The sequence below is a fragment of the Salmo salar genome, chromosome 16, assembly GCF_965601325.2.
Source record: "Salmo salar chromosome 16, fSalSal1, whole genome shotgun sequence".
NCBI lineage: Eukaryota > Metazoa > Chordata > Actinopteri > Salmoniformes > Salmonidae > Salmo > Salmo salar.
This window is the reverse complement of record NC_138306.1, coordinates 43,758,657-43,883,394: the sequence shown is the minus strand read 5'-3', so window position 1 is coordinate 43,883,394 and position 124,738 is coordinate 43,758,657. Positions and strand designations below refer to the sequence as shown.

The 124,738-nt window shown below is 42.8% G+C and overlaps 3 protein-coding genes and 1 pseudogene across 10 annotated transcripts; 3 read left to right on the top strand and 1 right to left on the bottom strand.

Annotated features, from left to right (window-relative positions):
• Positions 1 to 7,700: 7,700 nt before the first annotated feature.
• LOC106573875 (dipeptidyl peptidase 9) lies at positions 7,701 to 47,351 on the top strand. Of its 6 annotated transcripts, none has more exons than XM_014149297.3 (21): positions 7,701 to 7,899; positions 18,652 to 18,742; positions 18,943 to 19,181; positions 19,557 to 19,669; positions 20,127 to 20,300; positions 20,715 to 20,886; positions 29,778 to 29,888; positions 30,697 to 30,825; positions 33,786 to 33,847; positions 34,023 to 34,123; positions 34,811 to 34,988; positions 35,314 to 35,473; positions 35,786 to 35,865; positions 36,079 to 36,231; positions 36,356 to 36,491; positions 41,265 to 41,410; positions 41,558 to 41,704; positions 42,052 to 42,204; positions 42,492 to 42,634; positions 42,971 to 43,082; positions 43,408 to 47,351. In XM_014149297.3, exons 2-21 carry the CDS (start codon positions 18,687 to 18,689, stop codon positions 43,498 to 43,500), a joined length of 2,658 nt encoding a protein of 885 aa, XP_014004772.1. In that variant the 5' UTR covers positions 7,701 to 7,899; positions 18,652 to 18,686; the 3' UTR covers positions 43,501 to 47,351. The 6 variants fall into 6 exon arrangements, with proteins under 6 accessions (XP_014004772.1, XP_045553236.1, XP_014004773.1 ...); XM_014149298.3 differs by lacking the exon at positions 7,701 to 7,899 and adding an exon at positions 8,729 to 9,739; XM_045697278.2 differs by lacking the exon at positions 7,701 to 7,899 and adding an exon at positions 9,749 to 10,623 and having other exon boundaries at positions 20,718 to 20,886.
• Positions 47,352 to 50,889: 3,538 nt separating this feature from the next.
• Positions 50,890 to 62,033, bottom strand: LOC145861041 (uncharacterized; annotated as a pseudogene). The gene is made up of 3 exons (XR_014380803.1): positions 62,005 to 62,033; positions 53,041 to 53,411; positions 50,890 to 52,334 (listed from the first exon to the last, which is right to left on the bottom strand). The product of XR_014380803.1 is annotated as an uncharacterized LOC145861041 (transcript).
• Positions 62,034 to 67,254: 5,221 nt separating this feature from the next.
• Positions 67,255 to 105,918, top strand: LOC106573874 (KN motif and ankyrin repeat domain-containing protein 3). Its single transcript, XM_014149292.3, has 11 exons — positions 67,255 to 67,406; positions 88,619 to 88,707; positions 88,843 to 90,729; positions 90,887 to 90,989; positions 91,121 to 91,363; positions 100,484 to 100,574; positions 100,824 to 101,043; positions 101,241 to 101,383; positions 101,486 to 101,686; positions 104,768 to 104,866; positions 105,228 to 105,918. Exons 2-11 carry the CDS (start codon positions 88,671 to 88,673, stop codon positions 105,285 to 105,287), a joined length of 3,084 nt encoding a protein of 1,027 aa, XP_014004767.1. The 5' UTR covers positions 67,255 to 67,406; positions 88,619 to 88,670; the 3' UTR covers positions 105,288 to 105,918.
• Positions 105,919 to 116,449: 10,531 nt separating this feature from the next.
• On the top strand, positions 116,450 to 118,528 carry LOC106573873 (NADH dehydrogenase [ubiquinone] 1 alpha subcomplex subunit 7). Of its 2 annotated transcripts, XM_014149290.2 has the most exons (5): positions 116,450 to 116,535; positions 116,782 to 116,831; positions 116,998 to 117,132; positions 118,100 to 118,123; positions 118,348 to 118,528. In XM_014149290.2, exons 1-5 carry the CDS (start codon positions 116,485 to 116,487, stop codon positions 118,436 to 118,438), a joined length of 351 nt encoding a protein of 116 aa, XP_014004765.1. In that variant the 5' UTR covers positions 116,450 to 116,484; the 3' UTR covers positions 118,439 to 118,528. The 2 variants fall into 2 exon arrangements, with proteins under 2 accessions (XP_014004765.1, XP_014004766.1); XM_014149291.2 differs by lacking the exon at positions 118,100 to 118,123.
• Positions 118,529 to 124,738: the final 6,210 nt, after the last annotated feature.

The following is a 124,738-nucleotide window of genomic DNA, read 5'->3' as shown; positions in this document are numbered from 1 at the left end:
GTGTCCCTAGCATTAAAGTAATTCCTCCCATTTCTGGAGGGTCGTCATGTTCTAGTTAGAACAGACAATACCACTGTTGTGGCTTACATAAACAGACAAGGGGGACTGCGATCCCCTCACTTACACACACTGGCACACAGACTGATTATGTGGAGCAGTGTGCATCTCCAGTCACTGAAAGCTACTCATGCACTGGGAGTACTGAATTCCAGGGGGAACCCTCTATACAGAGAGTGGAAGCTCCCCCCAGAGGTAGCCAATCAGGTTTGGATGCGCTTTGGCATGCCAGCAGATCTTTATGCATCAATGGAGAATGCTCAGTGTTCACTGTTCTTTTCCCTGAGGGATCGGGATGCACCGATGGGTGTGGACGCATTGGCGCACAGGTGGTCACGCATCCTCCTGTATGCATTCCCCCCCACTAGCCCTGATTTCCACCACCCTAGCCAGGATGCGGGAGAAGGGTCTATCTCTCATACTAATAGCCCCACATTGGCCAGAGAAACACTGGTTAGTGGAGATCACTCAACTACTATGCGTTCATTTGTGGCCCCTCCCCCTGCGTCGGGACCTACTGTGCCAGGCGCAAGGGTAGATTTTCCATCCTCAACCGGAACGGTTGGCACTCTGGGCCTGGCCCATGAATGGTTCAACTTGAACAATGCCGGGCTTCCCCAAAATGTCATTTGACAATTCAGAGTGCTAGAGCCTCATCCACCAGGTCCCTTTATAATTGTAAATGGCTCGTATTTGAGGAATGGTGCATTAAAACACAGACAGTGTCATTCCAGTGCTCTGTCCCGGTAATCCTGTCGTTTGTACAGGAATTATTACAAAAAGGACATGCCTTTTTTTACTATTAAGGTATATCTAGCATCTATTTTGGCTTGTAGTGTGAGTTTTGGGAGCACGGCAGTGGGACAACACCCCCTTGTCGCCCGTTTCATGAAGGGTGCCTGTCGTTTGCGTCCAGTGTCCAAACAGCTTGCCCATCATGGGATTTATCAATTGTTTTGGATGCTCTGTGCCAACATCTTTTTGAGCCCCTGGATCAGGTGGAAGTGAAGATGCTTTCATTTAAGACCTTGCTATTACTAACATTGGCCTCCGCCAAGCATGTAAGTGACATTCACGCACTCTCAGTGCACTCGTCATGTGCACAATTTGCACCCAGTAATAATAGGGTATCATTGCGGCTGGTAGCTTTTTTATCCCCCACCGTTTTCCTTTCCGGAACATCAACAATTGCATATGTTGTGCCCAGTACGCACTCTGCCAAACTACATGGACAGGACTAAGGGATTCATAAAATGTGAACAGGTAAAGCGTTCACTAAACAACGTCTCTCCTACTGGATAGTGGGGGCTATCGCTTTGGCCTACACAAGTAAGGGTCTTCAGTCTCCTGCTGGCCTACAGGCTCATTCCACTAGAGAAGGTATTCCCAAACTGGGGTACGCCAAACAAAAATGTGATGAAAATTTTTTAACCAAAAAATAATATATATATATATATATTTTAATTTCTTCACATTTCAATATATTTTTCAACGGGGCTATACATTTGGGTGAGTTTTTTTCTCGCCTCAGTAGCCTCATTTCACTGCCAAAAATAAAATTAAACCATCTAGTGTCCAGCGAAATAACAACACAATGTCAAATACAGGTAGCCTAGTCAAATAATTAACATCCAATCATGCTGATTATCAAGGGGCAAAGTATTGACAGTTTTTTTTGAGAGAGACAAGCTTACAGTTTTCTTTACTGATCATAATTTTCACTTGTCTGAACGCTTGCATGGTGACGAGTTTCTCACACGATTGGCCTATCTGGGTGATGTTTTTTCTCACCTGAATGATCTGAATCTAGGATTACAGGGACTCTCTGCAACTATATTCAATGTGTGGGATAAAATTGAGGCTATGATTAATAAGTTGGAGCTCTTCTTTGTCTGCATTAACAAGGACAACACACAGGTCTTTCCATCATTGTATGATTTTTTGTGTGCAAATGAACTCAAGCTTACGCACAATGTCAAATGTGATATAGCGAAGCACCTGAGTGAGTTGGGTGCGCAATTACGCAGGTACTTTCCCAAAACAGATGACACAAACAACTGGATTTGTTATCCCTTTCATGCCCTGCCTCCAGTCCACTTACCGATATCTCAACAAGAGAGCCTCATCGAAATTGCAACATGCGGTTCTGGGAAAATGTAATTTAATCAGAAGCCACAGCCAGATTTCTGGATTGGGCTGCGCTCAGAGTATCCTGCCTTGGCAAATCATGCTGATGAGACACTGATGCCCTTTGCGACCATGTGCCTACAGTGGCTTGCGAAAGTATTCACCCCCATGGCATTTTTTCTATTTTGTTGCCTTACAACCTGGAATTAAAATAGATTTGTGTGGGGTTTGTATCATTTCATTTACACAACATGTCTACCACTTTAAAGATGCAAAATATTTTTGGGGGGTGAAACCAACAAGAAGACTTGAGTGTGCATAACTATTCACCCCCCCCCCCCCAAAGTCAATACTTTGTAGAGCCACCTTTTGCATTAATTACAGCTGCAAGTCTCTTTGGGTATGTCTCTATAAGCTTGGCACATCTAGCCACCGAGATTTTTGCCCATTCTTCAAGGCAAAACTGCTCCAGCTTCTTCAAGTTGGATGGGTTCCGCTGGTGTACAGCAATCTTTAAGTCATACCACAGATTCTCAATTGGATTGAGGTCTGGGCTTTGACTAGGCCATTCCAAGACATTAAATGTTTCCCCTTAAACCACTCGAGTGTTGCTTTAGCAGTATGCTTAGGGTCATTGTCCTGCTGGAAGGTGAACCTCCGTCCCAGTCTCAAATCTCTTGAACACTGAAACAGGTTTCCCTCAAGAATTTCCCTGTATTTAGCACCATCCATCATTCCTTCAATTCTGACCAGTTTCCCAGTCCCTGCCGATGAAAAACATCCCCATAGAATGATTCTGCCACCACCATGCTTCACTCTGTGGATGGTGTTCTCGGGGTGATGAGAGGTGTTGGGTTTGTGCCAGACATAGCGCTTTCCTTGATGGGCAAAAAGCTCGATTTTATGTCTCATCTAACTAGAGTATCTTCTTCCATATGTTTGGGGAGTCTCTCACATGCCTTTTGGCGAACACCAAACCTGTTTGCTTATTTATTTCTTAAGTAATGGATTTTTTCTGGCCACTCTTCCGTAAAGCACAACTCTGTGGAGTGTACAGCTTCAAGTGGTCCTATGGACAGATACTCCAATCTCCGCTGTGGAGCTTTGCAGCTCCTTTAGGGTTATCTTTGGTCTCTTTGTTGCCTCTCTGATTAATGCCCTCCTTGCCTGGTCCGTGAGTTTTGGTGGGCGGCCCTCTCTTGGCAGGTTTGTTGTGGTGCCATATTCTTTCAATTTTGTAATAATGGATTTAATGGTGCTCCCTGGGATGTTCAACGTTTCAGATATTTTTTTATAACCCAACTCTGATCTGTACTTCTCCACAACTTTGTCCCTGACCTGTTTGGAGAGCTCCTTGGTCTTCATGATGCCACTTGCTTGGTGGTGCCCCTTGCTTAGTGGTGTTGTAGACTCTGGGGCCTTTCAGAACAGGTGTATATCTACTGAGATCATGTGACAGATCATGTGACACTTAGATTGCACACAAGTGGACTTTATTTAACTAATTATGTGACTTCTGAAGGTAATTGGTTGCACCAGATATTGTTTAGGGGCTTCATAGCAAAGGGGGTGAATACATATGCATGCACCACTTCTCTTTTTTTTTAAACAAGTAATTTCTTTCATTTCACTTCACCAATTTTGACTATTTTGTGTATGTCCATCACATGAAATCCAAATAAAAATCCATTTAAATTACAGGTTGTAATGCAACAAAATAGGAAAAATGCCAAGGGGGGGTGAATACTTTTGCAAGGCACTGTATGTGAGAGTGGATTCTCGGCCCTCTCTAGCATGAAAACAAAATACAGGCACAGACTGTGTGTGGGAAATTATTTAAGACTGAGAATCTCTTCAATACAACCCAACATTGCAGAGTTATGTGCATCCCTTCAAGCACACCCTTCTCATTAACCTGTGCTGAGTTATTCACAATTTTCGATTAACAAATAAGGTTTTATACGTAAGATGGTTAAATAAAGAGCAAAATTATTTATTATATTATTTGTGCCCTGGTCCGATAAGAGCTCCTTGTCACTTCCCATGAGCTGGGTTGTGACAAAAACTCACTCATTCTTATGTTTAATAAATGTATCGTATAGTGTGTGTGGCAGGCTTACAATGATGGCAAAAAACAACATTTTAGAGTGCGCTGACCCTGGTGCTGGAGGGGGTACGCAGCTGGAGGTTGAATGTCTGAAGGGGTACGGGACTATACAGTCGTGGCCAAAAGTTTTGAGAATGACACAAATATACATTTTCACAAAGTCTGCTGCCTCAGTTTGTATAATGGCAATTTTCATATACTCCAGAATGTTATGAAGAGTGAAAGTCCCTCCTAATTGTCCCTAGAATTTCTAAGCAAACGGCTGGAGGTAGGGCTTTCTCCTATAGAGCTCCATTTTTATGGAATGGTCTGCCTACCCATGTGAGAGACGCAGACTCAGTCTCAACCTTTAGGTCTTTACTGAAGACTTATCTCTTCAGTAGGTCCTATGATTAAGTATAGTCTGGCCCAGGAGTGTGAAGGTGAACGGAAAGGCTGGAGCAACGAACCGCCCTTGCTGTCTCTGCCTTGCCGGTTCCCCTCTCTCCACTGGGATTCTCTGCCTCTAACCCTATTACAGGGGCTGAGTCACTGGCGTACTGGTGTTCTTCCATGCCGTCCATGGGAGGGGTGCGTCACTTGAGTGGGCTGAGTCACTGACGTGGTCTTCCTGTCTGGGTTGGCGCCCCCCCCCCCCTTGGGTTGTGCCGTGGCGGAGATCTTTGTGGGCTATACTCGGCCTTGTCTTAGGACGGTAAGTTGGTGGTTGGAGACATCCCTCTAGTGGTGTGGGGGCTGTGCTTTGGCAAAGTGGGTGGGGTTATATCCTGCCTGTTTGGCCCTGTCCGGGGGTTTCATCGGATGGGGCCACAGTGTCTCCTGATCCCTCCTGTCTCAGCCTCCAGTATTTATGCTGCAGTAGTTTATGTGTCGGGGGGCTAGGGTCAGTCTGTTACATCTGGAGTATTTCTCTTGTTTTATCCGGTGTCCTGTGTGAATTTAAATATGCTCTCTCTAATTCTCTCTTTCTTTCTTTCTTTCTCTCGGACGACCTGAGCCCTAGGACCATGCCTCAGGACTACCTGGCATGATGACTCCTTGCTGTCCCCAGTCCACCTGGCCGTGCTGCTGCTCCAGTTTCAACTGTTCTGCCTGCGGCTATGGAACCCTGACCTGTTCACCGGACGTGCTTGTTGCACCCTCGACAACTACTATGATTATTATTATTTGACCATGCTGGTCATTCATGAACATTTTAACATCTTGACCATGTTCTGTTATAATATCCACCCGGCACAGCCAGAAGAGGACTGGCCACCCCTCATAGCCTGGTTCCTCTCTAGGTTTCTTCCTAGGTTTTTGGCCTTTCTAGGGAGTTTTTCCTAGGGAGTTTTTCCTAGCCACCGTGCTTCTTTCACATGCATTGCTTGCTGTTTGGGGTTTTAGGCTGGGTTTCTGTACAGCACTTTGAGATATCAGCTGATGTACGAAGGGCTATATAAATAAATTTGATTTGAAATAAACTGAATCCCAAAAAAACATTTCCACTGCATTTCAGCCCTGCCACAAAGGAACAGCTGACATCATGTCAGTGATTCTCTCGTTAACACAGGTGTGAGTGTTGACGAGGACAAGGCTGGAGATCACTCTGTCATGCTGATTGAGTTCGAATAACAGACTGGAAGCTTCAAAAGGAGGGTGGTACTTGGAATCATTGTTCTTCCTCTGTCAACCATGGTTACCTGCAAGGAAACACATGCCATCATCATTGCTTTGCACAAAAAGGGCTTCACATGCAAGGATATTGCTGCTAGTAAGATTGCACCTAAATCAACCATTTATCGGATCATCAAGAACTTCAAGGAGAGCGGTTCAATTGCTGTGAAGAAGGCTTCAGGGTGCCCAAGAAAGTCCAGCAAGCGCCAGGACTGTCTCCTAAAGTTGATTCAGCTGCGGGATCGGGGCACCACGAGTACAGAGCTTGCTCAGGAATGGCAGCAGGCAGGTGTGAGTGCATCTGCATGTACAGTGAGGCGAAGACTTTTGGAGGATGGCCTGGTGTCAAGAAGGGCAGCAAAGAAGCCACTTCTCTCCAGGAAAAACATCAGGGACAGACTGATATTCTGCAAAAGGTACAGGGATTGGACTGCTGAGGACTGGGGTAAAGTCATTTTCTCTGATGAATCCCCTTTACGATTGTTTGGGGCATCCGGAAAAAAGCTTGTCCGGAGAAGACAAGGTGAGCGCTTCCATCAGTCCTGTGTCATGCCAACAGTAAAGCATCCTGAGACCATTCATGTGTGGGGTTGCTTCTCAGCCAAGGGTGTGGGCTCACTCACAATTTTGCCTAAGAACACAGCCATGAATAAAGAATGGTACCAACACATCCTCCGAGAGCAACTTCTCCCAACCATCCAGGAACAGTTTGGTGACGAAACAATGCCTTTTCCAGCATGATGGAGCACCTTGCCATAAGGCAAAAGTGATAACTAAGTGGCTAGGGGAACAAAACATCGATATTTTGGGGCCATGGCCAGGAAATTCCCCAGACCTTAATCCCATTAAGGAACTTGTGGTCAATCCTCAAGAGGCGGGTGAACAAACAAAAACCCACAAATTCTGACAAACTCCAAGCATTGATTATGCAAGAATGGGCTGCCATCAGTCAGGATGTGGCCCAGAAGTTAATTGACAGCATGCCAGGGCAGATTGCAGAGGTCTTGAAAAAGAAGGGTCAACACTGCAAATATTGACTCTTTGCATCAACTTCATGTAATTGTCAATAAAAGCCTTGTGAAGTAATTGTCAATAAAAGCCTTATGACACTTATGAAATGCTTGTAATTATACTTCAGTATTCCATAGTAACATCTGACAAAACTATCTAAAGACACTGAAGCAGCTAACTTTGTGGAAATTAATATTTGTGTCATTCTCAAAACTTTTGGCCACGACTGTGAAGAGTTTGGAACCACTGCACTAGAGGAATGGCTACATTCTGCGATTTATTTAAGGGCATATCTATCCAAGATATTTGCCCAGCAGCGAGTTGGACTCCACCTCATACATTTGCGAAGTTTTATAGGCTGGATGTCACTGCACCGACCCTGGCGCATACTGTTTTACGTGTTGGATCTTCTGGTGGCAAAGCCCATTTGTGTGATATATCGCACAGGGCAGTCGGGCGTCAGGATAAGCTTGTCTGGCAATACAGGAGTAAGTATATCCCATAAGTGAAATACCGAAACAAATACTTGAAAAACAACTTTAGGTCACCCGACCACCCTCTTTGCATGTGCGAGGACTAGGTGTTGCTTATTTTACGGTCGTAACCTAAAGTTTTGTTGCTAAACAACCAACCCATCAACGCAACATCAGCTGAGTCTGGTCTACTTAGTCAATTTACTTTGACTGAAACAGAAGAAGAAAACACAGACTGTGGGGTGTCTCGCTTTCTCTTCCGTCTCTGATATTATCATTGGTTGACGCTGAAATATGTGATGATTTCCGGTTGAAGGGTCGCTTTCGTTAAGGCTTCCCAAATTAGTTTCCGTGATTGTTTTGTCTGATGAACTACAGGCCATGGACGCAGTTATAACTGGTTAACATTTAATCGCACCATTAAAGCAGAAGTTAGAAACGCGTGAGAGAAAATCTAGGGCTGAACCTGTAAGTACCAAACCTGATGTTGTTATTTCAGTAAACGGACAGTTCCAGATCAGTTTCTAACCGTTAGCTTGCTAGCCGCTGAGGCTAACTCGCTAGCCAGAACAGCCCCCTGCTGTCAATACAGCAGGGTAGTTAGTAAAGCTCCGACAATTGCTTAAATTTATCCTGAAATGAATTACTGAAAACGGGTCCTTGCTAAAACATTTTATTTGCGTTAAGTTTAGAGTTTGTTGGATTGCTAATGGCGTGACATATAACGATAAAACGTACTAGTTCACGTTAGCTAGCTAGCTCCATTCGTCATTGTCAGTAGCCGAGGATGAATCTATGTAACTTTTACTAGCTAGTTAATAAAATAGCTTTTCATGGACCTGGACAGATTACAATCCACACTTGGGCATGTTTAATGTTAGTTAATGTATGGGCTGTGTTGACACTGCCAATGCCACCAACCCGTAACATTAGGAGTTTTAAATAATAAAAAAAAAACAATGGAGCGTTGCTAGCTATGGACCCCCGGCTTTACCGGCTTTATCAGAGTTGCAGCGGACAGTATTTTTCAGTGACAACACGTTTCTGGCGGCCTTCTTCCGTTAAACACCGGTGACCGGTACCCTCTGTATATAGCCTCGCTATTGTTATTTTACTGCTGCTCTTTAATTTTTATTATTATATTTCCTATTTTTTCTTAATATTTTTTCTTAACTGCATTGTTGGTTAAGGGCTTGTAAGTAAGTATTTCACTGTAAGGTCTACACTTGTTGTATTCGGCGCATGTGACAAATACATTTTGATTTGTTCGGAGCATGCTAATTAGCGCCTCTGTCTTCCGGGAAACGTCTGGAAGATGGCGGCGAGTGCAGACGAGATTCCAGCTTGCTCCGAGTAACCTTAACTTTTATCCCTCTCAAACTTACTTAAATGTAACGGAACTTGGCTTATAGTAAACACAATAGAGAACAACGCTTAGTTGACCGATAATTTGATTCAAAACTTTGAGAAATGGAAGGAAATAATGTGCGAAAGAGCAAAGGGAGGAGAAGGCAGTTGCTAGCTGAGCACTCATACGTTGGAGAAAAACCGCCACCTGACTCCTCAGGAGAAGAAATGGAGGATTCTGGACATTCGGTTGATTCTGAAAATGCAGTCAATAGTCCTGCACCCAAAAAGACACAGAAAGAATTGTCTTTGCGCGAACTACAGGTCAACGTAATCGATGCTGTCTCTGCAAAGATAAACGAAAGAGCCGATGGTCTGGAGAAAATCATACGCCAAAACGCATCAAAAATAGTTGACCTCTCAATCATGCATACAAGAGTATCGAAGAGCTTAAACTTGCAAACACTGCTACGTCTGAGAAATGCACTGCTCAGGAGAAGACCATCGCAGACATGCAAGAGCGCTTATCGGAAGCGATACCGGAGAAGGTGGGGGCTACGGCTTTACGGTGTCCCGGAGGACCAGGATGAGAATGTGAAGCGCTTAGTAAAAGACATCTGTAACCGTGTGGCACCGGACTTCCCCGATGGATATATGGCTGTGGATGTTGCTCATCGTATTGGGAAGAAACAAGATGCCATCGTCAGCCGCTCGATCATCATCCAGTTTGCTTTTCGCACAGCGAGAGATGCAGTTTGGAAGAAAGCAAAGGAAAGCGCCTTTCTGAAAGAGAGAACTTAGATTCGGGGAGGACTTGACTGCAGCAGACAAGGCAACAAAGGCAAAATTGTGGCCTCTTGTACAACAGGCCCGAAATCAAGGAAAGGGTTGATACTACAGGGGAATCAGAGCCTTTTTCGCCAACGGAAAAGAAATACGACCGGGGTGATTTGTTCTGTCGGTAGGTTTACAAGGTAGTTCCTTCCTCATTGCAAACTGAACGTTCTACTTTTGAAACAGGGTGTTACTGTTTTACAAGTTACGACTTCTGTTAATACATATATGAAGCAACTGTTTATAGAGAGGGTAAAGTTGAGATTGCATAGGATTTTTCTTTCTATTCAATAGATATGGACTTGAAGTTTGTCAATCAATGCGAGGGGAATACGAAACCTGTTGAGAAGCTTTTTTTGTAAGGACTGCAACGCAGATCTAGTATTCGTTCAAGAAACGCATTCATGCAAAGAGGACTATAATTATTGGGAAAATCTGTGGGGCAGTGACATTTCTTTGGCCCACGGGACGAATCATTCAGCTGGGGTTGCAATTTTAGCACACAATTTCAAAGGGAAATTTTGTTTACTCAAATGGACTCCAATGGACATTGGCTAGTAGCGGTCATCAACCACATGGACAGATTAGTTGTGTTGTGTAATGTATATGGATACTGTTCTAGTCCTCCAAATAACTTACTTCTAGAGGAAATTGAAGAAATTCTTAAAAGTCTTCTGAGAAAATATCTATCCAGTCAGATTATAGTTGGTGGAGATTTTAATATGGTTTATTCTAATGAGACTGATAGATTGCCTCATAGGCCTAACATTGGTGTGAACAAGTTGGTGAATTTCTGCCAAAGCCTGGACTTAATTGACATATGGAGAGTAAAAAACCCTGGAGAGATACAATGCACATGGAGTAATAGAGATCGTTCCTTACAATCAAGAATTGATTTGTGGGTGATAACCTCTAGTCTTGAGCCCAACACTGTAGAGGTAAAAATACTGCTTGCAGTCCTGACGGATCATAAAGTCATATGGTTGACTGTAAGAATGTGCAGTAATGATGGTAAGAAATACTCTGGTGGTTATTGGAAATTAAATAACTCATTGTTATTGCATGATAATTAAAAAAATGTGATTATGAATCTAATTTCTGTTTACTGGAGTTTAGCTACATCTAATGCATAATATGGGAAATATTGGGAACTGCTGAAATTTAAAATCCGCTCAGCCTGTATTACTTATGGAAAACGGCTTGCTTTAAGATGTGAGGTAGCTGAACTCTCTAAAACAATTGCCGATATCACAGAGATTGAGCATATTGATCTTAATGAGAAAGCTAAATTGAATGATTTACAGAATCAACTAGATGCATTGTATGAGGAAAAGGCTAGAGGAGCTTTCATAAGATCTAGAAAACAATGGCTTGAAAAAGGTGAAAAGAACAGTAGATACTTTTTTAATTTGGAGAAGAGGAGAGGGGAACTCAACACACTTTGGAAACTTAAGATTAATGGGGTTGCCACTGAGGATAGAGTTGTTATCAGACTTTACCACTAAGTTTTATGAGAATCTACTCCTTAGATAACAATTTGAGTGACTCTAAGGATCTCCTTGATTCTATAGAGAATGTTAATTCGGTTAGTGAAGAACTCAATCAGTCTTGTTGCCAAGATTTATCCATTATGGACATCCAGTACGGGGTTGCTCAGTTAAAAAAGAACAAATCTCCAGGTTGTGATGTATTAACCTCTGAATTTTACAAAACCTTCTTTGAAGAAATAGCACCTTTTTTACTTGAAACCTTTAAGGAGGCTATAAAGAAGGGAGAACTACCTGCCTCTCTGAAGCAAGGGGTTATTACTCTTATACCTAAACCACACAAGGATCTCCTAAGTATTGATAATTGCCGTCCAATCACACTCCTAAATAACGACTACAAAATTATAGCCTTAATCTTTGCAAAAAGGTTAAAGTCTTGCTTAAATGATCTGATTGATGAATGTCAATCAGGGTTTATGAAAGGGCGCCATATATCTAATAATCTGAGGCTGGTGTTAGACTTGGTTGAGTATTGTGATCTATTAGATGACTTCCCTGTTATCCTATTTTGGGATTTTCTGAAAGCATTTGATACAGTAAGTCACAATTTTAACTTTGATTGTCTTAAGCATTTGAAATTTGGTCGTTTTTTTGTTAATGCTATTAGAACTCTGTATAATGGTGGTAATAGCTATATCAAACTCTGTCATGGAACATCCTCGAGGTTTAACATTTACAAGGAATAGGACAAGGTTGTCCAATTTCACCTTTTTTTATTTTAGTTAGTATCTCAAATGTTATGCTCATTACTTCATAAAAGTCAATTTGAAGGCATTACATTCCAGGCCAGAGAGATCAAGATATCCCAACTGGCGGATGACACCTCACTTTTTTTGAAAAATGTGTCTCAAGCTAGATTAGCATTGGATATCGTGAAGCAGTTCTCCAAAATCTCAGGTTTGGCATTAAATCTTTCCAAATGTGAGATGTTTGTTTTGAAAGGAGCTGTCAATCCAGCAGATTGTAACATCTCTGAAAAAGATACTGTAACCTACCTTGGTGTAAAGATCACCAAAAATCTTAAGGCTATGAATGATCTTAATTTGAACCCTGTAACTGAATCGGTCCCAAAAAAAAAATATATCCTCATGGTTAGGGAGGGATTTAAGTCTTCAAGGAAGGGTGCTTTTATCCAAAGCTGAGGGGCTATCTCGTGCATCCTATCTTTTTTCATCTATTGATATTCCCAAATCCACTTGCTGTACCTTAGATAGGCTTTTGTACAACTTCATATGGAAAAACAAGCCACATAAGATAAAGAGATGTTATCACTAACAGGGTTTGTGATGGTGGTCTAAATGTCTTAGATTTCACTCTCTTCAATCAGATATCAAAGGTCAACTGGATTAAAAGATATATTAAAAAAATCCTCATATTTTCTTGAATATTATACCTGATTTTGTTTTTCAGAAGCTCGGAGGGCTTAATTTTTTACTACAATGTCCATATATTGTGGGTAAACTTCCTGTGAAACTGGCAGATTTTCACAAGCAGGCTTTAATGTGCTGGGCTTTGTTGTATAAACACAACTTTTCACCTCATCATAAATGTTTTATATGGAACAAGGGGTCGATATTATATAGAAACAAGATGTTTTTTAACCATAAATGGTTCTCGAAAAACATTGTCCTTGTCAGCCAATTAGTTAATATTAGTGGGAATCTATTTACACGGAGAGAATTTATGGAAAGATACAACTTTGAGGTTTCAAGCAAGGAATATGACACTGTTATTAAAGCTATACCTAGTGGGATAAAAACTTTACTAAAGAATAATGCATATTTTGGAATATCTCCGATTGTAAGCGATATTCAGGTGAATGGCATTGGTCTACTAGATACGAAATTCAACAATCGTTTATTAAGGGATATTTTCTACAGGAAGTCCATTCCCTCTGCGATATTTTGTTGGGCTTCATCGTTTGATGTAAACTGGCGCCGTGCTTGGCTCACTCCACACAAATTTATGGTGACCAATAAAGTAAAGGAGATCTCCTTTAAGATAATCCATAGATTCTATCCTTGTAATAGCTTGATTTCTAAATATATACTTGATGTTACCAGTGAATGCAGTTTTTGTGAACTAGAAACTGAATCTATTGAACACTTATTCTGTAATTGTTTATATAGTGAAGTGTTCTGGACTGATGTAAAAATACATCTTGGCCTGAAATTGCATACAACCATTGAAATTTCTAAGTTTGACATATTATTTTACTACACTGATTCCACAATTGAACGTGAGTATGTCATAAATCTCTTTATTTTATTAGGAAAATATTTCATACACAAATCAAAATTTATGAAGAAAAAGCCCCTTTTCTTATTTTTTTTAAAATCTGATTTGGAGAACTATTTTGAGTCTTTATAACGTATACAAAACAAAATGTCAAAAAAATGTATTCGCTACATGTCTGTTTTTGATATAATGTGGAATAGTTTATTTTTTTTATTTTTTTCCTCACTTCTTTGGAATCCCTCTGGCTGTTTGTTTTGCATGTTACTGTAAAAAAAAATTAAAAAAAAAAATATATATATAAACCCTTTGTCTTCCGTAAATACGCGTTGTAACATGGATATATGGCCGTGTGGGAACACTAACCCTATAAAGGGGTGTATCAATTGAACCTTTTTGTTTTTCGATAAGGTTCTTATGCTACCAAAACCGTACTGCAAGCGATGCTTGTTAATGTTCAGACCGAGCGTCGCAGCTCTTAACAAAACTCCCCGTTACAGTAGATGCCTTCGTCCAATGACTCTTATGTGTAATGTAATGGAACTGAGTCATGATCAACGGCCAACCCAAAACTAGCCATGTACCACGGTAGGTGCTTTTAGCAAAGCGGGGGTATTTACATACACTAGCGTTGCTTTCTATTGTATTGGGTTGAGTAAAAACACTCCGTGGGAAGCCAGAAGTTAAATGCAATTCTATTTCAACTTTCTGTGTCGGTGGGCAGGAAGGTTGGTCATTATGATTGGGGGTATTTGAGACAAAATATCTAAAGGATTTTGTTATTAAACAGACTTCCAAACACGAGTCTGTTGACCCACTTCCTCTCTACTTACCTCATGTCAAAAACAAGTTATTCCTTTTTTGTCCACATATGGCAGACATGCAGGACTTTTATTTTGACATGAGGTAAGCAGAGAGGAAGTGGGTCAACATCAGACCCACATTTGGGAAGGCTGTTTAAGGGCCCTCACCTCCTGCCTGAAGGCTGTCTCGTCGATTTTGTGTCGTCTGCAATTTTGATGGTTGAGTTGAGACATGCGTGATCAAGTGAACATATAGTTCAGGAGAGGGCTGAGCACGCACCCTTGTGGGGCTCATGTGTTGAGGATCAGCGGAGGTTGCCTACCTTCACCACCTGGAGTCAGCTCGTCAGGAAGTCCAGGACCCAGTTGCACAGGATGTGGTTCAGACTGGGCTTAGTGGTGAGCTTGGAGGTCACTATGGTGTTGAAAGCTGAGCTGTAGTTGAACAGCATGCTTACATGGGTATTCCTCTTGTCCAGATGGGATAGGGCACTGTGTAGTGCAATGGCGATTGTGTCATTCATGGATTTGTTGGGGTGGTATACAAATTGTAGTGGGTCTATGGTGGTGGGTAAGGTGGAGGTAATATGATCCTTAACTAGCCTCTGAAAGCACGGGGCGATAGTCATTTAGTTCAGTTAGGCTACCTTCACTTTCTTGGCTACAGGAACAATGGTGTACATTTTGGAGGAAGTGGGGACAACCGACCTGGATGGGGAGCGATTGAATATGTCCGTAAACACTTCAGCTAGCTGGTCTGCACATGCTCTGAGGACGTGGCTAGGGATGCCGTCTGGGCCGGCAGCCTTGCAAGGGTTAGCACGCTTAAATGTCTTACTCACGTCGGCCATGGATAACGAGAGCTCACAGACTTCGTGAGGGGCGGTGGCGGTGTTTTCCTCAAAGCAGGCGAAGAAGGTGTTTAGCTGGTCCTGGAGCAAGTTGTCGGTGTCCTCGACGTGGCTGGTTTTCCCTGTATAATCCGTGATTGTCTGAACTCCCTGCCACATACATGTCGTGTTTGAGCAGTTGAATTGCGACTTGACTTTCTCTGTACTGACGTTTTGCATGTTTGATTGCCTTACAGAGGGCATAGTTGGACTGTTTGTACTCGTCCATGTTCCCAGTCACCTTACTGTGGTTAAATGCGGCGGTTCATGCTTAGTTTTGTGCAAATGCTTCCATCTATCCATGGTGTTTGGTTTGGATAAGTTCTAATCGTCACAGTGGGTTGGGGCACAACTCATTGAACGAGTCAGTGTATACATCAATGTTATTCTGAGGTAACCCAGAACATATTCCTGTCGTCATGATCAAAACAATCTTGAAGTATAGATTCTGATTGGTCAGACGAACGTTGAACAGTCCTTTCCACGGGTACTTCCTGTTTAATTTCTGCCAATAGGATGGAGGAGAAGAATGATGAGTGAGTAGCGCAGGCGATGTGTTGATAAAAATTGGCTGTTGCTTGCTTTGGTGTGTGTGTTCCCAAACAAGGACCAGTTGCGCTCTGAGGCGGCTGATGTTGGTGGGATTTGGAGGATGATGGAGGCAACAGGGGAAAGAGCCTCAGATCAACAAAGTCCCTTCCACCAGGTGGCTGATGAGATATGTTGGCACGACTGTCATATTGCATCTCCATCCCAAAGCCCTTGCTTGGAAGTGTACTTCGCCAGACTGCCAACAACCTTGCCCTCATCCAGGCCAAGGTGGCAAGACAAGGTAGTGATGGCACCATAGGCCTTGTTGATCTCTGCACCAGACAGGATGCTCTTGCCAGCATACTTGGGGTCCAACATGTACGCTGCCGCGTGTATGGGCTTCAGGCAGAAGTCTTAACTCTTATTGATGTATTTCAGAACTGCAGTTTCCTCTGCTTGGAGCAACAGTGAAGTGGGCAGGGCAGATTGTGATATGGCCATTTCTTGGAGAGACTCCTTCCCCTCCAGGAGACTGTCAAACATGATGACAACACCACCCAAACGGGTGTTGTGGGCAGCTTCAATGTGGTGCTCTTATTCAAATCAAATTTTATTAGTCACATGCGCCAGTACAGAGTCAATGCGCGGGGGCACTGGCCAGCCAAGGTAGTATGTACATGTAGGTAGAGCCAATTGAAGTGACCATGCATAGATGACAACAGAGTGGCGGTGGGGCAGCCACCTGACTAGATGTACAGGAGTCTTATGGCTTGGCGGTAGAAGCTGTCCAGAAGCCTTCTGGACCCAGACTGGCTTGCCGTGCGGCAGCAGAGAGAACAGTCCACGACCAGGGTGGCCGGAGTCCTCGACAACCCCCTCTTCTCACTTTGCTTGGTGAGGTAGATTGCTGCTATAACTTGATGACCCTTCACATACCTAACCATTTCCTTGACTCTCTTGTAGAGTGTATCCATTGTTTTCAGTGCCATGATGTCCTTGAGGAGCAGATTCAATGCATGAGCAGCACAGCCAATGGGTGTGATGCAAGGGTAGGACTCCTCCACTTTAGACCAAGAAGCCTTCATGTTCGCAGCAATTTCTGTCACCAGTGCAAATACCTTCTGTGGGCCAAGGTTATTGATGACTGCCTTCAGCTCATCTGCAATGTAGAGACCGGTGTGTCTGTTGTCCCTTGTGTCTGTGCTCTTGTAGAATACTGGTTGAGGGGTGGAGATGATGTAGTTAATTATTCCATGCCCATGAACATTCGACCACCCATCAGAGATGATTGCAATACAGTCTGCTTTCTCTATGATTTGCTTGACCTTCACTTGAACTCTGTTGAACTCTGCATCCAGCAAATTAGTACCGGTAGATAAAGCATGTCTGGTTGGAGGGGTCTATGCTGGGCGAAGAACATTCAGAAATCTCTTCCAATACACATTGCCTGTGAGCATCAGAGGTGAACCAGTTGCATACACAGCTCGAGCAAGACATTCATCAGCATTTCTCAGACTACGTTCCTCCATTGAGTCAAAAAAACTTCTGATTCCAGGAGAACCTTGAGCTGTTGCTATCGATAAGGGGTCTGATTCATCATTTTCACCTCGAATAGAAGTAGAGGAACGTTTGTCAGAGGTTGCTTGTTGTGAGTGCTGAGGGAACTTTATGCACTTGGCCAGATGATTCTGCATCTTTGTTGCATTCGTCACATATGATTTGGCACAGTATTTGCAAATGTACACAGCTTTTCCTTCTACATTAGCTGCAGTGAAATGTCTCCACACATCAGATAGTGCCCGTGGTACTTTCCTGTAAAGATTATGTTAAAAAAAAATAATAAAAAAAATAATAATACAATTCCATGTACAGATAAATAGTTAAGCAGTTATATTAAACAACTAAGATAAATGTTTTAAAATGAATTAACACTCAGTTATCAGGCTCAAGCAAGCTAAAACCCACATGGTAGCGAAAACTAACTAGCAGAAATGGGTAACAAGTTTGAAATGATTTAAACACACTTTGCTGCAGGCTACTATTTACTAGTTAACAAAAAATCATGTATGTCATATAAAATATATTCACCCCACCCAGTATTGTAATCAAAACTTACCAGAAAGCATGTAGTCCTTGGCTCAGACAGTGTAGTAGTGTGGGCTCAATAGCATCTCATTAGTGTGCAAGATCTTGAGAATCAGCTGTACGTGTGATGGAAGAATGCACTGTGCATGCAGAGGGTTGCAATTCCATTGAATTGGGGATAGTTCAACCAAAATATGCCACAAGACCTAGAATTGCCTTGTGTATCCCATAAAAAAGGTTCACTGTTATAAGCTAACGTTTTTTGTTGTTGATGAATTTAAGCAAGATTCCCAGGCTTAACTTCCCATGGAAAATGTCTGTGAACATTTCTGACACTTTGCAACCCTACTTCCTTTCAATATTAAGTGGATGGTTATGTTAATGTGTGTAGGCTATGTGAATGACCTCATTTAGGCCTAAACAATGAGGGCAGATCAACAAGCCTGACTAACCTCTGAATTGTAGAGTAATAGCCAAACATTCCTCACTCTGGTGATATATTCGTGTTGAGACATTAGAGGCATGTAGCATTCTCTAGCATTGTCCTGAGTCACACATAGTTAGACCATCGCAGGAGAAAGGTTTTTCCCAAGTGAGTCGCTGAGCTGTGCCTCAATGAAGCAGGTCAAAGAAGAATGGTGTGGAGATTTCTTCGGTATAGCAGTTTTTAGGGAATTGTTTTGTGAAGTCTTGTTCATTCGGGATGTTTATTGCAGATCCTGTACTGTTTCTCTGGCTTGTCCTTGTACGATAATCCTCTTTCATGCAGGGAATTTTCAGTCTGGTGTCAGTCTCCTACGTATTCTATTTTGTGCCTTTTTTTTAATGTTTTTTTCTTCAATATGTCATGGTAGGGTTTTAGCTTTTGTTTCACACTGTAATGTGTCTTAAGATGATGGGCATGTATTATAGTGACTGTATCCAAGAAATCCAATGTCTCTGTTTTAGGTTTCCAAATCTGGTTCAGGCTTGTTGGCCGGTTAATGCATAGAGTTAAGAGGGTGAAACTTGAAGACGAAACAGAAGGTAGTTGGAAAAGGTGCGTAACTAATCTTGCATTCTACAGTGCTCATTTGGTAAAATGTGGCTTAATGTGACATGTTGGACCTTTTTAACCTATACAACTAGCTGGTCCGTCTGTTCTCATCGTTTACTTGTATTCAATACTCGGTTACATGTATGTACTTATATTCAGCTTTGTAACACGTTGTTGGGGACTTTTCTATTGTTATGGGTCAGTTATTCAGCTTTCAGAATGACCGCTGTAGATGAGCTCTCGGACAGCACGGAGGTAGTGGAGATGGAGGACGTGCCCTCCCAGTTCTTTGTGGAGAAGCACTCGTGGGACGGCCTGCGGAACATCATCCATAGTAGCCGCAAGTACACGGGCATGGTCATCAACAAGGCCCCGCATGACTTCCAGTTTGTCCAGAGGCAGGACGAGTCAGGCCCATACTCCCATCGACTCTACTACCTCGGTGAGGTCACACCCTCACTGGAAATCCCATTATGGATTTTGAGGAGTCGTCATAATTTCTGTCAACAAACAGCACCGCAATGGTGACAGTACGGTGTATCATAATTAACTAATGTGAATAGGGGTGGGAAATGGAGGAATCGCATGTATATTTGATCTCTTCACATGTGATTCCCTCTGCACCATTAATGTTAGAAGGTAGGCTATAGGGAACATTACAATGGAAAGAAACTCTATAGGAACAACCCCAGAACAACCAATCTCAGTGACAATATCCTTGGGAACTTTGTGGTTACACAGACAAAAGATAAACAGACTTAGCGATGCAAATATATTCTTTAACTCAACCCGTTTCTTCCGCTTCATGTTCATTTAGGAATGCCCTATGGAAGTAGGGAAAACTCGTTACTTTACTCAGAGATTCCCAAGAAGATTCGGAAAGAGGCCCTTCTGGTGTTGTCGTGGAAACAGATGCTAGATCACTTTCAGGTAATGAACCCTCAGTCCCTTCTGCTGGACTCCCTTTTGCCACTTGTCGGATTTCTGGGAAATCTGAACATAAACGTTCTTCACCTCAAGAAGTTCGTCACACATTCACAAGGCATTTCTGCATGCATGTCCTCGTCCACAGCACTGATGTGTACTATGTAGAGGAGGACATACACGGGTCAGCTCAATTGGCACCTAATGCAATACTACTGTACTTCCGACATTTGGGAGTGCCTATGTTTGTCTATGCTCTGTAGATGACACAGCCATCAATAGTATGCCACTCCAAAAAACATATCATTAATTTCCCCTGTAAACACGAGTGGCAAAATGAAGGTACCACTATTGTTGCCCAGAAAACTGCACTTTGGCTAAAGCCAAAACACGCTGGTGTTCATGCTAAGCTAACACTGCATCGCTGTCTCACTGTCTGCTACGTATCTTCCCTGACCGTCAGGCCACCCCTCATCATGGGGTGTACTCCCGGGAGGAGGAGCTGCTGAGGGAGAGAAAGCGCCTGGGGGTCTTTGGGATCACATCGTATGATTATCACGCCGAGAGCGGCCTTTTCCTGTTCCAGGCCAGCAACAGCCTGTTCTACTGCCGGGACGGAGGCCATAATGGCTTCATTGTGAGTATTATTTACAGGACACAGCTCATACCTTCCTGTTAAAGTTAGGATCATACTGTTGTTATTCCAATACAGTTATCTTGGTTATTTAGGTGGTCATGAAAGCAAAGTCCTTGAAATATATGTACGGTAGTCGGAACTTGTACATTGTGAAAATGAAGAAGTGTACAAAGTGCTCTGTACAGTCATGGCTGAAAGTTTTGAGAATGACACAAATATTAATTTTCACAAAGTCTGCTGCCTTGCTAAAGTGAAGTATACGAAGTGCCTTATACACTTCTAAAATAAAGAAGTGTACCAAGTGGTCACCTACAAGTGTTTGTGATAGAAAAGGCTTTGACATGTAGGCACTCTGGTAACCAACCGGTCTGTTGCATGGTAACTTCTATGCCTGAAAGTCTGTGTGATGTTTAGCAGGCGTCCCCCATGAAGCCTGTAGAGATTAAGACCCAATGCTCAGGCACTCGAATGGACCCCAAGATCTCCCCAGGCGACCCCACCTTCATGGCCTTCATCAACGGCAACGACCTGTGGGTGGCCAGCATCGAGACTGGGGAGGAGAGGAGACTCACCTACTGCCATAAAGGTTGGCACAAATGATGTATAGCAGTGGTCACCAACCTTTACTGAATCAAGATCATTTTCTGAGTCAAAATTCAAGCCGAGATCTACCTCTCAGATAAAAGAGAAAAAAAAACATTACTTAAGCTTTTGCAACATTAACCATATAAAAACAGTTCTATAGCAATGAGGTTTGTGCAGTAGGCTATAGGCCCAATACAATATTATTCAACATTTTAGGTATATGATCACACGTAATGGATCATTTGTTGTATTACTTGTGAGGCACAGCTGAGTGAGCATAATTATCTTTTTTATTTTTTTACTGGACTGAAGGCCTGCATCTGATGGTCAGTGTGAGGGGAGGGAGGGTAGTGATGGGCATTCCGAGTCTTTTCGGTGAGCCGGCTCATTTGGCTCCCAAACTGCTCTTTGTTCAAAAGGCAAAAAAAAACGACCTGGAACCATGAACAAATGTACTATCTGCAATGTAAAGCCCAAAAGGTAGGAGACCATTATGTCAGATTGTGAAATGCGTGTTCAAGTACATTTTTACCTGGCCAAATCGTTAGATGGCCTGCCAAAAAATAGGTAGTTTTTTTACGATAAAAAAAAAGGCTAATAATCACTGTTTGCAAAAAAAGACCGTTCAATGCATGGCTGAGCACGTATAGCGTCGAGTAGTCCTAGGCTATATCAGATAGCCTACCTACCTTTCTTTGCACAGAATGCCCTTTTTGGCTTTTTATAAACACATTTCCTATAATTCTACTACACTTTTTATATGACTAGAGGCATTGGCAGAATCTTTTTTTACTACGACAAATTACCAATAGCCTACTTTACTGACAAACATATCAATAAAAATGATGTCCATATAAATAGGCCTACAAGAAGGGGAGACTCAAACCGAATATAACATCCATCTAAACTGGAGGAGGAAATTGTCCAAAAACAAACTTTGCACTGAGCCAACATTGATAAAGAGTGAATATGCGTAGTGCACACTCACCGGGGATATGGCCGATACTCGCCGGGGGTATGGCCGATACTCGCCGGGGGTATGGCCGATACTCGCCGGGGGTATGGCCGATACTCGCCGGGGGTGTGGCCGATACTCGCCGGGGGTGTGGCCGATACTCGCCGGGGGTATGGCCGATACTCGCCGGGGTTGTGGCCGATACTCGCCGGGGGTATGGCCGATACTCGCCGGGGGTATGGCCGATAAGATGGGCTATACTGTCGTTCCCTCAATTAAGTTGAGAATTTGGATAACTAAAAGACAGATTTCATCTTTTCATTGCCTTCTCATTACATCAATAACCATTAGCTTTCCAAACAATGTTTTCCCGTGATTGTATTTTTAAATATTGCGATATGCCTGGCTGGGCCTCTACTTTTCACTGACAGTCGCAACTCTACAATCATCTGCCCATATTGTATGTGCTGCCTTTCGTTCTGACTGTAGGCAATGCGACGTAAAACAATCCACAACTTATTTTTTTTTAGAGGCTAATGATCCTCTGTGGCCAAATCATGCTTTAGTAGCCTATTTTGAATGAATTTATTTATGTATAGACAGGAGTAGGCTAATCATGAGCTATATCATTTTGGCAAATTAATTCAAGTTATTTAGAGAGCTTAGCTTCCCCTAGCCTGATGAACGTGCCGTTTATGCACGGGATTATATACGTGTGTGTCTTCTGAAAATAAACAAAATAAATTGGGCTTAGGCTACAATACAGCACATTAAAGCAGAACATTTTATACATTTGTGTTTCATAATTATCAGTTAAAATCGGAGAGCAACATTTAAAGTCCACAAAGCATATTATTACAGTTGCATAACCTAGGCTACACAGCATGGTCACAATATTGATTCAGGAGGACCATGGACAGATGCCATCCAGACAGCCTTTGCAAAGAAAAGAAGAGTGTGGCCTCCGCCATTTCAGCACTACCAGCTGCCTGGACAGCCTCTCCAGCGGACGAGCATTAGGCCTTATGCTGTTACAAAAAGTGTCATCATGGCTTATCTTAATGGTTTCGTTCCTCATTTTCCAAGCAGCGAAATCTGCAACTATGTCCTTGAAATCAAGTGCCCTGAGTAGATCATTCCCAAGAGCCATAAGATTAAAATGTTTGTCTTTTCCTGTCCCATCGTTGATTTGTCTGGTTTTGACGAGCAAGCTTTGAAAAGCACCACTCGCCTGATGCATAGGTAACGGGTAAAGTCAAGAATATTTGCAAGGCAATGTCAACATTGTGAAAGACTGCTTGTAGATTGCTCTGTTACATGTGAAGCAATTTTCCCCCCTACTTTTAATACATTCTTTTAAACTGGACAATTTCATCTGGAAAATCATGTTGCAAGTCAGATTGATATTTACTTTGAAGGTTGAGTGCAGATCAATGTAGGTCTTATGTGGAAAGTGAAGGTATATTGTTAAAAAAAATCCAAAGCAGTTTAGCTCTTTGTATGACTCATACCTCCTATCCAGCTCATCAATAAGTGTGTCAATCACAACGGTGAACACAGACAGCAAGTTTCTGCTAACCTGTCATTGATTAACGACAGTCAGGCTCTGCCTCTTACGACTCATCAGCATGTTTTTGTCATCTTCTGTCGTGTTAGGTTTGTAAAGCGTTAGAACGCTTGGTGACATGTCCTTTCCTTTTGCCTCAAAGCTATCAAACTTATCCCGTAGCACAGCCACAATCTCTAAAAGAGGCCACCAAACGAACAGCCTTAGACGGGTCCAGTTGGACTACCTTAAGTGCAGTGCTTGTATTCTGAAAACGTTGGAGTATTGTGTTTCACAAGTTACAGAGAAAGCTATTTCAAGTTTATCCATTTGTGTGTAGAGCGTTAGAGCCTTGTTAGATTTTCATCCTCAGATACTTCTAGAAGAGACTGACTAACATTGGCATAATTGAGGCATAATGCTTTTGTTGATTGTGCATGGGCAGGCCACCTCGTACCGGAAAGAGATTTGAGGGTTTCAATTAGACTGTTTTCATTTGGTTCTAAACCTGATATCGCAGTCTGCCACGCCAAGTGGATTTGGAGCAAAAGTTAAATATTGACTGCACAGGGCCTCCCTAGTGGTGCAGCGGTCTAAGACACTGCATAGCAGGGCTAGAGGCGTCACTACAGCCCAACCAAATGCAGAGTACAGTTGAAGTCGGAAGTATACATACACTTAGGTTGGAGTCATTAAAACTCGTTTTTCAACCACTCCACAAATGTATTGTTAACAAACTATAGTTTTAGCAAGTCGGTTAGGACATCTATGACACAAGTCATTTTTGCAACAATAGTTTACAGACAGATTATTTCACTTATATTCACTTTCACAATTCCAGTGGGTCAGAAGTTTACATACACTGAGTTGACTGTGCCTTTACACAGCTTGGAAAATTCCAGAAAACGATGTCATGGCTTTAGAAGCTTCTGATAGGCTAATTGACATAATTTGAGTCAATTGGAGGTGTACCTGTGGATGTATTTCAAGGCCTACCTTCAAACTCAGTGCCTCTTTACTTGACATCATGGGAAAATCAAAAGAAATCAGCCAAGACCTCAGGAAAAAAAATTGTAGACCTGCACAAGTCTGGTTCATCCTTGGGAGCAATTTCCAAACGCCTGAAGGTACCACGTTCATCTGTACAAACAATGGTACGCAAAGATAAACACCATGGGACCACGCAGCCGTCATACCACTCAGGAAGGAGACGCGTTTTGTCTCCTCGAGATGAACGTACTTGGGTGCGAAAATTGCAAATCAATCGTGGAACAACAGCAAAGGACCTTGTGAAGATGCTGGAGGAAACAGGTGTAAAAGTATCTATATCCACAGTAAAACAAGTCCTATATCAACATAACCTGGAAGGTCGCTCAGCAAGGAAGAAGCCACTGCTCCAAAACTGCCATAAAAAAGCCAGACTACGGTTTGCAACTGCACATGGGGACAAAGATTGCACTTTTTTGAGAAATGTCCTCTGGTCTGATGAAACAAAAATAGAACTGTGGCCATAATGACCATCGTTATGTTTGGAGGAAAAAGGGGGAAGCTTGCAAGCCGAAGAACACCATCCCAACCGTGAAGCATAGGGGTGGCAGCGTCATGTTGTGGGGGTGCTTTGCTTCAGGAGGCACTGGTGCACTTCACAAAATAGATGGCATCATGAGAAGGAAAATTGTGGATATATTGAAGCAACATCTCAAGACATCAGTCAGGAGTTAAAGCTTGGTCGCAAATAGGCCTTCCAATGGACAATGACCCCAAGCATACTTCCAAAGTTGTGGCAAAATGACTTAAGGACAACAACGTTGAGGTATTGGAGTGGCCATCACAAAGCCCTGACCTCAAGCCTATAGAAAATTTGTTGGCAGAACTGAAAAAGTGTGTGCGAGCAAGGAGGCCTACAAACCTTACTGTTACACCAGCTCTGTCAGGAGGAATGGACAAAATTCACCCAACTTATTGTGGGAAGCTTGTGGAAGGCTACCCAAAACGTTGACCCAAGTTAAACAATTTGAAGGCAATGCTACCAAATAATAATTGAGTGTATGTAAACTTCTGACCCACTGGAATGTGATGAAAGAAATAAAAGCTGAAATAAATAATTCTCTCTACTATTATTCTCACATTTCACATTCTTAAAATAAAGTGGTGATCCTAACTGACCTAAAACAGGGAATTTTTACTAGGATTAAATGTCAGGAATTGTGAAAAACGGCGTTTAAATGAATTTGGCTAAGTTGTATGTAAACTTCCGACTTCAACTGCATGTGCAGCACCGGTTGATCTCTCCTATGCTTGATTTCAGGCGTTTGGTTGTCCTTTGTGTTGTGCAGAAAAAGAACCAGTCAGTTTGGGTATTTTTTGGTTGAAGTTCTTGGTCCTGCCGCTTTCTTATCTGTAATTTTATTTTCTTGGCCCCACATAGGCCACTCACTTTTTCCCATCATTTTCAGTAGGCAGGCTAGCTAGCAAGATCTTTGTAACCGAGTACATGTCATGCCATATTTGGTAACAGCTTTCTGATTGGAATATGAAAGACACATGACTCACACAATTGACCAGTTGCATTTATTTATTTTGCAGTAGATGTTTTTTATGATTCAGTTACCCATTCAAAGCAGAGCCTCCCAGTTACCCACGTGGGCCCACTACCATCTCTCCTCTCCCATCTGATGATTAGCAGAGCGGCAGCAGGCATCAGCAGGCTTTCTAAACTCATTGAGAGCAGGCTGCTGAGTCCTGTGGTTGGTTGTTGCAGTAAAAAAAAATATATATATATACGTAATATTACATGTTTTACTTATTTTGTTTTGCTTCCTCTTGGGCCCCACACGGGCCTGGGCCCAGCGGCATTAGCCCCGGTAAACCACTGCGTTAATTCGGCCCTGCTCACAGTATCAACTTTGCTTTACTTTGAGGTTTGTTTTTACAGTCTATGGCCAGTGTCCCTTCTAGACCATTTCAACTGGGGGGGCCAAGCTGGGGCCAGTTGTACTGTTAGAGGGACCAGTTACATTAGACGTTATTCTTGTCATATCGTTTTCTTCGATGCATTGCAGGCATTAGCAGGCAAAAGAACATGTTCATAATCATTAGTGTTCCGCGTTGCCACTGTCTAATAACGGATGTAAAAAAGAACAATAGCAAAAATGTGTTACGTAAAAATTATTTCATACTCCACATTTAGGGGGGCCACAAGGGGGTCCAACATTGTTGTCACAGGGGCACTGCCCCTGTCTATGGCTCGAGGAAACTGTGCAGACACGGTGATCCGAGCTATCTGATTGGCCAACAGTAGGCATATATACGGACAACAGCGCGAAACGAATAGGTTTTTACAGAAACTTTTGGTGATTGACTAGGGGCGCATTTGTAAATTCGCTCTGGCTATCTACTCCGATTTCAGAGCAGTCTCGTCTTGAGTGTGCCAGTGCGCAGAATAACGGATTAATTTACGAACGCTCAGCAACCGATGAATATGACTGGTGCCGGTAAACGTTGGCAAAAAAACGTATTTAAATTGTTGCCAGCAGCACAGTTAGTCACCAACGCTCTGGATAACATGAGAACAGCCTAACCAGCTGTGCTAGGGTGTGAAAAATGGTCAGTGAGGTGTTCTCTCATTTGTGTCTGGAAGTAGCAAGCCAACGTTAGCCCGTTAGCCTGGGTGCTTGACTGCCATTGTGTGGTCAGAACGCTCGGATCAACTCTACTCCTCGGCCAGAGCGTCCGGTGTGCGCTCTGAACACTTCCAGAGCGAAGCGCTCTGAATTTACAATTTACGGACGCGCACTCTGGCTCCCCAGAGTGAATTTACGAGGAATTTCTTGGAGACAGTGGCGGTTCTAGACCATTTCAACTGGGGGGGCCAAGCTGGGGCCAGTTGTACTGTTGTCATATCGTTTTCTTCACTGCATTGCAGGCATTAGTTATGTAAAAATTATTTCATACTCCACATTTAGGGGGGCCACAAGGGTGTCCAAAATTGTTGTCACAGGGGCACTGCCCCCCCCCCCCCCCCCCCAGAACCGCTAGTGCTTGGAGATCGACCAATATATCGCCATCGACTGTTTGATGACCACTGTATACCGGTCCGCTGTATTGGCACTCCCCAGAAGAAGCAGTCCTCCTTAGGAATTAATGGAATTGTACAGTATTTCAATTAACTGTTTCAAGAACAAAATTACATGTATTTTTGTTGTAGTGGGAACAGTAACATTAGAACTTAAAAAAATTAGGAGGAGAGACTTTCCTACAGCCATAAAGGTTGGCATGCTACTAAACAAGCAAACTATTTTGAGACTGATGCTGGTCAGCTTTCAGAGTTGTTATTTCTCAATTGAATAGATTTCCGTTGAATGCACGCTCTTCAATGTATCTGAAAGGGTGCTCTTTTGGGTTAATACCGAAGATGCATACAGGCCTGCATTTCATTTGCATTACATTTTAATCATATGGGGCGGCAGGTAGCCTAGTGGTTAGAGCGTTGGACTAGTAACTGAAAGGTTGCAAGATCGAATCCCCGAGCTGACAAAGTACAATTCTATCGTTCTGACCCTGAACAAGACAGTTAACCCACTGTTCCTTGGCCGTCATTGAAAATAAGAATTTGTTCTTAACAGACTTTCTTAAGTTAAAGGTAAAAAAAAGATTATAAACACCGCTCAAAAAAATAAAGGGAACACTTAAACAACACAATGTAACTCCAAGTCAATCACACTTCTGTGAAATCAAACTGTCCACTTAGGAAGCAACACTGATTGACAATAAATTTCACATGCTGTTGTGCAAATGGAATAGTCAACAGGTGGAAATTATAGGCAATTAGCAAGACACCCCCAATAAAGGAGTGGTTCTGCAGATGGTGACCACAGACCACTTCTCAGTTCCTATGCTTCCTGGCTGATGTTTTGGTCACTTTTGAATGCTGGCGGTGCTTTCACTCTAGTGGTAGCATGAGACGGAGTCTACAACCCACACAAGTGGCTCAGGTACTGCAGCTCATCCAAGATGGCACATCAATGCGAGCTGTGGCAAGAAGGTTTGCTGTGTCTGTCAGCGTAGTGTCCAGAGCATGGAGGCGCTACCAGGAGACAGGCCAGTACATCAGGAGACGTGGAGGAGGCCGTAGGAGGGCAACAACCCAGCAGCAGGACCACTACCTCCGCCTTTGTGCAAGGAGGAGCAGGAGAAGCACTGCCAGAGCCCTGCAAAATGACCTCCAGCAGGCCACAAATGTTCATGTGTCTGCTCAAACAGTCAGAAACAGACTCCCAGGGCCCGATGTCCACAGGTGGGGGTTGTGCTTACAGCCCAACACCGTGCAGGACGTTTGGCATTTGCCAGAGAACACCAAGATTGGCAAATTCGCCACTCGCGCCCTGTGCTCTTCACAGATGAAAGCAGGTTCACACTGAGCACATGTGACAGACGTGACAGAGTCTGGAGACGCCGTGGAGAACATTCTGCTGCCTGCAACATCCTCCAGCATGACCGGTTTGGCGGTGGGTCAGTCATGGTGTGGGGTGGCATTTCTTTGGGGGGCAACACAGCCCTCCATGTGCTCGCCAGAGGTAGCCTGACTGCACTTTTGGTACCGAGATGAGATCCTCAGACCCCTTGTGAGACCTTATGCTGGTGCGGTTGGCCCTGGGTTCCTCCTAATGCAAGACAATGCTAGACCTCATGTGGCTGGAGTGTGTCAGCAGTTCCTGCAAGAAGAAGGCATTGATGCTATGGACTGGCCCGCCCCGCCCGTTCCCCAGACCTGAATCCAATTGAGCACATCTGGGACATCATGTCTCGCTCCATCCACCAACGCCACGTTGCACCACAGACTGTCCAGGAGTTGGCGGATGCTTTAGTCCAGGTCTGGGAGGAGATCCCTCAGGAGACCATCCGCCACCTCATCAGGAGCATGCCCAGGCATTGTAGGGAGGTCATACAGGCACGTGGAGGCCACACACACTACTGAGCCTCATTTTGACTTGTTTTAAGGACATTACATCAAAGTTGGATCAGCCTGTAGTGTGGTTTCCACTTTAATTTTGAGTGTGACTCCAAATCCAGACCTCCATGGGTTGATAAATTGGATTTCCATTGATTATTTTTGTGTAAAGAAAAAAGTATTTAATAACATTATTTCATTCATTCAGATCTAGGATGTGTTATTTTAGTGTTCCCTTTATTTTTTTGAGTAATGTAATGTTATATATATATATAATGTGCGAATATACTAGCAAGAGTTTTCTTTAAAAAGTATCCTGTAGTGTTGACCTATTTTAATCTTTTAATTTAAGTTTTGTTCATGAAAGGGCATCATCTTTTAACGTAAAATGGAAAGCAGAGAGCTGTCTCCTGACCGTGCATCCTTCTCTACCTTTCTTAGGGCTGAATAACGTGAAGGAGGACCCCAAGTCTGCAGGCATTGCCACCTTTGTAATCCAGGAGGAGTTTGACCGCTTCACGGGCTACTGGTGGTCGCCAGCTGCTCCTGAAGGTTAGTCTTTTCTGGATGGTTTTTGTGATCCTTGTCCTTATGTTTCCTTTCCCTCTACCAGAGATGTAGCTTTTGACTGAACAGGGACTCCTGATTTCTCTTTATCTTATCAATAAAATGCATTTTGTTTTTCATTACTACTTTAAGTTTAATAATTTTAACAAAGGTTAGTTAAATCTTACTGGATTGTTGAAGACAAATTCAACAAGGTTAGGCCACTCAGTCACAAAGCACATAGTGGTGGAAAAAGTACCCAATTGTCATACTTGGATAGAAGTAAAGATGCCTTAATGCCTTAATGGAAAATGACTGAAGTAAAAGTTAGTCACCCAGTAAAATACTACTTGAGTAAAAGTCTAAAAGTATTTGGTTTTAAATATAGTTAAGTAAATGTAATTGTTAAAATATAGTTAAGTATCAAAAGTACAAAACATTTCAAATGTCTTTATTAAGCAAATAGCTAGGGGCACATTAGCTAGGGGCACATTCCAAAACTCAGACATAATTTACAAACGAAGCATGTGTTTAGTAAGTGCCAGATCAGAAGCAGTAGTGATGACCAGGGATGCTCTCTTGATAAGTGTGTGAATTAGACCATTTTCCTGTTTTGCTAAGCATTCAAGTACTTTTGGGTGTCAGGGATAATGTATGGAGTAAAAAGTACATTATTTTCTTTAGGAATGTAGTGAAGTAAAAGTTGCAAAAATATAAATAGTAAAGTACAGATACCCAAAAAACTACTTAAGTAGTACTTTAGGACATACTTGCTTTTGAATAAAATGGCCAACTCAATAAGTTTCTCTTTCAGACCCAGATGGGGGGAAGACCCTCCAGTTACTGTATGAGGAGGTGGATGAGTCAGAGGTGGAGTTAATTCACGTTCCCTCCCCAGCCCTGGAGGAGCGCAAGGCTGATGTTTACAGATACCCCCGCACAGGTCCGCTCTCACCCTCATCCCCACCCCAAATGGCCTTTTTTAAGTATTAGTAGTACTGATTCATAACTTTTTATTGAACTGTATTGGCTACTATCTATATTTTCCATGTGACTATTGTGGCTAGGCAGAGTTGGATTTTATACTTCAATATACAGTACCAGTCAAAAGTTTGCAGACACCTACTCATTCAAGGGTTTTTCTTGATTTGTATTATTTCCTACATTGTACAATAACAGTAAAGACATCAAAACTATGAAATAACATATGGAATCATGTATTAAGCTAAAAAGTGTTAAACAAATCAATATATTTTAGATTCTTCAAAGTAGCCACCCTTTGCCTTGATGACAGCCTTGCATTCTCTTAACCAGCTTCACCTGGATTGCTTTTCCAACAGTATTGAAGGAGTTCCCATATATGCTGAGCTAGGGCTGGGCGATATGGCCAAAATATTATATCATGGTATTTGATGGTATTTTTTTGTTTTTGAAAAGTAAAAGTTCTACATGATCCTAGGGTGGCAGCACATACATTCTAAGTGATTTCAACAAGTCTTTCTCCATTCTTATTGTTTTATACTGTTCAATTCAACTTCAACCAAAACAAATTTCAGCACTTATCATTTCTGCATTTCCTGCACTTAATTGCAGTGGTGGAAAGAGTACCCAATTGTCATACTTGAGTAAAAGTAAAGGTACCTTAATAGAAAATGACACAAGTAAAAGTGAGTCACCCAGTAAAATACTACTTGAGTAAAAATATTTGTTTTTAAATATACTTAAGTATCAAAAGTAAATGTAATTGATCAAATGTACCTAAGTATCAAATTCCTTATATTAAGCAAACCAGATGGCACCATTTTCTTGTTTTTTTTAAATTTACGGATAGTCAGGGGTACACCAACACTCAGACATAATTTACAAACAAAGCATTTGTGTTTAGTGAGTCCTCCAGATCAGAGGCAGTAGATGAGCAGGGATGTTCTCTTGACAAGTGCGTGAATTGGACCATTTTCCTGTCCTGCTAAGCATTAAAAATCAGAATTTCCACACTGCCATGTAGGGCTGCACGATATGGGCAAATAATCTAGGACTTATTTTTTACCAATTGCGATTTGACTTGAGAAGTAGAGCAAAACTGTTGGAATCATGGAAATAGAATGTATTTTCTAATTCTATAGTTAGAATATAATAGTGTGCACTTTGAATACAGTGTTTGAGATGACGACAAATTAAAATGCCGGGGAGGAGTTATTTTGACAGGGTAGGAACCAAAGTGTTTATAACTGTTTCTAGGGGACCTTATAAGCTTTGAATACATTGCATGTTTTCTCTTAGCTACTTCATGTAGCTAACATATTCTTGCTTTGCATATTCCTCTTTGATTTGTAAGATACTGTTGCACAAACATGCTGATTTAGGTCTACACCATAACTGGTATTATCAGGCCGTATTAGCTAGCTACATTTGCTCTTACTCAGTACATCTCACTAGCTAGCTGCTAAGCTGCCGGCTGCTAAGCTGCCGGCTGCTAAGCTGCCGGCTGCTAAGCTGCCGGCTGCTAAGCTGCTGGCTGCTAACAATTAGCGTCTCACAAGATTCAGGGCAACTTGTTAAGTAAAGACAAACTAGCATTTTGCTGATGTAGTAAACACAAACTAATTGTGTCATTATAGAATGCTAGTGGATTTATATTAAGCTGCAAAGTGAAAACGGCATTGTTGTCATCATCAACATTGTTGTATGTGCTGCATTGACCATGCAGACTGAACGCAAGTGTGTCGTGGTTGAGGAACATCAAATGCGCTCCTTGAGTGACAGGGGGCGTGGCTAGTGGCACGGAGAGAAAGAGCAGAGAGAGATGACTCAAGTAGCTAAGTAAACTATACAAATTGATATTACACATGGCATATCACATTTAACAAACCAATTCACTGCAGAATGCTGTGGTAGCCATGTTGGTTAAGTGTGCCTTGAATTCTAAATAAATCACAGATAGTGTCACCAGCAAAGTACCATCACACCACCTCCATGCTTCACAGTGGGAACCACACATGCAGAGATCATCTGTTCACCTACTCTGCGTCTCACAAAGACACGGCGGTTGGAACCAAAATTCTCAAATTTGGACTCATCCAGCGCAAATGTTATTGGTGTCCTAGTAGTAGTTGTTTCTTTGCAGCAATTCAACCACGAAGGCCTGATTCATGCAGTCTCCTCTGAACAGTTGAGGTTGAGATGTGTCTGTTACTTGAACTCTGAAGCATTTATTTGGGCTGCAATTTCTGTGGCTCGTAACTCTAATGAACTTATCCTCTGCAGCAGAAGTAACTCTGGGGTCTTCCATTCCTATGTCGGTCCTCATGAGAGCCAGTTTCATCATAGCGCTTGATGGTTTTTGCGACTGCACTTGAAGATACTTTCAAAGTTATTGAAATGTTCAGTATTGACTGACCTTCATGTCTTAAAGTAATGATGGACTGTCACTTTTCTTTGCTTATTTGAGCTGTTCTTGCCGTAATATGAACTTGGTCTTTTACCAAATAGGGCTTTCTTCTGTATACCACCCCTATCTTGTCACCACACAACTGATTGGCTCAAATGCATTAAGAAGGAAAGAAATTCCACACATTAACTTTTAACTAGGCGTACCTGTTAATTGAAATGCTGGTTGAGAGAATGCCAACAGTGTGCAAAGCTGTCAAGGCAAAGGGTGGCTACTTTGTTTAATACTTTTTTTGGTTACTACATGATTCCATATGTGTTATTTCATAGTGTTGATGTCTTCACTATTATTCTACAATGTAGAAAAGAGTAAAAATAAATCAAAACCCTTGAATGAGTAGGTGTGTCTGGTACTGTACATTTGAGTAACTTGAGCTATTAGACAGGAGTGCCAGACAAGACGTGATATGTAAGATGGTTAACTTGTATTGCCCTCCTCTCCATTTTTCTTTTCAGGGAGTAAGAATCCTCAAATTACTTTCAAACTGGTAGAAATCAGAACCGACCACCTTGGCAGAGTAAGAACTTCTTAAAGTTCTCATGGTTTTGAACTGTATTGGTCTGTCTTTGTATTCTGCATGTCTACTTGAATGTTGCCTTCTGTTCCCTTTTTGTGGTCTTTTATGTGTTCCGTATGTCTCTATGTCCTTCAATGCCTATCTGCCTATTCTTATGAGTCCTTGTTATCATTAGATTGTAAGCACCCAGGACAAGGAGCTGGTCCTGCCTTTTACCACCCTTTTCCCTGGGGTCGAGTACATCGCCCGCGCCGGCTGGACAAAAGACGGCAAATAGTGAGTTCAAAAGACTGGAACAGACACAACTAAGCAAAGCTATCTATGCCGTGGAGCGGATTATATCTGTGTTGTAAAGGTGTAATTGTTCCTATCATTGAGTAAAGTCCTTGTAAATATGCAAACTGCACCAAGCCTTATGGTTTCATCTCAGATATTTTTTTTATTTAACCAGGCGAGTCAGTTAAGAACAAATGTATATTTACAATGACAGCCCGATCGTGTTACGTAGGTCAACACCACCTAAAGTTCTATTCCATCCCACACTCACCAGCAATCTGGACTAGTCCTCACACCATTGTGCTACCGGCTGGGCTGAAATGGCAAGTTAGCCACTCCTGGTGGGCGACAGTTGTGTTGAGGTCTCCGATAAGGCAAACGTCACCGCATCCAGAAACCAATAGCAAATCAATCTTAATGCGGGCTGGTTATGCGGGCTGGTTCTGTTGAACAGCACCCATCTCTTCTCTCCAGAGGGGTATATCACAGAGCATGACCAAAAAGTTAGCCAGCTACAGTAACTTTGATTTGAAATTCGGATATACCGTAACAAATGATTTTCCATTTAATTAAAATAGTATATATACCCTTTCAATTTCAAGGCCGCCTTTCTCTACATCAACTAGGAAATATGGAATTTATGAGGCTAATTATTTGACCCTGACAACCCACTACTCCTCTGTGCAGTGCATGGGCGGTACTGCTGGACAGGAGTCAACAGAGGCTCCAGTTGGTCCTGCTGCCCCCGGCCCTGTTCATCCCTGTAACCCAGGACCAGGCTCAACGGGAGGAGAGTGTGGAGGCTGTGCCAGAGGGGGTCCACCCCTTCATCATCTACGAGGAGATCACTGACATCTGGATCAACGTGAGTTAAAATAACTCTGGCTTCGGCTCTAAGGCCTAGATTTTGACTTGAGATCTAAGCATGGAACTCAATATGTAATAGAAATCATCCTTGCTGCTTGCATTGCCCTGATTTGCACGAAATTGTAGTTGCATGCCTTTGTTTGATATGGCTGTTACTCGTACTGTAGTTTTTATTGGTTAATTTGTAGTTACATGAATGTTAAGTTAAAATTCTCTTCCAATTATACATTTTGAAATGAAACGATTTAGTCTTAACCTTTGAAACCAGCAAATGCTCTTTCTTCTAGGGCTCATGTTATGTCAAGGCCTTTTCTTTGTTTCAGGTCCATGACATATTTTATCCTTTCATTCAAACAAACGATGATGAGATCACCTTCCTCTGGGTGAACGAGTCCAAAACTGGCTTCTGCCATTTGTACAAAGTCACCACGCTGTTACAACAGGGCTGCTACCAGTGGACCAGAGACTACATGCAGACAGAGGGTAGCAGAATACACTGTTTATACTCTGTTTGATTTATGGATTAATGGTAAAGATGTGAATAGAGGTGCACCTTCCCAAATCTATTTCTGATAATGTTTTGGGAGGTCAGCTCCACAGGAGGCTGCTGAGGGGAGGACGGCTGATAATAGCGTCTGGAATGGAATGGGTATCAAATGCATGGAAACCACGTGTTTGGTTTGTTTGATACCATTCCATTTATTCCGTTCCATTACTATGAGCATGTCCTCTGCAGTTAAGGTGCCTCCAGCCACCTGTGATCAATTCATTTAGTCTACTGGTTGTTCCTTTCAGAGGACTTTAAGTGCCCGATTAAGGAAGAGGTGACGTTAACCAGTGGGGAGTGGGAGGTGTTGGCCAGACATGGCTCCAAGGTAAGCCCTAGACACACACCTCTTATCTAAAATGAATGCCTAAAGGGTTTTAACATTTTAAGGTGGGGAGCATGGGAATCACCCCATTTTTTTTATATATTTTTTTGTGCCACAGCCCTCTGTCACCGCTCATCAGCTATCACAGTAGAAAGGTGATGGGCATAAGCAAAACATCCCTGTCATCACAGTTGTCTCCCCTCCCTCCCAACTCAGATCTGGGTGAACGAGGCTACCCAGCTGGTGTACTTCCAAGGTACGCGGGACACGCCCCTGGAGCATCACCTATACACTGTGAGCTACGACTCCCCGGGGGACATGGTCAGGCTGACCAAGCCAGGCTTCTCCCACAGCTGCTCCGTAAGCCAGGTAGGTACATTACCTTAGCGACAAGCTCTGGCAACTTCTTTTTTCCTTGAAATTAACCTTGGAGGTTTTAGCTTTTTGAAGATTTAGTTGACGTCACCTGTTTATGTTTCTGCTCTCTCTGTAGAATTTTGACATGTTTGTCAGCCATTACAGTAACGTCAGCACACCTCCCTGCGTCCACATCTACAAGCTGATGGGCCCAGAGAGTGACCCACTGCACAAAGAGCCTGAGTTCTGGGCTAGCATGATGGAGGCCACAGGTGAGTAAGAAAGGGGGGTCAGTTAGGGCTGGGAATTGCCAGGGACCTCACAGTACGATATTATAACGATCCTTGGGTGCCGATACGATATGTATTGCAGTTCGATGCGGCAATTTTATTGCGATTTTAGTGCTGCAAACATATTGCTCACTATATGTCTGCTGCAGAAAGACGAGAGAGCATGAGAAAATTAGTTTGATCAGTTATGGAATTAAAAGTGCTGAAAACATGTTGGCTCACTATTTAAAAAGATGGAGAACAAGCTATACGATGAATAATACCAGAGTTTTGGCGTGTGTATACGCACACACGCACACACGCACACACACACGCACACACACACATGCATACACGCATCCAGTCTACCAGTCCAAAGTTTGGACACACCTACTCATTCCAGGCTTTTTCTTTATTTTTACTATTTTCTACATTGTAGAATAATAGTGAAGACATCAACTATGAAATAACACAACAAACAAACAAACAAATCTAAATATATTTTGAGATTCTTCAAAGTAGCCAACCTTTACCTTGATGACAGCTTTGCACACTCTTGGCTTTCTCTCAACCAGCTTCATGAGGTAGTCACCTGGAATGCATTTCAATTAACAGGTTAAGTTTATTTGTTTGAGTCAATCAGTTGTGTTGTGACAAGGTAGGGATGGTAAACAGAAGATGGCCCTATTTGGTAATAGACCAAGTCCATATTATGGCAAGAACAGCTCAAATAATCAAAGAGAAACGACAGTCCTTCATTACTTTAAGACATGAAGGTCAGTCAATCTGGAAAATTTCAAGAACTTTGAAAGTTTCTTCAAGTGCAGTCACAAAAACCATCAAGCGCTTTGTTGAAACTGGCTCTCATGAGGACTGACACAGGAAAGGAAGACCCAGAGTTACCTCTGCTGCAGAGGATAAGTTCAGTGGAGTTACAGCCTCAGTAATTCAAGCCTAAATAAATGGTTTACAGAGTTCAAGTAGCAGACGCATCTGATTCATCAACTGTTCAGAGGAGACTGCGTGAATCAGGCCTTCATGGTTGAATTGCTGCAAAGAAACCACTACTAAAGGACACCAATAATAAGAAGTGACTTGCTTGGGCCAAGAAACACAATGAGTGGACATTAGGCTGGTGGAAATATTTCCTTTGGTCTGATTAGCCCAAATTTGAAAATGTTGATTCCAACCGCTGTGTCTTTGTGAGACGCAGAGGTGGTGAATGGATGATCTCTGCATGTGTGGTTCCCACCGTGAAGCATGGAGGAGGTGGTGGTGGTGTGGGGGTGCTTTGCTGGTGACATTGTTGGTGATTTATTTAAAATTCAAAGCACACTTAACCAGCATGGCTACCACAGTAGTCTGCAGCAATACGCCATCCCATCTGGTTTGCGCTTAGTGGGACTATCATTTGTTTTTCAACATGATAATAACCCAACACACCTTCAGGCTGTGTAAGGGCTATTTGCCCAATAAGGAGAGCGATGGAGTGCTGCATCAGTAAACCTGGCATCCAGTCACCTGACCTGAACCCAATTGAGATGGTTTGGGAGGAGTTGGACCCCACAGAGTGAAGGAAAAGCAGCCAACAAGTGCTCTGCATATGTGGGAACTCCTTCAAGACTATTGGAAAAGCATTCCAGGTGAAGCTAGCTGAGAGAATGCCAGGAGTGTGCAAAGTTGTTATCAAGGCAAAGTGTGGCTACTTTGAAGAATCTCAAATCTAGAATATATTTTGATTTGTTAACACTTTTTTGCTTACTACATTATTCCGTATGTGTTATTTCATAGTTTTGATGTCCTCGCTATTATTCTAAAATAGTAAAAAGAAAAACCCTTGAATGAGTAGGTGTCCTAACACACCTTTCTATATAAGGTCCCACCTTTTATTTCAGAGTGAAAACCAAGCCATGTGGTCAAAGGAAATGACCGTATAGCTTCGAGACAGGATTGTGTCGAGGCACAGATCTGGTGAAGGGTACCAAAACATTTCTGCAGCATTGAAGGTCCCCAAGAACACAGTGTCCTCCATTCTTAAGTGGAAGAAGTTTGGAACCACCAAGACTCTTCCTAGTGCTAACGCCCCGCCCAAACTGAGCAATTGGGGGAGAAGAGTCTTGGTCAGGGAGGTGACCAAGAACCCGATGGTCATGCTGTCAGAGCTCCAGAGTTCCTCTGTGGAGATGGATGTCCTTCTGGAAGATTATCCCATCTCTGCAGCACCCTACCAATCAGGCCTTTATGGTAGAGTGGCCAGACTGAAGCCGGTCCTCAGTAAAAGGCACATGACAGGCCGCTTGGAGTTTGCCAAAGGGACCTAAAGACTCTAAGACCATGAGAAACAAGATTCTCTGGTCTGATGAAACCAAGATTGAACTCTTTGGCCTGAATGCCAAGATTCACGTCTGGAGGAAACCTGGCACCATCCCTACGGTGAAGCATGTTGGTGGCTAGGTCTGTGACGGTCACAAAATTTTGTCAGCCGGTGATTGTCAAGCAAATAAGCATGGTGGTGGCAGCATCATGCTGTGGGGATGTTCGTCAGCAGCAGGTACTGGGAGACTAGTCAAGATTGAGGGAAAGATGAGCGGAGCAAATACCAGAGATCGTTGATGAAAACCTGCTCCACAGCGCTCAGGACCTCAGACTGGGGCGAAGGTTTACCTTCCAACAGGACAATGACCCTAAGCACACAGCCAAGACAACTCAGGAGTGGCTTCAGGGACAAGTCTCTGAATGTCCTTGAGTGGCCTAGCCAGAGCCTGGACTTGAACCTGATCTAACATCTCTGGAGAGACCTGAAAATAGCTGTGCAGCAATGCTCCCCATCCAACCTGACAGAGATGGAGAGGATCTGCAGAGAAGATTGGGAGAAACTCCCCAAATACAGGTGGGCCAAACTTGTACCGTCATACCCTAGAAGACTCGACGCTGTAATCGCTGCCAAAGGTGCTTCAACAAAGCACTTTGTAAAGGGTCTGAATTCTTATGTAAATGTGATATTTCTGTTTTTTTTATTTTTTTTGGAATACATTTGCAAAAATGTCTATAAACCTGTTTTTGCTTTGCTTTGTCATTATGGGGTATTGTGTGTAGATTGATGAGGGGGGGAAAAAATTGAATCCATTTTAGAATAAGGCTAACCTTTTAGGGCTAGGCGTCCAGCTAGCAGGACAACTTCCAGTGAAACTGGAGGACTCGCAATTCAAATAAATAATCATAAACATTTTGGATATTAAGCATTTAGGCACATATAAGTGTCATATTGGTTGAAAGCTTAAATTCTTGTTAATCTAACTGCACTGTCTGATTTACAGTAGCTATTACTGCGAAAACATGCCATGCGATTGAGGGCGGCGCCCCACATCAAAATATTTTCTCACCGGCACAGGTTTCATAAATTCACAAATAGCGATTTAAATATTCACATACTTTTTGAGAATCTTCATCTGATTTGTCAACCAAAGGGTCCCATCTATAATATGTAGTGTCGTTTTGTTAGATAAAATCCTTCTTTATATCCCAAAAAGTCAGTTTTTAGTGTGCGCCATCGATTTGAGTAGTCCACGTGTTCAACTTGCAGAGAAGGGAATTTGAAAATCTACCCCTAAACTTTGTTTTAACAAGTCAAAATACGTTTCTATTTACTCCTCAGATACCCTTAAATGTAATCAAACTTTAATATTTCTTACGGAAAGAAGTATGTTCAATAGGAAGAAAAGTTTAGCAGATGCGTAATGTGTTCATGGCATGCGCAAACATGAATTTCCAAGACTATGTCCTACTAAAACTGATATTTCTTATTCGTTTTTGAAGTTACAAGCCTGAAACCTTGAACATAGACTGCTGACACCCTGTGGAAGCTAATTTTCAGTGTGACCTTATACTTGCCATTGTAAGAGGATGGTCTCTCTCAAAAAGATTCTGGTTGGTTTTTCTTTGGATTTTCTCCTACCATATCTATTGTTATATTCTCCTACATTATTTTAACATTTCTACAAACTTCAGTGTTTTCTTTCCAATGGTACCAATTATATGCATATCCTGGCTTCAGGGCCTGAGCAACAGGCAGTTTACTTTGGGCATGTCATTCAGGTGGAAATTGAGAGAAAAGGGGCCAAGAAGACTCAATGCTGTAATCGCTGCCAAAGGTGCTTCAACAAAGTACTTAGTAAAGGGTCTGAATTCTTATGTAAATGTGGTATTTCTGTTGTTTTTTTTTTTATACATTTGCAAAAATGTATAAACCTGTTTTTGCTTTGTTTTGTCATTATGGAGTATTGTGTATAGATTGGGGGGGCGGGGGGGGCGACTGTTTCATCCATTTTAGAATAAGGCTAAGTTAACAATGTGGAAAAAGTCAAGGGGTCTGAATATTTTGTGTGTGTGTGTGTGTGTGTGTGAAACTATCAATTTTATAATATCGTCCAAAATAATATTGTAATATGTAAGTATCCCCCCCCCCATCACTAGGGTCAATGCATTGAAATCTTCTGTTGGCTTTTCACCTCTGACTACAAAACATCAATGAACTGTTACCATAAGCACGCTGTCGCCATCACACTTAACTCACAAGTTGAGACTACAGAATGCCCCTGCAAATTCAATGTTGCTTATTTATAGTTGAATGAGTCACTTTCCCAAGGGCAGTCACATCAATAGAATCTGCCCTTGCAATAATTACTCCCCCAATGGAATGAACAGCTATAGTATCTACAGTTGACCTCGATAGTGATATGCATTTGACTTCATATTGGTGTTAATGTTGTTTCTCAGGGCGCCCAGGAGATTACATCCCACCAGAGATCTTTACTTTCCCAGGGAATTCAGGGTTCCACCTCTACGGCATGTTGTACAAACCACACAACTTGGTACCTGGCAGGAAGCACCCTACAATCCTCTTTGTGTATGGAGGCCCCCAGGTTTGTTCAATAAAAATAGTTTTATTCTGTAATATAGTCTTGTTTGTGACAGTTTGGATTTCAAGGTTAGTTATATAAAAAAAATATAATGTTAAAAGGTTTTATCTCATATGTTTTTAATGTTGAGGGGGGGTTTGTGTGCTCCAGGTGCAGTTAGTAAATAACACGTACAAAGGAGTGAAGTACCTGAGGCTGAATACGCTAGCGTCACTAGGCTACGCCGTCGTGGTCATTGACGGGAGAGGCTCCTGTCAGAGAGGCCTCAAGTTCGAGGGGGCTCTGAAAAACAAAATGGTAAACAGTAACACAACTTCACGTCTCTACTAACCATACACCAGTGTTGTAGGTGTTAGTCTTTCACCTAAGTTCTTTATCAGCAGCGTTTAATTTTTTTGCAGTGCGCCGCTGCTAAATTAATATAGGGGAAACACTGAGATATTGGAAAAAAAAGACTTGCATTGCCAGTTTGTGATCAATCTGTATTACCAGAGTTGTGTTCAGTAAGGCACAATGTAGCAAAAAGGGCATTCTTATTGGACCAGCCCAGATAGTACATCCCCATTTCAATATGTTTAAAAAAGTGTTCTCCTGTTTGCCTTCATGCCAGTCGTGACATTGCTTTCCCCATTTGTGGTTCTCAGGGCCAGGTGGAGATCGAGGACCAGGTGGAGGGGCTGCAGTACGTGGCTGAAAAGTACACTTTTGTGGACCTGAGTCGCGTGGCCATCCACGGCTGGTCTTACGGCGGCTTCCTCTCCCTCATGGGCCTCGTCCACAGGCCCAACGTCTTCAAGGTGAGAGGAAAGTTCGAAGTCTCCACTGAAGAACTTTAGGGGATTATTCTTTGGACTGTCACAACTTCACCTTACATGCATTCTGTGTAAGAAATTAATTGTGACGGCAGACTGTGTAGTTCTATGGCTTTGAACCATGAAGGGGTATTAATGTGGCCCAGCCCTGGTTTAAGTCAACAAGCTCAAAATATTGACTCTAAAACTTGGAGCGTTAAATTCATGTTTTGACTGGTTGTACTGTACATATGGTTACTGTTGTTGATTTGAGCTGTCCTTGTATGGTCCAGGTGGCCATAGCGGGTGCCCCTGTGACGGTGTGGATGGCCTACGACACCGGTTACACGGAGCGCTACATGGACCTACCTGAGAACAACCAGCAGGGATACGAAGCCGGTTCTGTCGCCTTGCACGTAGACAAGCTGCCCAGCGAGTGAGTCATCACCATTCATTACCGTTTACTGTCAACCTCAGGGTGCTTCACAGGCAATACGTAAAGGCAGCAGTAAAGAGACTCCAAAGTGCAGCTGTCCTGCAATACTGTTCGTCACTTGTTTTTGATATGGTCCTGATGGGACACACTTGCTTGATTAGCCTGATCCCAGATCTGTTTGTGCTGTATAGGCAACTCTTATGACAATGACCATAGGAGTTGGCTATACATAACGAACAGATCTGGGACCAGGATAAGTTCTGATGCGAGGGGAAATTAAAATGTGTTTTTTTACTTTTCTAGAGATAATCTTTTATATTTTGTTTTCCTACCCAGGCCTAACCGGTTACTTATATTACATGGATTCCTTGATGAGAATGTGCACTTTTTCCACACCAACTTCCTGGTGTCTCAACTGATCCGTGCGGGGAAGCCGTATCAGCTACAGGTAGGAGGGCAGTGGGTTTAGTTGTGTACATGTGCCCCATCTTACACAGACCTACAACGCAGTGTTCATTCAACTTCATAGTATAAAATGGCGAGCGATGATGAGAGAATTGAATATGTGCAGTGGAACATTTCCCCAGGCTTTAGCTGACATGTTGCTGAAAACAAACGCATTCGCTACAAAGAAAAGTGTGGGACTCATTTATTTTTCAAGGCCTCTTTTCAGAGCACATTAAAAGCAACATTTTATAAATGAGGAAGACGGGTGCTTCCTTTCCGGGGGCTTTCTCTTTCCTCCATCTGTTCCTTTGTCTCCATCTCTTCAGATCTACCCCAACGAGAGACACAGCATCCGCTGCCCAGAGTCTGGAGAGCACTATGAGATTATGCTGCTGCACTTCCTCCAGCAGTACCTCTGAGGGCTGCAGTTGAATGAACAGAGCCCCTTCCCCACTCTTTCTCCCCCCCCCCCCCCCCCCCCCGTTGCCCAATGTCACCATGCACCTTCACATATACCACAGGAGGCTGGTGAGTGGAGGACTGGTCATAATAGCTGGAATGGAGTGAATGGAATGGTAACAAACATGTCTGATGTATTTGAAACCATTCCATTTATTCCGTTCCATCCATTACTATGAGCTGGTCCTCCCCAATTAAGGTGCCACCTGTGACAAACACACTGTGTCCCATTATCTGCCATTTGCATCTGATCCCTCACCCTACTCTTAAAAACTGAGATTTTTTATAATAGCCTGGAGAAGCCCTCCCATGCTACCAACCCCTTCCCACGCCAAGAGCAGAGTGTTGTCACCTGTCAGTTTTTAACTGGACAATGACTGCAAAGAAGGAGAGAAGTAGAAAATATAGAACAAACATTGAGCATTTTGAGAAAAAGAGCTCATTAGCATCTTGGAGTGATTTTCTGTTTTTATTTGGGATTTTTGTGCCACACCCTGTTAGCAAGGGGGACCAGTATGAAAATATATGGACTCAATACTGTTAGTCGCTCTGGATAAGAGTGTCTGCAAGTGACTAAAATGTAAATGTTTTGTTTGTTCATACTTTGGACTGTGCTGTTGTAAGTCATGGTGGATTACAGTGTTGTGTGGTGAGCCAAATGGCGTGGCCGCTGAGGACGGAAACCACACACTACCTGCAACTGGTATTTTAAGTGTGTGTTGAAATAAAAAAAAGTATTTTTAGGAATTCTTCTTTTATAATGAGTGTCTAAATGTAGTAAGTCATTAAGACTACTATCTCCAATGCCATTTCACTCTAGTGATCAAGTCTTTGCTGAGCTTGTCGCCTCAGAAGGCGCAGGCTTCTTTAGCTTTTGAAAACTTTCATCTCAATCGCAATGTTAAATGTATCAATAGGGTCACATGTACAGTGCATTCGGAAAGTATTCAGACCCATTCACATTTTTAACGTTACTGCCTTATTCTAAAATTGATTATTTTTTTTCCCCCCCCTCATCAGTCGACACAATACCCATAATGACAAATGGAAAATTTGGTTTTTAGAATTTTTTTGCCAATTTATTCAAAATAAACAGCAGTTACCTTACTTACATTAGTATTCAGACCCTTTGCTATGACACTCGAAATTGAGCTCAGGTGCATCATGTTTCCATTGATCATCCTTGAGATGTTTCTACAACTTGATTGGAGTCCACTTGTGGTAAATTCAATTGATTGGACATGATTTGGAAAGTCACACACCTGTCTATACAAGGTCCCACAGTTGACAGTGCATGTCAGAGCAAAAACCAAGCCATGATGTTGAAAGAATTGTCCGTAGAGCTCCAAGACAGGATTGTGTTAAGGCATAGATCTGGGGAATGGTACGAAAACATTTCTGCAGCATTGAAAGTCCCCAAGAACACAGTGGCCTCCAGCGTTTTTAAATGGAAGTTTAGAACCACCAGACTCTTCCTAGACTCTTCCTAGAGCTGGCCACTGTGAAGTGACGCTCCCCATTCAACCTGACAGAGCTTGAGAGGATCTGCAGAGAAGAATAGGAGAAACTGCCCAAATACAGGTGTGCCAAGCTTGTAGCGTCATACCCAAGAAGACTTGATGCTGTAATCGCTGCCAAAGTTACTTCAACAAAGTACTGAGTAAAGGGTCTGAATAGTTACAGTACCAGTCAAAAGTTTGGACACACCTAATCATTCAAGGGTTTTTCTTTATTTTTTACTATTTTCTGCATTGGAGAATATTAGTGAAGACATCAAAACTATGAAATAACACATGGAATCATGTAGTAACCTATAGTGTTAAACAAATCAAAATATATTTGGTATTCTTTAAAGGAGCCACCCTTTGCCTTAATGACAGCTTTGGTCACACTTGGTATTCTCTCAACCAGCTTTGAGGTAGTCACCTGGAATACTTTTCCAACAGTCTTGAAGGGGTTCCCACATATGCTGAGCACTTGTTGGCTGCTTTTCCTTCACTCTGCAGTCCAACTCATCCCAAACCATCTCAATTGGATTGAGGTTGGGTGATTGTGGAGGCCAGCACTCCATCCCTCTCCTTCTTGGCCAAATAGCCCTTACACAGCCTGGAGGTGTGTTAGGTCAGTGTCCTGTTGAAAAACAAATGATTGTCCCACTAAGCGCAAACCAGATGGGATGGCGTATCGCTATGAATGCTGTGGTAGTCATGCTGGTTAAGTTTGCCTTGAATTCAAAATAAATCAGTGTCACCAGCAAAACACCATCACACCTCGTCCTCCATGCTTCACGGTGGAACCACACATGCAGAGATCATCCGTTCACCTACTCTGACACGGCAGTTGGAATCAAAAAGCTCAAATTTGGACTCATCACACCAAAGGACAGATTTCCACCGGTCTAATGTCCATTGCTCGTGTTTCTTGGCCCTATCAAGTTACTTCTTCTTATTGGTGTCCTTTAGTAGTGGTTTCTTTCCAGAAATTTGACAATGAAGGACTCATTAAAGCAGTCCCCTCTGAATAGTTGATGTTGAGATGTCTGTTACTTGAACTCTGTGAAGCATTTATTTGGGCTGCAATTTCTGAGGCTGGAAACTCTAATGAACCTTTCCTCTGCAGCAGAGGTAACTCTGGGATCTTCCTCTCTAGTGGCGGTCCTCATAACATAGGCTTATGCGATTAGCATGAGGTTGTAAGTAACAAGAGAATTTCCCAGGACATAGACATATCTGATATGGGCAGAAAGCTTACATTCTTGTTAATCTAACGGCACTGTCCAATTTACAGTAGCTATTTCAGTGAAAGAATACCATGCTATTGTTTGAGGAGAGTGCACAGTTATGAACTTGAAAATGTATCAATAAACCAGTTAGGCACATTTGGGCGGACTTGATACATAATTTTGAACAGAAATGCAATGGTTCATTGGGTCACTCTAAAACTTTGCACATACACTGCTGCCATCTAGTGGCCAACATTTTGCCTAATCTGGACTAATGCATTGTGACCTTTTCTCTTGCATTTCAAAGATGACACACGCATGTTCTTTTCTTTGTATTATCTTTTACCAGATCTGTTATATTCTCTTACATTAATTTCACATTTCCACAAACTTCAGTGTTTCCTTTCAAATGGTATCAAGAATATGCATATCCTTGCTCCAGGTCCTGAGCTACAAGCAGTTAGATTTGGGTATGTTATTTTAGGCGAAAATTGAAAAAAAGGGTCCGATCCTTAAGAGCTTAATTGAAATGCATTCCAGCTGACTACCTCATGAAGCTGGTTGAGAGAATGCCAAGAGTGTGCAAAGCTGTCATCAAGGCAAAGGGTGGCTACTTTCAAGAATCTGAAATATAAAATATATTTTGATTTGTTTCTCACTTTTTTTGTGTGGCTAACATCCAGGTTAAGCAAGCGGGTGTTAAGAAGCGCAGCTTGGCAGTTTGTTTTGGGGGACGCGTGACTCGACCTTCGCCTCGCCTGAGCCTGTTGAGGAGTTGCAGAGATGAGACAAGATGGCAATTGGATAGCATGAAAAAGGGGGTAAAAAAAGAATAAGGCTGTTTCGTAACAAAATGTGGAAAAAGTCAAGGGGTCTGAATACTTTCCGAATGCACTCCGTTATCAGTCATATGGTACAAAAACAACCCCTGGAATTCTTATGCCTTTATTGTAAGGATGTCTTTATTTATGTTCTATGCACTGTGTTCTGTTTCTATGAGGCGTTTGCCGTTTATGCAAATGAGACATGATAACCCTTCATTTATAACTTGGAATACTAAGCGTGGTTGTGTCTGTAATTTTAAGTGAACCGGTTGTATCGTCATTTATTTCACTAGGGGAGTGATATGTTTTATGATTCTTTGTGCCATCTTGAGTGTGCCATCTTCAGTACAACCTCCTAGTACAACTATGAACCTGCAGGATCCAGACAAAATAATTCATAATAGATTTAAGGACTCATTTCACCCAAACAATCAACCATTGCAAATATAACTGTCACTTTTACATTTCTTTGAGATATTTTGTTTGAAGTAGTTACATTCAAAACATTTTGAAAATGGATATTAATGTACAATATATTACTATTGGAAGTATAGAAGTGACAATATGACGTTGAGTTTCTCACATTATTCCACAGACAAAGTATAACAACTAAAATAAACAGTTGGACCCTTCCAAAGGGTGTAAAGTGCTACAATGTATCAGGCGATGTGATTGAACTAGTGTCCACTGAGACAGTGAAATATGACATTGATCCAAAGTGAATGGGATGTTCGTGCAAGATTGCTACACAAAAGCAGATGTTATGAACAACAAAATTCATGGTAGTTCTGCTAACATCTTGTTGACGGTGGGAAATTAAGTTCATAAACTCACAGGCTCAATATTGTACACTTTTTGTATACTGTTTTTATACTGAAGGTCTAATAATAACCGTGATCCACCTGGTCCACTGGAGCTAGGGCAATCTTCAATACAGTGGTCCTCAGGGCATGGTTGGTCTTCAAAATATCACTTCCTTCCTTTGCTGTCGTCTTTGAAGTATGTTGAGTTTTCTAGGGTGCTTGCCATTCAGGATGAATTGGCCGCAGTTGCTGAACCACCAGCCACCTATGAGGAAACCAGACACTTGTTAGAGAACATACTTTTAGATAAGAAGTTCAGTGAGGTTAAAAAATATGCAATTTTTAGAGTAAAATGTTCAAGAAACACTAAAATACTTGAGTTGCTTGGCACAGTTGACGTCTGTGTTCAGATCGTTGTCTCTGTCAATAGTGGAGAAGGACAGACCTGAGGGCCCGGTGGTTACGCCACTTTCCACTTTATCACATGAACTCTCGGGGAGGTAGAGGGTGTAGTTACTCTCTTCTCCATCCAATCGGAATGTATACTGCACAGACTGAGCCTCTCCCATCCAATCAGACAGCTCCACCAGCAGTGTGAGCTCTTCCTGTTTGGTCAGAGTGTGGATGTTGTCCAATCCCAGCCAAAACTCGCCTAAAAGAGAATTAGAATCCAGATTATTCACATGAATGTGTGCATTATTTAAACATAAATATTGGCTGTATTGAAAGGGTTTCCATATACATTTGCTCTAATGAAATAACACCTTTCAGGCTGCCAAAGCCTTTTTGATAGGCCTCCCATAATTGATTTGAAATTTTGGAATCAATCTTGCCGTCTTTGGATGACCGTCCATCCACCTTCTGTAAAAGAAAAGACGGGAAGAGAAGGAATTAGCCAAGTAATGTTCCAATTGTTCCACAGCTGATGGGGTTTTCTCTGTGCAAAGCAACTTTTCTTGGAGAAGCCTGTATCCGCCAGGACAAATTCCAGCCAATGGCAATATAGAAGTTTTAGAGCAACCAAGAACAAGGCGATTTAGTTTCCCTTTCACTCACCAGCAGTCATTTCACAGAAGACGTCAAAGGGCTGAGAGTTGCGAGGCTGGATGGCGTACACTCCATTATTTCTCTCCCCTTTCAGGAACAACTCATGGCAGTCGGTGGCCAACTCTGGAACAGCAAAAATGATACACGTTGATCAGTAACCATTCATTAAACTTCTTTGGTTGCAACTTGTATAATGGTCTAGGGCAGTGGTTCCCAAACTTTTTATAGTCCCGTACCCCTCCAAACATTCAACCTCCAGCTCCACACCAAGGTCCGCGCACTCTGAAATGTTGTTTTTTACCATCATTGTAAGCCTGCCACACACACACTATACGATACATTTATTAAACATAAGAACGAGTGAGTTTTTGTCACAACCCGGCTTGTGGGAAGTGACAAAGTTAGGACCAGGGCACAAATATTAATAATCAATAATGTTGCTCTTTATTTAACCATCTTACACATAAAACCTTATTTGTTCATCAAGAATTGTGAATAACTCACCACAGGTTAATGAGAAGGGTGTGCTTGAAAGGATGCACACAACTCTGCAATGTTGGGTTGTATTGGAGAGAGTCTGGCTTAAATCATTTTCCACACACAGTCTGTGCCTGTATTTAGTTTTCATGCTAGTGAGGGCCGAGAATCCACTCTCACATACACTACCGTTCAAAAGTTTGGGGTCACTTAGAAATGTCCTTGTTTTAGAAAGAAAAGCAATTTTTTTTGGTCCATTTTTAAATACCATCAAATTGATCAGAAATACAGTGTAGACATTGTTAATGTTGTAAATGACTTGTGGCTGGAAATGTATTTTTAATGGAATATCTACATAGGCGTACAGAACCTCACCCAAATGTATAGGCCCATTGGAAAATATAAATGGGCTGTTTGAAAATGTGAAGAAATGAAAAAATACATATATATATTTAGCTTACCCCAGACGGCATTGCACGTACCCGACTTTGGGTATACCTGGTCTATATACAAAGGACTGAAAGATAAATGTCTACAGTCGTGGCCAAAAGTTTTGAGAATGACACGCATATTAATTTTCACAAAGTCTGCTGCCTCAGTTTGTATGATGGCAATTTGCATATACTCCAGAATGTTATGAGGAGTGATCAGATGAATTGCAAAGCGTCCCTCTTTGCCATGCAAATGAACTGAATCCCCAAAAAACATTTCCACTGCATTTCAGCCCTGCCACAAAAGGACCAGCTGACATCATGTCAGTGATTTTCTCATTAACACAGGTGTGAGTGTTGACGAGGACAAGGCTGGAGATCTCACTTACTTACATCATTTAGCAGACGCTCTTATCCAGAGCGACTTACAGTAGTGAATGCATACATTTCATACATTTTTTTCTCTGTACCGGTCCCCCGTGGGAATCGAACCCACAACCCTGGCGTTGCAAACACCATGCTCTACCAACTGAGCCACACGGGACTTAAGTCATGCTGATTGATTTCAAATAACAGACTGGAAGCTTCAAAAGGAGGGTGGTGCTTGGAATCATTGTTCTTCCTCTGTCAACCATGGTTACCTGCAAGGAAACACGTGCCGTCATCATTGCTTTGCACAAAAAGGGCTTCACAGGCAAGGATATTGCTGCCAGTATAGTTGCTGCACCTAAATCAACCATTTATCGGATCATCCAGGAGAGCGGTTCAATTGTTGTGTAGAAGGCTTCAGGGCGCCCAAGAAAGTCCAGCAAGCGCCTGGACCGTCTCCTAAAGTTGATTCAGCTGCGGGATCGGAGCACCACCTGTACAGAGCTTGCTCAGGAATGGCAGCAGGCAGGTGTCAGTGCATCTGCACGGACAGTGAGGCAAAGACTTTTGGAGGATGGCCTGGTGTCAAGAAGGGCAGCAAAGAAGCTACTTCTCTCCAGGAAAAACATCAGGGACAGACTGATATTCTGCAAACGGTACAGGGATTGGACTGCTGAGGACTGGGGTGAAGTAATTTTCTCTGATGAATCCCCTTTCCGATTGTTTGGGGCATCCGGAAAAAATCTTGTCCGGAGAAGACAAGGTGAGCGCTACCATCAGTCCTGTGTCATGCCAACAGTAAAGCATCCTGAGACCATTCATGTGTGGGGTTGCTTCTCAGCCAAGGGAGTGGGCTCACTCACAATTTTGCCTAAGAACACAGCCATGAATAAAGAATGGTACCAACACATCCTCCAAGAGCAACTTCTCCCAACCATCCAGGAACAGTTTGGTGACGAAACAATGCCTTTTCCAGCATGATGGAGCACCTTGCCATAAGGCAAAAGTGATAACTAAGTGGCTCGGGGAACAAAACATCGATATTTTGGGGCCATGGCCAGGAAAACTCCCCAGACCTTAATGCCATTGAGAACTTGTGGTCAATCCTCAAGAGGCGGGTGGGCAAACAAAATGGGCTGAATGGGCTGCCATCAGTCAGGATGTGGCCCAGAAGTTAATTGACAGCATGCCAGGGCAGATTGCAGAGGTCTTGAAAAAGAAGGGTCAACACTGCAAATATTGACTCTTTTGAGTCAACTTCATGTAATTGTCAATAAAAGCCTTTGACACTTATGAAGTGCTTGTAATTATACTTCAGTATTCCATAGTAGCATCTGACAAAAATATCTAAAGACACTGAAGCAGCAAACTTTGTGGAAATTAATATTTGTGTCATTCTCAAAACTTTTGGCCACGACTGTACATATTCGTTGCCAAACCCACTGGCTCCAGGTCATCTATATGTCTTTGCTAGGTAAAGCTCCGCCTTATCTCAGCTCACTGGTCAACATAGCAACACCCACCCGTAGCACACGCTCCAGCAGGTATATTTCACTGAAGCAGCAAACTTTGTGGAAATGTATTATTTGTGTCATTCTCAAAACCTTTGGCCACGACTATAGTGTTTTTAAGCTTTTGTAGCGTTCTCCTTCCTTTCAACAGCTGTAACAGTTCAGGATGGTGTAGAAGAAGATCTCAGAGGGATATGGTCTGGCTTTTGACAAACTGGAGTAGAGGTTTTTTGTTGAAGGATAGGTAGTGTGAATTTGAGTTTTGGAAATTCAATGAAACTGACTAGCGTTAATTCAACCTCCATATTCTATTAGGATGTATTAGGTTTACCAGTTAGAGAAGCGACTTCTTTAGTGTAATCCTTCATTGCTATTTTCTGATGTTTCCACCTGACAACGGACTTCTCTCCTCTGTTTAACCTGAGGGAAAAGACAAACATGTATCATCAGATATTGTACACACACCTACATGCAATAGGGGTTATTGTACAGTACATACCTCGCCCTGGAGTGCTTGTAGGTGCATGTTCTGTTTCTTCAGTTTGTCCTGCTGTTGCCTTATTCTGTCCACCAGGTAATCTATCCGTTTATTCTGTGCCTCCAGTAACCGCTGAAGAAAGAAGTAACACAAATGAGATCTGTTTTCTGTTTTTCGTTGTTCGCAATCACTTCTTCCGACTATATTGATAATGTGGGACACGGATGTACTTTCCGTAATTGCAGTATATTGAAGCTTGACTTGTATAACTTCACTGTCCTTCACAAGATCAAACTGTCAATGTTAGTGAAACCTGGGTTCAAATACTATTTAGGGTATTTCAATGACTTCCAAAGACATTTGGAAGTATTTCAATCTTTAAAAAAACAACAACTAGGAATTAGAATGTAGTTGGAAATACACTTTGAAATTACTCAAATACACAGTATTTATAGAAATATAAAAATACTCTCATGCATGTGAACCAGGTCTGTTTGGTACTGTATTTGAATTACGTTTTTGAAAATACTTTCAAATAGTAGGCTATTTATAGGATAGTATTTGAAATGACTTTAAAATACTTCCATAGAAGTAGTTGATTCAGGCCACATTATTTGAAAATATTAAAATACACAAAAGTATTTAAATAACATGTATTGGAACCCTATGATGTGAGTCAGCAGCTAACTTTATATTCTGGACCTCTATCGTTTTTGTTTTATTCCGTTTAGCATGTTATTAATCATATTTAATTAAGTAATGGAAGATTTACTCCCCGATTAATATTTTAGGTATCACCCACAGTGCATTGTGAAAAAGTGGCAGATTGTTCTCTTACCTGGATAAAGTTGGCATCATCACTGCGGTTGTTACTGCTGTTGTTCAGCTTCAGCCCCCGTCCTTGCTGCATCCACCCGTTCTTCTAGCCTGTCCATCCTGGCGTGGATTCTCTGGCGCTCTGCCCTCAGCTCCTCAGCACTCGCATGCACCTCAACAGACATGTTGACCACCATCTCCTGGGCTCTGATCTTCAGTGCCTCTCCACCCTCCTGCAGGCTCTTGGTCTCCCTGCCCAAGTTGGCCACTGTGCCATTGAAGGCTTTCAGCTTGATGGAGATGTCTCTCATCTGGCTCTTGGTTTTCTCAACGTGTTCTTTGAGGCCCTGGCCCAGCTGGAGAAGCCGGTGAGAGAAAGTCTTGTTCTTTCTTCTGTTACATAGCCACAGATGTTTTATATATCCTGTTGGTCACATGCTGCTGATACTAGGCAGTTCTGATTGGATGCTCCTCGGGTAGTAGGGGTGTAGCAAGCAAAGTCTGACTCTCCATTGTCACTCTTGTCACATTCTTTTAGGGAACATGGACCTTGATGAGCAACTTTTGATATATCAATCAGAAACTTTACCTCCTATTGAACAAAAAATATATATAATACACCCTCGTAGTACATTATTGACAGGACCAGTATGCATTATGTGAAGTTATAAAAAATTAAGTAAGTAGCTTTGGCTTGTGTGATCCAGAACGGCTCAAATGAGTTTCAGTAGCCTGAGGCAGCTTGATGTACAAGTACACCCTCTGGATAGGACGCTATTCTATCGCAGGACTTTACCCTCAATCTATCTCAATGCTGAGTGCCAAGCAGAGACTCATCAGGTCCCATTTTCCCAACCTCCCAATCTCTGGGCCATATTCAACAAAAATGTTTATTGCTGAAAGTATTTTGGGAAAGAAGCAAAGATGTTTGTTTTCACCTCCATAATTGTCTCATCTCTAAAGGAAGTTGCTGTTTAAACTAAATTATGTTTCACATTCATTATTGTTTGTTTAGCAGTGTTGCACAACATAGGCTATATATATCCTATTAGATCCTGTTATTCTGGTGCACTCAAGTGTCTAGCTAGCAGGACAGTCATGATCATCATTATGTGTTGTGGAAAGCTGATTCAAACGGAGGCAGTGTGTGAAGTAGGGGAAAGTTCAGGCTCAGAGAGTAGTGGTATTTTGGGGAATATCAATTTGACGAAACAAGTGGTGACAGATCCATTATTTTTTTTTAGATCCATTGTTTTGATAGATCCATTATGCCAAACATTTGTGAGGATATTTATTTTATTAATACTATTATGTTGTTCTGTTCCATCAATGGTACTTTTGACTAAGAATTTTACTTGAAGTACTTTTATGAAATGGTTTTATACATACTGTGTATTTATGTAGTTGGCTAATTAAAATTAAAACGATGCTTAAGTTCCATATGTCAGTGAATGGTCGCATTTTGACAGCATCTTCGGTTGTACATTTACATTACATTTGAGTCATTTAGCAGACGCTCTTATCCAGAGCGACTTACAGTAGTGAATGCATACATTTCATACATTTCATTATAATAAAAAAAAAATATATATATATTTTTTTGTACTGGCCCCCCGTGGGAATCGAACCCATAACCCTGGCATTGCACACACCATGCTGGCGTTGCAAACACCATGCTCTACCAACTGAGCCACAGGGAACGCAATAAGGGACTTACTTTGATAGAAACGCACACATTTCCAAAGTTATTATTAGTAACGAAAACAACAATGATAGCGACGCGGGAAACAGATGGAAAATGTGAACACGTATGCAGATCCTGTTCTGACGGGAGATGCACAAATGTCTGCAGACTTGAACTGCACAAACAATTGGGAAGTGCGTTGGGAATTTTGTCCGGGTCAGAAATGCCCCAAAAATGTATTGTCCGCAAAAGTAAAAAGGACTATTTTTATGTGAATGAATGAGGAGGCGGAACACACCTCAATTCAAACTGTTCTCAGAAAATAAAAACTTGTTCAAAAACCATTTGAAATTGAAGTTGAAACAGCCTATAAGTAAAAACAGGCTAAATTCCTTGGTTTGAGAGCAGTGCGGATTAAATGTACTGTTGCGTAACAATCACATTCTGGAATGGAGAGAACGTTCTAACATCTTGTGCATAAAAAAACTCACGCTGGGGCGACCGTTAGACATATTTGGAACTCTCGCATGAAAGGGTTAAAGGTCTTACTCACATTGGCTGCGGAGAGAGTGATCACACAGTCGTCCGGAACAGCTGGTGCTCTCATGCATGTTTCAGTGTTATTTGCCTCGAAGCGAGCATAGATGTAGTTTAGCTTGTCTGGTAGGCTCGTATCACTGGCCAGCTCTCAGCTGTGCTTCCCTTTGTAGTCTGTAATGGTTTGCAAGCCATGCCACATCCGACGAGCATCAGAGCCGGTGTAGTACGATTCGATCTTAGTCCTGTATTGACTCTTTACCTGTTTGATGGTTCGTCGGAGGGCATAGCGAGATTTCTTATTAGCTTCCGGATCAGAGTCCCGCTTCTTGAAAGCGGCAGCTCTAGGCTTTAGCTCAGTGCGGAGCCTTTAGCTCATTTTATCACAGGTAAGACATTTAGCTCGTTTAGTAAAGTCCGTTTGTAACTCCACTCACTACTTGTAGCTTTATAGTCCGTTTTGTTTGTATTGTTGGTCTTGGCTAGCTTAATGTTCTGGTTGGTAGCTGACACTAACGTTAGCACCATCATGAAAAGGGGCATGAGGGAAGCCCTACAATATTAGCTTTTTCTAAGCAGTGATAACGCTTGGGAGCAGGCAATGCTGTACTTTTCTCAAATGTAGTTTTGTAATTGACTTTTTGTAGACAAGTTGCATAAGCTTTTTCTCAAGATAGGTTATTATGACATGTAGTCAAGGTTATATTGACTAGAAACCATTGTGTGGAACAAGAGACTGAAGAGAACATAGTGCTGTATTGAAACCAGAAGAGTTCCTGTGGGGAATAAAAAAGCACTTATGTTTATGCAACATAATAAGCATCCTAAGAGTGTTTCCAAAACTGAGGGAAACCTTCAAGCAGGGGTCCCCTATTCCATTCAGCCAATTTTTTTTCCCTTGAATGGGTGGTCGGGGCCGGAACATAGTTATAAATAATTTGTGCGCTGCAAATTCACCGAAAGGATTCTAAATAGATATACATATTTGAAAAAAAGAGTAATTTCAAACCTTGATTACATTGGGATATGATCACATATGCCTCTGTGGGGGAATACTTGGGAACAAATATTCTTAATTAAAATCACTTTGAGCTCGTTTCCTGGTGATTTTACAGTCATTTATGTCCAAGAACTAATATATATATATATATATATAATATAATATAGCCGGTATATATATATAAAAATATAAAAATATAAAAATAAAAATGACCCGTAGGTCGAAATTGGGGAATCCTGCTTTAAAGACACATATCCTGGACTGCCATCCTGCACGTCACCTTGTACTGCTAGGATACTGTAGGTCAGGATACTGTGGTTGTTGACCTCTAGTCCACTAGTGTCCAGGAAGTGTTTTTTTTTTTATGCACACCAGAACACAATGGTCAACTTTGTGATGCAACTTAGTTGTAATTAGATGAACCTATGCTTTTCCTGACCCAGTAAAAACAATTGCTTCCTACAAGTTTGAATAATTTGTCATAGTAAGAAGAAAATCACAAAAACTATTATGTAAATCTGAATATGTTTGCAAATTGTATGTTTTGCATATTAGTTTACAAAATGTTTTAAAGTCAAGTCATCCAAGCTATACTGGACAAAAATATAAATGCACATGTAAAGTGTTGGTCTTATGTTTCATGAGCTGAAATAAAATATCCCTGAATTTTTCTGTACACACAAAAAGCAGATTTCTCTCAAATGTTGTTCACAAATGTGTTTAAATCCCTGTTAGTAAGCATTTCTCCTTTGCCAAGATAATCCATCCACCTGACAGATGTGGCATATCAAGAAGCTGATTAAACAGCACGATCATTACACAGGTGCACCTTGTGCTGGGGACAATAAAAGGCAACTCTAAAATGCCACAGATGTCTCAAGTTTTGAGGGAGTGTGCAATTGGCATGCCGACTGCAGTAATGTCCACCAGAGTTGTTGCCAGATAACTTAACGTTAATTTTTCTACCTCCAACGTCGTTTTAGAGAATTCAGCAATACGGCCAACCTGCCTCACAACCGCAGACCATGTGTAACCATACCAGCTTAGGACCTCCACATCCAGGTTCTTCACCTGCGGGATCGGATGAGTCCAGCCACCCTGACAGCTGATGAAACTGAGGAGTTTTTCTGTCTGTAATAAAGACATTTTGTGGGGGAAAAATATTTATGTTTGGGTGGGCCTGGCTCTCCAGTGGGTGGGTCTATGCCCACCCATGGCTGTGCTGTGCCCCTGACCTGTTATGTGAAATCCATAGATAAGGTTCTGAGTTTGTCAACTGACTGATTTCCTAAATACGTATGAACTGTAACTCGTTGAAATTGTTGTATGTTAAGCAGTGCGGCTTGACGGGGTCGTGATTCAGAGGACGCATGGCTCTCGACCTTCGCCTATTCCGAGTCTGTACAGGTGTTGCAGCGATGGGACAAGACTGTAACTACCAATTTGGATATCACAAAAATTGGGGGAGGAAAAAGGGGTAAAACATTTTTGGGGACATTTGTTGCATTTATATTTTTGTTCAGTATAGATAAAGGTACTTACAATGTACAGTGAAACATTGTTTCAAGGTCATTGCATTGGTTATTCAAATCAAATTTTATTTGTCACAAGCTCTGAATACAACAAGTGTAGACCTTACTGTGAAATTCTTACTTACAAGCCCTTAACCAACAATGCAGTTCCAGAAATGGAGTTAAGAAAATATTTACTAAATAAACTAAAGTAAAAAATAAATGTAAAAAAATTAACGCAATAAAATAATGAGGCTATATACAGGGGGTACCGGTACTGAGCCACTGTCGTTACTCTGGTGTAAGGCCTATGTAGCTAATAATGATCAAATTCATTCATAAGCAGTGTAGGAAACCTTCACAAGACGCAAATGCTCCCAAGCATAGATTTAAATGTCACAGCATTCTAAAGAATAAGTGGGTCATTCCACGAAATTAGTGCCTTTTAGATATTTTAAGTAGAAATTGTGCACCAATGTTCTTATATGAAGTGCCCTTTAATAGACCAATAGAGTATTCCCCCAAAAACATTTGCTAAAGTGGCAAAATTAAGCATTTTGACATGTCAACTGTGTTTGTAGGAATATTTTAACACACATAATGTCTCCAAGTTTCGCTATCATTGTAAGGCCCTATTTAGTTGCTTTGACAAAGTAATTTCTGAAGGTTATTATTTCATGTGATTAGTGGTTTAATTTATGTCTGTGCCTCATTTTAAGGATAACACAAGTGAACTGAAGTCTCGTTTTAATATGGTGAAACTATTCCCTTTGAAATATTTTTTTAAATATGAGCTGGTTTTAGTCTTTTTGGCCATTTTCTGGTGTTTTGTGGTGGGAAATGGAGTGGGTCCAGCATAACACTACAACTCTGTTATACATAGATGAACCAGCTATATATATATATATATATAACATTTTTTTGTGTGTGTAAATCTTGCATTCCTGTTGTACACAACAAGCTTCCATTCCCCCTGTCACAAGGGGATTTATGGCTGGTTTAAGAAAAAATTGTCAAATCTGGGCATGCTTTTCATCCAGACGTGAAAATACTGCCCCCTACCCCGATGACGTTAAGAAAAAATTGTCAAATCTGTTACTTTTCTAGTATTTATTTTTAATTTTTATTTAACCTCTTGAGATAGGCAAACTTGTTTTTTGTGAAGTTGAACATGTGCTCTTTGTCAATGTTAAAATGAGTTGAAATCAAACGTCTCTTTTGACCAAGTTACACTTCTCAAAAGCCACCGAATTGGTGGAGCGACCCAAGTATTGTGCAAAGCCATATACATTTAAGTACGATATAACCCTTGAATGGTGTGGGATTGTGAAGACTAGATTTCTACCACAGCAATAATAACTCTCATTGTTTTTCCTTTGCAGGTTTGTGTGTGAATGGTGAAGATGATATCATGTGCAAGGAGTCTTATATCAGCTTCTTGAGGCAGAAAATAAACTCAGCAAAAACAGAAATGTCCTCTCACTGTCAACTGCGTTTATTTTCAGCAAACTTAACATGTGTAAATATTTGTATGAACATAAGATTCAACTACTGAGACATACACTGAACAAGTTCCACAGACATGTGACTAACAGAAATTGAATAATGTGTCCCTGAACAAAGGGGGGGGGGGGGGGTGTAACAGTCAGTATCTGGTGTGGCCACCAGCTGCATTAAGTACTGCAGTGCATCTCCTCCTCATGGACTGCACCAGATTTGCCAGTTCGTGCTGTGAGATGTTACCCCACTCTTCCACCAAGGCACCTGCAAGTTCCCGGACATTTCTGGGGGGAATGGCCCTGGCCCTCACCCTCCGATCCAACAGGTCCCAGACGTGCTCAATGGGATTGAGAACCGGGCTCTTCGCTGGCCATGGCAGAACACTGACATGCCTGCCTTGCAGGAAATCATGCACAGAATGAGCAGTATGGCTGGTGGCATTGTCATGCTGGAGGGTCATGTCAGGATGAGCCTGCAGGAAGGGTACCACATGAGGGAGGAGGATGTCTTCCCTGTAACGCACAGTGTTGAGATTGCCTGCAATGACAACAAGCTCAGTCCGATGATGCTGTGACACACCGCCCCAGACCATGGGGACCCTCCACCTCCAAATTGATCCTGCTCCAGAGTACAGGTCTCGGTGTAACGCTCATTTCTTTGACGATAAACGCGAATCCGACCATCACTCCTGGTGAGACAAAACCTCGACTCATCAGTGAAGAGCACATTTTGCCAGTCCTGTCTGGTCCAGTGACGGTCGGTTTGTGCCCATAGGCGACATTATTGCCGGTGATGTCTGGTGAGGACCTGCCTTGCAACAGGCCTACAAGCCCTCAGTCCAGCCTCTCTCAGCCTATTGCAGACAGTCTGAGGACTGATGGAGGGATTGTACGTTCCTGGTGTAACTCGGGCAGTTGTTGTTGCCATCCTGTACCTGTCCCGAAGGTGTGATGTTTGGATGTACCGATCCTGTGCAGGTGTTGTTACACGTGGTCTGTCACTGCGAGGACGATCAGCTGTCCGTCCTGTCTCCCTGTAGTGCTGTGTTAGGCGTCTCACAGTACGGACATTGAAATGTATTGCCCTGGCCACATCTGCAGTCCTCATGCCTCCTTACAGGCTTCGAAGTGTAAATGTGTTAATCCTTGGTTGTAATGGCTGTAAGATTGATTGTGATTTTTATTCATGTACGCTCACATTGTTAGTTTTGATTTAAAGGGATCATTCAATATCTTAAAAACAGCAAGTTGCACAAATGGTTATTTAGCTAAAGAGTAGAGGACAGTAGATGTACCATTACTATATACGCCATTCCATGAAACACATGGTTACACTTGTTTATTTCAGGGGGTGTGGTGGGGGAATTGGCATTTATGTTAGAAACCACACAGCTGTTATTTTCAATGCAGGAACTGAAATTCCATTCACCTTCATGTTGACCCATCACCCAGATTCCAAATGTATAGTACCTGTGTTCTGCATGTTGTTTGTCTTTCTGTAGGCCTTATATGAACTGTGTCCTAGATTATCTTCTCTATATCACTGTTAATTGACCTGTTGCCTCTTTACATTTAAAAATCTATTTTGTGATGTGACCAAATGCTATCAAGTTAGTGCTATCCAGGGACGTCCCTAACCTAAAGCCTAACCTTAACCACTACCCTTACCCACTACCCTTACCCCAACCTTAACCCTTACCCTTACCCAACCTCAATCATTAAACCTTAACCCTTACCTAACCCTTACCTTAACCATTTTAAATTTCAATTTCAATGGGGGACGTCAGAGTTGGGACATCCCAAGGATTCCATTTAAACTTTTCCATGCCCTTAATGTCACAGAAATGTCATGCGCCATGAGATACATGGTCAATTGGTAACATACACCATACATGGACTTGTCCACAAATCAATGTACACCCCAAGTTAATTGTAGATGTGGTAAGAAATACCTCTATGTGTCTACTGGATTCAACTGAAGTGTCATGAGTGGAATGCCTGCTGGAGCAAACATTGTGACCATTACTTAAATGTTGTTATACACACACATGTTCAACCCTTGCTCAGCTAATCAAATAGATTTTCCAATGATGTTGCAACTGTGGGGTGACAGGAAGATACTCTCCTCCTACATTCTGCCCAATTTCAGTCACTGTAACCTGGAAATGGATTCTGCCCAATTTCAGTCACTGTAACCTGGAAATGGATTCTGCCCAATTTCAGTCACTGTAGTCTGGAAATGGATTCAACTCTTCCCCCTGTTGCATTCAACTTCAGTTCACTGCGCCTCAGTCCAGACATCTATTTGCTCAGGTAAAGTTCATTGGTTCATCGCTCTGCCTCACTCCTCATTGGTCTGATGAGCCAGGACTTGTGGTAAAACACTCATTTGATTTTTCATTCACCTTTTCCCCAATCCCAACTCAAAGAGATTTCCACAGGGTAAAATGTGTGAAATGGACTGGACAGAACTAATATTTTGACTTTCATCCTTTTTTAAAAATGTTTTTATTATTATTATTATTATTTTTTTTAATATGCTGGTACCGGGCTACCTTCAGATGAGTCTTGTGAGGCTTGTGGGTGTCCTACAGCAAAACAAATTACATGTACTTTTTCGTGAAAGTCACTTTTCCACAAGAGGGGTCATATTAGTTTTGTAGGACAAACCGTTCAGACGCTACAGACGTTTTTGTGAGAATACCGATTTTTGGGACGTCTCATGGTCTGACAAACCCTGTTGTAGCTCGGCCACCTTCCACCACAGATGCGGAAGCCCGCCATTGGTGGATGTGGTGGATTGAGACGCAGCCCATGCAAGATAACAAATATCTCTTAAACAGACATATTTTGATGGGGCTTTTTATATTATGCTAATTCGATTTCAGAGGGGGCGTGGACATCGACTCTAGGGGTTTTTAACATGACTATGTTCAACTCATTCAGGTATTTAAAATAACTTTGTCTGTCAAATCCAATACTCTTTGAGTCCTTTTACCAGGACAACAAATATAACATATGTTTTCCTCTCCATTTTGGACTTTAGCATGTCCTAATGACTGGTTTCTTATATTACAGTAGGTAGGAATACGACACAATTTCTCTTGCCAATACACAACAGCCAAAGGATTTTATGACTTATTGATAGGACAAGGAGGGATGTACAAAGAGTGCTTTTTTTCTGACGTTAGGCTTCAACTTTTAGCAGATGAAATTATAACTAAGAACTTCCCTGAATTTATAGAGTAATATGCGTATATCCCTTGTCATCCCTTTGGCTAATTTACAGGCCATATGGAAAATATATTTTCCGAAGAAGAAGTTTGGGCCATAGTTGTTGGTGGTAGTTTAGAGTCTGGAATCTTATGACAGAGCGAGCTTGGTTGCTGCCTATGTCAGGGGAAAGCGTGATAATCCAGTAATTGCTCAATTTGGTTTCCTTCCAAGCAGTCTCAGTATTACATAGCTGAGGATAGCGCACTCATGGAAAATCTGAGTCAGATAGGAAACAACAATGCCAACTGTTCCCAATGGTCATCCTCTTACCGTTTTTTTCTGGCAAAATCAACTAGGTAATCATAATTTATGTGTATATATCGTCTGTAAATCACAATTAGGAGGAAATCGAAGTGTTATGTAAATGCATTAAAAAAAAGAAGCACATCACGCCTGCTATTTACATAGGCTTTACACTGCTGAAACAACTTTTTATTTTTATTTTGTTTAACCTTTATTTAACTAAGAAAGTCAGTTAATAACAAATTCTTATTTACAAAGACAGCCTACCCTGGCCAAACCCTCCCCAACCCGAACAACGCTGGACCAATTGTGCATCACTCTATGGGACTCCCGATCACGGCCGGTTGTGATACAGCCCGGGATCAAACCAGGGTCTGTAGTGATGCCTCTAGCACTGAGATGCAGTGCCTTACACCGCTGCACCACTTGGGAGCTAAGTCAACTACTGTTATAAGATGAGAGAAACAATATAACTTTGGATATATTCAATAACATACTGTGCCAACCTGAGGGGTTAGAGAGTGTGCGTCTGAGACAATGGCAAGCCCCCATACAACCTTCACCCACACTAAGCTTTATCTCCTTTAGATAGGCTATCTCTAATGTCCTATCTCAGTCTTCTGCAACTTGTATAGACAATTGGGGACTTACATAACAGAACAATGTTTCACATTCCATTCCTGAGGGTGCATATTTGTGTTCTAGTCCAGCACTAACACAACTGATTCAACTAAAGAAATGGGCTTTGTGAAACAAACATGCAACCTCCTACAGATGTTGGATCGTAATTTGAGCTAGTTTGCTACAGCATGACTAATCCTGCAGCAACAGGAAATGTGAATTACTAAATGGATTTGAATTAATGGAAATATTTTGTTGGGGTTGATGCATTTTTTGTTATGGGTAAATCAAGTCTGACATTTTAAGTGTAAATTACAAACTTTAGAAGTCTTTTTAAACCTTGACTACACTAGAAGTTTGTATCGCAAATTCTCAGCAAGAAAAGAGTGATCAAATTTAGATCCTACATCTGTAAGGGTCTGCTTGCCCCGAGACATGGTAGACTCCTACAGCCATGTCTCAGAGCAAGGGGGCCTGTCATGCCAAATAATGTCCCCGTTCAAATAGTGTCCCTCACTGCGTCAGAACTCATCAAATCCAATTGTGACGTAGAGGGGGACACTATTTGGCATGACAGGCCCCCAGGAATGGAAAAATAGAGGTCAACTGATGACGTTATTATGACTAGTACTTGTTGTAATTTAGCCTCTCTGTGAACAGTAGAGTGGAAGCTAACTATGTTATCATGGCTCACTGAAAGGTAATCAGTCAGAGTGTGACCTCAGCTAAATGTCTAACAGTAACCCCAGGACTCTTCATCTCCTGGGAGTTTTCTATTCTGCTGTGGCCATCAACCGGGGGTCAGCTTATGACCTGGAGGAAAACCCTCAACACTCATCCTGGCCCCATTCTCTGGCATCCTCCACTCCACCACAGAGGTCGATGAACTAAGGATCTGGGAGAGAAATATTATGTTAGTATTTTTGCTCTCAAAACATTTCACTCTGAGCATAGATATAAGAATAAACAGACATGGACTTTTAATATCTATGGCTCAAAATGAAACCGTGAAGCACAACTAATCTAAATGCTTGGCAGAAGGAACCCTGGAAATAAAAAAACATGGGAAACTAGTCAGTGGCCTTCATTGACACCTAGCCTACATGAATTGTATTACTCAACTGACACACAACTGTGATTAAACATGGAATGGACATTTTATAATGAGATGTGAGAAACTGTAGAAGTTGGTAGCTGAAGTGATTTATCACTTATGTCATTCTCTCATGGATCTTGAAGGTCTCTGCTAGTGTTTGTTGTTGTTACATTGTGTCAATGTCATGTTGTGCTCGTCAGTTTACCCCTGGACCCATACCAAGGGAGGGTCAACACTAACCTAGAATTAGAGCAATAAAAACAGTCTCCTCTTCCTCCTCAGGATGTTGACACAACAGGACATCCCAAAGGGATTTTTTTATATGCTTTATTAATTATCTGAATATGAATCAGTGCTTGTTTGCTCCAGCCCCACTGCCTGTTCTTTTGTTGTACGACTAATGAACCATGCGGTTTTCCCATATGATGGATGTTGGGGAGGTGCTGGAGATTCTGAATATGAAGTTGAATGAGTGTCACTGGCTCGGTTTCTCTGGTAAATCACAGAGAAGGAGCGCTATCTGTGTGCTCACCCTTGTATCCCCTTTCCCACTTCTAGCCTTCTCTTTGCAATCTATTTCCGCAGTAAAAACCCTGTTAGAAAATAGTGGCTATGTCAGAGATCGACTACACAGCAGTCGGTGACGGCAGACTGAATGATCTACAAATCACCTTTCATCCTAAATAACTACTCATTATTATTTGTAGATCCGTCAGTCTGCTCAATCATTGATCAGCAACTGCTCTCTATCACGGCCGATGTCTCTCTTACTTGAAGACACATTCTGCTGATTCATCAAAGCAAAGATATTTTTAATGTTCATGACAGAGCAGGGAAGCCATTACAAAATTTTGGTCAGCTCCGTGTGTGGTTAGTCAAGCACTGTTCCCTCTGTCACGTTCTTGTAAAATGGAACAATGTTTTCTTCAGTGACCAGATTTATCTTAACCCTACCCTTAGAGGTTTTACTGGTCAGTAAGTAGTGCTTTGTACAATCTGAGAAATACAGTAACTGTAATGCAATAGTGCCCTCTACTGTTAGGCCATATGGTTGCAGCCAGGTCAATAGGGAAAATTGTGAGACGTGTTGACATGAGTGAAGGCATTGAAGATGACCCTTCCACTTTGCGAAGCATAGACTTGGTTAATTCTTACTCTGCGAAGCCTAGACTTGGTTAATTCTTTATAGATTGTAGTTCAGCTTACATTTTTCTTAAACATATACTAGCAGACTGCAATTTTATTCCCAGTTACTGAGTTTTTGTAACTAGCACTGAACAATAAAATACTAACCGCTGTCTGGAAAACATAACATCTGTTGTAGCTGTTTCTGTTTGTAATTAAAAAACTGCTGGTCAGCAGAAAGGAACAGCTACAAGTACAACAAGGATGCTCATAAAAAAATCTGTTTCTCATTTTACTGGCTTCCGCTATACATAAACACACGCATGCTCACACACACACACACACACACACACACACACACACACACACACACACACGCACGCACGCACGCACACACACACGCACTATGCTGACCAGGCATTGTAGGAATGGTAAATATTAAGGTGACTTTCCCCATCCAACATCTTTGCATTCTCAAGTGGGAAGTATTTCAATTGCTTTTATCCAAAACAGTCCTGCCCTCCATGCGCTTTCTACACACACATGCATCACTTACCTCATTACATTACCTCACATTGGGGACATTCCTGTGAATGTATTGTGTAAATGGTGGTTTCTACAGTGTTATATTGTATATCTGTATTGATGTTGATCTGATGATGTTTTTGTTCTGAGCCAACACACCAAGATAAATTCCTAGTATTGTTTGTTGCATGGCTGTAATGTTTCCTGATTCTGATTCAATGTCCTATTACAGTCACCTCAAAATGACTTGCAATAGAGCAGACATCCTATGAATGCTTTCAAGTTAACACAATTGAATCACATAGAATAAAAACATCATGCAAAAGTAATTCATAGCAACAAAACCTTACTGTTCAGTGTATTATTTTTGATTATGAAGGCATGATCGTTCTAAATAGATAATGCTATTGAGCAGAACATATTAAACGTCACTGACATCCTTTTCATGGCTAATCAAGGCAATATCCTTTCCTATTCAGGCTTTCCAATGTGCTCTGATTTACATTGGTATTTGACCAGATAACAGTATATTCTTGATAATTATTATATCACAAGCTAACTTAATTCCAAAACATTCCACTATGCACTAAATAGCTTGAAGGCAAACATGAACACATCTTTGTTCAAATAAATAAAGGAGATTTTACACTTCAGAGACTACATTTATGAATTAGAGCGGTAGTGAAACTTTCACCATTTTTATAAAATGTAGAAAGAAGATCTGTTGGCAAAACAATAATAACTTATTTCTCATTACTTACTGACTTTATTGTCCCCATGGGGAAATGTTGTTGCAGTGTCATATACACGTTTAAAGTGTACATGACACTGCAACAAAATTTCCCCTTTGACATCTGGCACTAGTCTAGGCCAACTACATGACAATTTTTTTTTTGCTCAATTATGACTCAAGAACTTTGGCCACAAACTTATTTTTAGATATTGTGATAAATATGCAAAGTTGATTTTAATTTTAGAAACATATTAAAAAGTATTTATATTATGGCTATAACATCATAATACGTAGCATCAGTCACTTCCACTGAGGTATAAAGAACTTCCCACCGTTTCTGTCCCCTACTACTTCTAGTGGGCACACATCCCCTTGCACGGATTGGTTGATTCGCCTGTCTATCATTGACTCATAAACCTGTTGAAGAGTGGGAAAGCGCAAGGGGTGGCATGTTTTTCCTTCCTTCCTAACTTTATTACCAAGAATGCTCGGAGAAATTATAGTGAAAGTTAAAAGAAAGCCTTAGGAAGTCTGAAAGGTAAGACAAACACATTTCAATGATACATTATTCCATGCAATACATATTCCTCGAACGATAGTCTATCGAAGGGGCTCAACATTTGCGTAAAAGCAAAGGGTACAGGTAAAGTTGCCGCTCTATCAACCGTATGGACCATGCCTTGATTGATTTTTATCTCTTTTCCTTTTTACTTAGGCCTACATAACATATTTTGTGCGCTTCTGATTTGGTGCATTGAAAATAGTGCTCAGATAGTTGTGAATGTTACCGACCCGTACGAAGCCCATCATATCCCTTCGATACATTTTTTCTGTAACCAACTGTATTCTGAAAAATCTGTAGCGAACCATCTGCCATAGTTTAAAACATGAACTGTACGGTTATATTTGTGTTTAACCAATCAAGTAACGTTATATACGAATAATTGTTCATAACGTTGTGCATTTATTTAGCTCACTGTTCAGATACAGCACATGAAAAGCCACAATTAATACCCTATGTGTGCATAAAGACAGTATCGTCAGGTCCACAAAGAGCCCAATTTGAGCAAAACTGGGCTTGTCCAAGAACATCTGTTTGAATTTAACTAAAATTAATTATACATTTTTATAGTGAATTTAGTCTTGAGAAGAGAGAGAAATTGACACACCCCATGCAAGATAACTGTTAAAGTAGTACTTCATAGATGTATAGGCTACTGAACGCATAGAATGGCGTTATGAAGGCGTTACATGAGGCTGGATGTCTGTTGATTAGTGACATTAGATTTAGACAAGTACATTTGAGATGTCCACCAAGGAAGTCAAAAAAACGTTTTTTTACCCCAAGCAAAAAATATTTCGAGTTGTAGCTAAACAAGGTCATCATCAAACAGAAAGAAATGACATGGTATGAAAATACTCCATTGTCAGTGAACTGCCCCCCCACCCCTGTGCACATCCCCCATTAGGGCAACAATCTGTGCTGCTGTCAATTGTATTCACTCTGTGGAGGACAAGAAAGTCGTGTCTTGCTTCATAATAACACACATAATCACATTGTGATATGGGGATTACTAAATTAATCACAGCTTTGTGGAATTGGCTTGTTGTGATCACAATTGATTCTCTTGTTGTGGGGTGAGTTGTGCCCCAGACATGGCTTGTCCAGACTGTAATTCATCCACTTGACTGCTAACCATCCCCATCTTGTCTGTCATGTGATTCTACGCTATAAACTGTCTTATTGCCAGCTCGGATTCATTGAATCATTGTTTTGTAACTTCCATATGCATTCATCGTGAATTCACATGTTGTGAACTATCGGGCTTTCTTTGAAATGTAGATGTTAATTGTAAGATGACAAAATGTTGTGCATCTACAAGAACATACTGGTTCATGATGTACATTCCTAAATCTGTTTGTTTGTATTTGAATGGAACATAAACCATGGATGCAGGCTAGATCATTTCTACAACAATAGACAGATAACCAGCGAAATGTTTAATTATGTTTATGTGGGAAAGAAATGATCTAAGCTAAGGTTGGATGTAAAACAGAATTCATCATATTTGAGCAGCAATATCTGTCCAAACAAGAAGCCTCTATTGTACATAGGATAATTGCATTGACTTGTTGTGCCCTTAGACAGTAGCCTCCAGAGTTAAAATATAAGTGGCTTTTTTTTATCTCTTAGAATATGCAAACAGTTTTATGTGAAGTTTTAGAGTGTAATTATTTATGTTTAAGCATGAATTCACTGCCTCCACATTTTTCCACCATCAATGCAATGCTTTTCAAGCTGTTATTGAAAGCAATATTTCCTCCTGAGATCTATTTGAACAACCCCAAAGTTTTAGTAGAACTTCATATTTAACCTTAACCTTTGTTGTTGTAAGTAAGTATCCATATGAAACATCTTCATAACAATGTGAACATCCTCCTATCCAAGAAAATATGAATGGTAAAAAGTTGGCAGTTGGCACATTTCTATTAATTCAGTCATTCAGTTAGATGTTTAACCAAAACGCAGTGTGGTTTAAAGGCTTTAATAAGAGAGGAAATTTCCCTCCTCAGATTGACAGTAGCTAAAGCACTTGCTCATGCCTGTTGTCAACCCCTTCGAGGAGCAGTGACTGATGTCTTGTTCTGCTATTTATATCTTGAGATTCATTGGAGCAAATCACAACAATTACGCGTGTTGGACGGTAACGTGTTAAGCTTTCAACAGGGGGGATAAGGTCGGGTTCCTGCAACTGTACACTTCAGTATGACTTACAGTGTCTGTCTTCAAAAATAGAACCACCATAAATGTAGTGACGGGTGTTGTGGGGGAAGTGAAACTGTCTGATGCTGAGGACGTTCTCAGCGTCTAACAAAACAAGAAAATATATATTATATTCTGTAATATATAGGTCTATATTCCAAAACCTTGATGCCATCATAGTAAATGTTTAGTTTTCTTCTCTGCCTGTTCCCTTTACCTTTCATTCACCTTGAATATCCAATCTGCAGAGAGTTTTGGTCATTGTTTGATTGAGTTAGACTATTGACTTATTCATTCAAGGCCACTTGAGGTTTGACCGTTCCCTGAACACTAGTTGTACAATCATCTCCTTTGATGAAGGCCTTCAGTGGATTTGATGTCTGCCTATTGCATCTCCATCAATCAATCAATCAAATGTATTTATAAAGCCCTTTTTACATCAGCTGATGTCACAAAGTGCTGTACAGAAACCCAGCCTAAAACCCCAAACAGCAAGCAATGTAGATGTAGACGCACGGTGGCTAGGAAAAACTCCCTAGAAAGGCCAGAACCTAGGAAGAAACCTAGAGAGGAACCAGGCTCTGAGGGGTGTCCTCTTCTGGCTGTGCCAGGTGGAGATTATAACAGAACATGGCAAAGATGTTCAAACGTTCATAGATGACCTGCCGGGTCAGATAACAATAATCACAGTGGTTGTAGAGGATGCAATAGGTCAGCACCTCAGGAGTAAATGTCAGTTGGATATCCATAGCCGATCATTCAGAGTTAGAGACAGCAAGTGTGGTAGAGAGAGGGTCCAAAACAGCAGGTCTGGGACAAGGTAGCGCGTCCAGTGACAGGTCAGGGTTCCATAGCTGCAGGCAGAACAGTTGAAACTAAAGCATGACCAGGTGGAGGACTGGGGACAGCAAGGAGTCATCAGGCCAGGTAGTCCTGAGGCATGGTCCTAGGGCTCAGGTCCTCCGAGAGAAGAGAGAGAGAGAGAGAGAAAAAAAGAGAGAATTAGAGGGAGCATACTTAAATTCACACAGGACACCGAATGAGACAGGAGAAATACTCCAGATATAACAGACACCCTAGCCCCCCGGCACATAAACTATTGCAGCATAAATACTGGAGGCTGAGACGGGAGCGGTTGGGAGACACTGTGGCCCTGTCCGACGATGCCCCCGGACAGGGCCAAACAGGCAGGATATATCCACACCCACCTAGCCAAAGCACAGCCTCCACACCACTAGAGTGATATCATTCACTACAGCGGCCATATTGTTTATTGTTGATAATGCAAATGGCTCAAATATTCCGCGAAGAAGGCGTCTACTTGGCTGTTTCTGACATTGGAGGAGTTATCATTCAAATAAAATAAAATAAAATGTTATTGGTCACATACACATACAGTTGAAGTTGGAAGTTCACATACACCTTAGCCAAATACATTTAAACTCAGTTTTTCACAATTCCTGACATTTAATCCTAGTAAAAAATTGTCTTAGGCCAAGGTCAATTAGGATCACCACTTTATTTTAAGAATATGAAATGTCAGAATGTAAAGACAATGATTTACGTAAACTTCTGACCCACTGGAATTGTGATGAAGTGAATTATAAGTGAAATAATCTGTCTGTAAACAATTGTTGGAAAAATGACTTGTGTCATGCACAAAGTAGATTTCCTAACCGACTTGCTAAAACTATAGTTTGTTAACAAGACATTTGTGGAGTGGTTGAAAAACTAGTTTTAATGACTCCAACCTAAGTGTATGTAAACTTCCAACTTCAACTGTATTTAGCAGATGTTATTGCGGGTGTAGCGAAATGCTTCTTTTCCTAGCTCCAACAGTGTAGTAATATCTAACAATTCACAACAATACACACACATCTCAAAGTAAAATAATGGAATTAAGAAGGTGCAGGGTTGTGTAATCGATGGTAGCTGGCTAGTGATGGCTATTTAACAGTCTGGTGGCCTTGAGATAGAAGCTGTTTTTCAGTCTCTTGGTCCCAGCTTTGATGCACCAGTACTGACCTCACCTTCTGGATGATAGTGGGGTGAACAGGCCGTGGCTCGGGTGGTTGATGTCCTTGATTATCTTTTTTTTCTTCCTGTGACATCGGGTGCTGTAGGTGTCCTGGAGGGCAGGCAGTGTGCCCCCGGTGATGCATTGGGCAGACCGCACAACCCTCTGGAAAGCCCTGCGGTTGCGGGTGGTGTTGTTGTCTTCACCACACTGTTTGTGTGGATGGACCATTTCAGATCATCAGTGATGTGTACGCCGAGGAACTTGAAGCTTTCCACCTTCTCCACTGCGGTCCCGTCGATGTGGATAGGGGCGTGCTCTCTCTGCTTTTTCCTGAAGTCCACGATCAGCTCCTTTGTTTTCTTGATGTTCTTGATGTTGTATCCTGCCTGTTTGGCCCTGTCCGGGGGTATCATCGGATGGGGCCACAGTGTCTTCTGATCCCTCCTGTCTCAGCCTCCAGTATTTATGCTGCAGTAGTTTATGTGTCGGGGGGCTAGGGTCAGTCTGTTACATCTGGAGTATTTCTCTTGTCTTATCCGGTGTCCTGTGTGTATTTAAATATGCTCTCTCTAATTCTCTCTTTCTCTCTTTCTGTCTTTCTCTCGGAGGACCTGAGCCCTAGGACCATGCCTCAGGACTACCTGGTATGATGACTCCTTGCTGTCCCCAGTCCACCTGGCCGTGCTGCTGCTCCAGTTTCAACTGTTCTGCCTGCGGCTATGGAACCCTGACCTGTTCACCGGACGTGCTTGTTGCACCCTCGACAACTACTATGATTATTATTATTTGACCATGCTGGTCATTTATGAACATTTTAACATTTTAACATTTTGACCATGTTCTGTTTTAATATCCACCCTGCACAGCCAGAAGAGGACTGGCCACCCCTCATAGCCTGGTTCCTCTCTAGGTTTCTTCCTAGGTTTTTGGCCTTTCTAGGGAGTTTTTCCTAGGGAGTTTTTCCTAGCCACCGTGCTTCTTTCACATGCTTTGCTTGCTGTTTGGGGTTTTAGGCTGGGTTTCTGTACAGCACTTTGAGAATATCAGCTGATGTACGAAGGGCTATATAAAAATAAATTTGATTTGATGTTGAGGGAGAGGTTATTTTCCTGGCACCACTGCCAGTCCCCTCACCTCCTTCCTGTGGGCTGTCTCGTCATTGTTAGTAATCAGGCCTACTATGGTTGTGTCGTCTGCAAACTTGATGATTGAGTTGGAGGTGTGTGTTGCCACGCAGTCATGGGTGAACAGGGAGTACAGGAGGGGGCTGAGCACACTTCCCTGTGGGGCCCCTGTGTTGAGGATCAGTGAAGTGGAGGTGTTGTTTCCTACCTTCACCACCTGGGGGCGGCCCATCAGGAAGTCCAGGACCCAGTTGCACAGGGCAGGGTTCAGATCCAGGGCCCCGATCTTGATGATGAGCTTGCAGGGTACTATGGTGTTGAAGGCTGAGCTATAGTTAATGAACAGCATTCTTACATAGGTATTCCTCTTGTCCAGATGGGATAGGGCAGTGTGCAGTGCAATGTCGATTGCACGGTCTGTGGATCTATTGGAGCGGTAAGCAAATTGAAGGGTGTCAGTTAAGGTAGAGGTGATATGATCCTTAACCTGCCTCTCAAAGCACTTCATGATGACAGAAGTGAGTGCTACGGGGCCGCGTCGATGGCACTGTGTTATCCTCAAAGCTGGTGAAGAAAGTGTTTAGCTTGTCCGGGAGCAAGACGTCGGTGTCCGCGACGTGGCTGGTTATTGGTATCCGTGATTGTCTGTAGACCCTGCCACATACAGTTGACGTCGGAAGTTTACATACACCTTAGCCAAATATTTTTAAACTCAGTTTTTCACAATTCCTGACATTTAATCCAAGTAAAAATTCCCTGTTTTAGGTCAGTTAGGATCACCACTTTATTTTAAGAATGTGAAATGTCAGAATAATAGTATAAATAATCATTTATTTCAGCTTTTATTTCTTTCATCACATTCCCAGTGAGTCAGAAGTTTACATACACTCAATTAGTATTTGGTAGCATTGCCTTTAAATTGTTTAACTTGGGTCAAACGTTTCGGGTAGCCTTCCATAAGCTTCCCATAATAAGTTCGGTGAATATTGGCACATTCCTCCTGACTGTGCTGGTGTAACTGAGTCAGGTTTGTAGGCCTCTTTGCTCACACACACTTTTTCAATTCTGCCCACACATTTTCTATAGGATTGAAGTCAGGGCTTTGTGATGGCCATTCCAATACCTTGTCTTTGTTGTCCTTAAGCCATTTTGCCACAACTTTGGAAGTATGCTTGGGGTCATTGTCCATTTGGAAGACCCATTTGCGACCAAGCTTTAACTTCCTGACTGATGTCTTGAGATGTTGCTTCAATATATCCACATAATTAACCTAAGTGTATGTAAACTTCCGACAACTGTACATCTCGTGTCTGAGCCGTTGAATTGCGACTCTACTTTGTCTCTGTACTGACACTTTGCCTGTTTGATTGCCTTACAGAAGGAATAACTACACTGTTTGTATTCAACCATATTCCCAGTCACCTTGCCATGGTTAAATGCGGTGGTCAGCGCTTTCAGTTTAGCGCGAATGCTGCCATTTATCCACGGTTTCTGATTTAGGTATGTTTTAATAGTCACAGTGGGAACAAAATTAACATCGCCTATACACTTCCTGATGAACTCAGTCACCGTGTCCGTGTATACATCAATGTTATTCTCCGAGGCTACCCGGAACATATCTCAGTCTGCGTGATCGAAACAATCTTGAAGCATGGATTACGATTGGTCAAACCAGCGTTGAATAGACCTTAGCACGGGTACTTCCTGTTTGAGTTTCTGCCTATAGGAAGGGAGGTGCAAAATGGAGTCGTGATCTGATTTGCCGAAGGGAGGGCATATCCCAGTCTGCCTTGTAGGCATCCCGGAAGAGAGAATAGCAGTGGTCAAGTGTTTTCCCAGCGCGAGTACTACTGTCAATGTGTTGATAGAACTTTGGTAGCGTTTTCCTCAAATTTGCTTTGTTAAAATCCCCAGCTACAATAAATGCGGCCTCATTTAGCCAACTTGGAGATTGACACACCATTCTAAAAAATGACTGGTTGTCCTAGAGAGAAGATTTTATTGATATGAGTAGGAACATACTGCTTAATGGGCTTTCATTGCACTGAAACACTATTAAATTGAATCTATCTTGGATATTAGATTGAGTCCCTACTACACGATATACAGTGTGTGAGAATAAATTTGCTAAAAATACCCATGTAAACTTTCTAACAAGGTCTGGGGGAGAGAGCCTATTTACTAATTGAATCTAGTGCCTTGAGATGCTGTTTATTCCCGCTTAAAGTGCAATCAGCTGCTTCTAACAATTTCCCCAAGGCCACTTTTGGAAACACTTAAAGGGATAATTTGGGATTTTGGCAATGAGGCCATTTATCTACTTCCCCAGAGTCAGATGAACTCGTGGATACCATTTGTATGTCTCTGAGTGCAGTTTGAAGTTGCTAACTAGCGCTAGCGCAAGATACCCATACTACAAAAAACCCGTAGACTTCCAGTCATTGCACTATTGCTGGTTTGCATTGGATGGCGAACCTACCTTCATACTGGACACAGAGACATAAAAATAGTATTCACAAGTTCATCTGACTCTGGGGAAGTAGATAAATGGCCTCATTGCTAAAATGCCGAAGTATCACTTTAATGCATGTCATAACTCTATGGTTGTTCATGGAATACACAGACTGTATTGCCCAGAAGTTAGTGTTCTGTTATATCTCATGAACACACAGACAGAGCTCCAATCACATTTACAAATGAGGTGAATTGGAGCTCTACTTGTATGAAACCTTGACCTTCACAATTTCATAGAGTGAAAATAGCCAATTGCACATTTGATATTAATTTCTTCTTCCAAAGCCAACTTTTAAGTGTATTATGTCATATTACATGTAATATGAGTTAACTTAATGATTTACCTTAAGGCCAAAGTTGAATTACTGTTTAACGGATGCCCTGCCTTACTTTTCTCCACACCCCGCAACAACAACAAACCAAAAAATCTGATGTGTTATTTTTTGGACAATATATGCGGTGCTTTGTTTATAATGCATTGTCCGCTCTCCCTTGAGGTTTTCCCAAGTTGATGCGCAAGAGACCAAACAGCCTCAGATCACGCGCTCAGATCATGTTCGAGCCTCGGATTGGACATTGAAACACACACACTTGCACCTGTAGACGACGTGCAGATGTTTAATTTCTCTCTCATGCTGTCATGGCTGAGGTCAGCAGAAATTCCTACTATTTATGTGTCCAGGTTAAACGTGCGACGTCCCTCATTATAAACAAATATTTGCAGATATTTGCTCTCTCAGCGCTCGGGCACGCCACCGAAGCTCCGCCCCTGTGCCTTCTTCTCGAGGAAGCTCAGCCCGGCGGAGCGAAACTATGATGTGGAGGACTGGGAGCGGTTGGCTGTGGTCAAGGCTTTGAAGGCGTGGAAACATTGGCTTGAGGGGGCTAAACACCCTTTTCTCATTTGGACTGACCACCGCAACCTGGAGTACATCCGGGCAGCGAGGAGCCTGACGAGGATTCAGTCAAGGTGGGCCATGTTTTTTACCCGTTTTGTTTTCAAAACACCCAGTGTAAGGCTCCCTACAGACCAGGTTCCCAAAATGTGAAGGCAGACACACTGTCCCGGCTGTATGACACAGAGGAGCTGCCCATGGATCATACTCCCATACTCCTGGCCTCCTGCCTGATAGCGCCGGTAGTGTGGGAGCTGGACGCGGACATTGAGTAGGCGTTACGTGCAGAGCCCGCTCCCCTCCAGTGTCCCGCTGGGCGTCTGTACGTTCCATCTGCTGTCCGTGACCGGTTGATCTATTGGGCCCACACGTCACCCTCCTCTGGTCATCCTGGGATTGGTCGGACGGTGCGCTGTTTGAGTGGGAAGTACTGGTGGCCTACCTTGGCCAAGGACGTGAGGCTTTATGTCTCCTCCTGCTCGGTGTGCGCCCAGTGTAAGGCTCCTAGGCACCTGCCCAGAGGGAAGCTACACCCCTTACCCGTTCCACAACAATCTTGGTCGCACCTGTCGGTGGATTTTCTTTCTCACAATCTCCCCCCCCTCACAGGGAAACACCACGATCCTGGTCGTTGTGGATCGGTTCTCTAAGTCCTGCCGTCTCCTCCCTCTGCCCGGTCTCCCTACGGCCCTACAGACTGCGGAGGCCTTGTTTACGCACGTCTTCCGGCACTACGGGGTACCTGAGGATATAGTGTCTGATCGAGGTCCCCAGTTCACTTCGGGGGTCTGGAAGGCGTTCATGGAACGTCTGGGGGTCTCGATCAGCCTTACCTCGGGGTTTCATCCCGAGGATAATGGGCAGGTGGAGAGAGTGAACCAGGATGTGGGCAGGTTTCTGCGGTCTTATTGTCAGGAGTGGCCGGGGGAGTGGGCAGCGTTCGTGCCCTGGGCCGAGGTGGCTCAGAACTCGCTCTGCCACTCCTCCACTAACCTCTCCCCCTTCCAGTGCGTACTGGGGTACCAGCCGGTTCTGGCGCCTTGGCATCAGAGTCAGACCGAGGCTCCTGCGGTAGACAACTGGTTCAGGCGCGCGGAGACATGGGACGCCGCCCATGTTCACCTCCAGCGGGCCTCCATCACCGCAGTGAGGCCCCGGTGTTCGCACCGGGGGACCGGGTCTAGCTCTTGACCCAAAACCTGCCCCTCCGCCTGCCCTGCCGGAAGCTGGGTCTGCGGTTTGTGGGGCCATTTAAAGTCCTGAGGAGAGTGAACGAGGTATGTTACAGGTTACAGCTTCCCCCCGATTACCGTATTAACCCCTCGTTCCATGTGTCTCTCCTCAGGCTGGTGGTGGCTGGCCCGCTCCAGGATTCTGAGGTGCGGGAGTTTCCTCCGCCTCCTCTGGACTTCGAGGGGGCCCCGGCGTACTCCGTTTGCTCCATACTGGATTCGAGGCGTCGGGCGAGGGGCCTTCAGTACCTCGTGGAGTGGGAGGGGTACGGTCCGGAGGAGAGGTGCTGGGTTCCGGTGGAGGATGTGTTGGACTCTTCAATGCTGCGGGAGTTCCACCGTCTCCGGCCGGATCGCCCTGCGCCTCACCCTCCGGGGCGTCCCGAGGCAGGTGTCGGCGCGCTGCTGGAGCCACGGGTCAGCGAGGGGGTACTGTCACGACTCCCGCCGAAGTCGGCTCCTCTCCTTGTTCGGGCGGCGCTTGGCGGTCGACGTCACCGGTCTTCTAGCCATCGCCTCGCCACCTTTCATTTTCCATTTGTTTTGTCTTGTTTTTCCACACACCTGTTTTACATCCCCTCATCACTCTACGTGTATATTATCCTCTGTTCCCCCCATGTCTGTGTGTGTAATTGTTCGTTACGCGTCATGTGTGACGCTTCATGCAGGTCTTTCCCGGGTCTTGTTTGGAACCCGTGGTATTGTATGCTGTACATTATTTGTGTGACGAGTGCGCTATTCGCTTTTGCCTTTGGCGGGAGTGTCGTTACGCAGTTGCGTCCGACTGTTTTCCTTCTGCCAAATAATGTGTGCCTGTTCACTCATCTCTGCTCTCCTGCACCTGACTTGAGTTTACCAGTTGCGCACACTGTTGACAAGGCCAAGAACCTGCACAAGTGCCTAGGACAATGTGGTAAAGTACTGTTATTCCTTATCCACTTAATGTTTTTATTTGTACTTTTTAATTTTTTTTGCTCACTCGCCTCACTTTTCTGGGTGGAAAATCCGTTAAACAGTGAATAAATGTTGTTTGGCCTAAACGTATAATAATCTGTAGTATTAATTTAATCAACACATTGACTTTAAGTAAAAGTATTGTGGCTGTATTGTGAGTGGCGCAGGGGTCTAAGGCACTGCACCTCAGTTCTAGAGGTGTCACTACAGACCCTGGTTCGATCCCGGGCTGTATCACAACCTGTGATCGGGAGTCCCATAGGGTGATGCACAATTGGCCCAGCGTCGTCTGGGTTAGGGGAGGGTTTGGCCGGGGTAGGCTGTCATTGTAAAATAAGAATTTGTTTTTAATCGACTTGCCTAGTTAAATATACAGTAAATATACAGTATGATTCTCAGCTTTACTTTGAGGTGAGCAGAGCTTACGCCTTGCTGTTTTTGTTAAGTCTTGGATCTGGAGAAGGTTTTCCCACAAATCAGCTGTCCCTATCCTCCTCTATAAACTTGAAGTAAAGATGTTGGTGAATAAGTGTAATTTGCACCAGTAAAGGAAATAACGGACTAATAAACAGGTTTTGGAGTGTGGTTTTAGACAACTGCGGCTAGCTGACATCTGGTCTTTTTACTGGAGGTATGAAAATAAAACATCTGGAGGCTTCATTTGTTACTGTTGTGAAGAAGGCAAATGGTTCAGTCTCAAATGGTGCAGTCTCCATGCTGCATGCAGCTCCTAGGCTTGCCAAATGGGTCAATAAGATCATGTTTCCGGAGACCTAGACATTAGGCTATGTTTTTATTGCATCATTTATTGGACCATTCCAAGTCCAGTCAAGTCATTTTCTCAGTTTTCTTAGTTGACAATATAACAGTTTGAAAATAAACAATTTGAAAAAGTAAAGTAGTTAATTCAATCTCAGTACAGTAACTTGGGTTGAAGTTGAACAGTAAGATGTCGCAGAACCATGGCACTCCTTTTAATTTCATCCACTTTCTCCCCAGTGACATTAGACAGTACATGTCAGAATGTCTTACCGTTTCTGTTGTCCACTAAGGCCTATATGAGGACCCTTGCTGAGGAGCTAGACCTTCAGACCCTTTTAGAAAGAACTTGGGCAGTACATTGAGACCATTGTAAAATCTGCATGCAAATAGCTCCACTTTGAGTGTGGTCCTTGGAGCCAACATGGTGTCTGGGTGGGAAGACAAGGTCCTGTTAGACTGGGTTTTGTACTTGGCCTTCCAAACACCATTCAAAGCCACGGACTTCCCCAATGCCTGATTGAATTCACTTTGTGACATTTTGAACCCTTTGGGGAGAGAGAGGGAGAGTGAGGGGGAACGGGAATGGGAGATTGAACAAGGAACAAGGAGACCTCAGAAAACTGTTGCGAACAGCCTCACCACCGAAGTGGCATAATGCCTCATTGTGGGGCTTGAATGTGTGTGGGGGAGGTGGGGATGCATGTGATGTTTGATACCCAAGTTGATAGTTAAAAGATAGGGTTTTAGTCTAGAAGCGTATTTAAGACTGTAAGGGCTAAACTTTGGACGGTAATGTGTTTGTGTATCTCGAAATCCCTCATTGACATCAACGCATGATTTACGAGACAGAGTTACGGATAAGGATGTGGCCCTAAATACCTGGCGAAACATCTGGTGGCAGGGGGTTATTTCTGTAAACTTCCCAGGCACTTCATGCTGTGTACACATTTGCATGTTGTCCAATTTCTGCATTATGTCGTGATGGGATGCTTGGACCCCGGGAAAAGACCAGGAGCTGTAGTGGATATGCGCTAATGTGTGTTTGCGCTCCTGTGTGCACTCCTGTGCGTTCTTGTTTCGCAGCAACTTAGGCTGCTTTTTGACAGTAACAGCAGTGTTACACTTGTGTACATCCCCTTTGTTTATATTAGGGATATTGTGTTTCCAAAGCTAGGGCTGACAGTGAGAACTTGTCAAGAGCAGAATCAACAACCTCTGCATAACCAAAATAGTTGCTTTGTGAGAAGATGTTAAAGTTCACAGTTAGACATTGTTATAAAATTACAGCTGTAAAGTAACAGTAGCCTGGCTTTGGCCCAGTGAGACACGGGTACTGGCCCGTGTAGATGGAAACAGAAAAGTGAGCCTTTTGGGTAAAACACAGGGGTTAATCCTGTATGGCAATACGCCAGTAGTGTGTTTGTTCAGCTCCTCGTTTTTGCTCGTCTTCTCCCTGGATTTTTCTTCTGGTGTCGCAGGAAGCAGCTTTTTGGCCTTAGCGATGGGTTTCCTGTCGGGATTGGAGCGGCCCTGAGTTCCTACTGCGAGACAATAGGATGTTTCCCCTGTGGGCCGGGTGCTGTTCTCAGACCTGCTTCCCTTCAGGAAACTGCAGATTTATCCCAGCAGCTGAGCTGTACTGAGCTGAGCCACACTGACTCATACAAGGACGAGAGTGAGGCACTACCCTATGAGTGTGTGTCTCTTCTGAATGGGGCTTTTGTTATGTTAAGTAGTCTGATGGTAAAGATGAGCCTGTAGTTGTGGTGGGGTGGGCTGGAAGGATGAAGGAATAGCCTTGCCCAACAAGACCTGAATCTGGGTTAATAAGTGTGGGCTGATCTGTAGTGACTTTCGTCTATCTGTAGAGCTAGAATCCTTGCTTTCTCTATTGTCAGCTGGGCTTGCTGTTGACCCTCTCCTTCATTTTGAGGGAAAAGGGAGGTGGTGGCCAGGATGAGGTCACTTTTCCAAAACATGGCTCCTGCCATGTAGTCAGCAGCCTTCGGCCAGAACACTTCCTGTTGAAAAGCAGCGCTGAAAAAGTATAATTCAGTGTTAGAATTATGATGAATGCCGGGGAAACAGCCACCTCAGTGATGACGGTAATGGTAGAGAGTCGTTATGTTAAACAGGATGCCAAATCTTTATAGAAACCCTCAACAGCTATTGGAAATATGTGCAATTGCTTAGTTTATAGTAGCTTGGCTTCAATTTGTAGAGTATTCCAGTGTGTCCGAATCCAATGACGGCTTTACAAAGTTAAACCCTTCTATTCGTTTTATATTGACTTACAGCCATAGGCATTTGTTTTTGTCATTTATGGGATCATATGACATGATCTACAAGATTGCAACAACAACATAGAACATTGTCTAACAGACAGTTGTTGTTGCGCTTGCATGTGTCTGCGTGTGTGGTCACACCTGCGGGTGTATGTGTGTGTGACAAGGCTGTGGCTGTGGCTCACTGCTGGTGATGAAAGAAAGGGGGATACCTAGTCAGTTGTACAACTGAATGCCTTCAACTGAAATGTGTCTTCCACATTTAACCCAACCCCTCTGAATCAGAGAAGTTCGGGGGGCTGCATTAATCGACATCCGCGTCCTCGGTGCCCGGGGAACAGTGGGTTAACTGCCTTGCTCAGGGGCAGAACGACAGATTTCTACCTTTTCAGCTCGGGGATTCGATCCAGAAACATTTCGGTTACTGGCCCAACGCTCTAACCACTAGGCAGAGGGATGTGGCTTCTCCCCCTGATTGTGTGAGTGTTGTAATTTGGTGCCTGTCATCAGGACCTGGAAAAACATCTTGAACTGGCCTGTTTGTGCTGAGTGGGATCTGGCGACACTAAGTAAGGAGGAGTGAGGGAAGGAGTGGCTGGCATAGAGGCTCGGCTACATGTCTATTTTACACTCCTCTAATCTGAGGAGAGGGAGTGGGTGGGATGGAGGCTATGTTACACTCTTCTGATCTGAGGAACAGGCATCTGGGGCAAATCTGAGACACTTGGAATTTGGCGGTTGCTAATACCCGACTAAGGGTTTCTTTGTGTTTATCTAAGTGTTGTCGATCCTGCCTCGTTACCCCTTGCTTTTTCACAAGGTTGGTTCTGAGTTTGTGGCTGTGTAGATTACCTAATCCTTCCGACATGAGGATATGTTCAACAGTGGCAATTGTTACTGAGTGGACTATCCTGGCTAAATAAAATAAATTAGTTGTTTGGAAGTTGAGATGATTTACAGATTGGTTAATCTGCGCAGCACCTTGACTAATTAGACTGGATGTTGGGAAGAAGGCCTTGGAGTTATTCCAGACTGGGAACTGAAATCCTGGCCCTAGTAAAGTTATAGGCTATAACTAAGGCCCAGAGTTTTCCCTAGTCAGGAAAGTGTTTTTGCTAGATGGCCCTAGTACCCTGTGTTTGAGGGAGTGGGTTTTCCCTCTGGCTGGGAGAACGAAGCAGTGACAGCAGGCATGTCTGAAGCTAACCAGAGTCCCTCAGACCATTCTCCACTTGACGTCTCAGGCTAATGCCCAGTGTCAGTGGATGGCATTCTCTTGTGATAAGCTTGGCTTGGTGAGGGGAAGGGGCTGTAGGGACTAGCCTCTGCAATCAGTTTTTGTGTTTTATTTTATTCCGACGCCTTGCTTTGTGGAATATTAATGTAGGCTACGCTGGGCTTTGCTGTCACAGTGTAAACATTTTGTGCATAGCTTCTCCTTGAATTACAACGAGAGATTACAGAAAATCCATGTATTGGAGATGTTTTTTTATTTATCCTTCTATGTTATCACAACTACCATGTAGGTCTACATGTCCCAGCCTGGTCCATTCTAGCAAGTTGTGAGAGGGAAGTGTGGTGGAATGTGCCAGAGGCTATAGGGAAACAGAATCTGTGTGTTTGTGTATTAGGGTGCTCTGACCCTGTGTCGATCTCTCTTTCTTAGTCTAGTTGTCTAAGGAAATGTGCCCCACAACTCTGAACTGTTGGTGTGCATGTTAGCTTTTCTACGAGAGTTGTCATTCTGGGTCGGTGAGAGAAATAACATACTACTTTAGCTATGAAGGCTTTAAAAACCACACCCCAGACCAATGTAGGAAATTGCTTTTCAACAAGGGTTGAATTCAGAAATATTGCTAAATGGATTCTCTCTACTTTTAATTTGCCCAGCAGGCTGTCTTGTAAGCCATGTGAGAACTTATGTGACCGACTGGCTAAATTCGGTCTTCTGTAGCAAAATTTTAAATTGTGTTTTTCACAGTGGATAAAAGTAAAGAGCAAGAAAGTGGGTATATCGGACACAACAGCTGAGGAACAATGGGAAAGTAATTCTGCTTTGAAAGTTGATAAACTTGTAACCCAACTTTAGAGAAAATGTTCCTTGAATGTTTTGGTACACCTACTGGAAAGCTCTTCTTTGTCTACACTCATTCAGCATCGTCACACCCTCTTATGCCTTAGCCCCACCCGTCTCTTTATGGATTCACTTGAGGCCATGTGCTAAACAACCAAAGATTTCAATACTGGTTTATACTACGTTTATTGACATGTCTGTAGACAGTTGTCGCAGTGACATCATGAACATTCTATTGTTGTTCGACATCAAACTTGTCGTTGTTCTTATGAAAAAGTATAAACACAAAAACGACAGGCTGCATGACATCAGCAGCCTGGTGGTCCAAAATAGCATAACTGGTTTATTTTAACACCAATAAACCCATCCGTTTAAAAATGAATTTAGTATATGTCAATCTAGCAAACCAGGCAACTAAAAGCAACTTTCTAAACAATGTTTTGGTTTGTTTCTAGCTTGTTAGCTGGCTAGCTAAAGTTAAGTTAGCTGGCTAGCCAGTTCAAATAATTACTATATCTTATAGCTGACAACGTCTTAACTTTAGCTAATTTGTATTCATTATTACAGGAAAATAAACTCACAACAAGATCATTATTTGCAAGTTAATGGTGAGCTAATTTCAGAAATTGCGTCCCACCTACTCAACAGCCAGTGTAATCCCGTGGTGCGTTATTCAAATACCTCAAAAATGCAAAAACTTAAATTTTTCAAACATATGACTATTTTACATCATTTTAAAGACAAGACTCTCGTTAACCTCTTACATCTAGACGTTCCGCTAGCAGAACACCTGCTCCAATATCCAATGGTGGGCGTGGCGCGAAATACAAACTCCTCTAAAATCCGAAAACTTCAATTTTTCAAAGATATGACTATTTTACAGCATTTTAAAGACAAGACTCTCGTTAATCTAACCACACTGTCCGATTTCAAAAAGGCTTTACAGCAAAAGCAAAACATTACATTATGTCAGCAGAGTACCCAGACAGAAATAATCAGACACCCATTTTTCAAGCTAGCATATAATGTCACAAAAAACAAAACCACAGCTAAATGCAGCACTAACCTTTTGATGATCTTCATCAGATGACAACCCTAGGACATTATGTTATACAATACATGCATGTTTTGTTCAATCAAGTTCATATTTATATCAAAAACCAGCTTTTTTACATTAGCATGTGACGTTCAGAACTAGCATACCCCCCGCAAACATCCGGTGAATTTACTAAATTACTCACGATAAACGTTCACAAAAAACATAACAGTTATTTTAAGAATTATAGATACAGAACTCCTCTATGCACTCGATATGTCCGATTTTAAAATAGCTTTTCGGTGAAAGCACATTTTTCAATATTCTCAGTAGATAGCCCGGCATCACAGGGCTAGCTATTTAGACACCCAGCAAGTTTAGCACTCACCAAAGTCAGATTTACTATAACAAAAATGTTATTACCTTTGCTGTCTTCGTCAGAATGCACTCCCAGGACTTCTACTTCAATAACAAATGTTGGTTTGGTTCAAAATAATCCATAGTTATATCCAAACAGCGGCGTTTTGTTCGTGCGTTCAAGACACTATCCGAAAGGGTAAATAAGGGTGACGAGCATGGCGCAATTCGTGACAAAAAAATTCGAAATATTCAATTACCGTACTTCGAAGCATGTCAACCGCTGTTTAAAATCTATTTTTATGCAATTTTTCTCGTAAAAAAGCGATAATATTCCGACCGGGAATCTGCGTTTAGGTAAACAGACGAAAGAAAATAAAGCATGGGGTCGACTCGGGCACGCGCCTAAGCCCATAGTACTCTGATCGGCCACTTGCCAAACGCGATAATGTGTTTCAGCCAGAGGCTGCCTCGATATCATTTAGCTTTTTCCCGGGCTCTGAGAGCCTATGGGAGCCGTAGGAAGTGTCACGTTATAGCAAAGATCCTCAGTCTTCAATAAAAAGAGCCAAGATGAGCCAACAACTTGTCAGACAGGCCACTTCCTGCATGGAATCTTCTCAGGTTTTGGCCTGCCATATGAGTTCTGTTATACTCACAGACACCATTCAAACAGTTTTAGAAACTTTAGGGTGTTTTCTATCCAAAGCCAATAATTATATGCATATTCTAGTTACTGGGCAGGAGTAGTAACCAGATTAAATCGGGTACATTTTTTTATCCGGCCGTGTCAATACTGCCCCCTAGCCCTAACAGGTTAACGAGAGAATCACTGACATGATGTCAGCTGGTCCTTTTGTGGCAGGGCTGAAATGCAGTGGAAATGTTTTTTGGGGATTCAGTTCATTTGCATGGCAAAGAGGGACTTTGCAATTCATTGCAATTCATCTGATCACTCTTCATAACATTCTGGAGTATATGCAAATTGCCATCATACAAACTGATGCAGCAGACTTTGTTAAAATTAATATTTGTGTCATTCTCAAAACCTTTGGCCACGACTGTAGCGTGGACCAGCCAACGAGAGCATACAGGTCACAGTGGTGGTCAGTATATGGGGCTTTGGTGACAAAATGGATGGCACTGTGATAGACTGCATCCAGTTTGCTGAGTAGTGTTGGAGGCTATTTTGTAAATTACATCGCTGAAGTCAATGATTGGTAGGATATGCAAATGGCTCTAAAAATAATCATATTACTACACAGATCATACACGTAACATTAGCTCGCTATCTAACGTTAGCTAGCTAGCTAGCTAACAATACGCTTTAACTTGCAATGAAAACAGCTTTCTGACAAAATTAGAAACGTATAATATCTGAAAATGTAGCTAGCTAGACTCTCTTACCGTATACATGGATGAACGCTTCTCCCTCTCTGTCATGGTTGCCGTGGTTGCCCATATTTTGAAAATGTAATCCGGAGACAGGTGTTTTATTCAACAGTGTGTTCTTTTCTAGACTCCCTCCATGTTATTTGCAATCAAATGCCAGAATTTTCTCCAACTTCTTAGCTATCATACTCAGCTTCCACCGGGCATTCCACTGAATTCAAAACTCGGTCCTCCAGAAAGTGGAGAGTGGAAAGCATTAGCAACATTATCACAGTCCTTTGTGATATCTTTCAAAAAAGCCTCTTTAGAAAGGATTACCTACACATGAGCAGCTCTTGTTATAGACAGAAGCATGCAACATGGCAGACCATTCCGAACTCATCTCTCGGCATGTCCAGCCCACTCATTATCTCAGCCAATCATATCTAGTGGGAAGGGTCCTGGCTTTTTTCGTAGCCAAACCAACTAGGTTTATGAACAATTTTGTTCGTATTTACAGATAGAGTACAAGTTTGTTTTTAAGTCACATGAAAGTTCAGTTGTTCCAGAAGGCATTTCTGCCAAAAATGCATTTTTATGAAAAAGAAATGTTTGCTTTCAAATGCCTCTCCTGTGAAGTAGTGACGTGCGACATACGCCTAGTTTCCTGAAACGAGTCACATATGAAGGTCTTCAGGTCTCCTTACAGTAAGAGCTTCATAGGCAGTTTATAGCAAGGTTTCGTCTTGAATGAGAAGGAATTGCTGCAGTTAATTTCACCATCATTCGAAAAGCATCAATCTACAACAGCCTGAATAGTATAATTTTAAGCTTCATGCTCTCTTTACCTCTGGGAAACACATGAAAAATACATAGAGATGTTGGATCTTAATTTGATCACCCTGTTGCAGGAGTGTATTTGAGGTTTAAAAATGCTTCTGAAGTTTATAATTTCCACTTTGAAATTTCAGACTTGATATTCCCTTACCAAAAATGTATCAACCCCAACAAAAATGTCCATTAATTGTAATCCACATAATAATTTACATTTCCTGTCGCTTCAGGATTATTTTCCTGCTGTAGAAAACTGGCTCAAATTAAGATCCTACATATGTACAGTGCATTCGAAAAGTATTCAGACCCCTTGACTTTTTCCACATTTTGTTACGTTACAGCCTTATTCTTAAATTGATTAAATAAAACATTTTCATCATCAATCTACATACAAAACCCCATAATGACAAAGCAAAAACAGTTTTTTAGAAATGTTTGCAAATAATAAAATAAAAAAAACAGAAATACCTTATTTACATAAGTACTGAGACCCTTTGCTATGAGACTTGAAATTGAGCTCAGGTGCATCATTTTTCCATTGATAATCCTAAAGACTCTCAGACCATGAGAAACAAGATTCTCTGGTCTGATGAAATCAAGATTGAACTCTTTGGCCTGAATGCCAAGCGTCATGTCTGGAGGAAACCTGGCACCATCCCTAAGGTGAAGCACGGTGGTGGCAGCGTCATGCTGTGAGGATGTTTTTCAGCGGCATTGACTGGGAGACTAGTCAGGATTGAGGGAAAGATGAACGGAGCAAAGTATAGAAAGATCCTTGATGAAAACCTGCTCCGACCCTAAGCACACAGCCAAGACAACGCACGAGTGGCTTCGGGACAAGTCTCTGAATGTCCTTGAGTGGCCCAGCCAGAGCCTCGACTTGAACCCGATCGAACATCTCTGGAGAGACCTGAAAATAGCTGTGCAGCGACGCTCACCATCCAACCTGTACAGAACTTGAGAGGATCTGCAGAGAAGAATGAGAGAAACTCCCCAAAAGGGCCTGAATGCCAAGCGTCACGTCTGGAGGAAACCTGGCACCATCCCTAAGGTGAAGCATGGTGGTGGCAGCGTCATGCTGTGGGGATGTTTTTCAGCGGCAGGGACTGGGAGACTAGTCAGGATGGAGGGAAAGATGAACGGAGCAAAGTACAGAGAGATCCTTGATGAAAACCTGCTCCAACCCTAAGCACACAGCCAAGACGACGCACGAGTGGCTTGAGTTGCCCAGCCAGAGCCTGGACTTGAACCCAATCGAACATCTCTGGAGAGACCTGAAAATAGCTGTGCAGCGATGCTCCCCATCCAACCTGTACAGAACTTGAGAGGATCTGCAGAGAAGAATGGGAGAAACTCCCCAAATACAGGTGTGCCAAACTGAATATTTATGTAAATGTGATATTTCCTTTTTAGAATAAGGCTGTAACATAACAAAATGTGTAAAAAGTCAAGGGGTCTGAATACTATCCTCAGAAACACACATACAGTACACAGGTATCTGAGTCTGTGTGTCCATTCTCTGCCCAGGTTGTGAGTAGATTCTCTGGGGGCTTCTGCTGAAAGGTGTCAGTCCACAACCATGACTCAGTCTGTGCAGGTCAACCCAAAGCTGCCTGGTAAGCACATTTCACCGCTATTCACTTCATTAGACGTTCAGTTCCAGCTGGTATTTACCAAGTCATTATGTGGTAACAAATTATGGATATAGTCTAATTGCTACCTGTTATTATAATGTTTATTGCGGATTGCAGATCTGGGCGCACCGTTTCTATACTCCAGTCGGGAAGAGGCGGATCAACAGGGCTCTTATTCGGTCCAGACACCGTATGGCTTCCAGCTGGACCTGGACTTCCTCAAGTATGTAGAGGAAATAGAAAGCGGCCACCACGTCCGACGGGCACCCGTCAACTCCCGCAGGTCATCCCGGGGGGTCAAAGTCTCCCAGCGGAGCCCGAGTGTGGGGGGACGCGCCAGCGGCTGGACCTCCACAGAGTCCCTCTCCTCGCCCGCCAGCGAAGATGGTCGAGTGCCCCCTCCCCCGCCCCCACGGAATCGCATTGGCTCTGCTCCCAGTGAGGGGCAACCCCTGTCCTCGCTATCTGTACTCAGCCCTCCTCTCTCTGCCGGCGCCAAAGTGCCACCACCACCTCCACTACGTAACCCCAGAGTAGAGAGGACCCTCCTGGAGACCAGCCTGAGACTGCAGCAGGAGCAGAGCCATCAGCACCAAAATGGCACCCGTTTCCAGCTCTCAGACCCACCAAAGCAAAACCCCAGGACTGCCCCTACCCATGTCACCCCAGCTAGTGCAGCAGCCAGTGTGGATGGCCAGCCCTTGCACCTGTCCTCTGCCTCTCCCAGCCCATCTCAGAGTAGCCTGCACAGACCCAGTCCCCACACCTCCGGTAAGAGCACCCCGGCCTCTAGCACTGGAATGGCTACTCTGCCCCCCAGCCAATTGCAGACGGTGAGAGAACAGATGGCCACTGCCCTGAAGCAACTGAAGGAGATGGAGGAGCGAGTAAAGGGTGTCCCAGTGCTGGAAAGAGAGGTGGCCAAGCTACGGGCTGAGAAAGACATGCTCCTACTGGCACTGCAGGAGAAGAAGACCTTGGTGGCCCAACAACAGGCTACAACAGTAGTCAGCAGTACTAATACCACCACGTTGGACGCAGGCACACGGAGTCAGGAATGTCCAATTTTATCCCCTAAGAGTCCCAGATGTCCAAAGAGTCCGAGTAAATTAGGGGACCTCAGAAAGCTGACAGAGAAGTTTGAAGGCAAGACAGAGAAAGATGGAGCACTTTCTGAGAAAGTTCCGGAAAAGGTTGTGGAGAAGAAGTCTGTGGCCATCGGGGACAACATGTTGCTGGATGCTGGGGTCTTCTACTACAGCCTGGGCACCAAGGACGCCTCAGAGGGCACGCCGCAGATGGACGTCTGCGAGAAAGGAGTGGCCACGGAGGCGGCGGACATCCGCGAGGAGGGGGTGCAGGCTGTAGTGGAGACAGAGGAGGCCTCAGTTTGGGTGATGGAATCCCAGCTGGGGCTAAGCAGCGATGCCCAGAGGGAGATCGACACCCTACAGGACAATATCAAGTTCCAGCAGGACTCCATCTCGGTTCTGGAGGGGCGACTTGGCCAGGCTGACGAGGAGCTGGCGGTGCTCAAAGCCCAGGAGAATGAAAGGAAGTCCAAGGCAACGTCTGAGAAGGGGGTCCTTGCCAAACCAGACTCTGCCCATGCCCAAGTGGGGACTGAACCCTCTACAATGTCCACACCAGCTTCACAGAATGTTGCAGTCTCCTGTTGTCCTGAGGTGGTTGACGCATGTGTAGGTGAGGATTTAAGAGCCGGATATTACGATCAGAGCACTCAAACTGACTCTGTGGAGAGCCCTGCAGAAGTGGAATCAACCCCAGTAGTACTGGTCAGCACTGGAAGTCAATGGGAGAATCTGTACAAGGAGGAGGACATAGAGCAGAAAGCTCCAGTCACTGCGCTGAAGAGGAGACAGACGACCATCGCGGAGTACAAGGTCAACCCTGGCGAGGAGACGGTCTGTTTACCCGAAGGAAAGGGAGTGAAAGAGGAGGAAATGGCGCCCAGCACTCCAACAACTGCAACAACGGTTGGAAGTGAGTGCCAAGTGTATTTATTTAACTGTTATACAATAGTACTTCATATAGAAGAAAAATGATTCCCCCACACTGATAAAGCAGGTAGAAAAGTAATATAGAATTCAATGTAATAGCATACTGGTTGGGTCACTCACCATATCCGTTGTGGCCACAGGTATGTTGAAATCAATCATGAAGAAGAAGGATGGGAGTAGTTCCAGTGAATCACGCAGCAGCGGCAAGAAAAGCTTGCAGTTTGTTGGCATTCTCAACGGGGGGTAAGTGGTGCTTTGCCATCAATGAATGTGTCAAAAAGCACATATTACCGTTACACTGACAATACACAGACCATATTCGAAGGAAATGATGACCAATCTTAAAGATTAACTAGACATGTGCTTCTGTCCAGGTATGAGTCGACATCTAGTGAAGAGGAGGAGGATGAGGATGATGAGGATGAGGGGAGTTCCTCAGGTGGCAGTGAAGTAGGCGATTGCTCAGACGGTAGTGATGATGAAGATGCAGCGGCTGCTCTGGAGGAGACCTCCGATGAGGAGAGGAACATGAATATGGATGACACCGATAGTGATGATGTGGCCTTAGCAGCAGGGACTGGAGCCACTGAGGAGAGTCCAGATACAGTGAAAGAGAAGTATGCTTGATTATGGCTACAGCTCATAGAACTCAGTGGTGGCAGATAGAGTGCCTTCAGAAAGTATTCACATCCCTTGATCCCTTGACAAAGTGGGATTCAAAGGGATTGCATTTTATTTATTTTTTATCAACGATCTACACTAAATATTCTGTCATGTCAAAGTGGAAGAAAAATTCTAACATTTGTAAAAACAAATCTAAATAAAACACTAATGTACCTTGATTAGATAAGGATTCAGCTCCCTGAGTCAATACAGTAGAATCACCTTTGGCAGCGATTACAGCTGTGAGTCTATCTGGGTAAATCTCTTAGAGCATTCCACACCTGGATTGTGCAATATTTTCCCATCATTCTTTAACAAATTCTTAAAGCTCTGACAAATTGGTTGTTGATCATTGCTAGACAACCATTTTCAGGTCTTCCCATAGATTGTCAAGCAGATTTAAGTCAAAACTGTAACTTGGCCACTCGGGAACATTCACTGTCTTCTTGGTAAGCAACTCCAGTGTAGTTTTGACCTTGTGTTTTAGATTGTTGTCCTGCTGAAAGGTGAATTCATCTCCAGTGGCATGTATTCATGAATGCCAAGAGAAACCAGGCTACACCCAAAAATGAACCAAGAAAAAAGAAAAAAAATTGTCTCTGTGTTTCAAACATTTCCTTCAATTCGCAGAGGCTGAATGTATCTCACTTGAGAAAGCATCCGTGTGAACAAAACAGCGCCCCTCTGTCTCAGTATGTGTCGCGTATCTATCTGATGCTGTCTGGTCAGAAACAGTATGACATTGTTGCCACCTGTAGCATTGAATGCAAGGTAAGCCAGCGAGCATTTGGCCTCCCTTGATATAAAAATGAATAAATAAATAGCCAATCGGCATTGAGATAAAATGAGTGAGCTCAGCTGTGAATGGTCCTGGAAAACCAAAAAAAGTGTCAAGGGAAGCCAGTTTAGATTTGGCTACAGACCAATCCCATCACAAGCCAAACGTCATTATTGACAGACAAAAACTTGAATTGTTGCGTCTCGTTGTGTTGTTGTCCTCCGGTGGCTAGCTAGCTATCTAAAATCATCCCTTTCCTAAATTAGCCATTGGTAGAGATTTGGACTTGTGGTTTTAATTAATTTTCCGTACTGGCCAATAACTATAATGATGATTATGATCCAACCATAAGTTCATACATTGTGCCCCTGGCCTGAGAAGATGGAAATTCTAGATGTAGTATGCTAATGTTAACTAGTTGGCCTGGTTGCCCATGAAAGGAAGCTAGCGAGCAAGTATTTTAGCCAGGTAGCCTAGGACAACCAAAACTAAAAGAGGGTACTGTATGACAGAGTCATACACCGTTTAGGCAACATGAAAGAGGAGGGTGGCATTGGCGTTTCTCTACAAGTAGGGTGAGTCAACATGTTTTTTTCGCACAAATCTGTACCATGGATATCCACGTCATATTTAGCTTATGTTGATTTGACAAAATCTTTTTGGTATATTTTAATTGTCACTGTATTAGACTAAGCATAGGTGATTAGATGTTGTTGAAATGGTGCTGGAATAGTGGCGGCAGCTCCCGTTTTCTTTGCGACTTGCAGGAAATCTCCATGGTTCTAAATTAATAGTACGAAATATCGGAAACATTACCTTGCTTGGGTGGTTGAATTCATGTGTGGTTGAATTTATTCTGCCACTGTGTCTTCTTATTGTCTCGGCCTTAGGCCTATATATCACGATGTCAAGGCATATGAACTAACAGGTTATAGAGCAAACAATGCAATTATCACAACACATAGGTTGTAATATGGCGGTTTTTGTTCTGGATTGGCTTCCCAGGTGATTTTACCCATGCACTGTTCATCTCCCGGTGTCTGATGGAAAGCAGACTGAACCAGGTTTTCCTCAACGATTACAAACACACCCATTTCATGATGCAGCTACCACTATGCTTAAAAATATGGAGAGTGGTACTTAGTAATGTGTTGTATTGGATATGCCCCAAACATAACACTTATTCAGGCCAGATTTTTGCAGTATTACTTTAGTGCCTTGTTGCAAACAGGATGCATGTTTTGGAATTATAATAACACAGGGCGAGACCCAGATGCAGACACAGGAGGCAGATGGTTAGAGTCTCTGATATTTATTAAAATACAAGGGGCAGGCAATAGGCAGGTTGAGGACAGGCAGAAGTTCATTAACCAGGTCAGAGTCCGAAAGGTACAGGGCGGCAAGCAGGCTCGAGGTCAGGGCAGGCTGAATGGTCAGGCAAGCGGGCTCAGTGTCAGGGCAGGCAGAATAGGTCGGAACTGGGAGGGCTAGAAAACGTAGACTAGGAAAACAGGAGCACGGAAAAAACACGCTGGTAGGCTTGACGAGACAAGACGAACTGGCAACAGACAAACAGAGAACAGTTATAAATTCACTGGGGATAATGGGGAAGATGGGCAACACCTGGAGGGGGGTGGAGACAAGTACAAAGACCGGTGAAACAGATTAGGGTGTGACAGTACCCCCCCCCCCCTCTAGGGGCGCCACCTGGTGTCCTACCTGGGCGCATACCTGGTTGACCGAGGAGCATGTGGTGACAGTCGGAGATGAGGGCCGAGTCCAGGATGTCCTTAGCGGGGACACAGCACCTCTCCTCCGGGCCATAACCCTCCCAGTCAACCAGGTATTGGAAAACCCTGCCCCGAGGTCGAACACTCAGTAGGCGTCTCGCTGTGTACGCCGGATGGCTGTCGATGAGACGGGGAGGAGGGGTGGGCTTGGAAACAGGAGACAAAGAGCTGTGAGACAAGTGCTTAATCCTGGACACATGAAAAGTGGGATGTATATGGAGGGTACGGGGCAACAGAAGATGAACAGCAGTGGGACTAAGGACTAGAGATGGGGAAAGGACCAATAAAACAGGGGGAAAGTTTACTGGACTCCACCCAGAGGGGCAGGTCCCGCGTAGACAGCCATACCCTCTGCCCGAGACGATAGCGGGGGAGCCGGAATCCGGTGGTGGTCGTCTTGTCGACGATACCTGGAGGTGGTCTTGAGAAGAGCAGACCGAGCTCTCTTCTAGGTACACCGACAGCGGCGGACGAACATCTGGGCCGAGGGTATGTTGATCTCTTCTTCTTGCTCTGGGAAGAGCGGGGGCTGATACCCCTTGGACTCGACGAGCGAGAGCCCAGTGGCCGACCAGTGAAGAGTGTTCCGGGCGTACTCCACCCACACAATTTGCCTGCTCCAGGTGGTGGGGTTGATCGAGACGAGGCACCTAAGTGTCGTCTCCAGGTCTTGATTGGCATGTTCCGACTGGCCGTTGGAATGGGGATGAAACCCGGAGGACAGGCTGGCCGACGACCCAATGAGGGTGCAAAGCGCCTTCCAGAATCGGGACGAGAAATGAGGACCACAATCAGACACAATGTTGACAGGGACTCCATGGATTCGGAAGACTTGCTGCACCATGAGCTGGGCCGTCTCCTTGGCTGAAGATAACTTGCGGAGAGGGATGAAATGGGCGGCTTTAGAACCTATCCACTACTGTCAGGATAGTGGTGTTGCCATCAGACGGAGGTAGCCCAGTGACAAAATCCAGGGATATATGGGACCAGAGGAACAGGGAGTGGCTGAAGGAGGCCAGCCGGAGCTTGCCGCAGAGTCTTATTCTGAGCACACACTGTGCATGCGGCGACGAAGGCTGAGACGTCAGGAACCATAGTGGGCCACCAGAAGCGCTGTCGGAGGAAGGCCATGGTTTGACGGGAGCCGGGATGGCAGGTGAGCTTGGAGGAATGAGCCCATTCCAGGACCTGAGATCGGGCCAATTCAGGGACAAACATCCGGTTAGCCTGGCCCCCCTAGGGTCCCCTCGATACCCCAGACAACTGTAGCTGCAAGACATGAGGTAGGGAGCATGGTCTCAGAGTCAGAAGGTGTGGCAGCGGGACTATACAGGCGAGAGAGAGTGTCCGGCTTCACATTCTTGGACCCTGGGCAGTAGGAGATGGTGAAGTTGAACCTGGTGAATAGGAGAGCCCAACGGGCCTGCCTAGAGTTAACCTGTTAGGGCTAGGGGGCAGTATTTACACCGCCGGATAAAAAACGTTCCCGATTTTAATCTGGTTACCACTCCTACCCAGTAACTAGAATATGCATATACTTATTACATATGGATAGAAAACACCCTAAAGTTTCTAAAACTGTTTGAATGGTGTCTGTGAGTATAACAGAACTCATTTGGCAGGCAAAAACCTGAGAAGGTTTCATGCAGGAAGTGGCCTGTCTGACAAGGTGTTGTTGTTCTTGCTTCTGTTTATTGAAGAGTCAGGATCTTAACTGTAACGTGACATTTCCTACGGCTCCAATAGGCTCTCAGAGCCCGGGAAAAACCTGAACGATGACGAGGCAGCCTCAGGCTGAAACACATAATCGCCTTTGCCAAGTGGCCCATCAGAGGACAATGGAATTAGGCGCGTGCCCGATTCGACCCAGTGATATATTTTCTTTCGGCTGTTTATCTAATTGCAGATTCCCGGTCGGAATATTATCGCTTTTTTACGAGAAAAATGGCATAAAAATTGATTTTAAACAGCGGTTGACATGCTTCGAAGTACGGTAATGAAATATTTAGAAATCTTTTGTCACGAAATGCGCCGTGCACACGACCGTTATTTACCATTGGGATAGTGTCTAGAACGCACGAACAAAACGTCGCTGTTGGAACATAACTATGGATTATTTTGGACCAAACCTACATTTGTTATTGAAGTAGAAGTCCTGGGAGTGCATTCTGACGAAGAACAGGAAAGGTAAGACCATTTTTCTTATAGTAAATCTGATTTTGGTGAAGGCTAAACTTGCCGGGTGTCTAAATAGCTAGCCCGTGATGGCTGGGCTATGTACTTAGAATATTGCAAAATGTGCTTTCACCGAAAAGCTATTTTAAAATCGGACATATCGAGTGCATAGAGGAGTAATGTATCTATAATTCTTAAAATAATTGTTATGCTTTTTGTGAACGTTTATCGTGAGTAATTTAGTAACTTGTTAGTAAATTCGCCGGAAGTTTGCGGGGGGGTATGCTAGTTCTGAACGTCACATGCTAATGTAAAAAGCTGTTTTTTGATATAAATATGAACTTTATTGAACAAAACATGCATGTATTGTATAACATAATGTCCTAGGTGTGTCATCTGATGAAGATCATAAAAGGTTAGTGCTGCATTTAGCTGTCTTCTGGGTTTTTGTGACATTATATGCTAGCTTGAAAAATGGGTGTCTGATTATTTCTGGCTTGGTACTCTGCTGACATAATCTAATGTTTTGCTTTCGTTGTAAAGCCTTTTTGAAATCGGACAGTGTGGTTAGATTAACGAGAGTCTTGTCTTTAAATAGCTGTAAAATAGTCATATGTTTGAGAAATTGAAGTAATAGGATTTTTAAGGTATTTGAAAATCGCGCCACAGGATTCAACTGGCTGTTACGTAGGTGGGACGAATTCGTCCCGCCTGCCCTAGAGAGGTTAAGGCGCTTGGCGATGTGAAGATATTCTAAATTCTTATGGTCGGTCCACACCAAAAATGGATGTTCCGCCCATTCCAGCCAGTGCCTCCACTCCTCCAACGCCATCTTGATAGTCAGAAGTTCCCGATTTCCTACGTCGTAGTTTCTCTCAGCGGGGTTGAGACGATGGGACATGAAGGCACAGGGATACAGCTTTTGGTCCGGGGCAGACTGCTGGGACAGGACGGACCCCACTCCAACATCAGAAGTGTCGACCTCAACCACGAACTGACGGGACGGGTCTGGATGGATGAGGATGGGGGCTGTAGTAAACCGATGCTTAACCTGTTGAGGACAGACGTTCCGCTAGCGGAACCCCGTTCCGCATGCGGAACCCCTAGCCAACAGCCAATGGCATCGCATGGCGCGAAATACAAAACCAACTAAAATACCACAATTAAATTTTCTCAAACAATCAACTATTTTACACCATTTTAAAGATAAGACTCTCGTTAATCTAACCACAATGTCCGATTTCAAAAAGGCTTTACAGCGAAAGCAAAACATTAGATTATGTTAGGAGAGTACATAGACACAAATAAGCACACAGCCATTTTCCAAGCAAGCATATATGTCACATAAACCCAAACCACAGCTAAATGCAGCACTAACCTTTGATGATCTTCATCAGATGACACTCCTAGGACATTATGTTATACAATACATGCATGTTTTGTTCAATCAAGTTCATATTTATATCAAAAACCAGCTTTTTACATTAGCATGTGATGTTCAGAACTAGCATACCCACCGAAAACCTCCGGTGAATTTACTAAATTACTCATGATATAAACGTTCACAAAATACATAACAATTATTTTAAGAATTATAGATACAGAACTCCTTTATGCAATCGCTATGTCAGATTTTAAAATAGCTTTTCAGCGAAAGCACATTTTGCAATATTCTGAGTACATAGCTCGGCCATCACAGGCTAGCTAATTTGACACCCACCAAGTTTGGGGCTCACTAAACTCAGAATTACTATTAGAAAAATTGGATTACCTTTGCTGTTCTTCGTCAGAATGCACTCCCAGGACTTCTACTTCAACAACAAATGTTGTTTTGGTTCCAAATAATCCATAGTTATATCCAAATACCGCCGTTTTTTTTTGTGCGTTCAGGTCACTATCCGAAGGGTGACGCGCATTTCGTGACAAAATAATTTCAAAATATTCCATTGCCGTACTTAGAAGCATGTCAAACACTGTTTAAAATCAATTTTTATGTAATTTTTCTCGTAAAATAGCGATAATATTCCAACCGGGCAACGTTGTATTCATTCAAAGGCTGAAAGAAAAAAATGGAGTAGTCTCGTGCATGCGCATCTCCAGTCTCACTGTCCCCAGGCTGACCACTTACAAATTCTGCTGCTGTTCTTTGCCCAGAGACAGCAGACACCCCATTCCACTTTCTGGCGACTTTAGAGAGCCAATGGAAGCCTTAGAAAATGTCACGTTACAGCACAGATGCTGTATTTTTGATAGAGATGCAACAGAAGGACAACAAATTGTCAGACAGGGCACTTCCTTTATGGAATCTTCTCAGGTTTTGGCCTGCCATATGAGTTCTGTTATACTCACAGACACCATTCAAACAGTTTTAGAAAATGTAGTGTTTTCAATCCAAATCTACTAATTATATGCATATTCTAGTTTCTGGGCAGGAGTAGTAACCAGATTAAATCGGGTACGTTTTTTGTCCGGCCGTGAAAATACTGCCCCCTATCCCAAAGAAGTTAAGGTCCAAAAACGCCATGTCAACAGCTGGGTACCATGTGAGAAGTGAGTGCAGAGAGGGGAGCAGCCAGGGTGCTGTAGCCCCGAATGAAGCGGCAGTAGAAAACCCAAATCCACCACCTCTCTCACCTTTTCATGATCCATCTGAACATTCCCTTCAGCGATGACGTATCCCAGAAAGGAGATAGTGGAGCGGTGAATTCGCACTTCTCTGCTTTCACGAACAACTGGTTCTCTAGGAGGCGCTGAAGGACTTGTCGGACATGGAGAACGTGTTCTTGAGCAGAACAAGAGAAAACAAGGATGTCGTCGAGGTAGACAGACACAAATCGATTCAACATGTCACGGAGCATATTGTTGACCAGGGCCTGGAACACTGCGGGAGCGTCCAAACGGCATGACCAGGTACTCATAGTGTCCACTAGCTGTGTTGAAGGCTGTCTTCCACTCCATGGTTGCCCCCTGGAGAGGTTTGAAAGTCAAGGAGAGGAGTGGTGTCATTGAGGCCCCGGTAGTGGATATATGGATGCAGGGTCTTGTCCTTTTTTTCCACGAAGAAGAACCCTGCGCTGGCAGAGAAGGCAGAAGGACGAATGCTCCCAGCAGCCAGAGTCCTCAGTGTACTCCTCCATGGCCTTGGTCTCAGGGCCAGACAGGGAATATTGTTATTCTGTACAGGCATCCTTATTTTCACGCTGTCAGTTAGGTTAGTATTGTGGAGTAAGTACAATGTTGTTGATCTATCTTCAGTGTTCTCCTATCACAGCCATTAAACTCTAACTGTTTTAAAGTCATCATTGACCTCATGGTGAAAACTCTAAGCGGTTTCCTTCCTCTCCGGCCACTGAGTCAGGAAGGACGCCTGTGTCTTTGTAGTGACTGGGTGTATACACCATTCAAAGTGTAATTAATAACTTCACCATGCTCAACGGGATATTCAATGTCTGCTTTTAATTTTGATTTTTTTTTACACATCTACCAATAGGTGCCTTTTTTGTGAGGCATTGGAAAACCTCCCTGGTCTTTGTGGTTGAATCTGTTTGAAATTCATTGCTCTGCATTTCAGATAATTGTATGTGTGGTACAGAGATTCAAAAATCATGTTAAACACTATTATTGCACACAAAGTGAGTCCATGCAACTTATGTGACTTGTTAAGCACATTTTTACTGCTGAATTTATTTAGGCTTGCCATAACAAATACATATTGACTCAAGACATTTCAGCTTTTCACTTAGAATGAATTTGTTAACATTTTGAAAAACATAATTCCACTTTGACATTAATGGGGTATTGTGTGTAGGACAATGACAAAAAAAATCAGGCTGTACAACAACAAAATCTGAAAAAAGTCAAGGAGTGTGAATACTTCCTGAAGGCACTGTGAAAAATGTAAATGGGTATTCAACATAATTCTAAAGGGATAATTAACAGAATTTTCATATTTTGTTGAAAGTTTGCTTTCCTCGAAAGAAGTCTGTTGGTAGTAAAACTTGAATCCTTTATTTTGGTTTGTAGCCTATAGGTAGCCTGAATTTGCAAAAGTTAGCATAAATGCCAAAGAAGTAATGGGAGCAAATCTGTCCTGAATTAACATATGAAACCCTAATATTACTGCAGTCAAAGTTATTTCGCAACATTATCATCTGTGAAGCTATGCATGTGTATAATATTGACGAGGAATTATAGCCAAGATGTTTACAAAAATGAGTTGAATGCTTTATATAGGAGCATCATCCATTGGCTAACTGCACAAGTGTTAGATCCCCGTTTGTCACGACCCATAGATAACTTCCACATCTAATTGCAGTAATCCTTTGTCCTAGGTTTGAGCTCAGTGCAAAAATGCGTGAAGCTTGTCTCATTTTGAAGAACCATCTGAATGATGATGTCAAAACACTGAAGAGTAAAGAAGTGGTGGGTTTCAGCATGCCTCTTTAATTCCTCTGTTTTATTATATCCTGGAAATCTTACATTTCCTTTACAATTTCCGGCTAGTTTTTTTCCAAAATGCACATAATCTCTCAAGTGTTCCCTCTCAGTATTAAGAGTGATATTTTAAAGTTCAATGACTTGAAGTGTTTATAATCATGTTAGTATGATAACCTTTATGTAGTAGTATTCCATCCCACGTCCTCTCTTCTTCTCCCTTGTCTTGTCCTATAGATCTCCAGCACTCACACTGTGCAGCTGGAATGGTTCCGCATCTCCAGTGCCAAGCTGGCCCAGCCGCCCCGTGTCTCAGACTACCTGATGGCCTTCACAGAGGTCTCCTCTGCTTTGCTGGCCCACGTCGTCAACATGACCGATGGCAATGGTAACACGGCCTTGCACTACAGCGTCTCACACTCCAACTTCACTGTGGTGGGGCTACTGCTGGACACAGGTTAGTTGGAGTGAGGAGTCTTTCACTTATCTTTGGGAAGTTGTGTTAGGGTCAAGGTTTATGACCTTAGTGAAGAGGGCCTATTATAATGAATCTTCAGAAGTTTGGTTATTTATGGTTTAACTACAGGCATAAAATCACATTAGTTATGCCATGCCCCGGGGTTTCAACAAGGTGTGTGTGTGTGCTCTGTGCAGGCATGTGTTGTGTAGATAAGCAGAACAAGGCAGGCTACACTGCGATCATGCTGGCGGCCCTCTCAGCTGTGAAAGAGGAGGATGACATGGTGGTGGTCAGGAAGCTCTTCAGTCAGGGCAACGTCAACGCCAAGGCCAGCCAGGCAAGTCCTACTCAATCACTTCACATCCAGTCTATCCCCTCTGTCAATACTGCTTATGTGTGTTTCGCTAACACTATGCTAACTGGGATAAGTTGTGGTTAGGCTGGCCAGACGGGGCTGATGCTAGCTGTTAGCCATGGACGGCAGGAGATGGTGCGGGCGTTGCTGGACTGCGGGGCTGATGTGAACGTGCAGGATGACGAGGGCTCCACGGCGCTCATGTGCGCCAGCGAGCACGGCCGCGCCGAGATTGTCTCGCTGCTCCTGGACCAGCCAGGCTGTGACATCTCCATTGTGGACAATGTGAGTTCCTTTGCTGTCTGTCTGTCTGTTTACCCTGTACACTCACAGAGTGTGTCTTGATACGCTTACCTGGCTTCCTCTTCCTGGCCACTTTCCTCATCCTCTACTTCTTTTCCGTTTCACGCTGATCTGAAAAAACTAAGCAGATCAAAGCAAGTGCTCTGATAGGCTTTAGCCATATTTCCCATCTTAACATCAGAGCTGCAGATGAATGACAGGAGAGCAGGGGAGGAAACCACAATAGATTATTGAGATGCACCCAAGAAGGGAATACAAAAACACATACTCAGTTTATTTATTTTATAAATTCTTGTTTGTATGAACACTTTTATTTTCACAATAAGAGAGAATCATTTTATAGTCTATACACCAAGTGTTTTTCTACAGTATGACTTCACAATAAATTCTTCTCAGACTACTTTGAACCTCCAGTTCAGACTCATATCTGGGGAAAAATGTGTTAGCCGTGCAGCACGTGGATTGGGTTTCAGTAGGACACAGCTGGACTGAGAGGGGCTGGGAAAGTATTTGGGAACATGCTTTTTTTCTTCAACCCTTTGACAATTGGATACAGCTAATTGTTGAGGACTGGGAGACAGACAGAGATGTGGATTATCCCTTTGCTGGTGTGTAACCTAGAGCGGGGGTGGGCAACCTTAAGGGCCAGTGTGGGTGCAGGGTTTGGTTCCAGCCTGATTCCAGCTTCATTTAGTTGGTGTGTTGCTTAGCTACCTAGAAGAAAAGCCTGTACCCACACCGGCCCAGCAGTTTAAAACCTCTACAAGATCGGTGGGTCCCCCGCGGGACGGTTGAGCTAACGTAGGTTAATGCTTAACGTAGGTTAATCATGTTTTTAGAAATGTTGACAAATTAATAAAAAATGAAAAGCAGAAGGCCTACCGAGTGGCGCAGCGGTCTAAGGCACTGCATCGCAGTGCTTGAAGCATCACAACAGACCCAGGTTCGATCCCAATATGTGTCACAGTCAGCCGTGACCGGGGGACCCATGAGGTGGTGCACAATTGGCCCAGTGTCGTCCGGGTTAGGTGAGGGTTTGGCTGGCCGAGATTTCCTTGTCCCATTGTGCTCTAGCGACTCCTTGTGGCGGGCTAGGTGCCTGCAAGCTGACCTCGGTTGCCTGCTGGGCGGTATTTCCTCAGACACATTGGTGCGGATGGCTTCCATGTTAAACGAGCAGTGTGTTAAGAAGCAGTGCGGCTTGGCAGGGTCATGTTTCGGAGGACGCATGGCTCTCCCAAGTCCGTAGTGGACTTGCAGTGATGGGACAAGACTGTAACTACCTATTGGGGAGAAAAAGGGGTAAAAGTACTAAAATGAAAAACACAAATGTCAATAAGTCAATAAGTATTTAACCCCTTTGTAATGGTAAGCCTAAATAACTTAACATAATAAGTTGCATGGACTCACTCTGCGCAATTAAGTGTTTAACCAGATTTTTTAATGACTACCTCATCTCTGTACCCCACCCATACAATTATCTGTAAAAACCCTAATTTGAGCAGTGAATGTCAAACACAGATTCAACCCTCAAGACCAGGGAGGTTTTCCAAAGAAGGGCACCTATTGGTAGATGGGTACAAAGAAATATCAGACTTTGAATATCCCTTTGAGCATGGTGAAGTTATTAATTACACTTTGGATGGTGTATCAATACACCCAGTCACTACAAAGATACAGGCATGAGGCAGAGTGGATGTGATAGGAGAAAACTGACGATGAACAACATTGTAGTTACTCCACAATACCAACTTAAATGACAGAGTGAAAAGAAGGAAGCCTGTACAGAATAAAAAATATTCCAAAACATGCGTCCTGTTTGCAATTAGGCACTAAAGTAAAACTGCCAAAAATGTGTCAAAGAAATTAACGTTATGTCCTGAATACAAAGTGTTATGTTTGGGCAAATCAAACACAACACATCACTGAGCACTACTCTTCATATTTTCAAGTATGGTGGTGGCTGCATCATGTTATGAATATGCTTGTCATTGGCAAGGACTAGGAAGTTTTTAGGATAAAAAGAAATGGAGTAGAGCTAAGCACAGGCAAAAACCTAGAGGAAAATCTGGTTCAGTCTGCTTTCCAACAGACACTGGGAGACAAATGCACCTTTCAGCAGGACAATAACCTAAAACACAAGGCCAAATACACACTGGAGTTGCTTACCAAGTCAACACTGAATGTTTCTGAGTGGCCTAGTTACAGTTTTGATTTAAATCAGCTTGAAAATCTATGGCAAGACTTGAAAATGGCTGTCTAGCAATGATCAACAACCAAGTTGACAGAGCTTGAAAAATTCAAAATAGAATAATGTGCAAATATTGTACAATCTAGGTGTGCCAAGCTCTTAGAGAAGGACTCACCTCTGTAATCACTGTCAAAGGTGATTCTAACATCTATTGACTCAGGGGGTTGAATCCTCTAATCAGAAAGTATTCATACCTCTTGACTTATTCCTCATTTTGTTGCCTTACAGCCTGAATTCAAAATGGGTTAAATTTAAAAAAATCTCACCCATCTACACACAACTTGGTATACCTTTCTTTTTCACAAAATTACAAATCAATCTTATAAATCCGATAGTCACACGACGGGTCTTTCCCTGTTTAAGAAGCCCAACGAAATAAAACAAACAAAAAGTGAAAACATATTTTTAGACATTTTAGGAAATGAAATACAGAAATGTCAAAGTATTCCCACCCCTCAATACTTTGTCGAAGCATCTTTGGCAGCGAATACAGCTGTGAGTCTTTCTGGTTATGTCTCTGAGAGCTTTCCATGCCTGGATTGTGCAACATTTGCCCATTATTCGTTTCAAAATTCTTCAGGCTCTGTGAAATTGGTTGTTGATTATTGCTAGACAACCATTTTCAGGTCTTGCCATAGATTTTCAAGTCAATTTGCGTCTACAAATGATTTGTAATTACGTTCTGGCATATAGTTTACTAATCTTCCTAAACTGTGTGTTGTGGCTATGACTGGGCAGGAGTGCTATGTGTATCCCGCCTCAGAGGATTTATAGCTAAGCCTGCTCTCCCTTTCGTGTTCCTCCCTCTCTAGGACGGCAGTAATGCTCTGTCCATCGCCCTGGAGGCCTCTCACAATGACACAGCTGTGCTGCTTTACGCCCACATGAACTACGCCAAGGCCCAGACAGCTGTGAGTTCCCCAGACTCTGGTCTGGCGGCCGAGGGGCCTGCCTTTTTTTATATGACAAACAGCCAGTTAGGCCTTGAATCCAGTATAGGTCGCACTCACAACATATCTGTGTCATGTGCAATGTTGCTACTATTTGAAGTGTGTAATTTTTGCGCTTCGGCTACACTCCAATGTTTAGTTTGGGTGTGGTATGTTGGCTGCTAGTTGAAAGATCCTGTCTTGACATGTGTAGCAGTAGTGACCCATAGAGCATATTCTATAAAGCACCATGTATTTTTTCCCTCCAGTTTATTACTGTTCATTGTGATTTTTGCCCTGTTTTATTACTATCAGGCTGAAAACATTGGGATATTTATTTCAGGGGACGACCAAGACTCGAAGCCCCACTAGTCCTCAAAAGACATGGCCTGCTGCGGAGTAATGGGCCACCAATATGGAAAAATAAACATAACTGGACTTGAGCATTGAAAATGCGCCACTGGAATACTGCCGCTGTCTACATAAATATATGTATTTATATAATGGCATATGTCATTCATTTATTTGTATTGTTAATATAATATTATTTTTTCAATAAATGCCTTAAACCATTATTATATAAGCCAATAATCTGCATTTGCAACATTTCTGACTAGGTCAAGTCTGCAGCATATTTTTCTATGATACAGTAAAGCAGACCTCACATATATTTGCACTCATTGACTGTGTTTAGTTTTTAGTTCCCCTCCCCCTTTTAAAGGCGCACTGCAGCTATTTAAAAAAAGTGCAAGTGCAAACTTCATGGAGTAGGCCATTCGACGGGTTGGTCTGATGGTGCCCTCTGATGTCATCGGCTTCCCCCTTGCTTGTAGTAACAATAGAGAACACCTGGACCACCTATTTATATGTTCCTTTTGTTAAGTAAATCAGGTGATAAATTAACTGAAAATGAGACTGGAGTAGTAGTCTTCTCAATCTTCATGCCAAAATAGTTCCAAGTTTGCACTAACTGTCTATGCCTTGTATATTCATGTATCTATTGTCATGTAAAAAATAAACATATATTTACATAACATGGGACACTGTTAATTTTTTTACTAAGCAGATATACCAGAAGGTTGCTGTTAATGTTCATTATATAAGATGATGTAAGGCAGGTATTCCCAAACTGGGGTACGCGTAATGCCATCCGGGGTACGCCAAATAAAAATGTGATTCATATTTTTATTCACATTTTCTAACTGTCCATTTATATTTTACAACGGGGCTATACATTTGGGAGAGTTTTTCTTCTCGCCTGAGTAGCCTCGTTTCACTGCCAAAAATAAAATGAAACCCTCTAGTGTTCAGCGAAATAAATCACAATGTCAAATACAGGTAGCCTAGTCAAATCATTAACATCCAATCACATTAACTGTTACTCTCTCGAGGGAAACTTTCACTCTTGCGCAGACATATACATGACAATTAAAAAAATAAGCCATGGGAGTTTTTTTAGCGAGAATAAAGACGACTTTCGAGTAGATAGACGTATAAAAGCAACAGATACCATTAATAAGAAGGGGCTAGAAGCATCTTATATGGTGAGCTACCGAGTGGCTAGGACAGGAAAGCCCCATACTATTTATTGTGGAGGACTTAATTCTTTCTGCTGCCACGGATATGGCTGGGACAATGCTGGGGGAAAAGGCCAAAAAAACTATGCGCTCCCGGCGCCACTTAGGTACACTGCAGCATCCACCAAGAGGCTTTTGCTGCCAAGGGAATGCCTGACAGCTTGAAAGACGTTTTGGACACTTCAGTGAAAAAGGTTAACTTTGTTAAAGCAAGGCCCCTGAACTCTCGTGTATTTTCTGCACTATGCAATGATATGGGCAGTGACCATGTAACGCTTTTACAGCATACAGAAGTGCGCTGGTTATCAGGGGGCAAAGTATTGGCAGGTTTTTTTTATTTGAGAGACGAGCTTAAAGTTTTCTTTACTGACCATAGTTTTCACTTGTCTGACCGCTTGAGTGATGACGAGTTTCTCACACGGCTGGCCTATCTGCGTGATGTTTTTTCTCGCCTGAATGATCTGAATCTAGGATTACAGGGAGTCTCCGCAACTATATTTAATGTGCGGGACAAAATTGAGGCTATGATTAAGAAGTTGGAGCTCTTTTCTGTCTGCATTAACAAGGACAACACACAGGTCTTTCCATCGTTGTATGATTTTTTTTGTGCAAATTAACTCAAGCTTATAGACAATGTCAAATTGGGGAGGCAGGTAGCCTAGTGGTTAGAGCGTTGGACTAGTAACCGAAAGGTTGCAAGATTGAATCCCTGAGCTGACAAGGTAAAAATCTGTTTATCTGCCCCTGAACAAGGCAGTTAACCCACTGTTCCCAGGCTGTCATTGAAAATAAGAATTTGTTCATAACTGACTTGCCTAGTTAAATAAAGGTAAAAAAAATAAGTGATATAGTGAACCCCTGTCAGTGAGCTGCATGTGCAATTACACAGGTACTTTCCTGAAACGGACGACACAAACAACTGGATTTGTTATCCCTTTCATGCCCTGCCTCCAGTCCACTTACCGATATCTGAACAAGAGAGCCTCATCGAAATTGCAACAAGCGGTTCTATGAAAATTGAATTTAATCAGAAGCCACTGCCAGATTTCTGGATAAGGCTGTGCTCAGAGGTTCTTGGCTTGGAAAAATCGCTCTGTTAAGACACTGATGCCCTTTGCAACCACTTACCTATGTGAGAGTGGATTCTTGGCCCTCACTAGCATGAAAAGTAAATACAGGCACAGACTGTGTGTGGAAAATGATTTAAGACTGAGACTCTCTCCAATACAACCCAAAATTGCAGTTATGTGCATCCTTTCAAGCACACCCTTCTGATTAACCTGTGGTGAGTTATTCACAATTTTTCATGAACAAATAAGGTTTTATATGTAAGATGGCAAAATAAAGAGCAAAATTACTTATTATTATTGTATTATTATTATTTGTGCCCTGTGTCACACCCTGATCTGTTTTCCCTGTCTTTGTGATTGTCTCCACCCCCCTCCAGGTGTCACCCATCTTCCCCATTATCCCCTGTGTATTTATACCTGTGTTTTCTGTCTGTCTGTGCCAGTTCAACCAAGTCAACCAGTGTTTTTCTCGTAGCTCCTGTTTTTTTCTCGTCCTCCTGGTTCTGACCCTTGCCTGTCCTGACTCTGAGCCCGCCTGCCTGACCACTCTGCCTGCCCCTGACCTTGAGCCTGCCTGCCACCCTGTACCGTTTTGGACTCTGCCCTGGTAATAAACTCTTGCCCCTCCCCGACCTGCCTTTTGCCTACCCTTGGATTATAATAAATATCAGAGTTCAAACCATCTGCCTCCTGTGTCTGCATCTGGATCTCGCCTTGTGTTGTTATACCCTGGTCCCATAAGAGCTCTTTGTCACTTCCCACGAGCCGGGTTGTGACAAAAACACACTCATTCTTATGTTTAATAAATGTATCGTATAGTTTGTGTGTGGCAGGCTTACAATGATGGCAAGAAACAACATTTGAGAGTGCGCTGACCCTCGTGCTAGAGGGGGTACGTAGCTGGAGGTTGAATGTTTGAAGGGGTACGGGAATATAAAAAGTTTGGAAGCCACTGATGTAAGGTATTCTTCTGTCAAACATGATCAAGCCAAAGCTGAAATTTTGTTTAAATAGTATTTCAAGCAATAACCATCCTGTCAGACATCAAGCCATCTTTTAATGCAAATTCATGTAATAAGATGACATGACATATTCAATTGTTTATACAATTTATCACCTGACACAGAACCATGTCTCTAATCTGTGTCAGAGAATCTTGCCTCATAAAATAGGTCTGACTGTCTGTATAGTCTATGGGCCAGACCAGAGCCTTCTATTGCGATAAAGGGCTCTCATGGCCATAACTACATATGAGGACAACGATGTCCGGAGCTCATCATTTTGTAAAGAAAATCAATTACATGTCAACATCTAAATATTTCTCCAAGCATTGATCAAAGCTCAGAACGCTTATAATGTTGATCTGACAGTTCTAATCACGCTTGCCTTCTTTTGCAAACGAGTGGAATCATGAACAGTGGTTTGTTCGTTATGTTTGCCCGGATTTGCTTTTTTAGCAGCACATTCATGGATGCCAAGGTTTCCCCTAGAAATGTGCCAAGAAAAAAAGGAACTCTTTCGTCTCTGTGTTTTTATAATTTTACTTCAGTACCGCCTGGTACGGCAACTGCACCGCCCGCAACCGCAGGGCACTCCAGAGGGTGGTGTGATCTTCCCAACACATCACCGGGGGCAAATTACCTGCCCTCCAGGACACCTACAGCACCTGATGTCACAGGGAGGCCAAAAAGATCATCAAGGACAACAACCACCTGAGACACTACCTGTCCACCCCGCTATCATCCAGAAGGCGAGGTCAGTACAGGTACATCAAAGTTGGGACCGAGAGACTGAAAAACATCTATCTCAAGGCTATCAGACTGTTAAATAGATATTACTGGCACATTAGAGGATGCTGCCCTATATACATAGACTTCAAATCACTAGCCACTTTAATAATGGAACACTAGTCACTTTAATAGTGTTTACATATTTTGCATTACTCATCTCATATGTATATGTATACACTCATATGTATACACTCTGACACTGACACTGCTTGCCCAAATAATTATATATTCTAAATTCCCTTCCTTTACTTTAGATTTGTGTGTATTGTTGTGAAATTGTTAGATATTACTTGTTAGATATTACTGCACTGTTGGAGCTAGAAACACAAGCATTTTTCTACACCCGCAATAACATCTGCTAGACATGCGAATGTGACAAATAAAAATTGTCTCACCAGAGAAAGCATCCAACCGAGTGAAACATCAGCCCTCTGTCTCTGTATGTGTACAGTGATTTAGGAAAGTATTCAGACCCGTTGACATTTTCCACATTTTTCTACTGCAATTACAGCCTTGAGTCTTCTTGGGTATGAGACTACAAGCTTGGCACACCTGTATTTGGGTAGTTTCTCCCATTCTTCTCTGCAGATCCTCACAAGCTCTGTCAGGTTGGATGGGGAGCGTCGCTGCACAGCTATTTCAAATCAAATCAAAGTTTATTTTTCACGTGCGCCAAATACAACAGGTGTAGACCTTACAGTGAAATGCTTACTTACAGGCTCTAACCAATAGTGCAAAAAGGTATTAGGTGAACAATAGGTAGGTAAAGAAATAAAACAGTAAAAAGACAGGCTATTTACAGTTGCGAGGCTATAAAAATAGCGAAGCTACATACAGACACCGGTTGGTCAGGGTGATTGAGGTAGTATGTACATGTAGATATGGTTAAAGTGACTGCATATATGATCAACAGAGAGTAGCAGTAGCATAAAAGAGGGGGTTGGCGGGTGGTGGGTGGGAAACAATGCAGGTCTCTCCAGAGATGTTCGATCGGGTTCAAGTCTGGGCTCTAGCTCGGCCACTCAAGGACATTCAGACTTGTTTCCGAAGCCACTCCTGCATTGTCTTGGCTGTGTGCTAAGGGTTGTTGTCCTGTTGGAAGGTGAACATTTGCCCCAGTCTGAGGTCCTGAGCGCTCTGGAGCAGGTTTTCATCAAGGATCTCCCTGTACTTTCCTCCAGATGTGACGCTTGGCATTCAGGGCAAAGAGTTCAATCTTGGTTTCATCAGACCAGATAATCTTCATCAGATCAGTCACTGTCAGTCCTTTTTAGTTTTGAGTCAGTCTCTACCGGACAAAGTCATGTTAGGATACATCAGTTATCCTGTTAGAGCTTTTGTGTCGAATCCACTGCGCTGCTTCAGGTGGAACGTTTATGGTCATGTTGCAGCAGTGTGTCGGAGGGAGATTCCAAGATGTGGGACTTGTGCAGAAGGGCATGGGATAGAGGATTGTGTAGTTTCGGTGGATAAAGTTGTGTGTGTCAACTGTAGGGGTGCCCATGTTGCTGGGGATCGGAAGTGCTAGAGGCAGGTTGAAGTGGCCAGAGTCAGAGTATAGTGCAGAAGGTGTCATATGCTGGGTTAAGGGTGAGAGATCCTGAGAGGATCCCAGTGAGTAGTGGATTTAAGCCAGCAGAGGGATAGAACAACGAGTGATATATGCTTCATGATAAACTGGGTGATTCGAGCCCTGAACGCTGATTGGATTAAAGCCGCGGTATATCAGACAGTATACCATGGGTATGACAAAACATTTATTTGTATTCTTCTAATTATGTTGATAACCAGCTTATAATAGCAATAAGGAACCTCGGGGGTTTGTGGTATATCGCCAATATACCACGGCTAAGGACTATATACAGGCACTCCGCGTTGCGTCGCGCATAAGAACGGCCCTTAGCCGTGGCATATTGGCCATATACCACACCCCCTCGGGCCTTATTGCTTAAGTATGGTTGGCTTCTTAGCGTTCATAGCAATGGTTATCAACTGTACTGCAGAAATGGAACGTAAATCACAGAAAATGTATGTTGTGGTGGCAGCTGCAGAGAAGTATTTGGGTATATGAGATTTGACAGAAGAGTTACAGGGTGTGTTGTGGGGTGATGTCCCATCCTCCCAGGCCATTGGCATGGTGAAGGAGCAGATATGGTCAAAGTAGTGGAATGGGGTAGTGGGTTTTTAATGAGTGTAGATGGCAGCTGCAGAGAAGTACCTAGGTGTTCGAGATTTTACTGCAGATGAGTTCTAAGATGTTTTGAGATGTTTATTTTTTTAAATAGTGTTATATAGGTGTAGGGTTGGTTGGGTGTGCAATTTTTAAAAACAATTGTTCCCCTTTTTATATCACCAATGTAAGAGGATTGAACAAACACCACCACACAGTAAGTGGTGGCATGCACAAACAAAATGTGCGAACGCCATGATACCAAAGAAGAAGGCAGTAATGTTGAAGGGTTATGCCCTGTTTACATCATGACGTATTTCATTACGTCGTACGTCTTCTTCATGCAATCTCGTTCCACTACTGGACGGAGCGCATAAGATAGGGTTCACAACGCAGTACAAGATGGAGGAGAGCCTAGTCTCTCATCAGAGATTGCAGTTATAAATGTCAGAATTCAACTTTTGTCCAAACCACACCATAATCCTGCTGAGTTAGACAGCGGGCTACCATTAGACCACGCACTTCACGTGAGAATTCCTACCACAAAATCTACCACTGTTTACACAGCAGGAATATGGTGTGGTTTGTACAAAAGTTGGATTCTGACATTTATTTTAAAAATGTTTTTATTGAACCTTTATTTAACTAGGCAAGTCAGTTAAGAACAAATTATTTTTTACAATGATGGCCTACCGGGGAAAAGTGGGTTAACTGCCATGTTCAGAACGACAGATTTTGACCTTGTCAGCTCAGGGATTCGATCCAGCAACCTTTCGGTTACATGCCGCCTCAAGAAATTGATAGCGAGGGATACATTTCACTTTACGTCTGGTAAGTAGAGTTCCGAGGGATTATACATATGCTTTTGTTCACAGGAAGAAACAAAATGGTGAAGCCAGCCGGTTATATTGTGGTATGGTTATTTTCAGTCGCAAACCACCTCCACGCACAACTCAGGGAGTCCAACCAATACACAGACTCCTGATGTTGTGTCCCAAAGCTATCAAAATGCAAACAATACAGTTCTAAAAATGTCATGTTTTCATTCGTTGTTGATGCTACGTGTTAATGTGAATAATTTATCATATTTCCCCCTGTATAACATTACAATTGTACAGCTAATAGGCAGTGGTGTAGGGGTGCCTGGAGAAGTGGGTATACTCTAATTTTGCCCAAATATTTACAAACGGCTCACCAGGTAAAAGAAAGGCCCCCTGTGTGAAAAATTCTATTAGAAACAGTGACACACTGAATGACCTAAAATTAGAAATCCCATACTGGTCTTTCACAGTCAGGCCAAACCAAGCTGTACTGTGCAAGTAGTCTAATAGTAGGCCTACTACTGAAACAGATACATTTCAGAGTTTCAGAGTTTTCCAATTTTTCTCAGGTTTTTGCTCTCCAAGTCGCTTTTTTGATAGTAAAACAACAACATTGGATGTTGTAAGTCTATAACAACGCTTAAACATAACAGGAGACCACACAAAAAAGTGAGTGTAGTTACCCTTTTATTAAAGTGTGCAGCCACTTAGCACTGTTGTTTGGTTAGAGGTGCTTCTGTAGCACATGAAATGGAGTTAACAAAACAAATGGTCACTGGATTGATTGAAATAATCACGATATCATTCTGCCATTTAGCAGCGGTGTAAAGCATTTAGGTAAAAATACTTGAAAGTACTACTTAAGTCGTTTTTTGTGGTATCTGTACTTTGCTATTTATATTTTTGCCAACTTTTACTTCACTACATTCCTAAAGAAAATTATGAACATTTTACTCCATACATTGTCCCTGACACCTAAAACTACTTGTTACATTTTGAATGGTTGCAGGACAGAAACATTTTCTAATTCACACACTTATCAAGAGAACATCTCTGGTCATGCCTACTGCCTCTGATCTGGCAGACTCACTAAACACATGCTTTGTTGGAGCATGCCCCTGGCTATCCGTAAATGTAAAAAACAAGAAAAAGGTCTGGTTTGTTTAATATAAGGAATTTGAATTTGAAAAGATGTATACATTTACTTTTGATACTTAAGTATATTTAAAACCAAATACTTTTAGACTTTTACTCAAGTAGTATTTTACTGGGTGACTTTCACTTTTACTTGAACTTGTGTCATTTTCTATTAAGGTATCTTTACTTTTACTCAAGTATGACAATTGGGTACTTTTTCCACCACTGCCATTTAGGCATATGCTAAGAGCCGGCTCTTGTAGGTGAAGGTTGGGAGCCGGCTCGCATATCAGAAGAGCCAAATCTATTTATAAAAAAATAGAAATTAATAATCAAAAGATATAAATGAATAAAATTAACTATTTCAAAGAATGAAAAAAAAGAAATAAAATAATATAGGCCTAAATGCTCAAGTGCACACACATTCATCCTGACTGTTTTCTCAGACTAACAGCCTCACCTGTTGTTCCTGTCAATCAGACATGCAGTGTCAACCTATGAACTAAAGATACATGTGGGAGGGCCAAGCCATCTCACTCACAGTCACACACTTAGCAGCCGAGGAGAGAGAGGAAGGACAGCTGTGAAAACAACAGCTGGAAAATGAGTCGGAAGCACAGTAGCATTTGTATGCATTTTAATAATGTAGACAATGTTAGAGCATAGTGTAGAATTTGCCAAAACAAAATCTCATATAATGCCGGTTCTACCCACAACCTACACCAAGGGTAACCATTCTTGTATGTCGGTTACATGTCACTTCATTGAAGATTTTTCGATGTCTAGCTGTCTTCTAGACTGCTTTGAGTTCAGCGACAGACACACCTCAGAGAACTTGGCAGAGGAACTGTTGAGAGTGGCCAGAGAATGTCAAGTAGATGGAAAAGTGGTCTGTTGTGTTAGCGACAATGCAGCTAACATAACCAAAGCCATGAAAATGTTAAAATGGACCCATCATCCATGTCTTGCCCAAACAATCAACCTGATTGTAAGAGATGCTCTGAAGGTGATGAAGCCCACTATGGACAATGTGAAAGCAGCTGTGGAATACTTCCACAGGAGCACAGTAGGTTCTGAAAAACTAAAGACTACCCAACGATGGGGATGCCTGAGCTGAGGCCTTAAGACTGCACTACAAGGTGGAATTCAACATTTTATATGTTGAAGCGGTTTCTTCAAAGGATGCCATCATCTCTACCCTGGCCATGGTCAATGCACCTGTTGATGCTCTGACCCAAGAGGAATGGGGGGTGGTGGAGGAGGTGTGCAGTCCTGGAACCCTTTGAGCAGGTCACTGTGGAGATCAGTGGAGAGAGGTACAGTAAGTAATTATTACAACATTATTTAATCCAATATTATATATGTATATGAGCAGTAGATGAGAATGTAGTATCAGTAGACAAAACATAAACCTGAACTAATAAGTTACTGCTCTCTCTTTTCAGCTATGTGACAGCCTCAAAAATGATACTCCTGTGTAAGGGTCTGCAGCGAATCACAGCCAGCCGCCAGAGAGAAGCAAATGTAACCACAGGACATGTGACAGTTGATGGACACCCTATGTTCATCAATGGACAGAAAGTTCCACAGAATGTAATATAATCACGTGCTATCAGAAACCGCTGCACTTGTCCCCAGGTTTAAGAAGGTAGCCTTCAGTGATGCCAGAGCGATTGATGAGGCTCTTCAAAGAATAACCTCAGCAGCAGGGAGGGACAGCCCCAGCAGTCAGCTGGCTCAGGCACCAGGGCAACAGGAAGAAGAGGGAGCAGATGGAGCAGAAGCACCAGCAGTAGTGCCACAAACGTCTGCTGTTTGGATGCTGTTTGACGAGAGAGCAACTGGGGATGCAGCACGAAGGAATCCCTCAGCAGATGCCATAACGGAGGTCCGATCCTATTTGGAGGAGCCCCTCCTCCAAAGATCTGTAGATCCTCTGAGCTGGTGAAAGAACAAGGCCTCTGTCTACCCACGGCTTACTAAAGTCATGACAGGGAGACTCTGCATAGTGGCCACATCCGTTCCCTCTGAGAGGGTCTTCTCGAAAACAGGACAAATAATTACTGAGAGAAGAAACCGCATCAGCCCCTCGAAAGTGAGGCAGCTTGCATTTCTGAATGCAAATCTCTCATAAAAGCAAAATATGGTCAGCATTGCTGTGTGCTGCTGGTTATAACATGGCAATCAAGAAGAGACAAAAGTGGGACCAGTTTAATATTTTAAGTGGGAGGCTGCAGTTTTGCACATTGTTATTTATTTTTCTTTGATATGGTGCAATATTCTATTATGCTGTTCAGATTGTATTCGTTTTGAATGGTTAGATTTATATGCACTTTGTTTATATACATTAAAAAGTTATACTTTAAATGCAAATGTTTAATATTTATCATAACAAACCAATGCATTTTTAAATACATTGTGGTTAAGGTAGAGTATGATTTCATTTAATTATTTCATTAGAATGGTTTTAACACCAATCATAGTCAAACTATCGCAAACTGTTTGACTTGAAAAAATACAAAACATATCTTTTAAAGTGCCAAAAGAGCCGGCTCTTTTTGGTGAGCTGAGCCGAACGAGTCGGCTCACTGAAAAGAGACGGAATGCCCATCACTAATTTGACATGTAACTACAGCTTGCATTGAATTGTGGGTCGTATCAACCCCGCAAGTGACCATGTTGTTCACTTGCTCCCTCGAGCTAAATCTAGGGCCGAGGGGCAACGTTAGATCGTGTATGCGGTGCGGCAGGACGCCTAGTGGTTAGAGCGTTGGACTAGGAACCGAAAGGTTGCAAGATCGAATCCCCGAGCTGACAAGGTAAAAATCTGTCCCTCTGCCCCTGAACAAGGCAGTTAAACCCACTGTTCCCAGGCTGCCATTGAAAAGAACGGATTTGCCTAGTTAAATAAAGGTTAATAATAATACACCATGGCAGCACATTCTGATTTCACATTTCACCCCAGAACGGTAGGTGTCAGTAATGCCCATTGCCTGTCTTGAACAGGAAAATAAAGTATTCTGTCCTTGACGACGATGGCTACTGCTACAAAAATTATCCAGAGGCTCAGAAATCTTTTATCGGGGGTAAGCTATTGCTAGATCTCATCACATTGTGTATTTAGTGCAAGTGTCATGAATGTAACGTAAGGCAACTTATTTCAAGTTGCCAACACATTTGAAGAGTTTGCAGCCTGTCGAACTGGCTAAGGACACAGCTAACGTTAGCTAACCAGATGGCTTGTTACTAGTTTGCTGACATTGTATGTTGGAAATGGAAGACTCTTTAAAAGCAAGTTATTACTCTTAATTCACCTTATCAAATTTCCACAGCATGATCTGCAAGCAAAGCTACAGTTGCGTTACGGTGAGATTGCAAAGAGGTAAGTGGCAGCTCATTCATGTCTTTAATGTTTGATGATAGCAAAGAATCAATTTAGGCAGAACGTTTTCAGCAGGTTTTGCATGACACTCAAAGGGGAGGGGAGGAAATGATGGTGTTTGTACACTTTGTAAATGCCACAATCTTTGTTAAAATCTTTTGTGCAGGACCCTACCACCACCCAAACTTCCTGTTGGGCCCAGCCACAAGTTTGCCTTCAATTACTATAATGGCAGAGATGGGCGTAGAGAGTCTGCACCAGCAATGGTTGTGATGACGTGTCAAAAGGCTTTGATTGCTTGGTAAGTGGGGCATAATAAAGGCTATGACAGTGGAACAAGTGTTGGGATTCCTTCTCTGGCAAACTGGGTGGAAGTTGAGTGCATATGACTACTTTACTGTACATGTTTTCAAGCAGAGTCAAAGCAGTCCTGCTTAGATTAGACTGCATTAGTCTCGTGAAAATTCCCTCACTCACACAGACCACTCACTCACAGACAACTCAGACAGACTACTCACACACACACACACACACACACACACACACACACAGACAGAGACTACTCACTCACACACACACAGACAGACAGAGACTACTCACTCACACACACACACACACAGACAGACAGAGACTACTCACTCACACAGACAGACAGACAGACAGAGACTACTCACTCACACAGACACAGACAGACAGAGACTACTCACTCACTCAGACAATTCACACTCACACAACTCACTCACACAGACTACTCTCTCACACACACACAACTCACTCACACACACACACAACTCACTCACAATTCACACAGACTACTCACTCAGACTATTCACTCACTCACACACGCAGACTACTCACACACACATGCAGACTACTCCCTTCATTGGCTCACACACACACTTGCATACAATCATCATATACGCTGCTGCTACTCTTATCATATCCTGATGCGAAGTCATCTTACCCCTATACATATATAACCCTCCCCCTCCATTATCCCTCCACATTGCAAATATGGTATTGGCACTGACCCTGTACATTTAGCAGACGCTCTTATCCAGAGCAACTTACAAATTGGTGCATTCACCTTATATCCAGTGGAACAACCACTTTACAATAGTACATCTCTCTTTTTTTTGGGGGGGGGGGGGGGGGGTTAGAAGGATTACTTAATCCTATCCCAGGTATTCCTTAAAGAGGTGGGGTTTCAGGTGTCTCCGGAATATGTATATAGCTTACTTGTGTTCTTGTTCTATTTTACTTTATAGTACTACGGATATTACTGGATTGTTGTAAGTCCTTTCACTGTACTTGTGCACTTGACAATACAACTTAACTTGCCTATGCAGACACTTAAATCTGTAAATGACCAATCAAGCAATATTTTTGGATCATAGTAAATATTTGACAGTATTATACAATATCGGTGTGCATTTGATTTAGCTAGAGAATTAACTTCATACTGTATCTTCTGAGTGATGTACCAACATTAACTTGTGTTTTCATACCCTTACAGCCAAGCTCTGGAGGTGCCAGCAAAGCGTCCAGTCACACCTGGAAATGTTCCCAGGGAGCTAACGCTGTCTACAGACCAACCATACCTCTGAACATTGTTTTTTCCTGACTTATTGTAGGTCTGACAGCAGAGCACAATGTTGCTATCACTATTGTAAAATATTAAATTATGTTTGAAGAAATGTTTTGTAATGACCAATTGCTCATGTTAATAGCATATTTACTTTGAGTCACAGTTTTGGGTACCTGGTTAAAGGTAGACTCAGCGATATGGCGTAGATGCAGAAAGTAAACAGCATAGTGGGTCAACTTCCGCAACAACTAAGTGCGTTGAAGCGTGAGGATCAACTTCTCCGCTGTTTGGTGCCCTGGCTACCACACTGAACTGCGTTATGCGCAGATGCTGTGTGAGAGCGTAGTGTTGCATCGCGCTTATCTCTCTCCGGTGCTGCTCGTGGCAATGTCATTTCACTGAGTCTACCTTTAATATCCCCAAAGTAGCTCATCAGGAGTCAACTCAACCATTCAAGCATGTAGTCTGCTGCATATTCTTCACTCCAACCTATAGTACCAGCATGTTCTCATTGTGAAAGCATGTTTTTTTCCCCCCACTGTACTCTTGCTGGATTTATTTACATGATCAAGTGTAGCAACTTCGAACCTCCCAACTTTTGCCCCAAATAGCCTTTACTTTGCAATTTGGGTTCTGGCTTTGAAGTCAACATGGAAACATGATCTTAACTGTAACCATATTTTTCCTCAAAGCCAAGTTAGCTCCTGCAAGCATCTGGGTTCTCTTAAATTGTTCAGTGGAAGGTGCAGAATAGGTTCGTTAGGACCAAACTCTGCAATATTACATGTGAAATGGACCTTTTGACGAAATTAATTGAGGATTGAATGAAGTGGCCACAAATAGATAATTGTTCTAACCTGACCCAGACGACAGTCTGACATACTATAAAGGCTTAAAGGGGTAATCCACAGATAAAGCGTTTTCCTTGCTGTTACGTACGCCTCTAGGAAGAGGGAACTCAACTCCCCGTGGAGTGAAAGAGGTATGGGATTGTAGGTGTGAGTAGGGATGACAAAGGCAGAGAGTTTACCATTTACTGGGAATTTATTCCTACACACGGTAAATTTGGGAAAAAGGGACTGTACAGAACCAAAGCAAAGAAAGTAAATGTCAGCCCCCTCTCCTACCGTACCTGCCTACCCACTACTTACCTAACTTAGCACCACCTGATGCACTAACCAAAATACAGGGGGTAGTCCACCCAGGTCTTACCTAGTGTGTATAGACAGTAAATACTACAGGCTATGTATGCCCGCAGGCCTCTTGCCTAAGCACTCCCTAGGTCCCTTCCCCCCTGGGAACAAATGAAACAGAACAAACAATGTCAATAATAAAAATAAAAAAACATTGTTTTGACCAACACAGGACATACTAATAAGCTCTCAGCAACAACCAACATGGCACATACCAATCAGCTCTAGTCTCTCAGCAACAACCAACACAGGACATACTAATAATCTCTAACAAAGGAACACTGGCTTTTTCTAGCTGGAGAAGTAGTCTAATGGGATACAGCTGTATCCTCTGAGGGCGGGGTCAGCTCCAATTAGCAATGGGGCCAACCAATCAGCTGCTTGGGGGAATTTCAGGAATACATCCTGAAACATACAAACAAAACCACAACATGTAACACGCCCACCACAAAACATGCAAACATACAGTTTGTATTAACAAAACCTAACGCATCCCCAGTTACTAAACCCGTGATAGACCGTCGGCAACCACAATTGCCAAACCCGTCACATACTTTATGTACATTGTATCCTTGTACAATCAGAGCCCACCGCATAAGACGGCGGTTCTGATTGTACATTTGCTTCAAAAACACCAAAGGATTATGGTCCGTGAAGACCAGTATAGGCAAGGCACTGGAGTCCACATATACCTCAAACTGTAAGGCTCGCAATACAGCCAGCGTCTCTTGTTCAATAGTGGAGTACCTTGACTGACACGAGTTGAATTTACGGGAGAAGAAACTGACAGGCCGATCCAGTCCCTCTTCATCTTCCTGCAAGAGAACCGCACCCACCCCCACTATACTAGCATCTACCTCCAACTTAAAAGGTTTGTCAAAGTTGGGGGCGGCAAGCACTGGGGCACAACAAAGTAGCGCTTTAGCACACTCAAAAGCATATTTACAGTCCTGGGACCACTTAAATGGTACTTTGGGACTAAGCAGAGATGTAAAGGGAGCTACTACAGTTGAGAAATTCTTACAGAATGTACGATAGTACCCTACCATCCCCAGGAAGCGGCGCAACTGGCGGCGAGTCGTGGGAGCAGGAAAAGTAACAATTGCTTCCACTTTGCCAGTTACTGGGCGCACTTGACCTCGTCCCACTTGTTTCCCTAAGTAAGTCACAGTAGCCTTCCCAAACTCACACTTGGCCAAATTGAGGGTTAAAGAAGCATTCTCCAACCGCTGAAACACACTTTAAGGTGGAGAGATGATCAGACCAAGTAGACGAATGAATCACCACATCGTCAAGGTAAGCAGTACAATTTGGCACATCCGCAAACACAATGTTAACTAGACGCTGAAAAGTAGCAGGTGCATTACACATTCCGAAGGGCATCACAGTGTATTGTACGAAGTTACCAGGTGTAACGAACGCCGAGATGTCCGAAGCTCGAGAGGTCAGAGGCAACTGCCAATAACCTTTTAGCAAATCTAACTTACTAACGTAAGCAGCAGAGCCAATTCTATCAATGCAGTCATCTAAGCGAGGTAGTGGAAAAGAATCAGACTTTGTAACGGCATTTACTCGGCGCTAGTCTGTACATAAGCGGGACGTCTGCCTTAGGAACAAGAATATGCGGAGAACTCCAAGAACTGTTACTGGGTTTTGCCATGTCATTCTGTAATAAATAAGCTACCTCACTTTTCATTACCTCCCTTTCTTTGCATTAACCCGGTACAGATGCTGACGTATAGGAGCAGCGTTCCCCACATCCACGTCATGCTCCAAGATGGACGTGCGACTTGGAACGTCCTGAAACACATTGAGAAAACTATTTATCAATAGGATAAGATCATTAGTTTGATCGTTATCCAAATGTTCCATTTGAGAGGGTAACTTTTTCAGCATCTGAATTACATAAGCGTTCACACTGCTGTAACGTATGCCGTAACTCCAACCCGTCCTCCTTATGCTCCTCTAGGTCCCAGCCAGGCTTCAGCACCACCATAGCCACACTGGAGACGGCGGGCTGGCCCGGCTTACCTGAGGAACTATTGGGAGAATCACGCACATAATGCTTTCAGCATGTTAACATGACACACAAGGGAAGAACGCTGTTGATCTCGGGTCTTTATCACAATTGGTGTCACTGAGTTTCTTTTCCACAAGATATGGTCCAGAAAAACGTGCCGACAGAGATGAGCCAGGGATTGGCAACAAAACGAAAACTTGATCCCCTGGTGCAAAATAACAGCCTTTTTGTCATAATGCAACTTTTGGGCTAACGCACATGCGGCGTGCAGTCTCTCCTGTATCTTACTGACATAATCCAACACATTGCGTATCATCGCCTTTAGCGTCTGATGCCAGCGTTCGAGTGCCCCTTGACTCTCGGGACGATATGGACTGGAGACCTGATGGGAAATACAATGTCTAACATTTGAGAACAGTTTTGAGTTTGTTCCCTGATCAGTTTGGATTACTTTAGGGAGCCCAAACAGAGAAGAACTTCACTAGTGCCTTCGCCGTTATAGTACGGAGCGGAATAGCCTCTGGGTATCGAGTAGCACTGCACATTGTTAGTGGGAACTGGTTACCTGACCTGGTTTTCGGCAATGGACCTACACAATCAATTCCCCCACCACAGGAATTGGGCAGAGCGGGGCTCGAGGAACTGTTTGATTCGCTTTCCCAGTGAGTTGACATAAGTGACATGTTTTACAAAATTGGACCACGTCAGACTTCAAACCTGGCCAGAATTTTTTTTCGAAGGACTCAGTTATAAGTCTTTGTGATCCCCAAATGTCCAGACCACGCCTGGTCATGGGCGAGTGACAGCACTTGCTGTGGGAACGTTGTAGGAACAACCACTTGACACACTTCACTCCAGTCATTAATGGTATCATGAGCTGCCCCATTTACACATCAAAACTCCTGCTTCCATAAAGTAGGCAGTCTCTAGTTTTAGCTTCCTCAATGGAAATTACCAAAGCAAAACACTAGAAGACTGCTGTCTCCCTTTTGACATTCAATCACCTTCTCGGGGGTGACAGACAAAAGAATGTCATGTAATTGGGGCGCGATTTTGCTTTCCCCCGGCTTAGTTTTTACGGGGATAAAAACTATCGGCTTTGCAGAAGGAATACCCGGTGCATTTCCTTCTACCTCAACATTCTCAAAAATGGAACTAGCCAAATCCAACACATCTCTTAGCTTGCGAGATTGTGCCCTCATTAACACACAAGCAGGAAAAACATGGGAAATGCTTCAACCAATTTATCATCTGTAGTTCTGATTTCTGGGTCGACTACTACCTCTAACACAGGAGTGACTTTACCACCGGCGATATCATTCCCTAGTAGCAATGTGACTCCTTTTACTGGCAGTGTAGACAATACACCAACACGGAAACGTTCTGATACCAAGTCTGACACTAAGTGGACCCAGTGTAAGGGTACTGTTTTTGTCTCTCCCCTGTAATGACATGAGCCACAATACGTTTCAGGAGACCAGGGTAAAGCATCAGTAACGATTACTGACTGCGCTGCAGTGTCTCGTTAGATTTGTTTTGGCTTTTGATCCGATTGTTCTCCAGTTAAGGAAACACAACCGGCAGAGATAAAGAGCATAGGCAGGATCTGGTTTCCCAAATGCTGAATCAATAACTTGGTCCAACGGACGAGCCAAAGACTTGACTAAACTCACACTTTTCATTTTTGGGGACGGTGACAGGGACTGTCGGTTTATTTTTCAAAACCGGGGAGTCCGCAATCACGTGACCCTTTTGGTGACAGTAGAAACATTCACGAATTTCATGAAAAGGCTTAGAGTTGTCAGAGGAAAAGCAACCTGAACGAGGCACTGATGACGTAATCGGTCAGCCTTCAAAACGAGGTGCACCAAAGACAGTCTTGTGTGTCAAAGCGTACTCATCTGCCAACACTGCTGCCTGGGCCAATGTCACCACTTTCTGTTCATTTTAATAAACTACAATTCTATCAGGGAGGTTGCTTTTAAAATCCTCCAACAGCATCAACTCTCGAACATCTGCAAAGGTGTTAGCTTTGCTGGCTGAACACCATCGATTAAACAGAGACTTTGTCCCTTGCAAACTGAGTTTTTTTTTGTGGTCCCTGAAGCACTGCCTATAAGCTTCAGGCACCAACTCATAAGCCCGCAACACGGTAGTTTTAACTGAATTATACTGTAAACTGTCTTCCAGGGAGAGAGCAGCTACTACTTCCTGGCCTTTCCCAGACAATTTACATTGCAACAGGAACGGCCAAACCTCACGTGGCCAATGCAGCACTGCGGCCACGCGCTCAAACGCAGAGAAATAGGAATCAACTTCAGACTCCCGGAATGGAGGGACTAAAGCTATATTTTTACTCACATCGAAGTGGGCTTGAAGATGAGCAGGATGTGGAGTCACACTGGAGCCAGCGTCTAGCTCCAGTTGTCAGATCCTCACCTTATCTACTTCCCTCATTTCTAGATCAAACTGCATCTGTCTATCTTTCTGCTCCATTTCTAAACGGGCCAGCCTCACCTTTAGCCTTGCGGTCCCGTATGAACGACCTGAAGCAGAAGATAAAGGGTCAAATCGGGGCAATGTAAAGGGGTATGAGCAACCCCTTCCTCTGCCCTGTCCTCTGACTTGACATCGGAAGGTATACCCATCTCCTCTCCTGAAGCCTCCCTCTACTCAGTGAGAAAGATCATTTTCTCCATAAACCCTCCCTGACTAGCACCAAAAGCTCAGCCTTTAGGGTTTTCTCAGGGACGAAGAGTCCATAATGGTCAGCTATAGCTAAAAGGTCTACTTTCCACAACCCCCCCCAAACGATCAACAGGACACTTCAAAAAAACTTGGAGATGGCTGAGGCAGCCATCTTGTACACTGCAGCCTGCTGAACACACAAACTAAACAAGTCACCCAAACTCACAACCTACCATCACACCTCAATCACAGAGAGCTCAGAGCAGCAGGGTCCGGTGGGTTTAATGGAATCCCGGATGAGACCCCATTATGTTACATACGCCTCTAGGAAGAGGGAACGCAACACCCTGCTACAACTCAACTCCCTGTGGAGTGAAGAGGTATGGGGTTGTAGGTGCGAGTAAGAATGACAAAGGCA

Coding starts and splice junctions, on each gene's coding strand:
- LOC106573875 (XM_014149296.3), top strand. CDS start 10,146: ATGGACTCCAATGGACATTGGCTAGTAGCGGTCATCAACCACATGGAC. Junction 29,889..30,696: donor GTCGCCAGCTGCTCCTGAAG/GTTAGTCTTTTC, acceptor TTTCTCTTTCAG/ACCCAGATGGGGGGAAGACC. Junction 34,989..35,313: donor TCACTGACATCTGGATCAAC/GTGAGTTAAAAT, acceptor TCTTTGTTTCAG/GTCCATGACATATTTTATCC.
- LOC106573874 (XM_014149292.3), top strand. CDS start 88,671: ATGACTCAGTCTGTGCAGGTCAACCCAAAGCTGCCTG. Junction 100,575..100,823: donor CACTGAAGAGTAAAGAAGTG/GTGGGTTTCAGC, acceptor CTTGTCCTATAG/ATCTCCAGCACTCACACTGT. Junction 101,687..104,767: donor ACATCTCCATTGTGGACAAT/GTGAGTTCCTTT, acceptor CTCCCTCTCTAG/GACGGCAGTAATGCTCTGTC.
- LOC106573873 (XM_014149290.2), top strand. CDS start 116,485: ATGGCTACTGCTACAAAAATTATCCAGAGGCTCAGAAATCTTTTATCG. Junction 116,832..116,997: donor TACGGTGAGATTGCAAAGAG/GTAAGTGGCAGC, acceptor TCTTTTGTGCAG/GACCCTACCACCACCCAAAC. Junction 117,133..118,099: donor CAAAAGGCTTTGATTGCTTG/GTAAGTGGGGCA, acceptor TTTACTTTATAG/TACTACGGATATTACTGGAT.